The 105,830-nt window shown below is 36.5% G+C and overlaps 1 protein-coding gene across 1 annotated transcript; it reads right to left on the bottom strand.

Annotated features, from left to right (window-relative positions):
- Positions 1 to 4,580: 4,580 nt before the first annotated feature.
- Positions 4,581 to 85,577, bottom strand: LOC308642478 (uncharacterized protein; the record flags this gene model as incomplete). Its single annotated transcript, XM_081281445.1, has 9 exons — positions 85,539 to 85,577; positions 85,108 to 85,164; positions 83,412 to 83,510; positions 80,977 to 81,050; positions 76,103 to 76,196; positions 73,284 to 73,312; positions 65,969 to 66,014; positions 65,644 to 65,700; positions 4,581 to 4,642 (listed from the first exon to the last, which is right to left on the bottom strand). The coding sequence occupies exons 3-9, from the start codon at positions 83,464 to 83,466 to the stop codon at positions 4,581 to 4,583; spliced, it is 417 nt and encodes a 138-aa protein (XP_081137571.1). The 5' UTR covers positions 83,467 to 83,510; positions 85,108 to 85,164; positions 85,539 to 85,577.
- Between the last annotated feature and the right edge of the window lie 20,253 nt (positions 85,578 to 105,830).

Here is a 105,830-nt window from a genome sequence, read left to right as displayed (position 1 = left end):
AACGCATATAGACTTTTCTCTTATTATTCCCTAAACTAAGGTAGCATTTACACTGTATTAAGTATTATATAATCTAGAGTTGATGTGCGCAGTGTCTGCAGAATATGTGTAAGTTATATGCAAATGCTATACTTTTTTTTTTTTTTTTTGGTAAAGGGCTTGAGAATCAGTAAATTTTGCTGTCTTTGGGGCAAAAGTCAATCCTCTGTGAATACCAAGGTTAAAAGTAAAAAAGAAAAAAAGTCATCCAATTTATGAAATACATATACCCTTAAACCTTACTAGAGGAAAATATCTTTTGAAGTAATTAATAAAAAAATTTAAAAGATGTGTAGACATTCTCATTTTTGTTTTGTCCATTTAAGAAAAATGTTACCTGTGAGGGAAAAAAATGTGATTCAACTTAAAATTGAAAGAGACTCTTCTCAATTACATATTCATTAGCTCCATATGTGAAATAGTTTAGATGCCTAAATACTTATAGCAGTTTTATATACTTTTAGGAAGATATATTTGTTACAACATTTGCAATTTTGATGTTTCAAGGAGCCAGATGCCAATTATTCTGATATTGCTGAAATTGGAGGCAGACTTCGGAGATAATTCCAAAATCAGCAACTGGGTCTTTCCATCTTTCATCAAAAAACCACTCTGTGTCACTTTCATACTGGATGGACCAGGTGATGCAGCCTACAGGACACTGCTCGAGTAAACACAAACAAGATAGCTAGAGCAGAGTGAGGACCCGGAGCACACTCAATACCATCATTTTCATCTGTTACTAAGTGCAAAGGAAGTGTTCTGTGCTGAATTTTGTAAGTTCACAAAAGAAGAGAAATATGCAATTTAACCAAGTAGACAACTTTTCAGACTTTTATTACCACTCTTGGCAATTGAAACTCCTCTTTCTAGGCCAGGTAGTACACTGAGAATAATTTGGGGTTCCGTCCATATTTTAGGTACACGAGAAGCCCCGGGAACATGACATCCACAGCTATCTTAGTGTTACCTGGATCCAGGCAACACTAAGATAGCTGCTTCTCCAGTGAAAGACCTCTGGTTTCTTCCAAAGACGTTCAATGTTGAAACACTCCAAGCATCTGGACTTATTCTTCAGTTAGGAGCTGCATTGGATTTTCACATGTGATGTCGCCAGAGAACAAAGAAAACAGGTTGTATGTCTAGTTTATGATGCCTCCTGCAGCAGGTATCTCAGTGCTGCAGAAACATGAACATGAATGCTGGGCCCAAACTCCAATCTAGTGGGTTCCTTTTGCAGTGGCTGCATCTGGACATCTGTTGAGAGCTGTGCTGCCACCTTGTTGATCGTAAATGACACCATGTTACATACGCAAGTGCACACTGACATCATGACATCATGTCCTGCTCTTGTGGTCCATGCTTCAGCCAGGGGAAGCCCCAAGGAAATGGTGCTAAAAGGACAATTTGTCTGACTGCTGCATGTATCATTGTTGAAATTGATGCTTCCATGGAATTAAAATTCTTCTTTCTAGACCAGGCACTGTGCATATAATAATTTAGAGGTTCTATCCATTCTAGGTAAGTATGAAGCTCCAAGGACCTAATGTCACCACTTAAAGACAGCCCACATCCAAGGGATGACTGTGGCAGTTTTAAGGGTGTGGAGACCTGGGTGTGGAACCAGAGGCCTGAATAAAATCACACTAAAACTGAATGTCCTTGGAAGTCTGAGGCAGGAGGATTGCAAGTTCAAAGCCAGCCTCAGCAAAAGTGAGGTGCTAAGCAACTCAGTGAGACACTGTCTCTAAATGAAATTCAAAATAGGGCTGGGGATGGGGCTCAGTGGTCGAGTGCCACTGAGCTCAATTCTTTATACCCACTCTCCCCCCACAACCCCTTCCAAAACAAAAAACAAAACTGAATGTCAGACTGGCCGTGGACAATATGTGGATGTGGAAAATGCAAACAATTTTTCAAATAACTCTGTTCCTGGAACCACAGCAAATTTAAACAAGGCCAAAAAAGTATAATTGTGGGAAGATATGGAGGGAAGCCAGCTTCTTTAAGTACCATATGTGGGAAACTTTCTGCATTAATTAATGATTACATAGTTTTCCCAGAAATCTTTTTTTTTTTTTTTTAAATACCGGGTATTGAACTCAGGGGCACTCTAACACTGAGCCACATCCCAGCCCTATTTTGTATTTTATTTTTAGAGATAGTGTCTCACTGGAGTTGCTTAGTGCCTTGCCATTGGTGAGGCTGGCTTTGAACTTGTGATCCTCCTTCCTTACCCTCCTGAGCTGCTGGGATTACAGGTGTGCACTACCACATCTAGCTTTCCAGAAACCTTAATGAGATCATAATAGGGAAGAAATTTCTTAGTTTTGGGCTCAACATTCTCACATATATAAATAAAAGAGAATTTTCAAGGTTTAAACACAGGTTTAATCATTTCACAGTATGTTCATATATAAAAGCATCAAGTTGTGTAAAGTAAATTTCTACAATTTCACTTGTCAAGTGTGATATTCAAGCTGGGGAAAGATGAATTCTGAAACATTTTATTAAAAACAAAAATATTTTATTGAAGATAAAAGGAAGGAAGAGATACACGATTTCTTGTGACTAAACATAGTTACTCTTTGGGAAGAAGATGATTACTTCTAATTTGTAGTGCAATGCTGTCAGAGACTTCTTTCTTCTTTGCTTCTAAGTATTAAGACATATCAAATTCTTACTTGATTAGAACCCACAACAAAGAACTGATTAAGACCATATATTTTATAGACACACACACACACACACACACACACACACACATCAGTCCTCTTTGTATGCTAGAGAGAAAAAAAATTAATGGGCTTTTAACTTTCTTAATGTAATTAATAAATAAACAAATTTACTGGATTATTCAGCTCATCTCAACTGGTCAAATTGATCCTGTTTAAAGTTGCAGGTATCCCATTTAGACTCCTAAAAAGTCATCTTCGTTTATGTGTTGGGAATGATGAGTCAAATTCAAGAAGCACCTTCTGCTGTGATCTCATTAAGATTCTGGAAGCACTGAGAGCATCCTTGAACCTGAAGTCACTCAGGGAACTGACTTCTCCCTGTGCCACCCTCCCATAAACAAACCTTCCCTCTAACCACTTCTTGTCTGTTTTCCAGGAACAGATTGATTTGCAAAATTGTTTCAATTTTCACACACTCATCTTATCAGTAACCAATCTAAGGTTTACTTTTCATGTAGTTTCAGGGTCTGGTCTAATCAAAACTGAAGAGTGAACTAATTAAGTCTTTGCAGGATAAAGTGCAAAATTTAGTCAAATTCAGGTAGTTTTGCAAAGTTTTTTAACATAAATTATCATGCAAGTATTAAATGGATGTATTTTGTGTTTCTCATGTGAAACCAAAAAACTAATGAGCAGAGTGAATCACTGAGAAATAGGTGAATCCATGCTCTTGGGATTTTTCATTTAGAAGTAGCTAAACATTTAAACATTTAATTCTATTGAATTTAAGATGAAACATGGGAATCTATAATTATGGGCTCTCTTAAAATGTGATCTTTCAGTCAGGGTTATTATTAGTTTATATTAAACCAAGTCTGTGAGTTCACAGTTAATTTGGTGCTTTGTGAAATTCATTTCACCTAACACATAATTATATCAAACAGAAATGCCACAATGTTTTCACTGTGAGTTTGTTGACTCTAGGTTGGTTTGTGTGTGTGTATGTGGTGCTGGGGATTAGAAATCAGGGCCTTGTGCATGCAAGGCAAGCACTCTACCAACTGAGCTATATCCCCAGCCCAACTCTAGGTTTATTTACCCCCTACCACAGTCTCATACAAAATTTCTGCTTTTTTTCTTTGCACAATGTAAGTAATTGGGAAACTTTATTAAAACCATAAAATGATCAATTTGCAATGAATTAAGAGTAATGCAGTTATTAAATTCAAGATGAATAAAATAGACAGTAATGCTTACTAACTTTGGTTTGAGTCAGGATTTAATAGGCCTCTGATTTTATACACAGTGTTTTTCCTCAGGATTGTTCACTGGCTAGGCAATGCACTTGAGAGCAAGAAGAGATGTCATGTTCAACTGTGTCAGTAAGATGGCAAGGCTCTGGGTCACCACAGAAACATTGTTGCTTTCAACAAAAGCCATACACATATAGCTACTGTAAAATGAAAGCATACAATTGGGGACACACAAAACCATGTTTGTACAATGTTGCAATGGAGGCATAGATGTATCAATTAAGCACCCACTGTCTCATTCCATCTTAATATTTGCTTCTTTTTTCTCTTGTGGCATTGCATATAAAAATATATTAAAATTTATGGCAGAGGAACAAGTCCAGATTCTTGGATATTTTAGTATTAAATGTCTTCAAAAGAAATCTATGTCCATCTGAATAGAGATGTGTGTGGGCTCTATCTCATTCAGCGAGGAGATCCACGGAACAGGGTAGAGGAGAGTGTGGCTGCAGAGTCGCTAATCAAGATCTTTGCAGACCAATCAGGGAGCAGGTCTGATTTTATTGTGCAGTTACCATGTATATATACTCAGGAAGCAGCTAAGCAGATCTCAGGCAGCCACCAATGCAATGTCTAGCCAACTGTCCTTGTAGTGACCAGTGGAGGAGCCGGCTGTGGAGCAAGCACAGCGACTGCAACAGGAGGCCAAACGCCCAGGGCTGTGCCTTCCGTTTGCCACTAACTGGCCAAGCTTGGGGGAGTGGCCTGCCACTCAGACACCCTTAATATATGCCAGGTATGCAGTACTCTATGCACTTGTTCACACAGGGATGAACTGTTATGATCAGCTAGTTATCCCCAGGGTACAGATGTGCATGGGTTAACCTGACACATTTTAAGTTCTTTGGATCCTATATTTAGTCACCTTATATTTAGAGCCTCATTTTTTTTGTTTAGTACACTACCTGGCCCTAGAAAACAATATCCACTTCAACAGGAACATCAGCTCCCAACAGTGGTCAGTAAAGTCCATCTAAAATGATGTCTATGTAAGCTAGGTGTATAGCACAGGCCTGTAATCCCAGCAGCTGGGGAGATTGAGGGAGGAAGAACTGAAGTCCAACAGCAGCCCTAGCAATTAGCAAGGCCTTAAGCAACTTAGAAGACCCTGTCTCAAAATAAAAATAAATAAGTAAATAAATAAATAGGGCTGGGGATCTGGCTCAGTGCCCCTGGGTTCAATCCCCAGTACCAAAATAAATAAATAAATAGGATGTCTATTTAGTGGAAGTACAATCACAATTTCAGTATGACATTGTTCTCACTAGCAGATGGAAGATGGCAGAGGATCTAGACTGCATGGTGTTATAAATCAGTGTTATTGGGTCTAAAGGGACAATGTTCATCTACCTGTACAAAATCATAAGTTTACATGACATTTCCTGAGCTTTCAAGTAAGAAATCCATGCACAGAGAAGTTATTTGTAAAGAACATAGAACAATTAATTGTTGTGATTTGGAATTAAATCTGCAGTCTGCCTCCAAATTCAGCAATCTTAGTAACTAACAAATTAGTATGTAGCCCTTGGAAATTTCACACTTGTTATTATTTTGTAGCCAATTTATTTAAGTATATAAAAGTAAATTAATGGAATTACTGTTATTATTTATTTATGAGAGCTGACTTCTATAGGGAACAAACTGAATAGAGAATTTCTTTTCGATTAGCAAGGAGGATTCCAACATGGCGGTGGGCGCAGAGAGATCAAGTCTCTGACCTCTTCAGCTGTGCAGGCATAGGGAGTCGTAAACAACCTAAATCTGTTTGCTCAGGATCACTAGGCAATGCTGAGCTGACGTGGATCAGGGGCAAACAGTCTGGGCCTCTCAGAACACACTCTGAGCCCGGATCAGCTGAATTCAAGCTCCCGTTCACCTGCTTCCCACAGACAAACAGCTGTGACTAAGCACTAATCCATCCGGCTGAAACAACTGGTCAGCCCTTCTCATCCTACGGAGGTAAATGCCTACCGAGCCTTCATAAGTAGTGGCCACAGGTTTGAAACGGGGCTTGGGAGAGACAGTAAGGACCCACCCCTTGCATTGGTCGCCCGGCAAAGGGAAACGAACTGTCACCATTTGAAAGAGATACCACCATGGCAGAGAACTGACGTCATCAGACTGCGGTGGAGGAGATAACTTCATTGAAACCTGCGGCTACAGGTGTGTAATTCCCTAGCCTTCCCTCTCCACACATCGGGGAAACCTTAAGGGCCCCTCCCAGCTCTCCCGTAAGGGCCCCTCCCAGCTCTCCCGTGAGCGCGATAGCCAGACCCAGGGAATCAGAGGTGGTGTGGGACCCGAGGCGCGGAACTACCGCTCCCACCAGTGCTGACAGCTGAGGTCTCTTGCACCAGCTACCGGGGGAGTGGCTACCAGAGGGCAAGTAAAATTCGTTGAGGATTCTCAGCCCCAAGCTCTACAAACTTAGGGTCTGAGGGAATGGCAAACTGGAAGAGTGTGCCCAGTCGTTCATGAAAAAAGGGCTCCCGGGAGCAGCAGACCTGGCGTGTAGCCAGTATTGTGGTGAGCGGCACCCATGAGAGGGGCCTGGCCAGAGGAAAAGTGGGAAGTGACTAGACACAAGAGGAGGCCCTAGGCACTTAGGGTTGGAGACTCGCCCAGTCTGGGAGGAGCTGCTGCACAGTGATTGGTTCCCGCGAATTGACAGGAGAAACTTGGCCTGGTGGGCACAGCGCCACCTACTGGAAGAGAAGTTAATCAAACTCTAAGACGGCATTTATTAGGGTGTTTTTTTTTCTTTTTTTCTTTTCTCTCTCTCTTTTTTTTTTTTTGATTTGGGTTTTTCTTTCATTCTCATTTTTCTTTCTTGTTGTTTTTTTAAATTTTTTTTACAATTTTTTAAATTTTTTTTCTTCTAATTTTAATTTTAATTTATTTATTTTTTTTATTATTTTTTTATTTTTTTATTTCCTATTTTTTTCTTCTTTTGTCTTTTCATTTCTTTTCAATTACCTTATCCCCCCTTCCTTGAATTCTACCTGCTTACTCTCATTCTCTTTAGTGACTTCTTCCCTTCCCTTCTAATACCTTTCCTCCCAAGCATCTAATAAATTTATAGGAGTAAACAGTAACTCATCAGTCAAACAGAACAAGAAGTAACATGAGCAGCTTCAAAAAGCAAGGAAGAAAAGGAGTACAAACAATGCAGGACAGCCTAAATATTCAGGAGGACCTAGAGTCATCAGAAAAATGGTCATATAAAGAACTCAAGGAACACCTTAGACAGATGGAATGGAACCTTAAAGAGGATACAAGACAGCAAATTCAAGCAGCGAAAGAACACATTGAGAATGAATTACATAAACAGATAAAAGAAGAAGTTAAGCATCTTTATCAGGAGATAGAGATTATAAAAAATAATCAAACAATAATTCTAGAAATGAAGGAAACAATAAACCAAATTAAAAACTCAATTGAGAGTATCACTAACAGAGTGGAGCAAGTAGAAGCCAGAACGTCAGATAATGAAGACAAAATATATCATCTTGAAAAGAGTCTAGCCAACTCAGAAAGGCTGGTAAAAAATCACGAGAAAAACATCCAAGAGTTATGGGATAACATAAAAAAACCAAACTTATGAGTCATCGGGATAGAAGAAGGTACAGAGATTCAAACCAAGGGAATGAGTAACCTGCTGAATGAAATAATTACAGAAAACTTTCCAGAAATAAAAAAGGAAACAGATATACAAATTGAAGATGCATACAGGACACCGAGCACACAAAATCACAGTAGACCAACGCCAAGACACATTGTTATGAAGATATCCAATATACAGAACAAAGAGAAAATATTAAAAGCTACAAGAGAAAGGAGACAGATTACACTCAGGGGTAAACCAATAAAGTTAACAACGGATTTTTTATCACAGACGCTGAAAGCAAGAAGGTCATGGAACAATGTATTTCAAACACTGAAAGACAATGGATGCCAACCAAGAATTCTGTATCCAGCAAAATTAAGCTTCAGGTATGACAACAAAATAAAAATCTTTCATGATAAACAAAAGTTAAAAGAATTTGCAGCCAGAAAACCAGCATTGCAAAGCATTTTGAGCAAAACACAACACGAGGAAGAAATGAAAAACAATAACAAAAACCATCAGTAGGAAGTGCCTCGGTAAAGACAGAGGGCGAGGGGAAAGATAATCATGGATAAACAAACTAAATTTGTTAAAAAAAGGATAAATAATCAAACATGGATGGAAGTTCAAACCATATATCAATAGTAACTCTGAATGTTAATGGCCTAAACTCTCCAATAAAGCGACATAGGCTGGTATCATGGATTAAAAAAACAAATCCAACAATATGCTGCCTCCAGGAGACACATCTGATTGGAAAAGACATACACAGGCTGAAGGTGAAAGGATGGGAAAAAATATACCACGCACATGGTCCTCGTAAGCAAGCAGGAGTGGCCATCCTCATATCGAATAAAATCGACTTCAAGACTAAGTTAATCAAAAGGGACAAAGAAGGTCATTATATACTGTTAAAAGGAACCATTCACCAAGAAGACATAACAATTATCAATATTTATGCACCAAATAATGGTGCTGCGACATTCATAAAACAAATTCTCCTCAAGTTCAAGAATCAAATAGACCACAACACAATAATTATGGGTGACTTCAACACACCTCTCTCACCATTGAACAGATCCTCCAAACAAAAGTTGAATAAAGAAACGATAGAACTCAATATCACAATCAATAACCTAGACTTAACTGACATATATAGAATATACCAACCATCATCAAATGGATATACTTTTTTCTCAGCAGCACATGGATCCTTCTCAAAAATAGACTATATATTATGCCATAGGGCAACCCTCAGTAAATATAAAGGGGTGGAGATAATACCTTGCATTTTATCTGATAATAATGGAATGAAACTGGAAATCAATGATAAAAGAAGGAAGGAAAAATCCTACATCACATGGAAAATGAACAATATGTTACTGAATGATCAATGGGTTACAGAAGACATAAAGGAGGAAATCAAAAAATTCTTAGAGATAAATGAAAATACAGACACAACATATCGGAATCTATGGGACACAATGAAAGCAGTTTTAAGAGGAAAATTCATCGCCTGGTGGTCATTCCTCAAAAAAAGAAAAAAAAAAAAAACAACAAATAAATGAGCTCACACTCATCTCAAAGCCCTAGAAAAGGAAGAACAAAACAACAGCAAATGTAGCAGAAGGCAAGAAATAATTAAAATCAGAGCAGAAATCAATGAAATTGAAACAAAAGAAACTATTGAAAAAATTAACAAAACTAAAAGTTTGTTCTTCGAAAAAATAAATAAGATCGACAGACCTTTAGCCATGCTAACAAAGAGAAGAAGAGAGAGAACTCAAATTACTAACACACAGGATGAAAAAGGCAATATCACAACAGATGCTACAGAAATACAGAAGACAATTAGAAATTATTTTGAAAACCTATATTCCAATAAAGTAGAAGAAAGTGAAGACATCGATAAATTTCTTAAGTCATATGATTTGCCCAGACTGAGTCAGGAGAATACACACAATTTGAACAGACCAATATCAATGGATGAAATTGAAGAAGCCATCAAAAGACTACCAACCAAGAAAAGCCCAGGACCGGATGGGTATACAGTGGAGTTTTACAAAACCTTTAAAAAAGAATTAATACCAATACTTTTCAAGTTATTTCAGGAAATAGAAAAAGAGAGAGCTCTTCCAAATTCATTCTATGAGGCCAGCATCACCCTGATTCCGAAACCAGACAAAGACTCCTCAAAGAAAGGAAACTACAGATCAATATCTCTAATGAACCTAGATGCAAAAATCCTCAATAAAATTCTGGCGAATTGAATACAAAAACACATCAAAAAAATTGTGCACCATGATCAAGTAGGATTCATCCCTGGTATGCAAGGCTTGTTCAATATATGGAAATCAGTAAACATTATTCACCACATCAACAGACTGAAAGATAAGAACCATATGATCATCTTGATAGATGCAGAAAAAGCATTCAACAAAGTACATCATCCCTTTATGTTCAAAACACCAGAAAAACTAGGGATAACAGGAACTTACCTCAACATTGTAAAAGCTATCTATGCTAAGCCTCAGGCTAGCATCATTCTGAATGGAGAAAAATTGAAGGCATTCCCTCTAAAATCTGGAACAAGATGGGGTTGCCCTTTCTCACCACTTCTATTCAATATAGTTCTCAAAATACTGGCCAGAGCAATTAGACAGACAAAAGAAATTAAAGGCATAAAGATAGGAAAAAGAGAACTTAAATTAGCAGTATTTGCCAAGGACATGATCCTATACCTAGCAGACCCAAAAGGTTCTACAAAGAAACTACCAGAGCTAATAAATGAATTCAGCAAAATGGCAGGATATAAAATCAACATGCATAAATCAAAGGCGTTCCTGTGTATCAGTGACAAATCCTCTGAAATGGAAATGAGAACAACCACTTCATTCACAATATCCTCAAAAAAATTAAAGTACTTGGGAATTAACCTAACAAAAGAGGTGAAAGACCTACACAAATAAAACTACAAAACACTAAAGAGAGAAATAGAAGAAGACCTTAGAAGATGGAAAGATATACCTTGTTCATGGATAGGCAGAACTAACATCATTAAAATGGCCATATTACCAAAAGTACTCTATAGGTTTAATGCAATCCCAATCAAAATCCCAATGGCATTCCTTGCAGAAATATATAAAGCAATCATGAAATTCATCTGGAAAAAAAGACCTAGAATAGCAAAAGCAATTCTAAGCAGGAAGAGTGAAACTGGTGTTATAGCGATACCAGATTTTAAACTATACTACAGAGCAATAGTAACAAAAACAGCATGGTATTGGTACCAAAACAGGTGGGTAGACCAATGGTACAGAATTGAGGAGACAGAGACTGATCCACAAAATTACAAGTACCTTATATTAGACAAAGGTGCTAAAAGAATGCAATGGAGAAAGGATAGCATTTTCAACAAATGGTGCTGGGAAAACTGGAAATCCATATGCAACAAAATGAAACTGAATCCCTTTCTCTCACCATGGACAAAAGTTATCTCAAAATGATCAAAGAGCTATAGATAAAACCAGAAACTCTGCGTCTGAAAGAAGAAAAAGTTGGCTCTAATCTCAATTTCATGGAGTCGGGCTCCAAATTCCTTAATAGGACACCTATAGCACAAGAGTTAAAGTGAAGAATCAACAAATGAGACATACTCAAACTAAAAAGTTTTTTCTCAGCAAGAGAAACAATAAGAGAGGTAAATAGGGAGCCTACGTCCTGGGAAAAAATATTTACCCCTCACACTTCAGGTAGAGCTCTAATCTCCAGAGTATACAAAGAACTCAAAAAATTAAACAACAAGAAAACAAATAACTCAATCAAAACATGGGCCAAGGATCTGAACAGACATTTCTCAGAGGAGGATGTACAATCAATCAACAAATACACAAAAAATGCTCATTATCACTAGCAATCAGAGAAATTCAAATTAAAGCAACCCTAAGATATCATCTCACTCCAGTAAGTATAGCAGCCATTGTGAAGTCAAACATTAATAAGTGCTGGTGAGGATGTGGGGAAAAGGGTACACTTGTACAATGCTGGTGGGACTGCAAATTGTTGTAGCCAATTTGGAAAGCAGTATAGAGATTCCTTGGAATGCTGGGAATGGAACCACCATTTGAACCGGCTATTCCTCTTCTCAGACTATTCCCTGAAGACCTTAAAAGAGCATATTACAGGGATACAGCTACATCAATATTCATAGCAGCACAATTCACAATAGCTAGACTGTGGAACCAATCCCGATGCCCTTCAATAGATTAATGGACAAAAAAATGTGGAAATTATACACAATGGAATATTACTCAGCACTAAAAAATAATAAAATCATGGCATTTGCAGGGAAATGGATGGCATTAGAGCAGATTATGCTGAGTGAAGCTAGCCAATCCCTAAAGAGCAAGTGCCAAATGTCTTCTTTGATATAACGGGGGCGACTCAAAACAGAGCAGGGAGGAAGAGCATGAGAAGAAGATTATCATTAAAGAGGGATGAGAGATGCATGGGAATGGGAGAGAGAAGGGGAATCACACAGAAGATGGAAGGAGACCCCCATTGTTATGCAAAATTACATATAAGATGGTTTGAGGAAGAAAAAAAAAGAGAGAGAGAAAAGTGTCATAGAGTGGGTAGAGAGAGGTGATGGGAGGGGAAGGGAGGGGAGGGTGAAATATGAAGGGTAGCAAAATACAATAGACAATAATATGGCTGTATGTATAAATGTGGCTATAAAACCATTGTGATACTGCAATCTGCACAGGTGGAGAAAAAGAATTCATACCCCACTTGAATCAAATGTATGATATGTGAAGATCATTGTAATGTTTTGAGCAACTAATAAAAAAAATTAAAAAAAAAGTGAATGGAGAAAAAAAGAATCAATAAATGGAATGGATTCAAACTGAAAAGCTTCTTCTCAGCAAATAAAACAATAAGTGAGGTAAATAGTCTACAGAATGGTAGCAAAGTTTTACTACATGCACATCAGATAGAGCACTAATATCTAGGATATATAAAGAACTCAAAAAACTTAATACCAAAAAGAAATCCCAACAAATAACCCTATCATTAAATGGGCTAAGGAACTGAACATAAGTGCAAGTCAAAACTACTCTAAGATTTTATCTCACTCCAGTCAGAATGTCAGCTATTTTTAAGAAAAACAACAATAAGTGTTGTCGAGGACATGGGGAAAAAGGCACACTCATACATTGTCAGTGAGACTGCAAATTGGTGCAGCCAATCTGCAGTATGGATATTCCTTGGAAATCTTGGAATCGAACCACAGTTTGACCCAGCAATCCCACTCCTCAGTTTATACCCCAAAGACTTTTTAAAAGCATTCTATGGTGCACAGCCACATCAATGTTTACAGCAGCAAAATTCACAATAGCTAAATTGTGGAAAGAACCTAGATAAAGAAACTGTGGTATATATACACAATGGAATATTACTCTGCATTAAAAAAGAATAAAATTTGGCATTTACAGCTAAATGAATGGAGTTGGAGAATATTATGCTAAATGAAGTAAGCCAATCCAAAAAAAACCAAATGCTGAATGTTTTCTCTGATATGTGCATATTGACTCATAATGGCGATGCAGGAAGCATAGAAGGAATGGAGGAACTTTAGAAAGGGCAAAGGGGAAGGAGGAGAAGAGAAGGGGAATAGGAGTAGGAAAGATGGTGGGAGATGGACATCATTACCCTAAGTACATATTTAAAGACACAAATGGTGTGATTCTATTTTGTAAACAACCAGAGACATGAAAAATTGTGCTCTATGTATGTACTCTGAATTGAAATGCATTCTTCTGTTATGTATAATAAACTAGAATAAATAAAGACATAAAAAACATTAACCAGAGTGATCAGGCAAGAAAAGGAAATCAAAGGATTGCATATAGAAAAAGGAGATGATGATGACATGATCCTATATCCAGAAGACTAAAAAAATTCCACCAAAGACTTCTAGAGCTTATAAATGAGTTCAGCAAAGTAGAAGACTATAAGACCAACACCCAGATATTGATATCAATATATTTCTTGTACTCTAACATTTATTTAGCTTTACAGAAAAGAGGAAAACCATCCCATTCACGATAACCTAAAATAATATTTGAGAATTAATCTAACCATGGAGGTTATATAACACTTTACAATGAAGGTTATACAACACTGAAGAAAGAAATTGTAAAAGTTCTTAGCAGATGGAAATACATGCCAAGTTCTTGGACAAGCAGACTCAGTATTGTCAAAATGACTGTGCTACCAAAAACAATATACAGATTCAATGCAATCCCCTCAAAATGCAATGACATTCTTCAGAGTTAGAAAAAAATTCTTTAATTTATTGGGAAAAATGAGAGACCCAGAATAGGCCAATTGATACTGTGCATGAAAAGTGAAGCAGTCAAACCTGATCTGATATTATACCTCAGAACAGGAGTAAAAAATCCAGCATGATATTATATTGGCAACAAAATATAAAGTCCAAAGGAAGAGAATAGAAGAGACAGGCAAATTCACATACTTGTAGCTATCTAATCCTTTACAGAGGTGCCAAAAATATATTTTGGAGAAAAGAAAGTCTTTTAAACAAATGTTTCTAGGAAAAATGTAGAGCTATATGTAGAAAAATGAAAATAGATCCCCATTTCTCACCCTGTGCATATGGATTGGAGAAATATGAATTAGACCAGAAACATTACAAATTGTGGAGGAAAACTTGTGGTCAAAACTCAAGCAAGTTCCAGGACTAACTTCGTTTAAAAAAACGCCCAAAGTGCAAGAAATAAAACCAGGTATCAATAAGTGGGCTATCAGTAAATCATAAAGCTTCTTCATAACAAAGAAAATAATTAAAAATGGGAAGTGAGTCAACAGAATGAAAAAAAAAAACTCTTCATTGGCTAACAACAAATAATCAATCAATAAATGAGCAAAAGAACTAAACAGAAAATTGTCAAAAGAAGAAACTTAATTGACCAAAAAATATATGAAAAAAAATTTTGAATATCTTTTGAAGGCAGAGAAATGCAAGTAAAAGCTATATTAAGAATCCTTCTCGGTTGGTTCCACATAGATGCCCTTCAATTGATGAATGGATAAAAAAAATGTGGCATCTATACACAATGGAGTATTATGCAGCACTAAGAAATGACAAAATCATAGAATTTGCAGGGAAATGGATGGCATTAGAGCAGATTATGCTAAGCGAAGCTAGCCAAGCCCTAAAAAACAAATGCCAAATGTCTGCTTTGATATAAAGAGAAAAACTAAGAACAGAACATGAAGAAAGAGCATGAGGAAAAGACTACAGTAAACAAAGACGAATCGGGGGAGAGAAACGGAGAGAGAAGGGAAAGCATATGGAAATGGTAGGAGACCTTCAAGGATACATAAAATTATAAGAGGTTATGAGGGGCAAGGGGGAGGGAAAAAAAAGGGAGAGAATTGAACAACAGCAGGGGAGGTAGAGAGGGAAGATGGGAGGGGAGGGGAGGGGAGGGGGGATAGTAGGGGATAGGAAAGGTAGCAGAATACAACAGTCACTAATATGGCATTATGTAAAAATGCGAATATGTAACAGATGTGATTCTGCAATCTGTATTTGGGGTGAAAATGGGAGTTCAAAGCACAATTTGAGTCTAATGTATGAAAGATGATATATCATGAACTATGTAATGCGATAAATAATCAATTAAAAAAAAAAAAAAGAATCCTTCTCACTCCAGTCAGGAGGATATTGAATACACATATTAACAAATGATGGTGAGGTTTGGGAAAAAGGTACACTTGTATATATATATATATATATATATATATATATATATATATATATATATATTTTTTTTTTTTTTTTTTTTTTGGTGAGACTGCATACTAGTACAACCACTCTGAAGAGCAGGAAGGAAATTCCTCAGAAAAACTAAGGATGGAACTACCAAATGACCCAGCTACTCCATTCCTCAGTATTTTTCCAAATGATCTTAAATTGACATACTAATAATGATAGAGGTATTTCAGTGTCTATAGCAGCAAAATTCAAAATATGGAATTAACCAGGTGCCTGTAAACAGATAAATGGGTTAATATAGATATATATGCATACAGATATAGATAGATAGAGATAACAGATATAGATATAGGTAGATATATTAGAGATATAGATAGATTTGATAGATAGATTTGGTAGATAAATTAGATAGATCGATAGATAGATGGATAGATAGAGTTCTTCTCAGCCACAACACAGAAAGAAATTATGGCATTTGCTGGTAAATTTGTGGAAATGGAGAATATTATGCTAAGTGAAGTAAGCCAAACTCAGAATCACAAAGGTCAGATGTTTTCTTTCATATGCAGAAGCTAGAGGAAAATAAAGAAAAGATGGCAGGAATGATAGAATAACATAAAGTTAATGCAAATATTAGTAATGTAGAAGGAGATCTACAGATTGAGAGGATGAGTAAGCAGAGGCAATGAAAAATGATTTTAAGAAAATTATGTCATTTATTATCTAAATATACCACAGGGAATTTTATATTTATGCAAAAAGGACCAGTGAAATATGAATAGGTGAGTGATAGGAAGTCTAGTGGAGTAGAGGAAGGAGAATGGGGAAGAGAGGGAGGGTAGGAGGGAAAAGAGGTGAATTAAACTGAAATCAAATTCCATTTATGCATGAGCTTGTTGCAATGTTGTTGTATAGCAACAAACATGTATAGCTAGAAAGCTCTAATAAAAATAAAAATGAATTCTAATTGTTATATATTAATTATGATTACTTTGTTTATATGCTTAGTGCACAGTATGCTCATTCTCTTGGTTTGTATTTGCTAAGACTTTTTATAAACTAGACATTTATAAAACCCTGATATTCTTCAGTATTAATAATACGTCTGTTTAATTGTAATTGCCAAAACATGAGAGAAAATATGATGCTTTTCTGTAAGTAACTGAATAAAAAAACTGTGTGTGTGTAGTACTTGCAGAAAAAAAAAGAGTCAGATGTTTAAAAAAATCAGTTAGTGCTGGGGTTGTGGCTCAGTGGTAGAGTGCTTGCTTAGCATATGTGAGGCACTGGGTTTGATCCTCAACACCACATTAAAAAAAAGTAAATAAAAGTTAAAAAATGTTTCTATTAAGAAAATCAGTTGTTTTAATCCTAGGATATAATACTGAACACAATCTCATGTAAAATAAAAATAATATGCTATGCTGCAATAAGAAATATGTTCTTTTGAAAAATATTAGTGGCACAGTGCTAAAGAAGAATATGATTTTTAAAACATGATTAAAGTTCTTTTGTATGGACCAAGAATAAATACTTTATGTTATTTTGGAAATAAAGACAAGCTAAGTAAAAATTGTTTTTCATTGCATTAATGCATAAAAATATTTAAAAAATTGTTTTTTTGAAAATAATTATATTAGGTCCATCAAAATAACACAAACAGTTGGTTAGTCTTAATATATATTTCTAAAGCTTTCTTATGTTTTAAAAATTGTTTTAGAAACACCTTTCATTCTCAAAATGCTCCTGTTTTGTGGTAATTGTATGGTTGTCAGAGTAATAATTGTTTTAGATTTACTCTATTAGTTTTTTTATTCACCATCAACTCTTGAGAAATGTTTGAAACTCATAATTGGATGTCTAACACACGTTTGGTGTTGGACCCTCAGAAAATTTTAGGGCTGAGAAAAATTAAAAATAATGTTACCAGAATTTCACATTTTATTTTTGAGGGTGTTTATCCTAAATGCCCCAAACCTGAGACCTACATGTTTAATCCAAAAATATATGGTTCATCATCAGTACAGAGGGATTGGAATTCAGGACCCCCCGAGTCAGCTCAGCCTTCTTTTCAGCACACCCACTATGCTGTGCATCAGCTGCTGGCAAAACTCAGGTAGTCCCATAAATTATGGACAGTTACAGCTAAAATGATTATGGTTTCTCTTATGCTCTTTTGTTAGTTTTAATTTATAGATTTATGAGGTCATATTATGTTTCTACCAATTTATTTCTTCTTATGAACTTTCTCATGTATTGACCAATAAAGCATAACTGAGCAAAATTAATCAGTGCATAGTTTGAGTTAAATTTATAAAATTATCACTTGCATCAAGTAAAGGTTATCATTACCAAAGTACCTTCCCCCATGTTCCATTCTAATTAGTATCTCTTTCATCCTGAAGTAACAACCATTCTGACTTCAGTTGATAGATTTATTTTTATGACTTGTCAGCTTTTATGAATGGAGTCATACTGTCTGTATTCTTTTAGTCTGGTTTAATTTTTTAAATGTAACTGTAAATTCTTTTCAGTGCTATACTGTATCTGAATATATCACAAGGTCTTTATCCATTTTTCTGTTGATGGACAGCTAACTTATTTCTAGATTATGACTGTTATAAGTAGTGCTACCATGCACACTTGTGCTAAGGGAAAAAAATATAAAAGCTAAAGGTAGCTACTTCTGCTTTGAAACTTCAATATGAGCACAGGAAAAAATATTTCCTAAACAGATTTTCCTGCCTCTATGTGAATCTGATGCACTCAGAATTGGATACTTTATGCCTCTTCAACAGTATACTGTGCTGAGACATTTTACATAATTATGTAGGCACGGGTCACAACATTATCCTATGAAGAAAATGTTTCTCCCAAGTTCTGAATGTGAACCTCAATGAGCTTAACACATTTCTGCTATGTTACTGCATCATTTCACCACTAGAGGGCAAAAATGATTTGGTCAGATCTGAAGTCAAATGATTAATAATGATGAGGCAAAAACAAGAAGCCAGAGAGTAAAATGGAAGAGCATACAGAGCAAAATCAACATCCATAAACTTCAACTTTCCTGGGCTCAACATTTTTCCCTTTCTTTTTCTCTCGCTTCCTAGACTTGGGAGAAGTAAGATTACCTTTCTTCCCACCTTAGGCCACAGGAATGAAAGAATTCAGACTACAGGGGTGGTTCTAGAAGTTCTAAGAAACAACTATCTCCCCAAGACTAAAAGTGAATTATGACCACTCAAAAGGCACAGCTGGAATGTAGCCTTTAAATCATCTCTTTATTTTTTTAATTAATTTTATTTTTTAAAAATACACGACAGTGGAATATATTACAATTCTTATTACACATATAGAGCACAATTTTACATATCTTTGTATAAAGTATGTTCATGCCAATTCATGTCTTTATACGTGTACTTGTTTTTTTTAATTACAATTCTTATTCCACATATATACCACAATTTTTCATATCTCTGTTTGCATTATAAAGTAGGTTGATACCCAATTTGTGTCTTCATATATGTACTTTGGATAATGATGTCCATCACATTCCACCATCCTTGCTAATCCCCTGCTCCTCCTTTACTCTCCCTTCCCTCTTCCCTATCTATAATTCATCTATTCGTCCCATGTTCCCCCTCCCTACCCCATTATGAGTCAGCCTCCTTATATCAGAGAAAATATTTTTAGGGGGGATTGGCTAACTTCACTTAGCATTATCTTCTCCAATCGCCAACCATCTACCTGCAAATGCCATGATTTTATTCTCTTTTATTGCTGAGTAAAATTCCATTGTGTATATATGGCACATTTTTTTTATCCATTCATCCACTGAAGGGCATCTAGGTTGGCTCCATAGTTTAGCTATTGTGAATTGTACTGCTGTAAACATTGACGTGGATGTGTCCCTGTAGTGTGATGTTTTAAAATCTTTTGGGTATCAATTGAGGAGAGGGATAGCTGGGTCAAATGATGTTTTTATTCCCAGATTTCCAAGGAACCTCCAAACTGCTTTCCATATTGGCTGCATCAATTTGCAATTCCACCCACAATGTATGAGTGTACCTTTCCCCCTACATCCTCATCAACACTTTTTTTTATTTTTCATAATAGCTGCCATTCTCACTGGAGTGAGATGATATCTTAGAGTAAACCTTCTCTTTAAAAGTCTTCTGTTCGGACTGGGAGGGAACATGGCCGCCGACGAGGAAGCAGTGACTCTAATGTCTCCACATTAACGAGATCAAAAAGACCCTTTGGAACAGCGGCAGTCTTCACACTGAGGAACTCCTAGCAAAATTCCATGAAGAGGGGTCCTGCCGGGATCTGGTAGGTCTATTAGAAGTGTCGGTTTGTGGCCGCTGGGACTCGGGGCCCGGGGACTGTGGTACTTGCCGGCCGTCGCCTCCCCGGCCCCGGGCGCCGCTGGAGCGCGAGCCAGAAAAACACGGACCGGGACGCCGCGCGGCTGGCTAGAAGCCGGGAACGCCGGGGGCGGAGAGAGCGACCAGGGCAGCGCTGGCTGTGGAGGCGTGGGAGCTCAAGGCAGAGACACACCGGAGAGAGCGAGCCAGCACCCCGCCATCATCCTGAAATAGCGAGAAGAGGAAGCTGGCGGTGGGAAGTGAGTAAGCCTCTCCGTATTCCGCGCCCCGCACCGCCGCGTCTGAAAAGCTGAGACTGACAGCGGCGACTCAGCATTAAGCCATCCAGCCGAGGCGGCTGGTCAGCCCTTCTCATCCTGCGGAGGTGGATGCCTGCCGATCCTTCGTGGGTAGTGGCCGCAGGGTCCAGGCGGGGCTTGGGAGACAGTGGGGACCCGCCCGTGGCGTTGGTCGCCCGCAGGGGGAGGCGAACTGTCGCCGTTTGCGGAGGACACCACAGTGGCAGAGGGCTGGAGTCGCAGGACTGCGGCGGAGGAGATAACTTCATTTAAGCCTGCTGCTACAGGTGTGTGGACACCTGGCTTTCCCTCTCCACGCATGGGGAAAACTTAAGAGCCCCTCCCAGCTCTCCCGTGAGTGCTACAGCCAGCCCGAGGGAGTCAGAGGTGGTGCGGGACTGCCGCTCCCGCCAGGGCTGACTGCTGAGGTCTCTTGCACCAGCTACGGGGGTGTGGCTACCGGAGGGCAAGTAAAATTCGCTGAGGATTCTCAGCACCAAGCTCTACAAAATTAGGGTCTGAGGGAATGGCAATCTGGAGGAGTGAGCCCAGTCGTTCATGAAAACAGGGCTCCCGGGAGCAGCAGACCTGGCCTGTAGCCAGTACTGTGGTGAGAGGGGCCTGGCTAGAGGAAAAGTGGAAGGGATTGGACACAAGAAGAGGCCCTAGGCACTCAGGTTTGGAGACTCGCCCAGTCTGGGAGGAGCTGCTGCACAGTGATTGGTTCCCGCGTACTGACGGGAAAGGCTTGACCTGGTGGGCACAGCGCCACCTAGTGGAAGAGAAGTTAATCAAACTCTAAGACGGCATTTATTAGGTTTTTTTTTCTTTTTTCTTGATTGGGGTTTTTCTTTCATCTTCATTTTTCTATCTTGTTTTTTTTTCCTTTCTCTTTTTTTTCTTCTTTCTCTTCTAATCTTAATTTTAATTTTTTTTAATTATTATTAATTTTTTTTAAATTTTTGTTCTCTTTTAGTTCATATTTCTTTCTTCTTTTGTCTGTTCATTTTTCTTATCCCCCGTCCTTGAATTCTACCTGCCTACTCTCATTCTCCTTAGTGACTTCTTCCCTTCCCTTCTAATACCTTTCCTCCCTAGCATCAAATAAATTTATAGGAATAAACAGTAACTCAGCAGTCAATCAGAACAAGAAGCAACATGAGCAGCTTCAAGAAACAAGGAAGAAAAGGAGTACAAACAATGCAGGACAGCCTAAATATTCAGGAGGACCTAGAGTCATCAGAAAAATGGTCATATAAAGACCTCAAGGAACACCTTAGACACATGGAATGGAACATCAAAGAGGATACAAGACAGCAAATTCAAGCAGCGAAAGAACACATTGAGAATGAGTTACATAAACACCTAAAAGAAGAAGTTAAGCATCTTTATCAGGAGATAGAGATTATAAAGAATAATCAAACAATAATTCTAGAAATGAAGGAAACGATAAACCAGATTAAAAACTCAATTGAGAGTATCACTAACAGAGTGGAACAAGTAGAAACCAGAACGTCAGATAATGAAGACAAAATATACCATCTTGAAAAGAGTCTAGCCAAGTCAGAAAGGCTGGTAAAAAATCACGAGAAAAACATCCAAGAGATTTGGGATAACATGAAGAAACCAAACTTATGAGTCATCGGGATAGAAGAAGGTACAGAGATTCACACCAAGGGAATGAGAAACCTGCTGAATGAAATAATTACAGAAAACTTTCCGGAAATAAAAAAGGAAACAGATATACAAATTGAAGATGCATACAGGACACCGAGCACACAAAATCACAGTAGACCAACGCTAAGACACATTGTTATGAAGATATCCAATATACAGAACAAAGAGAAAATATTAAAAGCTACAAGAGAAAGGAGACAGATTACATTTAGGGGTAAACCAATATGGTTAACAACGGACTTTTCATCACAGACACTGAAAGCAAGAAGGTCATGGAACAATGTATTTCAAACACTGAAAGACAATGGATGCCAACCAAGAATTCTGTATCCAGCAAAATTAAGCTTCAGGTATGACAACGAAATAAAGATCTGTCATGATAAACAAAAGTTAAAAGAATTTGCAGCCAGAAAACCTGCATTGCAAAGCATTTTTAGCAAAACACTACACGAGGAAGAAATGAAAAACAATAACCAAAACCATCAGTGGGAAGTGCCTCAGTAAAGACAGAGGGCGAGGGGAAAGATAATCACGGAGAAACAAAAAAAAAAAAAAATAAGGATAAACAATCAAACATGGATGGAAGTTCAAACCATATATCAATAGTAACTCTGAATGTTAATGGCCTAAACTCTCCAATAAAGCGACATAGGCTGGTATCATGGATTAAAAAAACAAATCCAACAATATGCTGCCTCCAGGAGACACATCTGATTGGAAAAGACATACACAGGCTGAAGGTGAAAGGATGGGAAAAAATATACCACGCACACAGTTCTCGTAAACAAGCAGGAGTGGCCATCCTCATATCGAATAAAATCGACTTCAAGACTAAGTTAATCAAAAGGGATAAACAAGGGCATTATATACTGTTAAAAGGAACCATTCACCAACAAGACATAACAATTATCAATATTTATGCACCAAACAATGGTGCTGCGACATTCATAAAACAAATTCTCCTCAAGTTCAAGAATCAAATAGACCACAACACAATAATTATGGGTGACTTCAACACACCTCTCTCACCATTGGACAGATCCTCCAAACAAAAATTGAATAAAGAAACTATAGAACTCAATATCACAATCAACAACCTAGACTTAACTGACATATATAGAATATATCAACCATCATCAAATGGATATACCTTTTTCTCAGCAGCACATGGATCCTTCTCAAAAATAGACCATATATTATGCCATAGGGCAACCCTCAGTAAATATAAAGGGGTGGAGATAATACCATGCATTTTATCTGATCATAATGGAATGAAATTGGAAATCAATGATAAAAGAAGGAAGGAAAAATCCTACATCACATGGAAAATGAACAATATGTTACTGAATGATCAATGGGTTACAGAAGACATAAAGGAGGAAATTAAAAAATTCTTAGAGATAAATGAAAATACAGACACAACATATCGGAATCTATGGGACACAATGAAAGCAGTTTTAAGAGGAAAATTCATCGCCTGGTGGTCATTCCTCAAAAAAAGAAAAAACCAACAAATAAATGAGCTCACACTTCATCTCAAAGCCCTAGAAAAGGAAGAGCAAAACAACAGCAAATGTAGCAGAAGGCTAGAAATAATTAAAATTAGAGCAGAAATCAATGAAATTGAAACAAAAGAAACTATTGAAAAAATTAACAAAACTAAAAGTTGGTTTTTCGAAAAAATAAATAAGATCGACAGACCTTTAGCCATGCTAACGAAGAGAAGAAGAGAGAGAACTCAAATTACTAACATACGGGATGAAAAAGGCAATATCACAACAGATGCTACAGAAATACAGAAGACAATAAGAAATTATTTTGAAAACCTATATTCCAACAAAATACAAGATAGTGAAGACATCGATAAATTTCTTAAGTCATATGATTTTCCCAGACTGAGTCAGGAGGATACACACAATTTGAACAGACCAATATCAATGGATGAAATTGAAGAAGCCTTCAAAAGACTACCAACCAAGAAAAGCCCAGGACCGGATGGGTATACAGCGGAGTTTTACAAAACCTTTAAAGAAGAATTAAAACCAATACTTTTCAAGTTATTTCAGGAAATAGAAAAAGAGGGAGCTCTTCCAAATTCATTCTATGAGGCCAACATCACCCTGATTCCGAAACCAGACAAAGACACCTCAAAGAAAGAAAACTACAGACCAATATCTCTAATGAATCTAGATGCAAAAATCCTCAATAAAATTCTGGTGAATCGAATACAAAAACACATCAAAAAAATTGTGCACCATGACCAAGTAGGATTCATCCCTGGGATGCAAGGATGGTTCAACATACGGAAATCAATAAATGTTATTCACCACATCAAAAGACTTAAAGATAAGAACCATATGATCATCTCGATAGATGCAGAGAAAGCATTTGACAAAGTACAGCATCCCTTTATGTTCAAAACATTAGAAAAACTAGGGATAACAGGAACTTACCTTGACATTGTAAAAGCTATCTATGCTAAGCCGCAGGCTAGCATCATTCTGAATGGACAAAAGTTGAAGGCATTCCCTCTAAAATCCGGAACAAGACAGGGATGCCCTCTATCTCCACTTCTATTCAATATAGTTCTCGAAACACTGGCCAGAGCAATTAGACAGACGAAAGAAATTAAAGGCATAAAAATTGGAAAAGAAGAACTTAAATTATCACTATTTGCAGATGACATGATTCTATACCTAGAAGACCCAAAAGGGTCTACAAAGAAACTACTAGAACTAATAAATGAATTCAGCAAAGTGGCAGGATATAAAATCAACACGCATAAATCAAAGGCATTTCTGTATATCAGCGACAAAACTTCTGAAACGGAAATGAGGAAAAACACTCCATTCACGATATCCTCAAAAAAAATAAAATACTTGGGAATTAACCTAACAAAAGAGGTGAAAGATTTATATAATGAAAACTACAGAACCCTAAAGAGAGAAGTTGATGAAGATCTTAGAAGATGGAAAAACATACCCTGTTCATGGATAGGCAGAACTAACATCATCAAAATGGCGATATTACCAAAAGTTCTCTATAGGTTTAATGCAATGCCAATCAAAATCCCAACGGCATATCTTGTAGAAATTGACAAAGCAATCATGAAATTCATATGGAAAAATAAAAGACCCAGAATAGCAAAAGCAATTCTAAACAGGAAGTGTGAATCAGGCGGTATAGCGATACCAGATTTCAAACTATATTACAGAGCAATAGTGACAAAAACAGCATGGTACTGGTACCAAAACAGGCGGGTGGACCAATGGTATAGAATAGAGGACACAGAGAGTAATCCACAAAGTTACAACTATCTTATATTTGATAAAGGGGCTAAAAGCATGCAATGGAGGAAGGATAGCATCTTCAACAAATGGTGTTGGGAAAACTGGAAATCCATATGCAACAAAATGAAACTGAATCCCTTTCTCTCGCCATGCACAAAAGTTAACTCAAAATGGATCAGGGAACTTGATATCAAACCAGAGACTCTGCGTCTGATAGAAGAAAAAGTTGGCTCCGATCTACGTATTGTGGGGTCGGGCTCCAAATTCCTTAATAGGACACCCATAGCATAAGAGTTAACAACAAGAATCAACAAATGGGACTTAATTAAACTTAAAAGTTTTTTCTCAGCAAGAGAAACAATAAGAGAGGTAAACAGGGAGCCTACATCCTGGGAACAAATCTTTACTCCTCACACTTCAGATAGAGCCCTAATATCCAGAGTATACAAAGAACTCAAAAAATTAGACAACAAGATAACAAATAACCCAATCAACAAATGGGCAAAGGACCTGAACAGACACCTCTCAGAGGAGGATATACAATCAATCAATAAGTACATGAAAAAATGCTCACCATCTCTAGCAGTCAGAGAAATGCAAATCAAAACCACCCTAAGATACCATCTCACTCCAGTAAGATTGGCAGCCACTATGAAGTCAAACAACAACAAGTGCTGGAGAGGTTGTGGAGAAAAGGGTACACTTGTACATTGCTGGTGGGACTGCAAATTGGTGCGGCCAATTTGGAAAGCAGTTTGGAGATTCCTGGGAAAGATGGGAATGGAACCACCATTTGACCCTGCTATTGCCCTTCTTGGACTATTCCCTGAAGACCTTAAAAGAGCATGCTACAGGGATACTGCCACATCGATGTTCATAGCAGCACAATTCACAATTGCTAGACTGTGGAACCAACCCAGATGCCCCTCAGTAGATGAATGGATAAAAAAAAATGTGGCATCTATACACAATGGAGTACTATGCAGCAATAAAAAATGACAAAATCATAGAATTTGCAGGGAAATGGACAGCACTAGAGCAGATTATGCTTAGTGAAGCTAGCCAGTCCCTAAAAAACAAGTGCCAAATGTCTTCTTTGATATAATGAGAGCAAATATGAACAGAGCAGGGAGGAAGAGTAGGAAGAAAAGAGTAACATTAATCAGTGACATGAGATGGGAGGGAAAGGGAGAGATGAGGAAAATTGCATGGAAATGAAGGGAGACCCTCATTGCTATACAAAATTACATATAAGAGGCTGGGCGGGGAATGGGAAAATAAATAAGGAGGGAGATGGATTACAGTAGATGGGGTAGAGAGAGTAAAATGGAGGGGAGGGGAGGGGGGATAGTGGGGGATAGGAAAGGGAGCAGAGTACAACAATTACCAATAGGACATTATGTAAAATTGTGGATGTGTAACCGATGTGACTCTGCAATCTGCATTTGGGGTAAAATTGGGAGTTCATAACCCACTGCAGTCTAATGTATGAAGTATGATATGTCAAGAGCTTTGTAACGTTGTGAACAACCAATAAAAAAAAATATTTAGATAAAAAAAAATAAAAGTCTTCTGTTCAACTTGACAGAATTACATACTGAGACAATAGTCCTGTGTTTCTACTTTGCCAGCAAAACAATACACCTTCCCCCTTTTCTCCAGAACTTGTCCTTAGATATGAATTGTCATCAGGAATAAAGTCTGAGCTTTGGGTAACACCATGGTGTTTACTGAAATAAAGTCACTGATGGACAAGGCTATGGGATGTCACAACTCTTTTTTCTCCCCTCCTCTTTTTCTGTCTATGCCTTTTCTCCTCTCATAAACTAAACCAGTTAATAAAATGGAGACTTTTTCCTTCAGGGGGAGAAGAAAATTGTGAAACCAAGTTGCATTTATACTGTTTATAATAAATCTCTACTAAAGAAGAATATTTGGCTGACAGTCATGTTCTCCTGCCTAAGTATGACCAAATCCATTAAGAATTCAAAATAAAAACTAAAAAGCAAAGAAGAGTCTAGTAGGAGCAACCCATTTGTCACATCTCATTCTGCCAAATGACAAATTGGAAAGGAGACTCCTGAGGATATCCTGTGTTCCTTATGTCCTTTTGCTGCTTTTAAGAACTAAGAAGCAACTCCATGGTTAGCTAACTTCATGGTTAGCCAAGACTCCCTCATGATTTGGTTTAATCATCCTTGCATCCTTTTAAATACACATCATATCTACAGCACAACAATTAATGGGTAGCCTAAGTTCTTACCATTTCAAACTAATTTATATATATATATGAAAAGTTTAAATAAACAAAGGAATAATGGAACTATTTTACCTTTATTTTTGTGTGGTTCTAAGGATTAAACACAGTGCTTTATGCATGCTAGGCAAGCATTCTAACACTGATCTCCAACCCCAGCCCTGGGAAATTTTAAATAATGTGTGGCCAGTGAATTTCTTCTTGCCATCAGCCTGAGAGGAAAGTCTACAAAGACCAATTTCATTGACCTGCAACAGGACATATTTCAAATATCCAGCACTTTTTGGCCCAGGAGTCCTTCTGGGTTCTAAGAAGTGTGCCTCAGTGAATCACATTACTGGCCAAAAAAAAGGTAATTTATTCAATCCCATTCCAGCAAAAGCAATAGGAAAGTTCAGAAACTTATCTGAAGAAAATACTTTTAAATGGAAGAAAGCAGAAACATCTTCAGAAATGATTGAGACCTATGGTGTTAGACTATGATGACAACATTTTGAAAATTAGAAGGCAGAATTTTTTGGAAGAAAATGTTATTCATGATAAGCTTAAACTAGAGGGGGAAAAGTATCTTTAAAACTTATTTTTCATAAAATTTTATGTCAAAAGATATGAATGAGGCTGGGGATATGGCTCAAGTGGTAGCGCGCCCGTCTGGCCTGCGTGCGGCCCGGGTTCAATCCTCAGCACCACATACAAAGATGTTGTGTCCGCCAATAAATAAAAATAAATATTAAAAAAAATATACGAATGACTTTTTTTTTCCAAGGCACATGAAATAATTTTCTGGTGTGAACTCTAATCTACAGACAGGGAATTTCTCAGACTCTTTCATTTCTGGAATTCTGCTTTATTTGGGTAGCCCTACACATTTCAAAATGTGAAAAAAATAAGAATCTTTAACTTACAACACGTACATTCAAGACCATATTCATGTATGTATAATATTTATTCATCCTATTCAATGTCAAATATTTCTAGAGGCTGATCACAGTTCTTGGACATGTCCACAAGTACCTCTAGAATATGCTGCATTGAAAGAACACAGCATTGCATGTATGATATTCCTTCTCTAATGGCATAATCTGATTCCACTCATGAGGGAATATCATGTGATTCTGAACTAAAGGAAAATCTACAGAGGTACTGAAGTACACCATTAAAAAAACTTATGTGCCATAAAGAGCCCAGAAATACTAAAGAAATATCCCAGATTAAAGGAGGTGAAAGAAACAGGACGAATAAGGATTCTGAAATTTTCCAAGACTGAATTTTATTTTGGTTATAAATAACATTGCTGAAATAATTGGCAAATTCTGAATCATATTTGTAGATTAGATATTTATAATGAACCATTTTTAAAATTTTGGTCTTTACACTGTATGTAAGGTAACTCCTTGCTTTTAGGAATACAAATATTCAGTAATGAAAAACAACATGCCTGCAACTTACAAATGGTTCAGAAAAAAGAAACTTTGTTATATACCTATAATTATATTTACTAGAAAGAGAGAAAGAAAAGAGATAAAGAAGAGAAAGAGAAGAGATAAAGAAGAGAAAGAGAAGATCAACATTTTATTAAAGTTGATAAAATGTTAACATTTGGGTTAACATTTCTCTGTACTTCAATATATTAAACTTTTATTAATCTAAAATTGTCAAAACACAATATTTCTGAAAGAAATATTTTTATAATAATATTAACAAACAGTATATTCAATTAAATAAATCATGGATCTGTATAGGTACAAGTAAATGAATAAATTGAAAGTTGGATGAATAATATTTTTATAGTCTCCAAGTACTTCCCCACAAAACTAAATAATTAAAGGGAAAATATGATATAACATAAGATTATCTAGGTGATAAGACCTTTAGTAATTAATGTTATTATCAGCAATGATGGAGAAATTAAAATATAGGTCTTCATCTTGGGATTTAAAGAGAATAATCACAGAATAACTTTTGTGATACTCTTGCCCAAAATATGTAACCTTGTCTCAATCATAAAGAAAAATCCATCTTAGGCACATTCTACACGTATTATTCTTGAAAAGATTCAAGGCCATGAAAGTCAAGGAAAGATTAAGGAATGTTTGAATCTAAAGGTGTCTACAAAATACAATATTAAGTTCATTTCATGGATCTGAATGGAATTATTTTGTTATAAAGGACAACGTGAGCCAAGTTGCAAAACATGAAAAAAAAATTAGATTTCAGTTGTAGAAGGCATTTGATAGAATGTATTAGTATTGACTCTTTCATTATGAAGGTTGCATTGCAGTTATGCAGCATGTTCTGACTTTTAGGTAATATTAAAGAAGTCATGAATGATGGCATATGACAGCCATTTACTCTAAAATTATTCCATGGGAAAAATGTACTTTATGCTAGAAGTTGTAGCTAGACTATTATTTTTCAAGAAAGAATAAACAAAGAAAAAAGGCAAAATGTCTTAAGCAAATGTATTTCTCATCATGAAAGAATTATAAATTAGTGCTTTATACTAAAATCATAAAAATTTAAGTTGTTTTTTCTTGTTTGTAAAGAATATAAGTTTGATGGGACTATAATTGTAATACATTAAAACATGTGATGTTTAGTTCTACCAAGGTAGTAGTATTGACTACATTGGGTAATGTTTAAATGCAACAATTTACATAGTTTGGATACATAGAACTCAATAAAAACTGGTATGCACTTGCACTTCAAATTTTGTTATAGATGCAAAGAAATAGTCTCATATTTTGAGAATTTTACACATGAATAATACAAACATTTTCTTCAATAAAGTTTTTAAAATAACATGGTGATAGTTTGAAATATGCAATACTATCTTTCATATCTATTTTTCTTTAAAAATATCGGTGGTATCCTTTTGATGCTTCCACAAATAGATCTTGTCATGGCTTTTTAGTAAATCTTATGGAAGAAACTCCCATTAGTCTAGATTCAAATTCTGTAGCAAATGGAGAGAAAAGTAATTATATTTTTTATCTCAAAGGTTTCATAAGCATCAATCAGTAAACAAAAAATTGAAAAATTATCATTTTTCATGAAATGAAATTTTCTTACATTTGTATGACCACAATACAAAGTTACTATGAAATAGTTTGCCCATAGTATTCTGCAAAATTGTCACTGTGAATGAGTATCAGGGTTTCAGATTTTCAATCCCTCTTCATGAATATAACAATCATGTACTAAGGTACTATGGCAAGCACTGGGATGACAAGATGGAGATGATAAAGGCCACTCCTCAACAATCATAATTTTCATACAGATTAACGGGCACTATGACATGTATAGAACAAGGTACTACTGAACACAGAGAAGGGATTTCTGTTCCAATTTTGTGGCAGTGTTAGAAGTCCTTCCATGAAGGTGCTACATGAGTTGACACCTGAAGGATACAGGGAAATTATGACAGAGAGGGAAAGGATGCATAGAGACAATGAGATATGAGAAAAAACATTTGTGGAACTCTAAGTGGTCCTGTGTGACTAGAAGCTAGAGCAAAGTGACAGTAGTGTGAGTGGGAAGAGATAAGGTTGAACACCTTGACAAGAAACTCTTTGGTTTGGGTATTTTCACTTCTTGCTTAGAAATTTCAAACTTTTCTTGAGAGCAACAGGTAAACCAATGACAAAGTCATGAGCAGGGTGGTGTTTTAAATGCTTGACTAAGTTTTGCTAGATGAGTCTGGGCTAACTGCCATAAACCACAGAAAATGGGTGATGCCTTTCTTTTTTCAAGTATACTTTCAGTGTATAGGCTGACAGTTTCAAAGTACGGCAAAAGTGTAAAAAGAGGCAGTTTCAAATCTAAGAACTCTGATTTGTTCATTTCTCAGATTTGGAAACAATATATAGCTCTTTCATTTTAATTGATTTTTACTCATAAGGTAGGAGCAACATTTTTGGAACATGCAGTTCAATAGTTTATGTACTGGATTTAAAATATGTGGAAATACTTCCAACTATTTGTTAAGTGTGGCCATCTAGTTGTTTTTGTTTGTTTGTTTGTTTTGTGCGGGGTTTTTTTTGTATAAAATCAATTATCTTGCTAATTCTACAAACAGGGTCTAAAGTAGATTAATGAACATAATAAGTACTATTTTGTGATAATAATGATGTGATGTTTAATGACTTTACATTTTTTTACATGTGAAGATAAATTCTTTTGATAGATTTCTAGTCTTATCCTTCTTCTTCTTTTTTTAAAATCTATGTAAGCAGCAAAGAGGCATTTATTGAGAGCTAGCTTGGTCCTCTTCGCACACAGCAACTGGTGACACTGAGAGGCCATCCTTCTTTTTTAAGTGAAAGTATTTTAAAATTCTTACTGTAGTATAACTATACACAGAAGTGGTATTAATTATGAACTATTAAAAGATGCACATAAAATAATTTGATCTCTCTTCCTCCCCAGTTCCATTTTCCTCTCCTGCCTTCACCTTTGGAGGCATTCTGCAGTGATTAAGGAGAGGTGCTTCTATCTTGATAGAGGAGTGCTTTGTTAAGCCTCTCATTAAGGTTAGCATGATTTGAAAAATTAATCCTCCACAGGGAAATCTACAGACTACCAGATTGAATTTCAAATAAACTAGCCTATAAGGAAGTAAATAACAAACATAACTTTCTCTACAAAAAATAGTTGATCCCCCCAAAATCTTCCTTTGCATTGTATCTGCATTTACACACTCATTCATGATTGTCTTGTAAAACAATTACATGATTTTTCTGGTAAGAACTGATGAGGATACCTTATATTTGCATTGTGCTTAATAAATCACAGAAATATTTAACTTTTATTCTCTTTTTGTACACAGTCATCCAATTTTATGACTCTGAAGCAATTCAGGCCCATTTCTCCCAAGTTTTCCAGAAAAAGTATGCATATAATCTAAGAAACAGTTAAAAAATACATATCACCTACCTTTGACCTTTAATTTATGTATTCAATGTTCCCTTTTCAAGTATTCTACTGCAATGGTGTCTTATATAACTGAGATGGGCTGTTTCTTTATCAGAAGTCTGCTAGTATTACCCTCCTCTAGGCTCTTTTTGATTCCTACATTTTTTTAACTCAAAGCCAAACAAAAAGGGAGGCCTCATTTAACATAGGAGTTAAGATCATCAAAATACCATTGAAGCTCTAAAACAAGGTGTGATAAAATTGATATTTTAACAACAATGACTCACAATGAAAACAAGATGCTATCTTTTATTTATGTAATTTTCTGAGAGATATCTCACTGCTATAAGAGTCCCCCTAATAAAAAATGGTCAAACATTATAGAAATATCTTAAAATGGGTCCAACATAGTTGAACATTGTTTTTCTTATTAACTCTTAAATAGAGCTCATCATTTTTGGAATAATATTTAAATCTTGCAAAAAGTATTAGGAAATCACATGGTGGGACTGCAAGGTTCCTGTTATAACTCCAGGAAGATGGGATCAGTGCTCAATGTACATAAGATGATAAAAAGATTATAATTGACTCTGTTTTATAGTGGTTGCTTTTCAAAGACTCTTGATATCACTACCACCTTAGACTGCTTCCAGTCATCAAAATTCATAGATACATAAAAATGGTCTTAGTATAGCACTGCTATGCTGCCCATTAATCTGTATGAAAATTACCAGTATATGATTGTTGAGGAATGGCCTTTATCATCTCCATCTTGTCATCTAAGTGCTTGCCATAATACCTTAGTAAATGATTATTGTATTCATACAGAGGGATGGAAAATCTGAACCCCTAATACTCATTCACAGTTACAGTTCTGTATGAAACTATGGGCTCCTTGTTTTACAAATTTAAATAAATGCTTAATTAAACTAGTTTAAATATATTATAATAGCAGTAACAGTGAAGCAATAAACATATTTTACAAGAACTATGATAAAGATTATGAAAGTAAAAACAACTAAGGATATATTTTTATTAAAAAACTGTCAAAACAATTTAGCAAAAGCAGAAATCAAATAATTTTTAGTGTTACAAGCTTATTTAATTTATAAAATTATTTAATAATCCTTTACATTATAAACATCCATATTGGTGAAATTCTTGAGTATCAATCATGCACTTTTGATTGAGTGGAAACCTTGGGTGTGGTGCTAGATAAACAAAAGTGTTAAAAGCACAGACAAACTAAAATCACACAGAAGCGATGTCAATCACTTCAATATTTCTTTTCAATTATGGACAGTGATATTTATTTTAAAAATTAATTTAAGGAAAGTTCAAATTATCTGTTAAATATAGTTAAGAATACAGTTAAGAAGTAACTGTCTAGTGGATCCAACATGGTGGCGGGTGCGGAGAGATCAAGTCTCTGACCTCTTCAGCTGCGTGGGCATAGGGAGTCGTAAACTGTCTAAATGCTGTTTGCTCAGGATCACTAGGCAATGCTAAGCTGAGGTGGATCTGGGGCGAACAGTCTGGGCCTCTCAGAACACACATAGAGCCCGGATCAGCTTAATTCAAGCTCCCGTTCACCAGCTTCTCGCAGACAAACTGCTGTGACTCAGCACTAAACGATCCTGCTGGAACAACTGGTCGGCCCTTCTGATCCTATGGAGGTTAATGCCAACAGAGCCTTCATAGGCAGTAGCCACAGGATTGAAACGGGGCTTGGGAGAGACAGTCAGGACCCACCTGTTGCATTGGTCACCAGCAAAGGGAATGAACTGTACCCATTTGCATGGGATACCACCATGGCAGAGAACTGACGTCACCAGAATGCGGCGGAGGAGATAACTTCATTGAAACCAGTGGCGACAGGTGTGTAATCCCCTAGCCTTCCCTCTCCACACAGTGGGGAAACCTTAAGGGCCCCTCCCAGCTCTCCCGTGAGCTCGATAGCCAGACCAAGGGAATCAGGAGTGGCGCGGGACCCACAGCAGGGAACTCCCGGCTACCACTCCCACCAGTGCTAACATCTGAGGTCTCTTGCACCAGCTACCAGGGCCATGGCTACTGGAGGGCAAGCAAAATTCGCTGAAGGTTCTAAGCCCCAAGCTCTACAAACTTAGGGTCTGAGGGAATGGCAAACAGGGAGAGTGTGCCCAGTCATTCATGAAAATAGGGCTCCCGGGAGTAGCAGACCTGGCGTGTAGCCAGTATTGGGTTAAGCATCACCAGTGAGCAGGGCCTGGCTTGAGGAAAAGTGGGGAAGTGACTAGACACAAGAGAAGGTCCTAGGCACTCAGGATTGGAGACCCGCCCAGTCTGGGAGGAGGAGCTGCTGCACAGTGATTGGTTCCCGCTTATTGAGAGGAGAAGCTTGGCCCGGTGGGCACAACTCTACCTGATTTTCAGCTTTGTTTTTAAAGTCATGAAATTCTTGTTGAAGCTGTGTAATTTCACTTTGGAGTCTACATATTCTCCTCTCTCTAATAGAGTCCTGATTTCTGATGTGTTCTTTCATTTCCCTTTGTTCATTTTCATATGTATGTCTTTTTTCTTGTTCTGAAACCAAAGTCCTTACTCTGAGATTATCACTTTTCTGACCAATCTCATTTTCTAGGTCACTGGTTGTCATTTCCAACTCTGAAACCTGTTTGGAAGGAAGATCAGGATACCAGTTATGATATGAGATTTGCACACACTAATAAATGATAGAACTAGGGTCAGCACTTAGAATATGTATGTTTATCAATAAACACAGTTCTGGAAAGCAGGGTGGGGCCAAAAATATAGGCAAGTAGTGATATTTTTTAATACCTTTATCTATTTGTTTACTTATGTGGTGCTGAGGAGCAAACCTAGGGCCTCACCTGTGCTAGGTGAGCACTCTATTTCTGAGCCACAACCCCATCCCCAAGTTGTGAGATTTTATCCAAGCCTTCCACCTCTGCTTCTAGTGCCCATCCACCATTCTGTCCTGTGAATGTATAAACATCAGAGAACCCTTGTGTTGCAAGATACTAATGGCAAAAAAAAATTAAGTTGCTGCTCAGTATTATTTATTTCTCCTTAGTGAAGTTTGAAACATAGTAAGTGTGAAATAGAGAAAATAAACTGACACAGTTTATTCTTATACCAGTAATTTATCACTGTGTACACATCATGGTATATCATTATTTACCAAAGTGTTCTATGTAAAATAGGAGATTACTTGATGCAAAGTATTTCTCTTGTCAAAAGTGAGGAAATGATATCCAAAAAACAGGATCTCTGCTAGCCACATTTTTCCTTCTTACTTAAAAGTGGTATAGTAAAAAGCACATCTTCATATTAACACACCAAGGGAGAAAAATCACTTCCCCAAACCAGAAGATCTATTGTTAGAATCGAGGTTTTCAGATCCTAGAAAAATCAACAAATCCTGTGAAAAATATTAAAAGTCTTTTCTCTGAAACAGGACACTGTGAAAACCACCACTGGGGTGCTGCAGACAAACTGAATTGAATAATAACATTACTTAATCCAGTGGGACAAAAATGCCCACACCCTCTCTCCCTAAATATGCACCTTATGGTTATACATTTATATTTTTCATGATGGATACAGTTACTATTCACACACACACACACACACACACACACACACACACCCTTGAAAACAACAGAGAAAAACAATTGATTTCAGTTTTGGCCATATTTATCACTTTTTCTTTCCTAAGATGTTTTGCTGGAATCCCATTTTGTAAATTCGGGCAAACTGTTCTAAAGAAAGTTACCTATAGGTGTCATTTTGTTCTGATGAGACCTAGACATTTTTCAGTAGGTTTTGTCCTTATCTCAGTAGGGAGTAGAAAGTCTAAAAGCTTAATTAACAGTGGTATCTTCAAAATAAATAACCATTAAAAAGAAGTAGATTATTAAAGCACATAAATCTTTATCACACATGAATTACTCAAATTTAAACTGCATAAATGACAGAAAAAAAAATCCTTAAAGAGTAAAAATATTCATTAAATACAGGTATAAATGCAATTGTGAAAAATTTTTTAAACAAAATATTTAACAAGTTTCAAATCTATTTACTCTATAACTTAACATTTAAAAAAATCTCTTTATTATCTTAATTTACTTTTTCTTTTAATTTGTCCTTATTTTGTTCAAAAAACAGAGAATCATTTCTTCTATTCTCCTCTTTTTTAAAAATACTTTTTTTGTAGTTGTAGATGGAAATAATGCCTTTATTTTTTTCTGTTTATTTATTTTGTGTGTTTGTGTGGTGCTGAGGATTGAACCCAGTGCTTCACACATGATAGGCAAGCGCTCTGACACTGAGCTACAGCCAAAGCCCATCCTTTTTTAAGGCACATCTGCAGTAAAATTAATAATAATGTCAGTGATTAAACTCAACTCTTTGACTCAGGAAACAAATATGGAGCATCTACTAGATACAAAGATTTGCAATAATTAATCTTGCAACAAATGTCATCAATTAATTTTAGGGTGAGATAAAATTTTGTTTTAAACCAAAATAATAGTGTCACACTCCACATACCAATGCTTTGTGAGAATATACACTGCATGTACAATGGAGATCCTGGAAGATTATTTATTCTGTATTGTGGTAGATGTCTGAAGTTTGTGCAAGTACACACTTATGATGATTGTATGTCGGTACAATTTCCAAACAGCATATTTTTCAGATAATATACCCTTCATGAAGTGAAACATGGCTGGATATAGTATGTTAAAGGGATAGTATAAATAAGTTTGTTGAAATAAAATAAAAAAAAATTTAAAATATACTGAAAGCTCATTTACCTGATTAAATTCATCTGCTGTAATATTTAATTCTGTATCAAATTTTCTGACAGATGTTTCAGGTTTCTTTTTAATTTCTTTATTATCTTCATTTGTTATTTCATTTAACTGGTCCCTATTTGGTTCAAGAAACAGAGAATCATTTCTTGTATTCTCTTCCTTTTTAAAGGCACATCTGCAGTAAAATATATTTATCTTAAAACTGATTTTTCCTGAGAAAAAATAACTTTATTCTACCTTTTATGTTTCTCTTATGGTAGCACTTACCTTGTTAATCATTATGTATTTTGTAAACAAGTCAAAATCCCCTTTGGAACAAGACTGAATCTAATATTTAATCCAATAATTAAGATTATGGGTCTTTTTGACAAAGAAATAAGAAGAAATTTTACTTATAAACCAGAGTTAATTTGAATAAAATAATCAGTAATCACTTTCCATTTCATTTTTAAATAAATGTTAATATTAAAACTGTAGCTGAGGGTCTAGCTCAGTACTAGCATATCTACTTAGTTGAACTAACACCTGGGTTTGATCCTATATAGCAGAAGAAAAACTATAAATGTTTTAAAATGTTTCTGGACATTGAAAAATGCCCATTTTATTATCTTTGGGAGAATTATAAGTAACATAAACTTTCTTGAGAGGAATTTAGAAATCTATCAAATACCTTTTTAAAAAGTACCTCTAATCAAATAATTCTACATTGAAAATGTATTCAGAGTAAATTAAACAAATAGAGAAAACTGGTTTTCTAAATTTCATTCCTTGAAACATTGATTGTACTCCAAAAGGCAAAAATATAGATATAAAACCACCAAATTTTCTATTTGTTATATAAATAGATTCCTATTCAGGTGTGGTGGTACATGCCTTTAATCTCAGTAACTAGGGCAGGAGTATCTGAAGATCAATGCCAACTTCAGCAACTTAACAAGGACCTAAGAAACTAGCGTACCATACCTCAAAATTTGAAGTTCTTGTTTCCATGCTGCATTTTCCTTTTTAAGCTCTGATGTTACTCTTTTTCCTTCAGTATATTTCTTTTCAAGTTCATAAAGGTCATTTTCCAGTTTTGCATTTTTTTTTAGTAAACACTGTGAGCAGTAACTTTTTTTATGTTTTATTATGTGATGTGAAGAACCTGCATTCAAATGTTTTAATTGGATAACAGAATTTGTATCAGGAAGAAAACAAAATAGAAATAATATGTGAGTAATTTTCATAAGTGAATGACTGTATATTTTCACATGCAGTATTCATACACTATACAAATGTAGAGTACCTAAAACATGTGTGTACTATGTTCAATGGGATAAAACCTCTTTTGTTGTTTAGCTTAAAGTCTAGTGGATGTGCTCCACTGTGCCCAATAAATCTTGTCTTCTTTAGGAAGTATTTCTGATTATCCAAACAGAATCTTTTGCTTGACAAATATTTCTTTGTGGAGAAAGTGAATGTCACCAGATTGAAGGCAAATAAATATCTCAAAGATTCATCCACAAATCCACCTACTCAGTATAAATGTACCAATTCTTAGAAACAAAATATTAAAATAGATAAAAATCAGAAATTCACATTGTTCACTATTTTTTACCTCATAAAAATAAATTTTATGCAACTCCTGTTCATAATTAATGGCTTCCAAAGTGAGTGATAATTTTTACACTTTTATGTGTGACCACCCTGTTCCTTATCTGAAATCCTTTATCTGAAATTGTGACAATATTATTTGCTACTCTAAAGACGCAGTGTGCTTCATGCACTTACAATTGATTTGGACTCTAGTTATCGCAATAAAATTGTTTCTTTACTCAAGCCAACATTAGTACTTTATCATTTTTTCCACTATATCCTTTTAACTTAAACAGTAAATTGTTTATTTAGTTGACAGTCCCTTTTGCTTGTGAAGAGGAGATAATCTTTCCAGTCATCTCTGTGAAAATAGTGTCTATTTATTTGACTCATTAATTATTTTTGAGTTTCTGGTAAGTGCTAATGTAGATACATGGTATCAGAGATAATGTCTAGCAATAATGCCTGAGCAGGGATATAAAAACTGATATTATCAGCCAGCTTAAGGGAAAGGATAAGAGCTTGATAAGCAGTAGCAACTGAGGAAGATAACTATTACATGGGATCTATATTTGTCTAAATATGTAGGGATCCATGAAGAGTAATACCAGAGGAAAGGGTAGAGGGAGGAAAGAGATAAAGATAATTAGGCAAAAATTATATTATGAAAGATTTATATGTAAATGTAAAATGTTTTGATATTCTTGTTCTAAAGATTGATTCATGTCATATTTGCATTGGAAGTAGATCACCCAGAATGTGGGCAGGTGAAGATGAGGTGCATAAGAATGAATGGAGAACAATAGTTAGAAGGCATCAGTGCAAAATAAAGATGAGACAGGCCTGAACTAAGGGAATGTTTCTGAGCATTTGGGATACAATATTTTCACTAACTCAGTAAAGAATAAAGTGTTATTAAATTTAAGAAGTAAAAGAAAAATTCTGAGTCTCTGTGAAATAAGACTCTGTCCAAAACAAAAACAGAAGGTGTCAAAGAAGATGTAAAATTACGCACCTGAACTCTTTAAGTTGAACTCTTTAAGAGTTCAGGTGCTTAATTTTACATGTGATTTTTTAAAAAAAATTAACATCTTCCTATTTCAAGTGAAAGAATTTGTGTATTTTCTCTGAACTATTCAAATAAAAAGATTTTACAGGATCATCAACTTTAAAGAGAAGGCTGGCAGCCAGTCTCAATTGTAGAGTAACTGCTCAGCATATTAAAAGGCCTTGTTTCAATTATTCCCTCCATTGAAAACAAAACAAAACAACAACAACAAAAAACTGTTACCTAAAGTACAACATATGTTCATTGCAGTTACTCAATAGTTTGGATCATGTACTGGAAATAAACTAATAAATTATTTAAAGATATGGGTTATATTTCCTAAATGAACCCTACCCTCCTGGCTCAAGTAAATTTGTGCCTCAATCTTTTAGGAAGATGGGAATATAGTTTTGCCCCACTGCCTATCTTTGCCATAAGAATTTTAAAACTATATTATTTTAAAAAGATTACATTCTGATAATTTACCTTTGAGAATCCATAAATGGTGAAGGGATTACATTAAGGAACTTGAGACATAGTAAAATTTGAGAAACAGTTCAAATTGTAAAACTCTTTTTCATATGCAGGAATATATCATTTAAGAAAACTTGAATACCAATATTGAGATTGATATTTTTGAGGATAAATCCTCTCATTAAATTTCAGAAAAAAATAGGAACAGAAAAATTGCCAGCATTTCCAATGGTTTCCAGGTAACTTTACAGAAAAATTGTACTGCAAAATTTACCTGATTTGTGTGTCCTTCTTTCTTGCTTCTGTTTTGACTTATATAGAAGAGAATCTTTGATTATTATGGCAGGCTTCATGTTCTTAGAGACAAAGACATCATATAAATAGTGTGTATTTAATCCAGTACCCAGTTAATACAATGAAATAATCACAGAAGATCAATTACCTTGCCAGAAGCATGTGTGTTCTGAGATACTGAAAAGGAAAGAAAATGTATTCTCAAAACCCCCCCTGAATATAAAGAGAACTACCCTCATAATCTTACACAATGAATATGAACCCGAGTCCCAATGGTTATGTATCATAAACATGATTTTAACTTTGATGTGTCTGCTTGTTTGGGACTTTTTTTGAATACAGCCACATGTCTAAAATATGCTAAATCAAAATTGGGAATATAGCTTTTGTAAAACTTGCAATTAATGTTCCAATTTTGAGGTCATATTTGCGATGACCATAAATACATAATCAAAGGGTATATGTACCAATCAAAAGATACAGAATGCTGGTGAGCACAGTGATCTGTATTCAGAGGAAAATAGAAGGATCTGAAAATTTCAACATGAAAGCTGAAGGAAAAACACAGCTACACATATCTTCCACGAAACTGATCAGAATTACAAGTACAGAACCTCTCTTCATTTGCCCTACAATTTAGTAAGTCCAAATTTGTGATGGGATTCTAGGAGAAGGTTTACTTAATTTCTCCTCAGAGAGTTTTTTGAACTAATTAGCTCAGACATATGCTTTTAGAAGAGCAGCTAATACACATGTCCTTGTTTTTCATACTCATGTGGAGCACTAGTGATTTTTTTCCCCTGTAGCCTCTGATTTAACCAATGTCATTTTTCTTTTTCCATTCTTGCACAAAGATACACGCCCCACAAAGAAAAAAATGTAGGATAAGGCATAAAGAATTGAGATGTGGCAATCCAATAAAAGAGATCTAAAAACTGCCAGAATTATCAGACATTAATAAACCTTTGTATTTTAGTCATTGGAATATAACTAAGATGAACAATTCTGTTAGTCAAAGAATAAAGTTCCTGAAAACTATGAGTTACAAATGAATCTGATGTGGTATATCTTGACAGATTATCAAGTTGTTTAAAAAAGGGGCTGGCTGATCAAAAAATTAGGTATCTATCAATGAGAAATTTGCTCAGTAGAAAAGTGAATTAATGGCATGCTCAAGTTTCATTCCAAATCATCAATAAAATAAAAATGGTAAAAATAATGATAATAATAATAAGTAAATAGCTGTCTTGAAAACAAACAATGTTTCAGGAATGCTAAAATTCTCATATGAATGACTCAAATGGATGCCACATACATCATGGAAGCTGGTAGGAGTGGAGAAGAGAAGTTTAATTTGAGGTTGATACACTGAAAAGAGATGAATTGTATTATCCCAGTATTCTCATTGTTTTATCCAAAATTACCTAGGTAATTCTTTGGTTTCTCTCTAATATTGCCTCTCACTAAGCTTTAACCAAGAAACCTCTAGAGCTGGAGATTTGATTATTTCCATTCTTATTTACTTTCCATGTATTATTCCATCACGTTGTCTTGAGAAATTTCCATAATTATGCCTGATATTCATGACATAAACTGTTTTGGGGGCTACCTCATACATTTTATAGCTTCCAAACTAGGTAATAAGCATGTGACTTATAAATTATTCCTTTTTCTGTCTACTCCATCAGTTCCTGGACTTAAAGAGGCCACTTTTGCATCACATTGTAATCAACAGCTTTGTTTATTCCACCCACAATTGAGTTTGTGGTAAGATCTTGAGAAGAAAACAGGTGCCAGGGATGACTTATTTTCTAGAGATGGAAATAATGGAGACTTCAAAAGAGAGGTTATGTGCCAGAGGCTAGAAATGCTGAGCATGAAATGCTGTACATGGAGAAACAGAGTTTAAAAGGGAACATGAATTCATGAATGAATGAATGAATAAATAAATAAATAGAACATGTTTTTATGGAGATATAGTGATTTGTAAGAGAAGAATCAGAGGACATTGCAATCAGAGAGGGGGATCAATATACACAGTGAGGAATGGCAATTTGAATGTAGCTTTGGATTCTTCCCTAAAATATCCTCTCAGAGTAAAGTTTGGAAAGATCTGTAATCTCTCCGCTGTTAATTTTAGATACCTGTAGTTTTGGAAAATGCTCAATTACCACTCATATTTCCTTCTACTTTTACATTTGCTTTTTCTGCCCTATAATTTGCCTTAGGGTGTAGCAACAAGTTTCAAGTCATTTAATTATATACATGCCTAATCATTTAGGGTAACTGAACTTAGTTCTGTGGAAACAGATCTTCATTCCTCAATTTATTCCTAATCGTGCATAAGTGAGGAAGGGTGGGAAAGTTTTATTCTCTCTTTCATTCAACTTTTAAACTGGAAACACATAAATATTATCCAGATTTTGAAAATCCTTTCCCATTTTTTTGAACAGAAATATAGTTTAATGAGTTAATATAATGCATTCCCTCTTTTTTATTTCTAAGAAATTTTGTTTTTTTTATTTTTTTAATGGTTTTATTAAATGGCAGTGGAATGCATCACAATTCATATTACACATACAGAGCACAATTTTTCGTATCTATGTTTGTATACAAAGTATATTTCCACCAATTCATGTCTTAATACATGTACTTTGGATATAATGATGTTCATCACATTTCACCATCATTTCTAACACCCTGTCCCTTCCCTTCTCCTCCCACCCCTTTGCCTATCCGTAGTTCTTCTATGCTTCTCAGGCTACCCCTCCCTACCCCAGTATGAATCAGCCTCCTTACATTAGAGAAAACATTCAGCATTTGTTTCTTTGGGATTGGCTAATTTCACTTAGCATTGTTTTCTTCAACACCATCCATTTAACTGCAAATGCCATGATTTTATTCTCTTTTATTTCTATGTAATATTCCATTGTGTATTTATGCCACATTTTTATCAAATCACCTACTCAAGGGCATCTAGGTTGGTTCTACAGTTAAGCTATTGTGAATTGTGCTGCTATAAATGTTGATGTGGCTGTATCCCAGCAGTATGCTGTTTTAAGTGTTTGTCTATTGACCAAGGAGAGGGATATCAGGTCAAATGGTGGTTCTATTCCCAGTTTTCCATGGATTCTCTCTACTGCTTTCCATATTGGCTGTACCAATTTACAGTCCCACCAGCAATATATGAGTGTACCTTTTTCCCCCACATCATTGCCAACACTATTGTTGTTTATCTTTATAATAGCTGTCATTCTGACAGGAGTGAGATGAAATCTTAAGAGTAGGTTTGATTTGCATTTCTCTAATTGCTAGAGATAATGAACAATTTTCATATATTTGTTGATTGATTTTACATCCTCTTTTGAGATGTGTCTGTTTAGGCCCTTGGCCCATTTATTGATTAGGTTACCTAGAAAACCCTCTTCTGTTCCCTTCTCATCTGTAGGTGGAATTTCCCACCCTCTCCTGACTACCACTGATTCTTTTCTATTTGTTTTTGAATGTGTGTACTCACTGCCTTTGTCAGTCTTCATTCCCTCTTCTTCTGTCCTTTTCCTTATTTCAAATTTACCTGTGAGAGAAGCATGTGTCAAATGCAACTAACAACACAATTCCTTTAGCAAATGCACTCAATTCAACCTGTGGCTGAAACCCAATGAGATACACCAGTTCTTACATTTGTTTGTCCCTACTAGTTATTTAATAGGCACATTCCTTGAAGAAGTACTGTATACCAGTGCTCCTATTTTTTGGCCATTCTCTTTCCAATACAGTTTGTATCCTGTGTTTCTTACCTTCTCCATGTCCATTTATTGTCTTTGTGCTTGGATCCAACTTACCGGATACGCCAGCAGCACACTCCTCTCGAAGTTGCTCAGAATCACTCTGGTAAAAATAATGACAATAATGAGTTTTATATAGATTTCTGCTCCTCTCTTTGAAAATCATTCTATTTATAGTTATGAAGTCACTGCAATTGCAGATTAGACCATTACATTTTCTGCATTGATATTTCCACATGAGACACAATTTCACATGCAGTCCAGGTGAAACTAAATTCTGCTCTTTATCTGGCTACTGATGGGGAAAATCAATGAAGAAAGAAAGAGGAAATTTGTTCCCTTACAACAAACTAACTTATATGCATATATCCAAAACAACTAACACCAGTGCTTAATTAGTAAACTCTGCATTCTCCCACAAAATAAATATAAAATTTGTTTAAAATGTTTTCTTGAATTAGATTTGATGTTATAGAGATACAACATTTTGAACAATGAAAGGCCAATTATTTGTTTGCTTAAATATGATACTTGATATGATAAGAGACTTTCAAATGGGTCATCTTGAATAGGAAGAAAATATTCTTGCACTTGTTTCATTTGAGTCTCCAGAGCCTTCCAAATATGCATCTCACTGAGCAAAATATTCACAGTCAAATTTTCATTTTAAAAGAACAGTGATTCAGTAAGAAGATGTGTCTGCATTTTTTTTTTAGAAATACTAATTTTTTTTTAAAGAGAGAGAGAGAGAGAGAGAGAGAGAGAATTTTAATATTTATTTATTTTTTCTTAGTTCTCCGCGGGCACAACATCTTTGTTTGTATGTGGTGCTGAGGATCGAACCCGTGCCGCACGCACGCCAGGCGAACACGCTACCGCTTGAGCCACATCCCCAGCCCCGATGTGTCTGTATTTTATGCACACCAATGAGCATACTCTATTTTTTTAGAGAATGAACACATTTCATTGCAGAAAAAACTAAAAGAAATTTCAAAGAAGTAAGGCAGTAGCACAGCATCACGCTGTTTCTTGACTAACTACTTTCAGAGTTTGGCCCCAGAGGTATGAGATACAGGTGTACTGCTGCATAATGAATAAGTCAGGCTGTGTGCAAACACTGGAAAGCCACGACAGAGAACCAGTGACCACTTGAAACATAGAAATCATGGCTTTTAAAACAAAATATGCATTCCTAGAAGAAATAGACTGCAGCTGTGCCAGCGAAACTAGCAGAGTGTAAGCAGAAGCTCTTCCTCTCCTATTTTGTCTCTCATTAGTCCCACCACTTTCACTCAACTTCCTTTTAAAAATACATTCCAGTGCTGGGGATGTGGTTCAAGCGCTCGCCTGGCATGCCTGCGGCCAGGGTTGGATCCTCAGCACCACATACCAACAAAGATGTTGTGTCCGCCGAGAACTAAAAAATAAATATTAAAAAAAAAACTCACTCTCTCTCTCTCTCTCTCTCTCTCTCTCTCTCTAAAAAAAAATACATTCCAATAATTGTATTATGACTAAGGCATCTTTTTTTTTTTTTTTTTTGGTGGTTAACCTTGTTATTTCCTACTCCATCTCTTCATTTAGCTCTGTTCTAGAGATAATTTAAAACATACATTTCATGTACAGTTAATACATTTTTTTTTTTTTATGCTGTGATGGTTGTTGGAATTTACTCTCTTCTGACAGGAACAAACCATAAACATTAGGAGAACCAAACAGACACAGAAGCCACTGGGTAGGAAAATCTGGTATCTGGGAATTTCCATCAGCAATCTTGCTGGTTTGAGACTGCCCCCTACCTGTGACTTCTTACACAGCTCCATCAGGTGCAGCACTGCACTGGAGATGGGTTGACAAGGTGAAGCCACACAGCCACATAGCCAGAGGTGGGTGTGGCCACTATGCTAATCAACCTCTTTGCTGCAAGACACCTACCACACCAAAAAGAACATTCCTCCTGTTTCCATGTGCAGTGGTGCATGCCTGTAATTCCAGTGGCACAGGAGGCTGAGCAGGGGGATCATGAGTGCAAAGCCAGTCTCAGCAAAGAGTGAGGTGCTAAGCAGCTCAGTGAGACCCTGTCTCTAAATCAAATACAAAATAGGGTGGGGGATGTGGCTTAGTGGTATTGCGGCCCTGAGTTCAATCCCTAGTTCTCTCTCTCTCTCTCTCTCTCTCTCTCTCTCTCTCTCTCTTTCTCTCTCTCTCCCTCCCTCCCTCCCTCCCTCCCTCCCTCCCTTAATTGAAGAACTGGAGACATTTTCTAGTTGCTCAGCTGCAGCTCCACTGAAATTGGGGATCCATTTAAGAGCCTGCCTCACCTTTCAAACTTAATTTCTGGCTCCAGCTCTTATTTCTTTACTTATTATTTCAGACCTTCTTTTTCTCAGATGGCTTTTACCCTCTGAGCAGAAACTACCCTGGCAGTGAGATGGAGGCTCTGTGATACTCTCCCCTTACAGTGATACTTGTAAGTGTAAGTAGCATGTAAAATATGCTCATTTTTCAGCTGTGATACTTAGATAGAAATCTGGCCCAGGAAACATCCCAAAGAGAAACTTGCACACTAAAAGTACCCACATGAGACTGTGGAATAAAAATCCATTCAAACACATGGGAATTAACCACCTACTAACACAGACAACAGGAAACTAGAGGAAAAAGTTACCTCCAAACTTTCATGATTTCCCCCAAATTGCATACAATGAATTAGGTCTAACAACTAGATAGATAAGGTAAATATGATTAATAGTTGCATTGATTTCTTGAAGGATAAGGACATGAAATAGATAGATATTGTTTGTATAAACAGAAAAGTTCCCATCCTGAATTATTCTGATTCCATTAACAGGTAGTTTTGTGTCTCATTTGAGTCTGGTGTCTGTCTCAGTAAAGACACTGGAATCCATGGAGAATGACATCTCTAACCTTGGCATGGATGACAGCTAATGTGAAATTAAATGTTTTCACATTAAATGGGAATGAAGCTGTTTTAACATGAATGGTTTCAGTGGTCATTCCATTTATGCATGTTTCTAGATTCAACTGATTATTCAAAATTCTCCAATTTATTAATCACCAGTTAAGGATGTCACACAGATGAAAATGCAAATGTTATTGGAAAATATTAATGCAATTGCTTGCATAAAGTTTATCTGGCATCCACCTTGATTGCTAAAGCTATTTTGATATTGATGACCAGTTAACTTCTCTGTACTTAGATATTCAATTACTATGTTTGGATTCCCAAAGAGTATTGGAGTAAGTCACTTCAATTGGCCTAGTTTAATGTCTGGAAGCAAGAAAAAGCAATGATCAGGAAGTTAAATTGACATATATGCCTACCTTTTGCTGGTTATATGCAGTGTCATCCATATTATGAAGCCTCTTATGTTCTACGTTGGATGATCTTCCCACATGTGACTCTGCTGACAAATGCACAGATAAACTACATAAAAAATTCATGTGAAAGACAAATTATCTAAATAAAAAGGAAGAGTACTAATAATCATATAATTTTATTTTCCCAGTTATATTTTTATTGAAGTCTTACTTTAGGAGAATGTATGTCGTGTGTGAAACTTTTATTGCTGTTTGTGTGTGGGCCTGTGTATTTTACCCAGAAAATTATGTATCCTTGGCAAATACTATAATGCTTACTTCAGATCCCAAGTCTTTATATTTAGGAGACAGGGTATCTGTAAAATCCATGGTTTGCTGGAAACCCTGCAGGGGTTTGCCTCAGCCTGTCAAGTACCTGCAATTATGGATGTATGCCTCTGAACCCCATGCATACTGACATCATTGAAGAATACTTTTACTGGTCCAATACCTCAGAAAACCACTTAGGGAGACAATAGGTATTCACCATGTATGATACCTATAATAACTCACAACTTGATCCATTCAACTTGAATAAAATTTTACAGGAAAAAAAATAAATTTCCATGTAAACAAAAGTCATCACACTGTTTCTCTTTGCTCAATTATTAAATTTTAAAACTCTATTGTACTTCATTGTGTCCCAAATAAATGATACACCTTAATAAAATGAATTCCATATTATTTTTCTGTTTTAATTTCCCTTTCTTTTCATATTTTTTCTCTTAAAATTGTGTCTGTCTTGCAAAACGTCCATGATTATAGATTATACCTGTTATTCCCAACATAAACTGGTTTTGCTTTTCCTTGGGACTACCTAGGACATATTTCAGGTTTTGTATGGGATAATAAACAGGTGAGCTGTAAAGTATTCATTTTCCTAGCCAGTTCATCAGTTATTGGACATGAGGGGACTGCTTTTACATCATGTTACTCTCAACAGTTTTATTTATTTTCACCTGTAATTGAATTTGTGGTAAGAGCTAGAGGAGAAAGCAGGGGCAAGGGATAAAGACTTCTAGAGATAGAGATGAATGGAGACTTCAAAAGTGAGGTTATCCGCCAGAGGGAGGAAAAGCTGAGAGAAGGAAAGGCTGTACATAGACACAGGGTTTAAATGGAACATGCTTGTCTGACTATATAGGGATTGGCAAGGAGAATGGTCAGAGGATATTGCAGGCAGAGACAGGGATCAAATACACAGTGAGGAAAAATTTGTATTATGAAAGATTCCTGGGAAAGTTAAGATGCTTGGACATCCATGTTTTAAAGTGGGCTCATGGTCATATATGCAGTATATGCATAAATAGCAGAACCAACCTCAATGCAACATGCAGGTGAGTGAATGGAGATGAATAATGGCATGTGAGTGAATGGAGATGAATAATGAGAAGGCAGTAGTTTACTAGGAAATTGATGCAGGCCTGACTGGATGGCATTTTTCTCAAAATATAGAAAGTAGAAAAATTTCAGTGAGATGTATAGAATCAATTTTAATTAAATTAACAAAGAAAGAAGAGATTCTGTTACTCATGTTTACAAATGAGATGCATAATACAGTGCAGGAACTGTGAATGTTGCTTCCATTTAGCATGTAGTTTATCCTGTAGCAATGTCTTCCTGTGTTGAGAGAACTCATTTAGGAGCTTGGTGTAAAATTTTCTGAAATCGGATTTACAAACCCACATGACCATTAGAAATGTCTGTGGGAGAGGATCAGTGAGAGATCAACTGCCCAGGATGGAAAAGAATCCAGTTCAGTGCCAAGCATTGAGAAGAATATAACAAACCATATCATAGGAATATGAGCAATCTCTTGCTGCTATGTGCAAGTTTATTTTTGATTTAGATCATTTAGTCCAAATTCCTGGAAAGAAGTTTCTCCAGCAATAATGGATTCATTTTATAGGAAAGGAGTAAAATAAATTACATATGATCATACATTGCATCCTTTCTTGCTATAGACTGATCACATCAGTGGTGAAGGGCATGAACAAAAGTAAAGCAAGAAACAAAACACAGTGTTGTAATTAGTCCAAATATGAGTTGTCATAGTAGAGTTGACATTCTCTTTTCCATGGATTTGTTCTGTGTCACAGACTGATACTGACCTCCTGGATTCAGAAGAAACAATTGAAAAAAAAATTGAGAAAACAAAAAGTCGGTTGTTTGAAAACATAAATAAAATTGACAGACCCTTAGCTATGCTAATGAAGAGAACGAGAGAGAAAACTCAAATTATCAGCACATGTGATGAAAAAGGTAATATCACAACAGACACTACAGAAATACAAAGATAATTAGAAATTATTTTGTAAATGTATACTCTAATAAAATAGAAGACATTGAATGCATTGTCAAATTTCTTAAGTTATATGATTTGTCCAGATTGAATCAGGAAGATAAAGACAAGTTAAACAGAACAATATCAAGTGAGGAAATAGAAGATGCCATCAGAAGCTTACCAAGCAAGAAAAGCCCAGGACCACATGGATACACAGCGAAGTTCTACAAGATCCTTAAAGAAGAATGAATACCAATACTCTTAAATTTATTTCAGGAAATAGAAAAAGAGGCAGCACTTCCAAACTCATTCTATGAGGCCAATATCACCCTGATTCTAAAACCAGGCAAAGATACATCAAAGAAAGAAAACTTTAGACCAATATCTCTAATAAATATAAATGCAAAAAATTCTCAATAAAATCCTGGCAAATTGAATACAAAAATATATCAAAAAAATCCTGCACCATGATCAAGTGGGATTCATCCCAGGGATGCAAGGTTGGTTCAACATATAGAAATTAAGAAATAATAAATAAATCAACAGACTCAAAGATAAGAAGAAAAGAAGGTATAGAAATAACTGAAAGGCAGGTGAAAATGTGGTTGACATTATTCATCATCAGGAAAATGCAAATTAAAAGCATAATGATACCTTAAAATTCAAGAAAATGGCCAAAATTAAGTTATGGACACCAAATATTGATGAGGAGGTAGAATAAACAGTCACATAGTGCTGTTGAGACTTTAAAATTGTATGACCAATTTGAAAAACTATTTGATAATTGCTTATGATATTATATATATATACTACCTTGTAATTCAGCAATTTCAGTCCTAACAATTTATCCTTAAAAACTATAAAATATGTTCATTAAAAAAGAAATATGCAGGAATATTCATAACAACTTTAATTATAATAAACCCAAACTGGAAACAAAAAAAAAAGAAGCATATGATCATCTCAATAGATGCAGAAAAAAACATTTAACAAAATACAGGACCTCTTCATGTTCAAAACACTAGAAAACTCTGGGAATAATGGAAACCTATCTCAACATCATAAAGGCTATTTATTCTAAGTCTCAGGCCAGCATCATTCTAAATGTAGAAAAATTAAAGGCATTCCCTCTGAAAACTAGAATAAGACAGGTATGCCCTCTTTCACCATTTCTATTTAAATAGTTCTTGAAACACTGGCCAGAGCAATCAGACAGATGAAAGAAATTAAAGGGATATGTATACTTAGATGACCCAAAAAAACTCCACAGAAAACTTCTAGAACTAGTAAATGAATTCATCAAAGTAGCAGGATATAAACTCAACACCCAAAAATCAAAGGCATTTCTGTGTATCACTGAGAAATCCTCTGAGAAGGAAATGAGGAAAATGACTCCATTTACAATAACCTCAAAAAAAAAAAAAAAGGATACTTGGGAATCAATTTAATGAAAGAGGTGAAAGATCTATACAATGAAAACTACAGAACCCTAAAGAAAGAGATCAAAGAAGACCTTAGAAGATGGAAAGATCTACATTGGCTTGGATAGGCAGAATTGATATTATCAAAATGACCATACTATCTAAAACAAAAACCATATCTTCATTCTCTCAGGCATCTCAGTTCTCCCTCTGCCCCTTTAAGCTCTTTTTAAATTTAGAGAGGGAAAAAAATCAGCCTCACATTCCAACTAACCACTGTAATGACTCCAATCTGGGAAACATAATTTTAGCACTTTTAAATATATTTTCCTCATGAATTTACAAAAGTATTTTGAAAAAAATGGATGCAAGCATCAACATCCACATGTTGTGGCAATCCTCCCAACACATTGTGGGATATCTATATATATCATGTGTGATTAGTTTGTTATCCTTTCAAAAGTTTCAATATATGTTTTCTAGAGAAGTTGTACCACAAAAGTTACCTAATTTGAAGTTCCATGTTTCCATTGTCAATTTTGCTCTTATTGGAAGAGAATCTTCTATTTTGTTCATATGCTTGATGTGCATGGAGAAAAGATATGATATATATATTTTAGATTTGATCCCATCCAGCATGCATTTAATAATGTAACATAAATATAGAAGATGAATTTTACCTTGAAGGATTCACATAAACCCCGATGAACTGAAAAGAGATTGAGATATATGCTCAAATAAGTCTGAATATACAAAGGGGAAGGAAGGGAGGATATGTGGAGGCAGGAAAGATGGTGGAATAGATGGACATCATTACCCTAGGTACTGTATATATGGTGTGACACTACACTGTGTATAACCATAGAAATTTGAAGTTGTGCTGCAACTGCATAGAATGCATCAAAATGTATTCTGCTGTCATGTATATACCTAATTAAAATTAATTACTTTCAAAAAATCTGAATATAACAAAACTATTCTCATTTCACACTAAATGAATATGGACCCTAGTCCTGGTAGTTAGCATTGGTGAAGACTACTTTAGCTTTAGGAATCCTCTTTCATTTGGGGGCTTTATGTTGAGCAATGACAGAAGACTCAAATGTACTAAATCAGAATCAGGAATATAAGTTTCAGAAAATTTGCAGTTAAGTTTCCAGGGGTAAAATCACTTTTGCAATGGCCCTTAATAGAATGCTGGAGATGCAGTATACTGGAGAGCATAGTGATCTGTTTTCAAAAGAGGAAAAAAAGATTCTGAGAAGTGCAATAAGGAAACTGAGTTTAAAATGTGACAGGACATATCTCCAGTGAATCCTATCAGAATCATGTAATACACTTTAGTATAAGTATGCTTCCTGTTCCCTCATTTGCCTCATAATTATCAAATCCAATGTTGCTATGAGTTTTGGGGGACAAGGTATAAATGTGTGCACATCAGAGAGAGTTTTCTGAACCAATTAGCCCAGATATGTGTGTTTAGAATAAAAGGTAATACACATATTGCACATATTCATGTGAAAACTGGTGTACCTTCTTTTCCCAGAATCCCTTGTTTAATCAATAATTACTTTCTTTTTTTGCCCTCTCCTGGGAAGACAGTGGTTCCTCATTCATGAAAAAAAATATACAGTAAAGCTACAGTGTTCAGACTAGACAAAATAAAAATAAAAGTGTTCTGAAAGTTTGTAGAATTATCAGATATCAATAGACTAGTGTGTTTCAAAGAAATTGGTTGAGGGCTGGGATTGTGGCTCAGTGGTAGAGCACTCGCCTAGCATGGGCGGGACCCAGGTTCGATCCTCAGCACCACATAAAAATAAAGGCATTGTGTTGTGTCCATCTAGTAAAAAAAAAAAAAAAAAAGATTCTCTCTCTCTCTCTCTCTCTCTCTCTCTCAAAAAAAAAAAAACAAATTGGTTGATACACAAAGAGTACTATATTGGTGTTTGAGGAGCAAACTTCATAAAAGATTTCTGATTAAAAAATGAGTCTGATGTGGCTTATCTTGACAGCTTTTCAAGTAATTGCACGAAAGTCCCAGATGAGCACAACATTTACTTTTTAGAGTTCAGAATATATCTCAGCAATATGGTGCATTCCTGGCATGTCCAGGGACATGGTTTCTCATAAATCACCAATAAAATTATGAAATCAAGAATATTAAGGATGATAATAAGAATAACAAGTATGGAAATATTAGTGTCCTTTAAAGCAATGAATGCTTCAAAAATGCAGCATGGCTCATCTGAATGACACACATGGATTCTTTACACACGGTGATGCCACTGGACACAGATGGGAGAAATGGGTAGCTGCAGGTTACTCAGATTCTTCCAGTTGTAACTTATTCTTATCATCACTGCTTGGGATATTGAGTTGAAACAGACAAACTGAAAAGAACTGATGAGAATTCTCTCACGTTCCTCATACTTCCTTGCTAAATTCTATGTTACCTTCATCACATTCCCATCCCTTTAGCTTTTCCAAAGGAACCCACGGAAGTGGGAGCTTGTCTCCTTACATTTTACATTTTATGTGTGGCTCTTTGCCATGCCTTGTGGCCTGTCAATGATACAGATTTATCTTAGAAATATCTACTCTTCACCTTAGTCTTTGGGTCCCTCCCATATCTAAAGAGACATGCTCAGAATGAAAAGCAAGATTTGTGCTTGCACTTGATCTTGGTTGTGTCTTGAAATGTAGGAACTGATAGTGTTTCTTGCACAGTTCCCAAAAGGATATCCAATGCACAGCTCCAATTCATTTTTTCTACAGATCAGGATCATTTGAATCACCTTAGACTATAATGAACATATAGAAGCTACGACCTGCTCAGTCAGAACAAGATTTTGAACATGGTCGCCAAGAGATGATTCCTAACAGTTGCAGAGTGTCAGTGTGAAATTTGTCCTCTTCTAATTCCTCTAGGTTAATTTGAATGTAGCTCTGGATTCTTCCCTCAAAATAAAGTTTAGAAGAATCTGTAAGCTTTCCAAAGTTAATTTTAGATACCTGTGGATTTGGAAAGTGCTCAATAATAATTACTAGTCCTTTCAACTAATCCATTTGCTGTTTCTGCTCTAAAATTTTGCCCTAATGAGTAGCAACATGTTGCATGTCATTAACTTGTACACCTGCCTAATCATTTAGGGTAAGTGAACTTATCTCTGTGGGAATAGGTCTTCACTGCTCAATTCATTCCCAACTGTGAGTAAGTCAGGAAGGGTGTAAAAATTGTACCCTCTCCATCATTCAACTTTGGAACAGGAAACTCACAAATTCGTCTCAAACTTTAAAAACCCTGTTCTTTTCCCTTCTTACATGTTGTTGGAATTTCCTACGCTCTCCTGAGTACCACTGGTTCTTTTTTGTTTTTATTCTTTTTGACAATGTGTACTCACTACCTTCATCAGTCTTCATTCCCTCTTTTTAATGTCCTTTTCCTTATTTAAATTTACCTGTGATAAAAGCATGTCTCAACTGCAACTCACAGTTCAGTACCTTTAGCTATCCACCCAATTTAACCTGTGGCTGAAACCTAATGAGATACTCTACTTCTTACCTTTTTTTTCTTAATCTTTACTACTTATTTAATAGGCACATGTCTTGCACAATTAGTATATACCAGCGCTCATATTTCTTGGCCAGTTTTCTTTCCAATGTACTTTGTATCCTATGTGGTTCTTACCTTGTTCAAGTTCACTTATTCCCTTTTTTGTGCTTGCATTGATCTCAACAGATTCAGAAGCAGCACACATCTCCTGATGTTGCTCAGAATCACTCTGGTAATGACAAAAATGAGTTACATATAGATATTATCATCACTCTTTGCACATCCCCATATTTACAGTTGTGCAATCTTTGGAGTTGGAGATTAGATCACTACATTTAATGAAACAATATTTACTTATAAGACTCGATCTTATGCACTCCAGATGAAGCTGAGCTCTTCTCTTCATCTACCTACCCATGGGGCAAAACCAGGAAAAACTGAAAGAGGAAATGTGTTCTCTGACAGCAAGCACTGATATACATATATTCAAAGCATCTCACATCAGTGCTTAACTAGCAACGTGTGTATTCCTCCAACAAAACTCTTTTGAGACTGGAACTTGATGTTATATAGATTTGACATTTTAAACATAGGAGGGTTAAATTTTTTAAATTTCTTTTTTCCTTGTGTTTGGACATGATTCATTTATTTGATTGATTGATTTTTATGTGATGCTGAATCAAACCCAGGTCTCACACATGTGAGGCAAACACTCATCCCTGAGCCACAACCTTAGCCTGGGAGAGTTAAATATTTAATGTTAAAATATGATATTTGATGTGATAGAGATTTTAAATGTGTCACAGCAAGTAGGAAGAAAATACTCTTGGAATTGTTTAATTTGATTCACCAGAGTCTTCTAAAATTAATATATTTCAGCAAAGTACTTACTTCATCAAAATTTGAGTTTCAAGGAAGAGAAATTTGGAACAAAAATGTGTCCACAATTAATGTGGACAAAGAAAAACACTGCATTTGGGTAGAGTATGGAAACATCTTCACTGAAGAAAGTCTTGGGATTCCATGGAAGGAAGGCTCTATTTAATGATGAGTATTTTCAGAGATTGGAGCCAGAAAAACTGGTGTATGGCTGCATAATGAATAAGTCAGGCTGTTTGGAAATGCTAGAAAGCCATGACAAGAATCAGTGACCAGATGAAGCACAGAATCCATGGCTTTTAAAAAAAGAAATGCATTCATTGAAGGAATAGACTGCAGCATTGCCAGGAAAAACTAGCAGAGTGCAAGTAATAAATCTCTCCTCTCAAAGGCTGAGGAGAATCTCACTAACACAAGTAAAAAATGGGAAAAGCAAGAGATACACAGTTCTTAAATCATGAATTACAAAATGCCCACTAGAAGTCAAGGAAATATCATTCAAAACTGCATTGGTATTTCATATGCCCCCAGTCAGAAGGACATATTTCAAGTATTCATATAATAAGTGCAGTGCAGGATGTGGCAGGAAAACTAATCCTAGACTGCCAGACTGAAAATTAAGACCTCCACACTGCAAAGCATTATGGAGATTCCTTTAGATTCTAGGAATATGGTCCAGCTTTCCCACTCCTTCCAATTAACCCCAATGTATGAATCAGAATGCACATGTGATATATGAACTTCAATATTTTATAGTACAAGTCACATTTATAGAATTATGGAACTAACTGATACCCATCAACAAAAGAATGGATTAAAGAAAACACACAGAATATTCAGCACTGATTTTCAGCAAATTAGTTATTCTTGATAAACCACTATGGCAAAATGATTTCACATATTATGTATTAAAATACTGCCTTAAATGTCTTTCAAACATATAAAAGTTAGAGCAGCAAAGTCTTACTAATTGTGTAAAAATTATTTTAGAGAGAAAATAAGAAACTAATAGAGATTCCTCTGAACACAAACACAACATTTTCAGCAGAGGAGAGACTTGGATTTTTGCATGGATATCAAGCAAATTTCAAAATACTGCCCAAAATCCTGGGCAGAGTTAGACTGTGAGTGCAGGATCCTTTTATCCCTGGTTACCTCACAGAGGCTTTTTTCCTGGGATAACTGAAACAACATACATTCCTATTTCAACTTCTAAAATCAGATCAAACCATGGTACAAAACAATGGTTGGGAGGCACCCAAAGGAAGAATTAGGGTGGGTTCTAATCTGAGACCAGAATCCAAGACCAGATCTGCTGAGAGGCTTCAGTAGCTGGATCTTGGACCCGTGGTCTGCCAAAGATTAAAAAGTCATGGTACTTTCATTGAAATATGTTGTTTGAAGGTCTCTCATAGCAAGTGCCAGGGCAATGGCTGGTAGGAAACTGGATGCATGCAGAAAACACACATGATGATCCACACCAGGGATGGTAAACAAACTCAGCTGAGAGGCATTTAGAAATTTGTTGGCTTTTCCAACACACTGGTTTTTGTAGACACCCTTCTGGTGATTACAATGAAATTCTCAGAGTAAACACCTTGGAGAAGAGTTTCATTGTGTAGTAACTGTTTGCTGGATCAGAAACCACTGCAGGTATTGCAACTCCTGAATGCATAGCCAACTCTCCTTGCAGAAAGGTGAAAGTTTACCCTGATCCATTGATGTCAGGATAGTGATAATCAGGAATGGGATGGAAACTCTCATCAGGAATACATGTGTTTTTCCTGTTGGACAGTTATTTGAGTAGAGGTCCATAGAACACAACCTCTTTAAATGGTTGGTGAGAACAATGACAGTGAAGGAGACTATTTGAGAAATCAAGTGATGGAAGTGCTGGGAATTGTTAGGTACAATGGCATTTTCCTACAGTTCCCAGAAGAAATTGCAGATTCTCCAAGCAGGTCATGACTGCCATGCTCCAATAGCTTGTAAGAAAACCCCTCAGATATATGGACTCTTGCCCACCTCTACATCACTGATTATAGGAGCCCATCTTTAGAGTCTGCATTGCTCACTAGAGTGTTTGTCAGTAAGTATCCATGTTAGATGGGCCCACATCCCTGTGTACATAAACAAGTACTAAGGGTGAGGATTTTCTCCAAATTGTGAATTTCTCTCATTTCTCTGGGTGAGGTGGGGGCCATTTAGTATCTGAGGTCAGCTTATTCATGGCAATAGCAGGTTAGGACATTTGCAGCTAAAGCAAACAAAGAAAGAGGGTTTCTAAAATTAGAAGTCCTGCACAGAAATATCTCCTAACATTAGTATAAGGGAAATCTTAAGCTTTTTAATTGGTGTTCTTGATGTGTTTTTGTCTGTTATTGGAATGGGGTTTTCACATTATTTCTTTTTTTTTTTTTAATTTTTTATTGATTATTTAAAGTATTACATAGCTCATGCATTTTTCACCTACAATCTTATTTTTTTTTGAGAATTTCATTGCATTACTCGTGTGTGTGTGTGTGTATGTGTGTGTGTGTTTGTGGGTTTACTATGAAGTGACCAGTTTACCTCTCATTTTAAATTTTTTCTTTCCAATTTGAGTTCATTTCCCCTCATCTCCTCTTTGGCCTTCTTTATTCCCACCTCTTTCCTTCTATTTTAAAACAAGCCCTAATAATTATATTAAAACCAAGGCCTCTTTTGATTTTCCAGTAAACATTGATATTTCCTTTTTCATCTCTTCTTTTTGTAGTGTTATATTCTATTACAGGTGACAAGTGTTTTGCTATAAACCGTGATCATTTGTGTAGTTCATTCTGTCACCTCAGAGAAATATTGGTGAGTGAAATTGGCACGTGCAACATGCTGGTGTTCACTCCTGATACTCAGATATAAACCATACCCAGGACACAACCAAAGACAAATCTGTACACTACAAGGACCCTTGTGTAATAGTGGAAGAGAACCCATGCAAACGCATGCAAATCCTTTACATACTAACACAGATCATATGAGATCAGGAGGCATATTCTCATATTATCTATGTTAGATCATATGAGATCTAAATTTCATAATTCAGATTATTTCATAATTTAGATCTTCAAAATTTCATAATTTCCCCAAAATGATATCCAAAATCTTTAGTCTAACCTCACATAAAGAGGTAAGGTAAATATGTTTCATAATTTTATTGATTTCTCACAGATAATGGATCGGAAATATATATTATTTGCACATTAGCAGAAAAGTACCCATCCTGGAGTGTTTTGATTCAACATGAAATTTTGTGCCTGATTTGAGCCTGCTCCCTCCCTCCATGGAGATGCTGAAATCCATGGAAAATGACATCTTTAACTTTGGCACAGATGACAGTTAATGTGAAATTAAATGTTGAACCCTTGGGAATGAAGTTGTTTTTACATGAATGGGTTCAGTGGTTATCGCATTTATGTATGTTCATGATTTCAGCTGCTTATTTCTAAGTCTCTGACTTATTGCTTCCAATTTATGGATGTCACACAGAGGAAAACACAAACATTCTCAAAAATGTAGGCACAATGCTAACACAAAGCATATGTGTAATCCACTTTGATCTCTAAAGTTAATTTTTATTATTATATATTAATTAATATAACATTTCATGTCTTAACATCTTTTTTTTAAAGAAGAGAGAGACAGAGAGAGAGAGAGACAGAGAGAGAGAGAGAGAGAGAGAATTTTTAATATTTACTTTTTAGTTTTAGGTGGACATAACATCTTTGTTTGTATGTGGTGCTGAGGATTGAACCCGGGCCGCATGCATGCCAGGCGAGCACGCTACCGCTTGAGCCACATCCCCAGCCCCAATGTCTTAACATCTTTATACTTAAATATTAAATTATGATGTTTGAATTCCCAAAGAATGTTCTATGAGTTCAATTCACTTGGCCGAATTGACCTTCTATAAAGAAGAAAAATAAAAGTAATTGTGAATTTGACATGTGCATACCTGTAGCTGACTGTATTTACTGTCTTCAAGACTCTCTTGGTATTCTCGTGAGGATCTGCCCAAATGGGACTCTGTTGACAAATGTACAGATTTACTTAAACTACTTCAAAATAATGTGAATGTCAATTAATCCAAGTAAAAATGAACAGTAGTAATAATCCTATAATTTTACTTTCTTCAAGTACCGTTTCAATCAAGCTAAATTTAAGGTGAATATATCTTATTTTTGGAATGTTTATTGCTGTTTGCATGTGGGCCTGAGTATTTTATACAGGGACATGTATGTCCTTAGTAGAACTATGGCATTCATATCAAATTCCCTGTCTTAATATTTAGAGTCAGGGCATCTGTAAATACTAATGTTGGCTTGAAACCCAACAGGGATTTATCATCAGCCTTTCAAGTACCTGCAATTACACATGTATCCCTCTGAAGCCAGTAAATACTGACATCAATTAGTAGTAATTTTAGTGATCAATGCATCAGAACACCTACAATTGGGGTGTCACCATATACAATGCTAAAATAATTTTTAGGTTGATCTATTTTAGGTGAAACTGAATTTTACAGAAAAAGATTTATATTTCTATGGAAAAAGGAGGCATCAGAGTTTTTACTGTTTCTTCTTTCAAATATCATAGAAAAAATCCATTGTTCATCATTTGTCATGTCCCCCCAAACTGATTACATTTACACATTGATCAGCAAATTCCATGTTGTTTTTTAATTTACTTTCCCTTTTTTTTTTTTTTTTTGGTTGTTGCTGTTGTTCATTCTTTACATTAGGAATCACTCTGCCTTGAGAAATATCCATGATTATGCCTGTTGTTCATGGCATAAACTGCCCCCCCAATGGGGTTACTTCATTTCTGAAATGTGTATTAAACATGTTACCTGTAAAGTCCTGTTTTTCCTATCTAGTCTATCAGTTCTTGGACTTGAGGGGACTACTTTTACATCAAGTTGTAGTCAACAGTATTTTTTGTTTATTCCACCCACAATTGTGTTTGTGGTAAGATCTTGAGGAGAAAATAGGAAATATATATTATTTGTACATTAGCAGAAAAGTACCCATGATTTCTTTTCTGGAGATGGAGATGAGCAGAGACATCAAAAGTGAGGTTATGTCCAGAGGGTGGAAATGCTGGGCATGAAAGGCTGTACATTGAGAAACAGGGCTTAAAAGGGAACATGTTTTTTATGGAGATATAGTGATTTGTAAGAGGAATTTCAGAGGACATTGCAGGCAGAGAGAGGGACCGATATACACAGTGAGGAAAAATTTGTATTATGAAAGATTCCTAGGACAGTTAAGGTGCTTGGATATCCATGATCTAAGGAGGGCTGATAATCATATTGCAGTATATGAATAAATAGGACCATCCTCAGTGCTATAGCAGGTTAACATGAAGGACCTGTGCACGAATGGAGATACATAATGAGAAGGCCACAGTGCACCAGGAAGTTAATGCCAGCGTGAATGGAGGGAATGTTTCTGGAAATACAGAGGATAGAACAATTTAATTGAACTGTGTAAAATGAAGACTAATTACAGAAACAAAGAAAGAAGCTGGGCCACAGGAATGTGTGATTCTGCTCCTGACTATAACTCCAGGATTCAAATAATATGTGTAGTAAATGCAGCTACTGTGAATGTTGCTTTCCTTTATCATGTAGTTTCTTCATGGCAATATCTTTCTATGTTGAGGAAACTACTTCAACAAGAGGGTGGGCAATTTTGTGAACCTTGAAAATACAATTATTTTATCCATTTTATTATAAGTATGCTTCCCATCAGAGAATCAGAGTCATCTATGGGAGAGCTTCAGTGGGAGATGAAAATAATGCTCTCCAGCCAATAATGGATTCATTTTACAAGAAAGGAGTAAAATAAATTCATATGATCATACATTGTATCATTTCTTGCTACAGACTGACCACATCATTGGTGAATGTCAAAAACCATAAAACAAATCACAGATACAATGGAATAAGTTCATATACAAGGAGTCATAATAGAGTTGACATTATCTTGTAGATGAGTTTTTTTCTGTTTCACAAACTGTTCTTGACCTCCTGGGTTCAATCCCATACCATATCCTCATTCTTCTAGGTTTCTCAACTGTAGCAGTGCCCCAATATAAGCTTTTTTAAAATTAGGGTGAAGAAAATCAGCCTCATAATCCAACTAACTACTGTAATGAATCCAATGTGGAAACATAATTTTAGAGAGATCTATTATAAGTTATTTTTAAGTATAATTTTCTCATGATTTTATAGAAATATTTTGAAAAGAGATGTAAGCATCAACATCCACATATTGCTGCAAATCCTTCCTACACACTGTGGGAAAATAACACACATGAGGTGTGAAGATTTGCTATCATTTCAAAGTTTCTCTATATGTTTTCCAGAGAGGTTGTACCACAAAAGTTACCTGTTTTGACTTTGCATGTTACTATCTTCAATTTTGGTCTTTGATGAAGTGAATCCTCTTTCATAGGCTTGATGTTCTTGGAGAGAAGATATTATATAAACATTTTAAATTTCATCCCATCCAGCATGCACTTAATAATTTAAAATAAACAGAAGATGAATTACCTTGAAGGAAGCACATGAATCCTGATATCCTGAAAAGAGATTGAGATGTATGCTCAACAAAACCTGAATATCTAAAAACTACAATCGTGGTTCTACTGAATGAATATGGGACCCTAGTTCTGCTAGTTAGCATTAATGAAGACTATTTTAGGTTTAAGTGTCTTCTTTCATTTGGGGACTTCATGTTGAGTGAGAAATCAGCATTAGGAATATAGGATTAGAAAAATTTTCAGTTGAGTTTTCCAACAGCAAAGTCATTTTTGCAATGACCGTTAATAGAAACACATTGGGATATATACCAGTGTCAAGATAAAGAATGCTGGAGAGCACAGTGATCTGTTTTCAGAGGAGGAAAGATTGACCCTGAGAAGTTCAATGTTGAAGCAGAATTAAAAAGGTGGCAGCAAATATCTTGGGTAAATCCTATCAGAATTATTTAACCCATTTCATTATAAGTATGCTTTCTGTCCCTCATTTGTCTTATAATTAATATACCCAAACTTGTGATAAGATTTCAGAGGAGGGTACACTTGTTTGCTTATCATAGAGAGTTCTCTGAGTCAGTTAGCTCTGACACATGTGTTTAGAGTCACAGTTAAGGGTCTTTGCTCATATTCATGTAAAAAACTGGTGTGATCTTCTTTTCCCAGAAACTCTGGTTTAACCAATACCAACTTTCTTTTGGCACTCTTGTGCAAAGATAGTGGTCCCACATCTATGCAATAAATCTATGGTAAAGCATAAAGAGCTCAGACATGGCAATCCAAAAGGAAAAGTGTTCTGAATTCTTGCAGAATTATCACATACCAATAATCTAATATGTTTCAAAAAAGTTGGTAAATACATGAAGAGTAACAATGTTGGTGTTTGAGGAGCAAACTTCATAAAGTTTTCTGGTTAAAAAACAAGTCTGGTGAGGCTTATGTAGACACAGTTTGAAGTAAATGCACAAAATTCCCAGATGATCACAGCATTTGTTTCTAGACTTCAGAATTTATCTCAATAACATGATGTACTCCTGGCATGTCCAGGAACTTTGTTTCTCACAAAATTCCAATAAAATAATGATATACATACATTAAGGATGGTAATAGGAATAGTATGATTGGAATTATCAGCTTCTTTATAGCAATGAATGCTTCAAAAATGCATGGATCCTCATCTGAAGGACACAAATGGATGCCTCAAGCACTGAGATGCCTCTTGGATATAGAGGCAGGAAATGGGTGGCTGTAGGTTATCCTAATTCTGCCAGTTGCCACTGGTTCTTACAATCTCTGCACCAGACTTCAACTTGAAGAAAGGAAAGCTAAGAGAGCTGACTGGAATTCTCCTATTTACTCGTTTTTTTCCTTTTAAATTGTATGTTTTCTCCCTCACTTTCTCTTCCCTTTAACCTTTCCAAAGAAACTCATAAAAGTGGGAGCTTGTCTTTTTCCATTTCCATCCTTCATATGGATCTTTGCCACTCTTGTTGCCTGCCAATGTGACAGAGTTATCTTAGAAATATCATTTCTTCCTCTTAGTCCTTTGTGTTCTTCCCACATCTCAAGAGACATGCTCAGAATGAAAGTGAGATTGATGCTTGCACTTAATCTGGTTGTGTCTTGAAGCGCAGGAAGCAGCTGTGGTTCTTGCATATTTCCCCAAAGGATACCCAATGAACAGCTCAAAATCATGTTGTCTACAGACCAGGATCATTGGAGTCAGCTTAGAATGTAATGGACATGTAGAGGCAAAGACCTGATGAGTCAGAACAAGAGTTTGAACATGATCTTTAAGGGATGATTCCTTAAAGTTCCAGAGTTCCAGTATGACATTTGTCAGCTTCTATTCCTCTATGGTCATTTGAATGTAGCTTTGGATTCCTCCCAAAAATGTTCCATCAAACTAAAGTTTGGAAAGATCCATAATCTCTCCACTGTTAATTTTAGGTACCTGTAGTTTTGGAAAATGCTCAATTACCACTCATATTTCCTTCTACTTTTACATTTGCTTTTTCTGCCCTATAATTTGCCTTAGGGTGTAGCAACAAGTTTCAAGTCATTTAATTATATACATGCCTAATCATTTAGGGTAACTGAACTTAGTTCTGTGGAAACAGATCTTCATTCCTCAATTTATTCCTAATCGTGCATAAGTGAGGAAGGGTGGGAAAGATTTATTCTCTCTTTCATTCAACTTTTAAACTGGAAACACATATTTTTCTTTTTTTTTGAACAGAAATATAGTTTAATGAGTTAATATAATGCATTCCCTCTTTTTTATTTCTAAGAAATTTTGGTTTTTTTCTTTTTTAATGGTTTTATTAAACGGCAGTGCAATGCATCACAATTCATATTACACATACAGAGCACAATTTTTCATATCTATGTTTGTATACAAAGTATATTTCCACCAATTCATGTCTTAATACATGTACTTTGGATATAATGATGTTCATCACATTTCACCATCATTTCTAACACCCTGTCCCTTCCCTTCTCCTCCCACCCCTTTGCCTATCCGTAGTTCTTCTATGCTTCTCAGGCTACCCCTCCCTACCCCAGTATGAATCAGCCTCCTTACATTAGAGAAAACATTCAGCATTTGTTTCTTTGGGATTGGCTAACTTCACTTAGCATTGTTTTCTTCAACACCATCCATTTAACTGCAAATGCCATGATTTTATTCTCTTTTATTTCTATGTAATATTCCATTGTGTATTTATGCCACATTTTTATCAAATCACCTACTCAAGGGCATCTAGGTTGGTTCTACAGTTAAGCTATTGTGAATTGTGCTGCTATAAACATTGATGTGGCTGTATCCCAGCAGTATGCTGTTTTAAGTGTTTGTCTATTGACCAAGGAGAGGGATATCAGGTCAAATGGTGGTTCTATTCCCAGTTTTCCATGGATTCTCTCTACTGCTTTCCATATTGGCTGTACCAATTTACAGTCCCACCAGCTATATATGAGTATACCTTTTTCCCCCACATCATTGCCAACACTATTGTTGTTTATCTTTATAATAGCTGCCATTCTGACAGGAGTGAGATGAAATCTTAAGAGTAGTTTTGATTTGCATTTCTCTAATTGCTAGAGATAATGAACAATTTTTATATATTTGTTGATTGATTTTACATCCTCTTTTGAGATGTGTCTGTTTAGGTTCTTGGCCCATTTATTGATTAGGTTACCTAGAAAACCCTCTTCTGTTCCCTTCTCATCTGTAGGTGGAATTTCCCACCCTCTCCTGACTACCACTGATTCTTTTCTATTTGTTTTTGAATGTGTGTACTCACTGCCTTTCTCAGTCTTCATTCCCTCTTCTTCTGTCCTTTTCCTTATTTCAAATTTACCTGTGAGAGAAGCATGTGTCAAATGCAACTAACAACACAATTCCTTTAACAAATACACTCAATTCAACCTGTGGCTGAAACCCAATGAGATACACCAGTTCTTACATTTGTTTGTCCCTACTAGTTATTTAATAGGCACATTCCTTGAAGAAGTACTGTATACCAGTGCTCCTATTTTTTGGCCATTCTCTTTCCAATACAGTTTGTATCCTGTGTTTCTTACCTTCTCCATGTCCATTTATTGTCTTTGTGCTTGGATCCAACTTACCGGATACGCCAGCAGCACACTCCTCTCGAAGTTGCTCAGAATCACTCTGGTAAAAATAATGACAATAATGAGTTTTATATAGATTTCTGCTCCTCTCTTTGAACATCGTTTTATTTATAGTTATGAAGTCATTGCAATTGCAGATTAGACCATTACATTTTCTGCAATAATATTTCCACATGAGACACATGTAGTCCAGGTGAAACTGAGTTCTGCTCTTTATCTGGCTACTGATGGGGAAAATCAGGAAGAAACTCACTGATATGCATATATCCAAAACAACTAATACCAGTGCTTAATTAGTGAACTCTGCATTCTCCCACAAAATAAAGAGTAGAAAATTTGTTTAAAATGTTTTTTTTAATTAGATTTGATGTTATAGAGATACAACATTTTGAACAATGAAAGGTCAAATTTTTTTGATTGCTCACATATGATACTTGATATGATAAGAGTCTTTCAAATGGGTCATCTTGAATAGGAAGAAAATATTCTTGCACTTGTTTCTTTTGAGTCTCCAGAGCCTTCCAAATATGCATCTCATTGAGCAAAATATTCACATAGTCAAAATTTCATTTTAAAAGAACAGCGATTCAGTACGAAGATGTGTCTGTATTTTATGCACACCAATGAGCACACTCTATTTGTTTAGAGAATTAAAACTCTTCATTGCAGAAAGAACTAAAAGGAATTTCAAAGAAGTAAGACAGTAGCACAGCATCACGCTGTGTTTCCTGACTAACTACTTTCAGAGTTTGGACCCAGAGAAACTGGTGTACAGCTGCATAATAATGAATAAATCAGGCTGTGTGGAATAAATGGGAAGCCACGACAGAGAACTAGTGACCACATGAAACACAGAAATCATGGCTTTTAAAACAAATTATGCATTCCTAGAAGAAATAGACTGCAGCTGTGCCAGCAAAACTAGCATAGGGCAAGCAACAAATCTCCCCTCTGGAGGGCGGAGGAGAATCTCACCAATCCAATTTAAAAAATGGCAAAAAGCAAGAGATAGACATATTTCAAATCAGGAACTACAACTTGCCCATAGCCATGTAAACATTAGTCACCATCACTATCACCCAAGGAAATAGCATTCAAAACAGCATTGACATTTCAGATGTCCCCAGTCAGAATGACATTTTTCAAGTTCTCAAATAATAAGTGAAGTGCAGGGAGTGGGAGAAAAGTATAATCTTACACATCCAGACTGAAAATTAAGATTTCCACACTAAAAAGCAATATGTAGAATCCTCTGGATTCTAGGAATATAACTGCCATATGACCCAGTTTTTCCACTTCTTGATTTGAACGTCAATGTACCAAAACCAGCATGTACATGTGACTTTTTAATGTCAACGTTTTAGCACTGTAATCACAATTATAAAGTTATGGAACTATAATATCCATCAAGGAGAAAATGTATATAAAAAAGATACTTGTCACTGATTTTGAGCAGATTAGTTTTTTATAAATCCCAATATTTTATATGAATTCATTGCCCTAAATATTCTAACATAAAAGTTGCAACAGCAAAATCTCCTTAATTATACAAAGGAAAATACTTTAGTGAAAAAAGGAAACTAATGTATAATCCTCTCAATTCAAATGCAACATTTTGAGCAAAGAAGGTATTTGAATTTTCTCAGAGATACAAACCAGAATTCAAAATACTGCCAAATTGCATAGGCAGAATGGCACTGCAAGATTTCAGAGAAAAAACTTCATTCTTATTTTAACTTTTATAAGATGGAACTCTTTCATAAACTGTGGTTATTGAGGCACCCACAACAAGTATTAAGGTAGGTGTAAAAGAGAACTGAGACAGATCTGCTGATGGCTCTGGGCAGCTAGACTTTGGTCCTGTGGTCTGCCTAAGGATGAAGAGTTCTTGGCATTTTCATTAAAAGATGTTGTTTGAAGATTTGTGAAAGCAAGTGCCAAGGTTATTTCTGGTAGAAAAATTGTCCCCCTACAGAACAACACACATGTGCAGACACACATGTGCAGATAGGGTCAAGCCAGTCAGCTGGCTTGAGAGGCATTTCAAGTTCTTGTCTGTTACCACCATGCTTATACTTGTAGACACCCTGCTGGATATTACAATAAAATCCTGAGAGCAGACACCTTTGACAAGGGTCCCCTTGTAGCAATTCTGTGGGTAAGATCAGAAACCACTGCTGGTCTTGAACTTCCCAGATGCATAGCCAACTCTCCACACAGAATGGTGGAGGTTCACCCTCATCATAGGTTCTCAGGATAGTGATAGTCAGAAATGGGCTGAAAATTCTCATCAGCAATACATGTGTAATGCTTGTTGGACAGTTACTTGAGTAGAAGTCCACAGAGCACTGCCTCTTTAAATAAGTATTTAGAATAATGATAGTGAAGGAGAGTGCTTTTTGAGAATTCAAGTGACAGAAGAATCCAGCAGTGCTGGGGCATTGTTAGGTGCAATGATATTTTCCTTCAGTTTCCAAAAGATTCTGCAAGCAGACCATGACTGCCATGCTCCAATAGTTTGCCAGGAAACTACTCAGAGACATGGAATCTTGCCCATCTCTAGACCACTGGCTACAGGAATCCATCAGGCGGTCTGCATTACATACTAGCCCCTAGGCTCCATGAACCAGAGTGTTTGTCAGGAAGTTCCCAAATTAGATAGACACACTTGTCTGAGTCATAAGCAAGTACTGAGGGTAAGGATTTTCTTGAAATTGCTAAATTTCCTCAGTATTCTCTGAGTGTGGTGGGAGACAAAGGAGCAGAGGGGCTCAGCTTATTCAAACAAATATCAGGTTAGGCCTTTTGCAGCTAGAGCAAATGAAGATAGTGTTGGATAATATTTGTTTCCCAGAAACCCCCAAAGTTATTTGTGGCTAGATTTAGAAATCCTGGACAAAAATATCTTCTTTTCTACTGTGTTAACATTGGGGAGTTTCAAACTCTTGCTGTTATTGTTCATTATTTTTTGGTCTGCTATTTGTGTTGGTTTTCCATGTTATTTCATTTTTCTCTCTCTCTTTTTTTTTAATGAGAGTTTCCTTCTATTTTGGGGGGGTTGGTACCCAGAGACAATTTTTATTCTCACTATAAATCCTTTCATTTCTAATTTTTATTGCATTTTCTCTTCTTCTCCTATTCTGTCTCTCTTTAGTCCCATCACTTTCACTCTACTTCATATTAAAAATATATTCCAATAATTGTATTATAACTAAGGCAGGTGTTTTTGGAGGTCAACCTTGTTATTTCCTACTCCATTTCTTCATTTATTGCTGTTCTAGAGATAATTTAAAACATACATTTTGTGTACAGTGAATACATGTTTTTCTTTATGCTGTGATGGTTGTTAGAGTTTACTCTCTTCTGACTTTACGAGAATCAAATAGACATAGAAGCCATTGGGTAGAAAAAGTCTGGTATCTGGGAATTTCCATCAGCAATCTTGCTGGTTTGAGAGACTGGCCCCTACGTGTGACTTCTTACAAAGCTCCATCAGGTGCAACACTGCACTGGAGATGGGTTGACCAGGTGAAGCCACACAGCCACACAGCCAGAGTTGGGTGTGGCCACTATGCTAATCAACCTCTTTGCTGCAAGACACCTACCACACCAAAAGAACATTCCTCCTGTTTTCAGGTGCAGTGGTGCATGCCTGTAATTCCAGTAGCACAGGAGGCTGAGTAGGAGGATCATGAGTGCAAAGCCAGTGCAAAGAGTGAGGTGCTAAGCAACTCAGTGAGACCCTGTCTCTAAATCAAATACAAAATAGGGTGGGGGATGTGGCTTAGTGGTCTTGTGGCCCTGAGTTCAATCCCTAGTGTACACACGCGCGCGCGCGCACACACACACACACACACACACACACACACACGTTTCCTTTTTCTGAAAACTTATCCCTGCCTTTGATACACTCTCCCTTAAATGAAGAACTGGAGACATTTTCTAGTTGCTCAGCTGCAGCTCCACTGAAATTGGGGATCCATTTAAGACCTCTGCTTCTCCTTTCAAACTTAATTTCTATCTCTGGCTCTTATTTCTTTACTATTTATTTCAGGCCTTCTTTTTCTCAGATGGCTTACACCTTATGAGCTGGGTGGTGGTGGCCTCATGATACTCTCCCCTTACAGTGATACTTGTGAGTGAAAGTAGCACATAAAATATGCTCATTTTCAGCTGTGATACTCAGAAATAAATATTGCCCAGGAAACATCCCAAAGAGAAACTTGCATACTACAAGTACCCACATGAGTCTGTGGAATAGAAATCCATTCAAGTACATGGAAATGAACCACCTACTAACACAGACAACAGGAAAACAGAGGAAAAGACCTCCAAAATTTCATGATTTCCCCAAAATTGCATCCAAAGAATTAGGTGTAACCACAACTGAATAGATAAGGTAAATATAATTAATAGTTCCATTGATTTCTTTAAAAAAAATTTTTTAGTTGTAGCTGACCAGTTAACTACTCTGTACTTAAATATTTAATTACTATGTTTGGATTCCCAAAGAGTATTGTAGTAGGTCATTTCAATTGGCCTAGTTTAATGTCTGGAAGCAAAAAAAAAAAAAAAAAAAAGAAATGACCAGGAATTTAAATCGACACATGTGCCTACCTTTTGCTGGTGATGTACAGTATCATTGATATCATGAAAACTCTTCTGTTCTGCCTCGGATGATCTGTCCAAATATGGCACTGTTGACAAATGCACAGAATAACTACTTAAAAAATTTATATGAAAGACAAATTATCCAAATAAAAAGGAAGAGTACTAATAATCATATAATTTTATTTGCCCAGTTATATTTTTATTGAAGTTTTACTTTAGGAGAATGTATGTCATGTGTGAAATTTTTATTGCTGTTTGTGTGTTGGCCTGTGTATTTTACCCCAAAACATGTGTATTCTTGGCAAATACTATAATGCTTACTTCATATCTCAAGTCTTTATATTGGGAGACAGAGTGTCTGTAAAGTCCAAGGTTTACTGGAAACCCTGCAGGGGCCTGCCTCAGTCTCTCAAGTACCTGCAATTATGGATGTGTGCCTCTGAACCCCATTTATACTGACATCATTGAAGAGTAATTTTACTGGTCCAATAACTCAGAAAACCACTGGGGAAGACACTAGGTATTCACCATGTATGATGCCTATAATAACTCACAACTTGATCCATTCAACTTGAATAAAAATTTTATAGGAAAAAATTAAATTTCCATGTAAACAAAAATCATCACACTGTTTACTCTTTGCTCAATTTTTAAATTTTAAGAATCCTTTGTACTTAATTGTGTCCCAGATAAATGATCACATTTACACCTTAATAAAATGAATTCCATATTATTTTTTCTTTTTAATTTCCCTTTCTTTTCATGTTTTTTTTCTATTAAAATTGCCTCTGTCATGCAAAACGTCCATGATTATACCTCTTATTCCTGACATAAACTGTTTTTGCTTTTCCTTGGGACTACTTTAGACATATTACAACTTTTGTACGGGTAATAAACACGTGATCTGTAAAGTATTCAGTTTCCTAGCCAGTTCATCAGTTACTGAACTTGAGGGAACTGCTTTTATATCATGTTACTGTTAACAGGTTTATTTATTTCTACCTATAGTTGAATTTGTGATAAGAGCTGGAGGTGAAACTAGGGACCAGGGGTAAATACTTTTCTAGAGATAAAGATGAAAGGAGACTTCAAAAGTGAGGATATTCGCTAGATGGAGGAAATGCTGAAAGAATGGAAGGCTATACATAGACACAAGGTTTAAATGGGACATGCTTGTCTGACTATATAGGGATTGGCAAGGAGAATGGCCAGAGGATATTGCAGGCAGAGAGAGGGATAAAATATGCAGTGAGGAAAAATTGGTATTATGAAAGATTCCTGGGGAAGTTAAGATGCTTGGACATCCTTGTATTAAAGTGGGCCGGGCCAATGATCATATATGCGGTATATGCATAAATAGCAGAACCAACTTCAATACAATATGCAGGTGACCTTGAGTGGCATGTGCATGAAATGGAGATGAATAATGAGAAGGCAACAGTGCACTAGAAAATTGATGCATCCTGATTGGATGGCATTTTTCTCAAAATATAGACAGTAGAAAAATTTCAGTGAGATGTTTAGAATCAATTTTAATTAAATGAACAAAGACAGAAGGTGGGTCTGAGAAATTGAGATTCTGTTATTCATGTTCACAAATGAGATGCTTAATACAGTGCAGGAACTGTGAATGTTGCTTTCATTTAGCATGTAGTTTCTCCTGTAGCAAAATCTTCCTGTGTTGAGAGAACTCATTTAAAAGCTTGGTGTGAAATTTTCTGAAATTGGATTTACAAATCCCACAGAACTATCAGAAAAGTCTGTGGGAGAGGATCAATGAGAGATCAACTGCCCAGCATGCAAAATAATCCAGTTCAATGCCAAGCATTGAGAACAACATAAACAAACCATGTCGTAGGAATATGAGCAATCTCTTATTGGTATGTGCAAGTTTATTTTTGATTTAGATCATTTAGTCCAAATTCCTGGAAAGAAGTTTCTCCAGTTATAATGGATTCATTTTATAGGAAAGGAGTAAAATAATTTACATATGATCATACATTGCATCCTTTCTTGTTATAGACTGATCATATCAATGGTGAAGGGCATGAACAAAAGTAAAGCATGAAACAAAAAACAAGGTCATGGAATTAGTCCATACACAAGTTGTCATAGTAGAGTTGACATTCTCTTTTCAATGGGTTTATCCTATGTGACAGGCTGATACTGACCTCCTAGATTCAAGCAAAAACCATATCTTCATTCTCTCAGGCATCTCAGTTCCAGATCTGCCCCTTTAAGTTCTTTTTAAATTTAGGGAAGAAAGAAAATCAGCCTCGCGTTTCAACTAAGCACTAAAATGACTCTAGTCTGGGAAACATAATTTTAGAAATAAGTATGATATAAGCACTTTTTAATATATTTTCCTCATGAATTTATAAAAATATTTTGAAAAATGGATCAAGCATCAACATCCACATGTTGTGGCAATAATCACAACCCATTGTGGAACATATATATCATGTGTGAATAGTTTGTTATCCTTTAAAAGGTTTCATTATATGGTTTCTAGAAAAATTGTACCACAAAAGTTACCTATATTGAAGTTCCATGTTTCCATCGTCAATTTTACCCCTTTTTCTTCGATTTTGTTCATAGGCTTGATGTTCTTGGATAAAAGATATAATATATATTTTAGATTTGATCCCATCCAGCATGCACTTAATAATGTAAAATAAACATAGAAGATGAATTTTACCTTGAAGGAATCACATAAATCCCGACGAACTGAAAAGAGATTGAGATGATGCTCAAATAAATCTGAATATGCAAAGGGGAGGGGGGAGGGTATGTGGGGGCAGGAAAGATGGTGGAATAGATGGACATCATTACCCTAGGTACTGTATATATATGGTGACACTACACTGTGTACAACCATAGAAATGTGAAGCTGTGCTGCAATTGCGGAGAATGCATCAAAATGCATTCTGCTGTCATGTATATACCTAATTAAAATTAATTACTTTCAAAAAAACTGAATATAACAAAACTACCCTCATTGCACACTAAATTAATATGGACCCTAGTCCTGGTAGTTTGCATTGGTGAAGACTATTTTAGCTTTATGAATCCTCTTTCATTTGGGGGCTTTATGTTGAGCAATGACAGAAGACTCAAATGTACTAAAACAGAATCAGGAATATAGGTTTCAGAAAACTTGCAGTTAAGTTTCCAGTAGTAAAATCACTTTTGCAATGGTCTTTAATAGAATGCTAAAGATGCAGAATGCTGAAGAGCACAATGATCTGTTTTCAGAAGAGGAAAAAAGGACCCTGAGAAGTGCAATAAGGAAACTGAGTTTAAAATGTGGCAGGACATATCTCGAGTGAACCCTATCAGAATCATTTAATCCATTTTATTATAAGTATGCTTCCTGTCCCTCATTTGCCTCATAATTAACAAATCCATTTTTGTGATGAGTTTTCAGGAGAAGGTATACTTATGTGCACATCAGAGAGAGTTTTCTGAGCTAATTAGCCCAGATATGTGTTTTTAGGATAAAAAGTAATACACATATTGCTCAAACTTATGTGAAAAACTGATTATTTTCCAGAATCCCTTGTTTAATCAATAATTACTTTCCTTTTGCACTCTCCTGGGAAGACAGTGGTTCCTCATCCATTGAAAAAAATATACAGTAAAGCTAAAGTGTGCAGACTAGGAGATACTAGGCATATTTCCAAAAAGAAAAGTGTTCTGAAAGTTTTCAGAATTATCAGATATCAATAGACTAGTGTGTTTCAAAGAAATTTGTTAATACAAAAAGAGTATTGTATTGGTGTTGGAAGAGAAAACTTCATAAAAGTTTTCTGGTTAAAAAATGAGTCTGGTGTGGCTTATCTTGACATCTTTTCAAGTAATTACACATAAGTTCCAGATGATCACAACATTTGCTTTCTAGAGTTCAGAATTTACCCAAGCAATATGGTATGTTCCTGGAATGTCCAGGGAAAAGGTTTCTCACAAAGCACCAATAAAATAATGAAATCAACAATATTAAGGATGATAATGAGAATAGTAAGTATGGAAATATTAGCATCCTTTAAAGCAATGAATGCTTCAAAAATGCAACAGTGCTCATCTGAATGACACATGGATGCCTCACACACTGTGATGCCTCTGGATGTAGACGGGGGAAATGGGTAGCTGCAGGTTACTCCGATTCTTCTAGTTGTAACTGATTCCTATCATGGCTGCTTGGGATTTTGAGTTGAAACAGACAAACTGAAAAGAACTGATGAGAATTCTCTCCTGCTCCTCATATTTCCTTGCTAAATTCTATGTAACCTTCCTCACATTCCCATCCCTTTAGCTTTTCCAAAGAAACCCACGGAAGTGGGAGCTTGTCTCCTTACATTTTACATTTTATGTGTGGCTCTTTGCCATGCCTTGTGGCCTGTCAATGATACAGATTTATCTTAGAAATATCTACTCTTCACCTTAGTCTTTGGGTCCCTCCCATATCTAAAGAGACATGCTCAGAATGAAAAGCAAGATTTGTGCTTGCACTTGATCTTGGTTGTGTCTTGAAATGTAGGAACTGATAGTGTTTCTTGCACAGTTCCCAAAAGGATATCCAATGCACAGCTCCAATTCATTTTTTCTACAGATCAGGATCATTTGAATCACCTTAGACTATAATGAACATATAGAAGCTACGACCTGCTCAGTCAGAACAAGATTTTGAACATGGTCGCCAAGAGATGATTCCTAACAGTTGCAGAGTGTCAGTGTGAAATTTGTCCTCTTCTAATTCCTCTAGGTTAATTTGAATGTAGCTCTGGATTCTTCCCTCAAAATAAAGTTTAGAAGAATCTGTAAGCTTTCCAAAGTTAATTTTAGATACTTGTGGATTTGGAAAATGCCCAATAACAATTCCTAATTTTTTCAACTAATCCATTTGCTGTTTCTGCCCTAAAATGTTGCCCTAGTGAGTAGCAACATGTTGCATGTCATTAACTTGTACACCTGCCTAATCATTAGGGTAAGTGAACTTTGCTCTGTGGAAACAGGTCTTCACTTCTCAATTCATTCCCAACTGTGAGTAAGTCAGAAGAGTGGAAAAGTTAAATCCTCTCCATCATTCAGCTTTGGAACTGGAAACACACAAATTCTTTCCACATTTTGAAAACCCTGTTCTTTTCCCTTCTCACATGTTGTTGGGATTTCCTACCCTCTCCTGAGTACCACTGGTTTTTTTTTACTTTTATTCTTTTTGATGATGTGTACTCACTACCTTCATCAGTCTTCATTCCCTCTTTTTTATGACCTTTTCCTTATTTAAATTTCTCTGTGATAAAAGCATGTCTCAATGCAACTCACAGTTCAGTACCTTTATCTATACATCCAATTTAACCTGTGGCTGAAACCTAATGAGATACTCCACTTCTTACATTTTTTTCTTAATCTTTAGTACTTATTTAATATGCACATGTCTTGCACAATTAGTATTTACCAGTGCTCATATTTCTTGGCCATATTCTTTCCAATGTATTTAGTCTTCTATGTGGTTCTTACCTTTTCCAAGTTCACTTATTCCCTTGTTTGTGCTTGCACTGATCTGAACAGATTCAGAAGCAGCACACATCTCCTGATGTTGCTCAGAATCACTCTGGTAATAATAATGACAAAAATGAGTTACATATAGATAATATCATCACTCTTTGCACATCCCCATATTTACATTTGTGCAGTCTTTGAATTGGAGATTAGACCATTACACTTAGTGAAACAACATTTCCTTATGAGGCATGATCTTATGCAGCCCCAATGAAGCTGAGCTCTTGTCTTCATCTAGCTACCCATAGGATAAAACTAGGAAAAATGAAAGAGGAAATGTGTTCTCTGACAACAATCACTGATACGCATATATTCAAAATATCTCACATCAGTGCTTAACTAGCAATGTGTGCATTCTCCTAACAAAACTAATAACACAGTAGAAAACAATCAAAACTCTTTTGAGACTGGAATTTGATGTTATATAGGTTTGAAATTTTAGACATAGGAAGGTTAAATTTAATTTTTTTTAATTTTGCTTGTGGTTGGGCATGATTCATTTATTTGATTGATTTATTTTTATGTGATGCTGAATCAAATCCTGGGTTTCACACATGCAAGGCAAACAGTCTTATCACTAAGCCACAACTGCAGCCTGGGAGGGTTAAATACTTAATGTCAAAATGTAATATTTCATGTGATAGAGACTTTCAAATGTGTCACGTCAAGTAGGAAGAAAATATGCTTGGAATTGTTTAATTTGAGTCATAGAATCTTCCAAAAATTAATATGTTTCAGCAAAGTATTTACTTCATGAAAATTTCATTTTCAAGGAAGAGAAATTTGGAATGAAAATATGTCTACAATAAATGTGGACAAAAGAAAACACTACATTTGGGTAGAGTATGCAAACATCTTCATTGAAGAAAGTCTTGGAATTCCATGGAAGGAAGGCACTATTTAATGACTGAGTATTTTCAGAGATTGGAGCCAGAAAAACTGGTGTATGGCTGCATAATGAATAAGTCAGGCTGTGTGGAAATGCTGGAAAGCCACAACAGAGAACCAGTGATGAGATGAAATACAGAATCCATGGATTTTTTTTAAAAAAGAAATGCATTAATTGAAGAAATACACTGCAGAATGGCCAGGAAAAAGTAGCAGAGCACAAGTAATGATTCTCTCCTTTTGAAGGCTGAGGAGAATCTCACTAACCCAATTAAAAAATGGGAAAAGCAAGAGATACACAGTTCTTAAATCGGGAATTACAAAATGCCCACTAGAATTCAAGGAAATTCCATTCCAAACTTCATTGGCATTTCAGATGCCCCCAGTCAGAATGACATTTTTCAAGTATTCAAATAATAAGTGCAGTTCAGGATGTGGCAGGAAAGTCCAATCCTAGACTGCCAGACTGAAAATTAAGACCTCCACATTGGAAAGCATTATGAAGATTGCGTTAGATTCTAGGAATACAATCCAGCTTTCCCACTCCTTCCAATTAATCCCAATGTATGAATCAGAATGCACACGTGATATATGAACTTCAATTTTAGCACTGCAAGTCACATTTATAGAGTTATAGAACTAATTGATACCCACCAACAAAGAATGGATTACAGAAAACACATGGAATATTCAGCACTGATTTTTTAATATTTATTTTTTATAGTTGTACACAATAACTTTTATTTATTTATTTATTTATTTATTTTTATCCGGTGTTGAGGATTGAACCCACGGCCTTGCACTTGTGAGGTGAGTGCTCTACCACTGAGCCATAACCCCAGCCTCTTCAGCACTGATTTTTAGCAATTTAGTTATTCTTGATAAATCATTATGGCAAAATGATTCCTCATATAGTGTATTAAAATACTGCCTTAAATCTTTCAAACACATAAAATTTAAAGCAGCAAGATCTTCTTAAATGTATAAAAATTATTTTAGAGAGAAAATAGGAAGCTAATATAGATTCCTTTCAACTCAAATACAACATTTTCAGCAAAGGAGAGACTTGGATTTTTGCATGATTTTCAAACAAAGTTAAAAAATACTGCCCAAAATCCTAGGCAGAATTAGATGGTGAGTGCAGGATCTTTTTCACTCTGGTTACCTCACAGAGGTTTTTTTTCCTGGGATAACTGAAAAAACATACATTCCTATTTCAACTTCTATCAGATGAAACCATGGCACAAAACAATGGTTAGGAGGCACCCAAAAGAAGAATTAAAATGGGTTTTAAAAAGAATCTGAGACTAGATCTGCTGAGAGTTCTGCATACCTGCAGCTTGGACCTGTGTTCTGACAAAGATTAAAAAGTCATGGTACTTTCATTGAAATGTGTTGTTTGAAGCTCTATGAATGCTGCATTCTAAAAGCACAAATCAACAGCCACACCAGGGATGGTTAACAATCTCAGCTGAGAGGCATTTGGAGATTTGTTCATAGTTCCAACATACTGGTGCTTACAGAAAGTCTCCTGGGGATTACAATAAAATCCTCAGGGCACACACCTTGGAGAAGAGACCCATTGTAGTGACCCTGTGTGCTGGATCAGAAACCACTGCAGGTCTTGCAGCTTCAAAACACAGAATCTAGTCTCCTTACAGAATGGTAGAAGTTTACCCTGATCAAATGGTGTCAGGGTAGTAATAATTAGAGTGGGATGGAATCTCTCATGAGGAATACATGTGTTGTGCCTGTTGGATAGTTATTTTGAGTAGAGGTCCACAGAACACTATCTCTTGAAATGGTTGTTTAGAATAATGACAGTGAAGGAGAAGTGCTTTTTGAAAATTCAAGTGACAGAAAAATCCAGCAGTGCTGGGGCATTATAAGGTGCAATGGTATTTGTTTTCAGTTCCCCAAAGAAATCACAGATTCTGCAAGCAGGTCATGATTGCTGTGCTGCAATAGGTTGTAAGAAAACCCCTCAGAGATATGGACTCTTGCCCACCTCTACATCACTGACTATAGGAGTCCATCCTTGGAGTGTGCATTACTGAGTAGTTCCCAGGGTTCAAGGACCAGAGTGTTTGTCAGTTTCCATGTTAGATGGGTCCACAACCCTGTGTATATGAACAAGTACTAAGGGTGAGGATTTTTTTCAAATTGTAGAGTTCTCTCATTTCTCTGGGTGAGGTGGGGAACCAACAAGCCTATGAGCTCAGCTTATTCATGCCAATAGCAGGTTAGGCCTTTTGGGGCTAGAGCAAATAATTAAAGAACTGGATTATTTTTGTTTCCCAGAAACCTGCCAAAGTAGGTTTCTAAAATTAGAAATCCTGGACAAACTATCTTCTGTAATGTTAGTATAAGGGAAATCTGAAGCTTTTGCTGTTATTGTTCTTGATATGTTTTTTTTTAATTGGTTGTTCACAACATTACAAAGCTCTTGACATATCATATTTCATACATTAGATTGAAGTGGGTTATGAACCCCCAATTTTACCCCAAATGCAGATTGCAGAATCACGTCGGTTACACATCATTTTGTCTGCTATTGGTATAGAGTTTTCACATTATTTCGTTTTTCACCTTCAATCTTATCTTTTTTCTTAAAATTTCATTCCATTACTGTGTGTGTGTGTGTGTGTGTGTGTTTGGGCGGGTGGGGGGCTGTGCATTCACTATGAAGTGGCCAGTTTAGTTCTCATTTTAATTTTTCTTTTGAGAGAGAGAGAGAGAGAGAGAGAGAGAGAGAGAGAGAGAGAGAGTGTTTTAATATTTATTTTTTAGTTTTTAGTGGACACAACATCTTTGTATGTGGTGCTGAGGATCGAACCCAGGCCACATGCATTCCAGGCAAGCATGCTACCACTTGAGCCACATCCCCAGCCCAACTTTCCTTCATTTTTAACAGAAGTCCTAATAATTGTATTATAACCAAGGCCCTTTTGATTTGCCAGGTAAACATTGTGATTTCCTACTTCATCTCTTCCTTTTGTGGTGTTCTAGAGATGATTTTAAAAGTACATTTTATTTACAGGTGTGTTTTTCTATAAACTGTGATCATTGTTGGAGTTTATTGTTTACTCTCACAGAAATACCTGTGAGTGAAACTGGCATGTGGAAAATGCTGGTTTTCAAACCTGATACTCAGATATAATTCCTGCTAAGGACACATCCCAAAGAGAATCTTGAACACTACAAGGACCCACGTGTAAATGTGGATGAGAACCCATGCAAATGCATGTAAGTCCTTTACATAGTAACACAGATCATATGAGAACAGGAGGCAAACAACCCTTCAGAATTTCATAATTTCCCAAAATAGCATCCAAAATCTTTGGTCTAACCTCACATAAAGAGGTAAAGTAAACATTTTCATAATTTTATTGATTTCTTGCAGACAATGGATAGGAAACAAGTATTCTTTGTACATTAGCAGAAAAATACCCATCCTGAGGTGTTCTCATCCCATTAGGAGAGAGTTTTGTTTCTGATTGCAGCCTGTTCCCTTCCTCAATGGAGACACTGGAAACCTTGGCCTAGATGACAGGTAATGTGAAATTAAATGTTAAGCCTTTGGGAATGAAGATGTTTTTCCATGAATGGATTCAGTGAGTCATTGCCTTTCATGTGTTTCTAGTTTCAACTGGTTATTTCTAAGTCTCCAATTTATCACTCTCCACTTATGGATGGTGCACAGATGCAAACACAAACATTCTTCAAAAATATAGGAACAATGCTAATATAAAGCTTACCTGTAATCAACTTGATTTCTAAAGCTATTTTTATATTAATGATCTGTTAACATCTTTACACTTAAATATTAATTTTTGATGTTTGTATCCCTAAAGAGTGTTCTATGAGTTCAATTCACTTGGCCTAATTGATCTTCTGAGAATGAGAAGAATAGAAGTAATTGGGAATTTGACAAATGCGCATACCTGCTTTTTGCTGTGCCCAGGGCCTTCAAGTCTCTGTTGCTCTAATTGAGATGACTTGCTCAAATGGGACTCTGCTGACAAATGCACAGATTTATTAAACTACTTAGAAAATAATGTAAATGGCAATTAATCCAAGTAAAAAGGAACAGTAGTAATAATCCTATCATTTTACTTTCCTCAAAATACAGTTTCAATCAAGCATAATTTTAGGTGAATATATCTCATGTTTGAAATTTTTATTTTGTTTGCATGTAGGCCTGGGTATTTTTTCCAGGAACATGTATGTCCTTGGCAAGAACTATTGCCTATATATCAAATTCCCTGTCTTAATATTTGGAGACAGGGTGTCTGTAAGTACCAAAGTTGGCTTGAAACCTGACAGGGATCTGTCCTCAGCCTTTTAAGTACCTGCAATTATAGACGTGTCCCTCTGAAGCTAGTACATATCGATATCAATTAGTAGTAATTTTAGTGATCAATGCATCAGAGCACCAATTGGGGTGATACCCTTTGTCACTATGTACAATGCTAAAATAACTCACAGGTTGATCTACTTTAGGTGAAAGTGAATTTCACAGAGAAAAAATATATATTTCTATGGAAATAGGAGGCATCAGAATTTTTACTATCTCTTCTTTTACATATTATATTTAAAGATGTCCTTTGTACATCATTTGTGATATCTTGCAAAAGTGATCACATTTACATCTTTATCAACAAATTTCATAGTTTTTAAAAATTTGTTTTGTTTCTTTTCTTTTTTACTCTTAGGAATCAGTCTGACTTGTGAAGCATTTATGATTATTGCTGTTATTCCTGATGTAAAGTCTTTTTTCTTTTGCTGGGATTTCAACAGACATTTTATAGCTTCCAAACTGGGTAATAAACATGTGACATGTAAAGTATTCATTTTCCTGTCTACTTCCTCATTTCCTGGACTTGAGTGGACTACTTTTATATTATGTAGCAGTCAACATTTTTATTAATTTCCACCACAGTTGAGTTTGTGATAAGAGCCTTAGAAAACAGGTGCTAGCGATGATTTATATTCTAGAGATGAAGATAGTGGAGACTTCAGAAGTGAGATTACCCACCAGAGGCTAGAAATACTCAGAGCTGAAAGGCTGTACATAGAGACAGGGTTTAAATAGGAACATGTTTATGATGATTTAGGGATTGGTGAGAGAAGAGCAAGAGGACAGTGCAGGCAGATAGAGGGAACAAGATAGAGACTGAGGCAAAATTTACATTATAAAAGATTCTAGGAAAGTTAAGATGCTTGGACATTCATGTTCTAAAGAAGGACAATGGTCATATGTGCAGTGTATGCATAAATAACAGGACCATCCTCAGTGCTATGAGCAGGTGATGATGAAGAAGGACCTGTGCATGAATGGAGATGAATAATGAGAAGGCAATAAGTGCATTAGCAAGTTGATGCCAGCTGAATGGAGGGAATATTTCCAGAAATACAGAGGATAGAAAATTGTTGGTGACCTTTTTAGAATGAAGACTAATAATGACATGAACAAAGAAAAAAGGTAGGCCACAGGAATGTATGGTTTTGTACCTCACTGTTACAAAGATTTCAAATAAGAAGTGCAGTAAAGTACAGCTAATGTGAACGTTGCTTTTCTTTACCAAGTAGTTTTTCTTATGGTAACATCTTCCTATGTTCGGGAAACTCCTTTAGGAAGAAGGTGGGCAATTTTCTGAATCTTGGATATATGAAACACACCAGAAAATGAGACAGGTCTGTGGGAGAGGTTCAGTGGGAGATCACTGCTTAGCATGTAAAAGGATCCTGTTCAGTTTTGAGCATTGAGAAGAATAGGAACAAACAAAGAAATATGAGCAAATGTTTCTTTGGTATATGCAAGTATATATTTGATTTATAACTCTTACTCAAAATTTCTGGAAAACTGTACTCCAACAAATGGACATCTATGTGCAAAAAAGGGCCAATAAAAGCAGTAAAATGAATTAAATATGTGTGTTGAGTAAAGCCACAAGACTCAAAGTACTAAAACAAAATCAGGAATATGGGCTCAGTAATATTTACACAGTTGAGTTTTAAAGGAAAAAATCATTTTTGGAATGACCAATTATAGAAAGACATAGGTATATATATACCAGTGTCAAGATGCAGAATGATCTGTAGTCAGAGGAGGAAAGAAGAAGCCTGAGAAATTCAGTGTCAAAGCTGAGTTAAAAATGTGGCAGTGCAAATCTTTAGTGAATCTTATCAGAATCATTTAATACATTTTATTGTGTTTCCTAATCCTCATTTGCATTATAATTAATAATTCCAAATTGTTATGAAATTCCCAGGGAAGATATAATTGTTTGTTCATCATGGAGAGTTTTCTGAGCTAATTAGCTCAGATATATGTGCTGAGAGCATCAGCTAACACCGTCTCAATGTTTGTTCATACCCATGTGGGAAACTGGTGTGTCATCTTTTCCTCTATCCACTCGTTTAACCACCATCAGTTTTACATTTCCTCTCTTGTGTGAAGAAACTGATATAACATCTATGGAAAAAAAAGATGTATGATAAGGCTCAAAGGACTCAGACAAGGCCAACCCAAAGAAAAATTGTTTTGAAAACTTGAAGAGTTATCAGATATCAATAAACCATTGTGATTTCAAGAAATCGGTAAATACATTAAGAGTAATAGTGTTAGTGTTTGAGGAGTAAACTGAATAAAAGTTTCTGGTTAAAATTTGAGTCTGGTGTGGCATATATAGACAGCTTTTTAAGGAATTGCACACAAGTCCCAGATCATCCCAACAACTATCTTCTTTCTAGAGTTCAGAATTTTTCTCAGTAGTACGGTGCATTCCTGGCATGTCCAGGAACATGGTTTCTCACAAAAATCAATAAAATAATGATAAAAGCAAAATATTAAGGATGTTAATAAGAAATGTATAGATGATAATATTAGACTTCTTTAAAGTAAAGAATCCTTAAAAAATGCAATGTTGCTAATCTGAATGACACATACAAATACCTCACACAATGTGGTGCCTACTAAATAAGAAGGGGAGAAATTGGTAGCTGTAGGGTACCCTGATTCTTCCAGCTGCTACTCATCCTTATCATCTTAGCACCAGATTTTGACTTGAAAGCAGACAAACTGAAGAGAGCTGACTAGAATTCTCTCCATTTACTTTTATTTTCTACCTAAATGCTATTTCATCCCTCACTTTCCCTTTAGTTTTTCCAAAAAATCCATAAAGTGGGAGCTTCCCTTTTTTCATTTTACACCCTTTATATGGATCTTTGCCACTATTTGTTGCCTGCCAAAGTAACAGATTTATCTTAGAAATATCATGTCTTCATCTTAGTCCTATGTCCTTTGCACATCTCAAGAGACATGCTCAGAATGAAAGCAAGATTTATGATTGCACTTGATCTGCTTATGTCCTCAAACTGTAGGAATCAATAGCAGTTCTTGCATATTTCCCAAAAGGAGATACAATGCACAGATCCAAATCATGTTGTTTATACATCAGAATCATTGGAATCACCTTAGATTCTAATGGACAATTAGAAGCAAGAGTTTCAAGATGGTGCCCAAAGAATGATTCCTTATAGTTGCAGAGTTCCAGTGTGAAATTTGTCATCTTCAAATTCGTCTAAGTTGATTTCAATGTATCTGTGGATTCTCCCTAAAATGTCCCCACAAATTAAAATTCATAAAGATGTGTAATATCTTCATTGATAATTTTTCATTATTAATTTTAGATTAACTCTAGATATCTGTGGATTTTGGACATGCTTAATTACCATTCATACTTCTTTCTACTTTTACATTCGGTGTTTCTGCACTATCATTTTGCCCTAGGCTGTATCAACATATTGTATGTCATTAAATCATTTGGGGTAACTGAACTTAGCTCTGTGGCAACAGGTCTTCACTCCTCAATTTATTCCCAACTGTGAATAAGTCAAAAAGGGTGGGAAAGTTTTACTTTCCCCTTCACTCAACTTCGGGAATGGAAACATGCAAATTCTTTCCACATTTTGAAAACCCTGTTCTTTTCCCTTTTCAAGTGTTGTTGAAATTTCCTACCCTATCCTGACTACCATTTACTCTTTCTATTTTTTTTACTATATGTACTTACTGCCTTTCTCAGTCTTCACTCCCCCTTCTTCTGTTGTTTTCCTTATTTCAGATTTACCTGTTTAATATGGTATTATGTAAAAATGTGGATGTGTAACTGATGTGATTCTGCAACTTGTATTTGGGGTAAAAAATGGGAGTTCATAACCCACTTGAATCAAATGTATGGAAGATGATATGTCATGAGTTATGTAATGTTTTGAACAACCAATAAAAAAATTTTAAAAAAATGCAATTCACAATGCAATTCCTTAAGCAATACATTCAATTCAACCTGTGGCTGAAAAGTAATGAAATACACCATTTCTTATATTTATTTAACCCTACTATTTATTTTAATAGACATATTTCTTGAACAAATACTGTATACCAGTGCTCATGTTTTTTGACAATGCCCTTTACAATGTATTTTGTATTCTATATGGTTCTTACCTTGTCCATGTCCATTTATTGTCTTTGTGCTTGGTTCAAACATCCTGGACCCACAAGCAGCACACACCTTTTGATGTTTCTCAGAATCACTCTGGTAAAAATAATGACAATAATAAGTTTCATATAGCTTTCTGCATCCCTCTCTGACCATCGTTATATTTATAGTTAGGAAGACATTGAAATTGCAGATTACACCATTACATTTTCTGCAACAATATTTCCATGTGAGACACAATTTCACATGCTGTCCTGATAAAGCTGAGCTCCTCTCTTCATCTGGCTACTGATGGGGAACATCAGGAAGAATGAAAGAGGAAATGTATTCTCTTACACCAAACTCACTGATATGCATATACCCAAAACAACTAACATCAGTGTTTAATTAGTAAGCTCTGCATTCTTACTCAAATCTAAAGAGTTGAAAAATTATTTAAAATGCTTTTGTGAATTAGATTTCATGTTTTACAGATTCAATATTTCTAACAATGAAGGGCCAATTGTTTTATTGATTTATATGATACTTGTTATGATAAGACCCTTCCAATGGGTCACCTCCAGTAGGAAGAAAATACTCTTGGACTTGTTTCATTTGAGTCTCCAGAGACTTCCAAATATTTACCTCATTGAGTACTAAAAGAAGAGTCAATAAGAGAATGTATCTATTTTGTATTCTAACTTGTTACATATGACAGCAGAATGATTACAATTCATATTACACATAAAGAGCACAATTTTTCATATCTCTGGTTGTATATATAGTGCATATTTTATGTGAACAAAGAAGCACACTCAATTTGGTTATTAGAGTATGCAATACTTTTCATGAAGAAGGAACTAAAAGGAATTTCAAAACCGTAAGGCAGTAGCATAGCATCACACTGAGTTTCTTGACTGACTACTTTCAAAGTTTGGAACCAGAAAAACCGATGAATCTGTATAATGAATAAGATAGCCTGTGTGGAAATACTGGGGACTCTCAACAGGAATCAGTGACCAGATGAACACACATGTGCCTACACACCATGTAGGGTCAAGCCACTCAGCTGACAGGCATTTCAAGTTCTTGTCCATATTATCACCACACTGATATTGTAGACACCATCCTGGAAATTACAATAAAATCCTGAGTGCAAACACCTTTGAGAAGTGTTCCATTGTAATACCGCTGTGGGCAACACAGAAATCATGGCTTTTAAAACAAGAGGTGCATTCATAGAAGAAATAGATGGCAACAGTGCCAGGGAAAACTAGTGATGTGCAAGCAATGAATTCCCCCTCTAGAGGGTTGAGGAGAGTCTCACAAACCCAATTAGGCAATGGCAAAAAGCAAGAAATAGGAAGTTCTCAAATCAGGAATTACAAATTGTTCACAGATATATCACATTTGGTCAACATCGTGCCATGACTTTATTATCTTTTATTGCTGAGTAAAATTCCATTGTGTATATATGCCAGATTTATTTCCATTCATCTACTAAGGTCATCTAGATTGGCTCCACAATTTAGCTATTGTGAATTGTGCTGCTATAGGAGGGGGAGTAAGGGAGGAATAGATGAACTCCAGATAAGGCAGAGGGATGGGAGGGAAAAGAAAGGTGCAGGGAGTTAGTAAGGATGGTGGACAGTGATAGACATCATTATCCAAAGTACATGTATGAAGACATGTATGAATTGGTGTCAACATACATTATATACAACCAGAAATATGAAAAATTGTGCTGTACATGTGTATTAACAGATTTAATGCATTCCACTGTAATTTATTTTTTAATCAATGAAAAAGAAATATCATTTAAATCTGAATTGATATTTCAGATGTCCCCAGTAGAATGACATTTATCAAGTAGTCAAAAAATACATGCAGTGCAGGATGTAGCAGGTAAGTCCAATCCTATACTGCCAGACTGAAAATTAAGACTTCCACACTAGAAAGCATTTTGGAGATTTCTCAGGATTCTAAGAATACGACTGCCATATGACCCAACTTTTCTACTTTTCGATCAGAACCCCAATGTACCAAAACCAGAATGCACATGTGATTTATGAATGTTGCTGTTTTAGCACTGCAAGTCAAGATTATAAAGTTATGGAACTAACTCTGATACCCACCAACAGTAAAATTTATTAAAAAAAAAAAAGATACTTAGCACTGAATAAGTAGCAATGAATAAGTAGCAATATACTTATTCATTGTACCCCACTATGTCAAAATGAATCCCAACTCTTTATATGAATTCAGCACCCTAAAATATTCTAATATACAAAAGGCACAACAGCAAAATCTCCTTAAGTATATAAAGAAAAATATTTTAGTAAAAATAGGAAATTAATGTAGATTCCTCTCAGTTCAAATACAACATTCTCAGCAAAGGAGGGAGGTGAATTTTTAAGGTGAATCAACCAGTATTCAAAATAATGCCAAATATTCTAAGCAATATTCAAGAGCCTCTTCGCCCAATGCACATTATCCATACTTTTTTCACAGATTTCAGAAAAAAATTTCATTCCTATTTTTTAATAAGATGGACCTCTGTCACAGACAGTGGTTAATGGAGGTACTCACAACAAGTATTAGGGTGGTATAAAACTGAAACTGAGACATAGATCTGTTGATAGCTCTGGGTGGCTACATTTTAGTTCTGTGGTCCGCCTAAAGATTAAAAGTTCATGTTGTTTGATTTTCTGTGACAGCAAGTGCCAAGGTAAAACAAGATACATGTGCCTACACACCATGTAGGGTCAAGCCACTCAGCTGAGAGGCATTTCAAGTTCTTGTCCATATTATTGCCATACTGATATTGTAGACACCATCCAGGGAATTACAATAAAATCCTGAGGGCAGACTCCTTTAAGAAGTGTTCCATTGTAGTAACTCTGTGGGCAAGATCTGAAACCACTGCATGTTTGAACTTCCCAGATGCATAGCCAACTCTCCACACAGAATGGTGGAGGTTCACCCTCTTCATATGTTCTCAGGATAGTGAGAGGAATGGGCTGAAAATTCTCATCAGGAATACATGTGTTGTGTCTGTTGGACAGTTAGTTGAATAGCATTTCATAGAGCACTGCCTCTTTAAATAGGTGGTTTAGAATAACAATTTTGAAGGAGAGTGCTTTTTGAGAATTCAAGTGACAGAAGAATCCAGCAGTGCTGGGGCATTGTCAGGTGCAATGGTATGTTCCTTCAGTTCCCAAAAGATTCTGCAAGCAGGCTATGACTGCCATGCTCCAATAAGTTGCCAGAAACCCCTTCAGAGACATGGAATCTTGCCCACGTCTAGACCACTGACTTCAGAAATCCATCAGGTGGTCTGCATTACATACTGGTCCCTAGGCTCCATGAACCAGAGTGTGTGTCAGGAAGTTTCCACATTAGATAGACCCACATGTCTGAGTAGATTAACAAGTAATGATGGTGAGATTCTCCTTGAAATTGCTAAGTTCCCTCAGCATTCTCTGTATGTGGTGAGAGACAAAGGAGCAGAGAAGCTCAGCTTATTTATGCAAATAACAGGTTAGTCCTTTTGGAGCTAGAACAAATAAAGTGTTGAATAATAGTTGTTTCCCAGAAACCCCCAAAGTTATGTGTGAGTAAACTTAGAAATCCTGGACAGAAATATCTTCTTTTCTACTATGTTAATATTAGAGAATCTCAAGCTTTTGCTCTTATTGTTTTTGATATTTTTGTTTGATAATTTTTATGAGTTTTCCATGTTATTTATTTTTCTCTTTCTATTTATTTGAGAGTTTTATTCCATTCATTTATTTTTTTTTTGTTATTAGCCAGAGACAATTTTAATTCTCATTTGAAATATTTTCATTTCTCATTTTTATTGCATTTTTTCCTTTTCTCCTATTCTGACTCTGCTTATTCTCACCACTTTCCCTCTACTTACTTTTTTGAAATATGCTCCAATAATTAGATTATAACCAGGACATAATTTTTTTATGCAGGTAAACCTTTTTATTTCCTACTCCATCTCTTCATTTTGTGCTATTCTGGAGATCATTTAAAACATAATATTTTATGTACAGTGGATACATATTTTGGTTTATGCTGTGATCATTATTGGAGTTTATTCTCTCCTGACAGGAGCCAATGTGAACTTGGTGTGAAGCAAATTGACCTACAAAGCTGTGTCAGGTTCAGCATTGCACTGGAGATGGGTGGACCCACTGGAGCCACACAGCTACACAGCCTTTCAGAGTTGGGTGTGGCCTGTTAAGATGCCAAATCAACTTCATTGCTGTAAGAATCCTAACACACCAAAAAGCAATATTTCTCCTGCTAAAAACTTATCTCTGCCTTTGATCTACTCTCCCTTAAAGAAACAACTTGATCCTTTTTCTAGTTGTTCGGTTCCAGCTTTTACTGGGATTGGGGAGCATTTCAGGAGCTTTGCTTTCCTTTTCAAACTTAATTTCTGGCTCTGTCTCTTATTTATTTACTAATTATTTGAGACTTTCTTTTTCCCAGGTGGCTTACACCTTCTGAGCATGAAACTACCCTGGCAGGGTGATGGCGGCTCTGTGATATTTTCCCCTTACAGAGATACTTGTGAGTGAAAGTAACATGTTAAACATGCTCATTTTTCAGATGTGATCCTCATCTATAAACCTTGTCCAGGAAACATCCCAAAGAGAAACTTGCACACTACAAGTACCCACGAGACACTATGGAACAGAAATCCATTCTAATGCATGGAAATCCACCATCTATTAACACAGATAACATGAGAACAGAGGAAAAATACACCTCCAAAATTTCATAATTTCTCAATAATTATATCCTAAATACATTAGGTCTAAAAACAACTAGATACTAAGAAAAAATATGTTTAATAAGTGAATTGATTTCTTGAAGGGAAAGGACATAAAATCAATAGAAACTGTATGTATATTAACAGAAAAGTACCCATCCTGAATCATTCTAATTCCCTTATTAGAAGGGAATTAGTAGGTTGCCCTTATTCTTCCAGGCTCCACTAGTTCCAATCATCTCTCCATCAGATTTTGATATGAAATGAGACAAACTGTAAAGACCTGAAGACTAATCTCTCCATTTACTCATATTTCCTAGCTAAATTTTATGATTCCTCCTTCATTTTTTCTTCCCTTTAGCTTTTCAAAAAGAACCCTAGAGTGAAGGCTTGTTTCTTTCCATTTTACATTCTTTGAATGGATTTTTGCCACTTTCTTTCCTGGCAATGTAACAAATTTATCATAGAAATATAATTTCTTCATCTTAGTCTTTTGAGTCCCTCTCAGTTCTCAAGATACATGTTTAGAATTAACTCAATATTTATCCTTGCAATTGATCTGCTTGTGACCTAAACTGCAGGAATCCACAGCTGTTCTTGCATATTTCTCAAAAGGACATGCATTCCCTGTCTGAAAAAGATGTTGCCTGAGGACCAGGATCTTTGGAATAACTATAGAATGTAATGGACATGGAGAAGGAAAGACTTGCTCAGTCTGAATGAGATTTTGGACATGATCCCCAAGAGATGATTCCTTACATTTTCAGAGTTCCAGTGTAAAATTTGTCAGCTTCCAATTCCTCTGAGTGAATTTGAATATATCTCTGGATTTTACCTTAGGTTGTCCCTTCCAAGTCATGTTTAGAAGAATCTGTAATCTTTCTTGAACATTAATTTTAGATACCTGTGTGTTTGGGGAATGCTCCGCAACTATTTGTACTTCTTTTGCCTTTTCCACTTGCTGTTTCTTCCCCGTGTTTTTGTCCTAGGATGTAGCAAAATGTTGTCACTAAATTTTGTACATGCCTAATCATTTATGGTAAATAAACTTAGCTTTGTGGCATCAAGTGTTTACTCCTCAATTCATTTCCAAGTGTGAATAAGTCATGAAGTTTCAGAAAGATGTACTCTCCCCTTCATTCATCTTTGTAATTTGAAACTCACAAATTCTTCCCACATTTTGAAAACCCTGCTCTTTATCTTTCTTATATGTGGCTTGAGTTTCCCACCCTCTCCTTGGTAAAACTTATTCCTTTTTTTCTTTTTGACTGCATGTACTCACTGTCTTTCTTAGTCTTCATTACATCTTATTCTTTATTTTTCATTATTTCAGATTTACCTGTGATAGAAGCAGGTCTTAAATGCAACTCACAATTGTATTCATTTATCAATACTCCCAATTTAACCTGTGAATGAAACCTATTACGATGCCACTTCTTATCTTCCTTTTTCCTTGCTAGCTATTTAATAGACATATTCTTTGAACAGTTACTCTATGCTAGTGCTCATATTTTTTGGGAATACTCTCTCTATTATATTTTGTATCATATGTGTATCTTACCTTTTACATATCCTTTTATTCTTTTTTTTCTGGTTGAATGGAATGCACCAAATAGACAATAAGTACACTCCTCATTATCTTGCTCAGAATCACTCTGTTAAAAATAATGGCAGTAATGAGTTACATATAGATTTCATATCACTCTTTAGACACCACCATGTTTATAGATATGAAGTAATTGCAATTGGAGATAAGACCATACTTTGTGCAACAGTACTTTCCAAATGAGACACTATCTTATGCATTCCAGGTGAAGCTGAGATGCTTTCTTCATCTGGATTCTGCTGGGGTAATACCAGGAAGAATTAAGAGAGAATGTTTTCCCTGATAACAAACACTGATATGCATATATCTAAAACAATTTAAATCAGTGCTTAACTAGCAAACATACTCAGCAATACTACAAACACAATAAAAAATTTATTTAAAACTCTCTTGAAAAATGGACTTAATATTATACAGATTCAACATTTTAAATAATAAAGGGCCATTATTTAGTGTTAAAATTGATGTTAAGAGATTTTCAAATCTGTCACTTTGTGTGGAAATAAAACACACTTGGACTTGTTTGAGTCACCAGAGCTTGGAAAACATGAATGCCATTTAGAAAAATATATATAGTCAAAAATTTATTTTAAAAGGAGAGAAATTCAGAATGAAAATGTGTCTATATTTTATGTAAACAAATGGGCACACTCAATTTGGTTAGAGTATGCAACACTTTCCATTTAAGAATAACTAAAAGGAATTCCAAGAAAGGAAGACACTAGCAAAGTATCATGCTGTGTTTACTGTCTGAATATTTTCAAAGATTGGATCCAGGAAAATGGTTCTATGGCTGCATAATAAAAAAGACAGGCTGTGGGGAAACACTGGAATGCCATGACCCAGAGCCAGTCAACAGATAAAACACAGAATCATGGCTCTTAAAAATCGAAATTCATTTGTAGAAAGAATAGGCTGCAGCTGTGCCAGGGAAAACAAACTGGATAGAAGAGAGGAATCTTGCCTCTGGTGAGCAGCAGAGAATCTCACCCACCCAATTAGGAAATGACAAAAAGCAAGAGATGGTTCTGAAATCAGGAATTACAAATTGCCCACAGACATACCACATTTGGTCAACATCTAGCACTCAAGGAAATACCATTCAAAATGGCATTAACATTTCAGATTTCCCCAGTCAGAATGACATTTATCAAGTAGTTAAATAATAAGTGCAGTGCAGGATGTGGCAGGAAACTACAATCTTACACTATCATACTTAAAATTAAGACTTCCACGCTGGAAAACTGTATGGAGATTCCTTTGGATACTAGGAATATGACTGCCACATGACCCAGATTTCCCACTCCTTGGTCTGAATCCTAATGTATAGAAAATCAGTATGCACATGTTACATATGAACTTTGATGTTTTAGCACTACAAGTCAAAATTATAAAGTTATAGGACTAACTCTGATACCCATCAATAGAGAATGGAAAACAAAACATGTGGAGATACTTGGCACTGAGTTTGAGCAAATTAGTTCTTCATGATACACCATTGTGTCAGAATGAATACCCAATGGTATATGAAATCACTGTGTGTAGTGATTTTATAGTATATGAAATTTTAGAATATAAAATATAAAGTTATAACAGAAAAATCTCAATTTTATAAAGGAAAATATTTTAGAGCAAAATTAGGAAACTAATGTAGATACCTTTCAATTCAAATATAACTTTTTCAGCAAAGGAGAGATTGGATTTTTGCATAGATATAAAGCTGAATTTGAATTACTGCCAAATCTCCCTGGCAGAGTTATAGTATGAAAGCATGATTCTCTTTTTGCTGACTACATTATACATATTTTCTTCTTGGAATACAAGAAAAATATATATTCATATTTTGGCAAAAACAGTGGTTATGGAGGCACCCATAACAAGAATTAGGGACATGTAAAAGAGAAACTGAGATATAGATATGCTGAGAGCTTTAGGCAGCTAGAATTTGGTCCTCTGGTCTGCCTAAAGAATAAAAGATCATGACACTTTCATTGAAACATATGTTTGAAGTTGTGTGACATCATGTGCCAAAGTTATGTTTGGCAGAAAAATGTTCTCCTGCAGAACAACAAACTTGAGCAGACATGCCAGGTATGGTTAAGACACTCAGTTGAGAAGCATTTGGAGTCCTTATCCACATTTCCACCACACTGGAGCTTTAGAACTCTCCTGGGGATTAAATAAAATCCTGAGGTCAAACACCATTGAGAAAGGTTCCTACAATGTATATCTGTGGGAGAGATCTAAACCACTGCATGTCTAAACTTCTCAGTTGCATAGTCAACTATCTTCACAAAGAGGTGAAGGTTATCCATGATCATATTATCTCAGGATAGTAAATAGTAATAGAAATGTGCTGAAAACTCTCATCAGGAATTTATGTGTTATGCCTGTTGGACAGTTAGCAGCAGTGTGGAGGTCTAAAGAACATTAACTCTTTAAATGGTAGTTTAGAAAAATAATAGTGAGGGGAAAGTGCTTTTTTGAGAATTCAAGTGACAAAATATTCAAGGAGTGTTGGGCATTGTCAGATGCAATGGTATTTTCCTTCAGTTCCCAAAAGAAATCACAGGTTCTGTAAGGAGGCCATGACTTCCATGCTCCAATAGGTTGCCAGGAAACCCCTCAGAGACATGGAATCTTGCCCACCTTTAGACCACTGACTGCAGGAATCCATCAGGTGGTCTGCATTACATACTAGTCCCCAGGCTCCATGAACCAGAGTATGTGTCAGGAAGTTCCCACATTAGATAGACCCATATGTCTGAGTACATGAACATGTACTGAGGGTGAGGGTTTTCTTCAAATTGCAAAGTTCCCTCAGCATTCTCTGTGTGTGGTGGGGGACAAAGGAGCAGAGGAGCTCTGCTTATTCATGCAAAATAACAGGTTAGGCCTTTGGGGGCTATAGAGCAAATAAAGAAATAGCTGGATAGTATTTGTTTCCCAGAAACCCCCCAAAGTTATGTGTGTCTAAAATTAGAAATCCTAAATAGAAATATCTTCTTTCTACTATCTTAACATTAGGAAGTCTCAAGCTTTCGCTATTGTTGTTCTTGATATATTTTTGTCCATTATTTGTATGGGTTTTCCATGATAGTTAATTTTTCACATTCTGTCTAATTTTTTGAGAGTTTTACTCCATTCTCTCTTCCTCACCCCTGCCGCCCCCACCCCCTCCCTGGTCACTATTGAGAGATCTTTTTTACTCTCATTTAAAATCCTTTCTTTTACCATTTTATTGCATTTCCTCCTTATCTCCTCTTCTGCCTATCTTTAGTCCCACCACTTTCACTCTTCTTTTTTTTAAAGGTGTCCTAATAATTGTATTATAAACAAGGCATCTTTTGTGGCCAGAAAAATATTGTTATTTCCTTCTCCTTTTCTTAATTTTGTGCTATTATAGAGATCATTTGAAATACCTATTTTATATACAGTTGATAAATGTTTTGCTTTAAACTCTGATCATGGTTGGAGTTTATTATATCCTCCAACACAGATTCTGGAGAATAAAAATTGCATGAATAACATGCTAATTTTCACACATGGTACTCAGATATAAATTGTGCCCAGGACACGTTCTAAAGGGAAACCTGCACACTGCAAATACCCTCACAAGAAGTGTAAGAGAAGTCCACTAAAAGCATGCAAATCCACCACCTACTAACACAGACAACATGAGAAACAGAGGCAAAAAGACATGTCCAAAATTTTATGATTTTCCAGTAATTGCATCCAATGTCCTAGGTCTAACAACAACAAAGTAGATAAGATAAATATATTTATTAAGTGCCATTTTACATCTCATGTCCCAAGGCTACTGGAAGGCCAGAGCTGATGAACAGGAAGAGGTAATGTCAGGCTGGCCCAAATCAGAAACTCTCAGGGGGTTGCCCCTCCTATAGGGGGATGGGTCCTGGCACCCCTGACCCCCCGAGGGATAGGTCTCCCGCTCTCTGGGGTTATCTCTCTTTTACTGAATTGTTGCCACTCTTCTATCGTCAGTATCCCCCTATTTTTGGAAGCCTTTTCTCTAGGGATGGGTTTCCTATTGCCAAGGGTGCCCCATCTCTAGGAGATTCGAGTACCCCTCTTTCTCTAGAGATGTGGTGCATCCCTTGGGGTGTTCTGCTTTGTGGGATTTGGACAGCCCTTCTCTAGCATGTGGTTCCCCTCCGGGGGAGACCCACCTCGTGGGGATGGGAGCCTGCACCCTACCTTCCTGAGGGATGGGTCATCTTCTCGGGGGTCGCCCCTTCTCTAGAGGGATGGGCCCCTGGCTCCCTAAACCTGTAAGGAATGTCGCTCCCCCTCTCAGTGGTTGCTCCTCCTCTAGGGGAATGGGCCCTTGCATCCCTCGCCTGCCATTCCCTTTCCTCTCCATTTCCACCACCTGCCCCAAGATGTGCAAATGTGTGACAATCCTCCACCATTGTCTGCACATTGGCAGCTTCCTCTCAGTGAGTGCTCAGGGTGACCAGTGACAACATTCAGAGACCAGGTGACCACATTCAGGGACCAGAAGGCTCAGACTTCAGGACATTCCATTCCAGGGCTACTGGCACATGGATTTTCAATAATAAATCACCTTCCTTTTGACTGACAAATCCTTGCATCACTTGTCAATTAAACAGCAGAGATGAGAGAGAGAGAGAGAGAGACAGACAGACAGACAGACAGACAGACAAAGGATGTGTGTATGAGAACTCGCCTCCTTGAGGGGCAACTGCTTCCTCACACCTGATTCCAACCCACGGCTTCCTCCATCTCTGCAGGACAGACTCCACACCATGCTTTGTCTTGTAACATTCGTGAGATTTGATAGAATTTGCAGATTTGGACTTAGCAAACCTGAATTGAGTGACGCGATTTTCCCCCTACAATTCACAAACTTTTGAAGTCCAGTTACTTTCCCTTCCCACTCCATTTGTCTGAAAAGCCAGCAGTGTTTCTGACTGGACATCGTGAGCCCTGCTCTTCTGCTCTGCATCCACTGAGGCCCAGCACCTGCTAGGAACCAGTGACTGAGCCATGAGAAATGGGGGGAGGATTGCGGATGTAGAAGTAATAAAGAGCTAACCTCCCTTCTACCAGTGGGGAGGTGCTGGAGGAGCCATGCTTTCTGCGTTGCGAGTACCTGTTGACATTATTCTCACCGGGGCAGACTACCGAAGAAGAGTAAGAAGATATAAAGGATAGATCATGCCTCCATAATAGCACTACCTTGACCACATGGAGATTCGACATCACCATCAGTCCCATCATTTTTGCAAGAATCACAATCTAAGTTATGATTTCGTCACTATCTTTCCAACTTCCTTCCTCAAGTAGGCAGGCTAATGTTGGGCCAGGGCTGGGCTGGAGAGGATGCAACAGAGACAGACCCCAGGGCTCACTTCCACTTTGTGCACTTGCTGCTCTACCCCTGGTGGCTCAGTTTAAAACTGGCATGCCTCTTTCCTTCTTCTTGTCCCTCTCCATCACCATGTGGGAGGCGATGCTAACTTTCTTCTCTTCCATGTCCAAGGTATCTCTTCTTCAGCTCAAGGACGACCACAGTGAAGAGACACAGACTCTGGGGCTGGCACCAGCAGGTCTGACCAACAGCTATGTCTCAAGGCTACAAATGAAGTCTATCACCTGGCAGGAACTCAGTTTTTATATCTCCTCTAAATAGCGCACTGCCACCCCCCCCCTTGCAGAATCTCAGCGTTTGGGGAGGAGTCCTCTGTGACATCAACTTTGCTAGCAAAACAATAGCACTTCTTTTCCTTTTTCTCAATTACCTTATCCTTGTTACTGGTTTGGCATCTGGGACAAGGACCAAGCTTCTGGGGTCATATTTGCTGAACTAGGTGAGACCTGAGTGTGTCCCTGTTCTGACTTTCTTGGGCATGTATGGCACTCTGGGTGACCCTCTCCTTCTATGAGGAGGATGCATGCGGCAGGTGAGCTTGCTGAGAGACATCTGCTGGAGAAATGAGAGGGCAGTTTCACTGGGTCTGACTGGAGGAGCTGTTCCCATGCGGAGGAACTGAGGGACTATTCCAGTAGGTATGGTTCACTCCATCATTTGGTCTACTTTGAATAAATTGAAACTGAATACAGTAAACTTGTGTCATCTTGGTCATCTGGTAACCCCCTCCCCCACTCTGCATTGTTGGAACATCTGGTTCCCCTCCCTCCATGGGATCTGCTGGTAGTTCTTTCTGGAGTATCTGTGGCTCCAGTGTGTAGAAGTTATGATAAAGTGGGAGTAGAGGATCTAGAGGATTCTTCCCCATCCATAAAGCTGACCTATTATGAAGGTTTCCATTGTATCAGCCTTGTTTTGAGGATTCCCCCTGCTTTCCTGTCTTCATGTACTTTTTTCTGGTTATTTTTATCTCTGTTACTGGTTCCTTAAGACACAGGCAATGATGCACTGATCCCTAGTCTCTCAGGAAAGATCTTGGCTAATTGGATGATATAGAGCTATAAGCCTATAACTAATACAAATATAATACATTACTCTAAAACAGTCTGGTCACTGAATGATATTTTGAAATTTTATGTTCTTGCAGTTAGTGTTAGTCTGTCAGAGCTTAAATGGATGGAAGAGATTGAGTAGGTACAGGTATTTATGCAATTGCATGAAAGGGAGTCTGAACAGATAGGATCTAAGTGGATTGTGCAAGAAAGTCTGGTGTGCAAGGACAGTGGAAGGAAAGTTGAGACATTTCCATCTTCTCAACAATGGTGCTGGCTGGCCCACCACTGGGTTTCAGCTTGATCCCAGCCACACAGACCTTCCTACAGGTCAGGGATACCAGCCATTGGCTGGAGAACAAATCCCAGGAAGCTGCCTGGGCTGCAGAGAAATGGGTGAACTGGAGACTGAGACCCAGAGCAACTGGCGACTGCCCCACCTTCCAGCCTTTTTTGCTTAATGGAGGAAGAGGGCTGCTGGCCAAAAAGGACATGTCAGTGAGTGTTGGAACGGCTAGATTGTGACCTAGGGAGGGGAGTGGTCTCCCCTTTGAAGATCTGACAGGATCCCCCATTTGGCCAAGGTTGCTGGAGTAGAGCCAGCATTCCACCAATAAATATGAACAAGAGGACTGGCAGGAGTGCAAAAGGGGCAAAAAAAAAAAAAAAAAAAAAAACCAGCCGTGGCTTGGAAACCAGTAAGTAAAGAGAAAGAAAAATTTTAAAAGCCTGGAGCTTCTTCCATTCGATTTTGAGACTTGGGACAAAGCAGTGACTGTGAATCCTGCTGGGTAGCCACAGGGCCCCAAGTATGCAGGATGAAAGCCAAAGGCCTGGTCTGCAGAGGCACTGCAAGAAGGGAAATCCAGGCTCCAGGGAGATGTTGAGGAGCACCTGCATGGACTTCTCATCCGAGACACATACCAGGCCTGGGCTGTAACCAGAGCACAGTGCAGCAGGGAGTAGGGAGGGCCCCTGAGCATGCTCCTCCTGCACTCACTGCTCCCCCACCTCACAGCTCCGAACTTAACAAGCTCTTCTCCTGCCTGTGGGCACTTCCAGTGGAGCCCTGCCTGCTGCCAGAACTCAGGAGGCACCAGGGCCTCCTGGAGACCCCGTGCCTACAGGTTATCTGCCTCTTGGTCTCACTGGTTTCTGCAGGCAATGATCCCTTAATCTCTCAACATGGTCAATGTGATATTCATCAGACACAGTGTCCTGGACATAAGAAGAGAGCCTCAGCAGGTGGAGGGGCTGTTGACAGAAACCCCACACAACTGGTTGAGTAATCCCTGGGAGGATCAGAGACAAGAGCCCACATGTTTTGTTGCAGCCCTTGCTTTCCTGGATGCTCATGGCTCCCATTCCTCCTGGTGGCCCATACAAAGTTCCTAGTCCAGGGTGGAATTGCTGCTGAGATTGAGAGTTTAAATTCAGATGCCAGTGTTCACTGGTGCCTCATAGAGCCTCCTGAGTCAGAGTGGGGCTTCAGGGAGGTCGTGGAGAGGGGCCATCAGCACACCTACGGATGGGGTAAGTGGGGACCCTGTTCCTGTAGATGAGCCAGTGCAGAGCCAGAAGAAGAGCAGAGGGCCTGAGCGCCTGGGTGCTGGTGCAGAGGGTCTGGGCTTAGAGCAGCCTGGAGCCACATGGACGTGTACATGTCATGCAATCCTGTGTCCTGGGTCCTCTGCACTGTCATTTGAGCACTGAAATGTGCCTCCTTATTTGAATCATGAGGCTGAATGTAACCAGATGCAGGTGAAGCTTTAGCATAAAATGGCTGGCTCAGCATAAATGTGCATGGCCTTTCAATTTTAAATATCTGGGAGGAAAAGCCACACACTGGCTAGTGGCTGCCTCCATGGAGGGAGTGGGTGGTTAAAGGCAGGGGAGGGGGAAGGGCTCCTCTCCTCCACTGTTGGGTGTGGTGATCTGCAGCTTCTGGGAGCTTTTGCATCATGGCTTGTGATCTCTAAGTCCACCTGTGACATGGTCTGAGTAGAAATGCTGACACCTGCTTTATAGTTAAGGACAGTGATATTTAGAGGAAAGAAGTGACATGGTACAATAACAACATTAATAAGCAATGGATCTGAGACAGTTAAGTTTTTGCTTCCCTGGAGTGAGATACCCCCAAACCCGAGACTCCTTTTGTCTTGCTATCAGCTCCCCCTACTCGCTCAAACATTGTGACCAAAGATTTCTGCAGGGACAACAGCTGACACCTTAGAATAGGTGGCTGAGCCATGAGGGCTCAGGTCTTTGAATAGCCTCTCTCTATTTTAAGTCCCTGACCCCAAATGGGATGCATACATCAATTGAAGCTCCTCTGGAGGACCAGTTCACAGTGCCAGCTGCCTCATGGTGGACCTTCTTGGTGATAAGGACAACACTCAGGGACCAGTGTCCACTGGGCTCCAACTGAATCAGAACACAGGACATTCCAAACCAACTGTCACTGCCAAGAGTCACTTCTCTTCAACTGACCAAGGCTGGGCAAGCAGTTCCTTGTGACCCTTCTATAAGTGTCACTGGGCTGGTGTTTCTGTGGCTACTGAAGTAGGTCTGAGGTCCTCACTGTGTCACTTAACCTGGATTGAGAGCTGTCTGTGCAGCCTGGACCAAGTCCTGCTGTTGATAGACACAGGCTGTGGCTGCTCTGAGTGTGCCCTGTTCACTTCTTCCACACCATGGGTGTGCCTGCACACTCTCATCCCTCCTGAGACCCCTCAGTGGCAGGAGACACAGCCCAATCTTCTCCTGGAGGGACCACTCAGCAGCCTTAGCCTGAGACCTCACCCCAGGACAGGTTCTGGGGACCACCCTGTTCTTCCCTGTCGGTCTCCAAAGGTCCACTTAACTGGGAAGCACTGTCCCTTCTCTTCCTTTCTGAAGTAGCTCATTTATTTGGAGGCCAACATCCTCAAGGTTCAAACCTTTATAGAAAGGGCTAACATTCCAGTACAGACTCAGTGAGGTTTAATCCCTTCCCTGCCAGGTTTGCAATAAAACAAAATATGTGAAGAAGAGCACACACAAGCATAAGAACAACTAAAAACAATTTATCAAAAATTATGTTTTCAAAAAAACCCACATGGGGTTAAATAAAATGTTACTGAGTAAAGGGATATGGGGGCCTGTCTTGTACCTATGATTATTTCAAAGTGTAAAATGTAAAAAACAAACAAATCTAAAAGTTATATATCTAAGACCTACTATATATATTGTAATAAGTACAAAGAACATTTATCAAAAAATATTTTTAAAATGGATAGAAATGAAATCCTAGAATTCAGATAGAATCATTAACTCATCAAACTATATCTTAAATGATACATTTACATGAAGTAAAGTGTAAATTGGAAACTAATTCAAGTTGGCTCTAATTCTTAAAATTCTTTTTTTTAAATCTAGTTTGGTTGTTAGTTGGCTGGAATAAATGTATTTCAGCTCATGATGCAAGAGTTATATACTTATTCTCTTAGAAAAATATTTCCTTTTTAAAATAAAATAACAAATTTAAAACAAAATCAACTTAAATAACAAACTAATTTTTAAGTTATATGCAAATTTTTAAAAATTATTACTAAATAAACAATATTGACAAGTTAAAAAAATAAGCTTCAATTTAGAAAAGTTTCCTGGTCAAATATTATTCTGCAAATTTCACTTTATCAATAAGACATGATAACCAATATTGAAATAATTCAGGCTATAATTCCAAAAGTGGTTATATTCACAGAATAGTGCAGATGTTTCATATTATTGTCTCCTAAATTCAAGATTCTCACATATGATATACTGAAGAAACAGATAATGATCACATCTCAAATTGCAAGTAATAAGCAACTAGATATAAATGAAAATACATTTTAAACACTAGAACATTGAATAATATAGCATTCACTAAAATGAAAATTTGCCAAAGTCTGTGGAATAAATTATGTCATCACATAATCAGTTGCATGTTTTACCAGATTCTACTTCAATCTTGATAATTACCAAGATAGAAAATACCTGCTTCCCGCTCATCTCTAAATTCAAATATAATGACATATAATTGCTTAGTTCTTCTTAGGATCTAGACACTCCCTTACTTGTTAAAGATTTTTTTTAAATCCTACTAGCATATTAGGAATGCTGTAAATCAAGAATAAAGCTCATATTAACTAATTATGTTAAAGAATGTACAAAAAAATGTCAGGTCTGGAGAGTTCTTTGGGTCTATTAAGAATGCTGGAAATGATTGGATTTTCTATTGCTACTCATTTGTAAGAAGTCTCCCAGTATTCTATTTTCTCATTTGGAAACAGCCAAACTCCTGACCACAGAAATGGTCACTTTCCATTATCCAGTTATCCAGAAATATTTCCATGACCCCTTCTTAGACTTGTCAATGTAGAACTGATACTGTAGTCTGCTTCAAAGCCAACACCTGCCTGGATGTGAAACCTACTACTGTGCTTCACTGCAACATAAAGGAAAGAGTGTAGGTTCTGAAGCCAGACCAAACTAAGCTTGAATCCTGTACAACTTATCAGCTTAGTGGCTTCATGTTGGGCAATTTACTGAACTTCTCTCTAAGCTACATTTCCTCATATGCAAAATGTTAATATTATCTTTTCATGGGATTAGATGAGAATCAAACAAGATAATATATTTTAAAAACTCAGTATGTCAAGTTTAACATAGAGTAGCCGCTAAATAAAAAAAGGTAGCTAGTGCTACTTATTATTTCTACCATCTTATATAATACAATAATCATTGACTGACAAACTTAATTTACATTTTACTATTTTGTCTACATATTCTGTAAATGTAGTCTGGTTTAGATTTATAAGTTCTTAGGAGACAGGAATGATAGCTAAATAGTTTTCTTTCTTTAGCACTTAACAGGTTCTAAATAAGAAATGTACTTTTATAGTTTCCTGTTTATATGTTATATTTCTTTTTATTTATAAAATAGCCACATTAATCCCAGTTCTTTTTATTTTGAGACAAGGTCTTGCTAAATTGCAGAGGCTGGCCTCGAATTTGCAATCATCCTGCCTTAGCCCCCTGAGTGGCTGGAAATACAAGCATGCACCTCAGTACCTGGCTAAAATAGCCACATATTTTTAACCAAACTACACAGTTTTAGAGGAGGATACTTTCTCCAAACTGGTGATTAAGGTTTTTGGGAAAAAAAATCTAATTTAATTAATATACAGTCTATATTTTAATATCTGCCACAAAATCTGGTCATTAACTCATTTTTTAAAAAAAATTTTTTCACTGTAAGTACAACTGATTATCAAACAATGAGTCAGTTTTTCATCTGTAGGCTCCAGTTCACATTTTCTAAAAGACTGGTACTACTCAGAAAATGTTATGCTTCTGATGGTATTTTAATCAAATATATTCCATGCAATGGTTCTAGAGTTTGGAGCTGCATAGTTTGAAGAAATGTTGACTATATTTCTTAGATTTGTTTGTAATGTCTTTTTCCCTCCTCAGATTGCATTCAAGGTTTTCTCTTTTTATTTGGTTTCCAGCAATTTGATCACAGTGTATTGTATCTAGGTATATTATTTTTGTCATTTATCCTGCTTGGTTTCTTGAAGCTTCTTGGATTTCTGGTTTGATTTTTATTATTTTTGGAAAATTATCAGCTACTGTTCCTTCAAATAATTCTTCCAACTTGTTCTCTCTTCTCCTTTCTGGAACTCAAATTGCTTATATGTTACACTGGTTGAGATTGTCCCAAGGTTCTTGGATGCTCTGCTTCCTCTTTATCTTTTATTCACCAACTCCTTTTCTCTCTATGTATTTCAGTTGAGGTGATTTCTATTGACCTGTCTTTAAATTCAATGCTTTTTTCATCAGCTGTGTCAAGTGTATAGATCTAGATACTGCCACACTTGTTAAAGATTCAAAAGAATCCTACTAATGTATCAAAAATGCTACAGATTCCTCAAAGGAAGTGATCATATGTGAACTGGGGCTTTATTTCTTGCATTTTCATTTGACTAACTCTCTCATATTCCTTCTCTTCTCCCCATCTTTTTACATATGTTCCTCATCTTAGCCACATTACTTTTTTTTTTTTTTAAGTACAGGGGATAATATCCTTTAAAAGAGTTCTTTCAATACCTGTCCAATAGCTATTTTAATTATCTGCTCTTTTAAATTCTCTAAGACTGATTCTGTTCAATGAGTCATCTTTGAGGGGAGTGTCAGGGTTGCTGCTCATGAAGTACCTCCTCTAGGCCTGCACACTCCACCTGGCCTCTCACCCTACTCCCAGTAGTTTTCACACACACCTGGTAGAGGTATTTAGAAAACAGAGTAGGAGTGAGGGCAAATTTCCCCTGTATCAGAGCCCTTGAAAATACCAGACTGATAGCCAGTCTACAATTGGCTTCTAACAATCTGTGTTACCCGATTTTTCTGACCCCTTGTATGGCAGTCAGATCTATCACTCAGTGTTCTACAGCAGGCAAGCCAATCTGTGTCTCCTTAGACTCAGACAACTATAAGACCTGGTGACCTCAGCTCTCCATGGGTTCAAGAAGAGTTAGGATTTGATCTGTCTTTTTCTGTACTTAGGTTGACAGCTGTGCCCTTTGAACTTTCTACATCCTGGGTGGGTGGGAAAATCCTCATCAGTGTAGATCTTCCTAAGTAATACCACTTTGGGCTTTTAAAAAAGCAAAGGCAAAAAACCTGTATAAAGAGTGAGCCACCCCTTTAAGTCAAGAATTAGACATTAAAAACTATTATGAAGAACTTCCAATGCAGCATTTATGATAAGACAGCATGCTTTAGTACTCTCAAGGAAGGGAGTCAATGGGTTTTAGCCAAAAGAAAGTTCACTCAACAAATATTTGCTGACTGACAGTCCATTATGTGACTGATACAGTTGGTAAATGAGTGAACAAAACAGATAAAAATCCCAGTTCTCAAGGAACTTATATTCTAGCAAACCTTGTTATTTTTCAAAATACTATTGGGGGAAAAAAAAGCCATTTTTATTATGCTAGTTCCTATAGGCTCAAGGAACAAAAGAAGAGGATTTAAGCCTCTATTTCCTCTAGGGCTTAACTTTTTGACAGAAAGCATCAAACTATACTAATTACAATGTTTAAATATGCCAACTCTAATCATTTAAGTTAATTTGTGAGGATTTTGCACCTTAATTTAAATAATGCAGAGAGTCAACAAACAGCAATGAGGGTTAGAAATGTATGTAATATAATTTCAAAGGAAATAAAATGGTAAAATGAAATGCAAAAATGTAAATATGCTAGAGTACCAACTATTCATCCATTTGTTCAATAAAATTCTCAGTATAAGCTATTATCCTAGGTACCTTGAGAAGAATAACAAACAATATCTCTTTAACCAAACTCTATTGAAGTTCCTCCCAACTCTCTTCTCAGATTAGGTCTTGACTCAGTTTTAGAAGAGTCCTGC

This window comes from Spermophilus citellus (genome assembly GCF_964194105.1).
Source record: "Spermophilus citellus genome assembly, chromosome: 1".
NCBI classification, from domain to species: Eukaryota; Metazoa; Chordata; class Mammalia; order Rodentia; family Sciuridae; genus Spermophilus; species Spermophilus citellus.
The sequence above is the reverse complement of the archived record's forward strand: the minus strand, read 5'-3'. Positions and strand labels throughout refer to the sequence as shown.